The 105,824-nt window shown below is 43.9% G+C and overlaps 1 protein-coding gene and 1 long non-coding RNA gene across 4 annotated transcripts; one reads left to right on the forward strand and one right to left on the reverse strand.

Annotated features, from left to right (window-relative positions):
* Positions 1-30,252: 30,252 nt before the first annotated feature.
* LOC112546291 (uncharacterized) lies at positions 30,253-33,425 on the reverse strand. Its single transcript, XR_012896492.2, has 3 exons — positions 33,309-33,425; positions 32,352-32,480; positions 30,253-31,214 (listed from the first exon to the last, which is right to left on the reverse strand). It is a non-coding gene; the product is annotated as an uncharacterized LOC112546291 (long non-coding RNA).
* On the forward strand, positions 31,759-104,796 carry TAF4 (TATA-box binding protein associated factor 4). Of its 3 annotated transcripts, none has more exons than XM_075901105.2 (16): positions 31,759-31,985; positions 35,881-36,978; positions 65,144-65,304; positions 65,879-65,998; positions 67,995-68,114; positions 69,361-69,483; positions 70,352-70,441; positions 74,020-74,262; positions 77,986-78,133; positions 79,719-79,833; positions 81,068-81,237; positions 81,933-82,063; positions 84,703-84,828; positions 87,288-87,344; positions 87,443-87,562; positions 103,266-104,796. In XM_075901105.2, exons 2-16 carry the CDS (start codon positions 36,057-36,059, stop codon positions 103,431-103,433), a joined length of 2,814 nt encoding a protein of 937 aa, XP_075757220.2. In that variant the 5' UTR covers positions 31,759-31,985; positions 35,881-36,056; the 3' UTR covers positions 103,434-104,796. The 3 variants fall into 3 exon arrangements, with proteins under 3 accessions (XP_075757220.2, XP_006126225.3, XP_025041943.3); XM_006126163.5 differs by lacking the exon at positions 31,759-31,985 and adding an exon at positions 33,540-33,884; XM_025186158.3 differs by lacking the exons at positions 31,759-31,985; positions 67,995-68,114 and adding an exon at positions 33,540-33,884.
* Positions 104,797-105,824: the final 1,028 nt, after the last annotated feature.

The following is a 105,824-nucleotide window of genomic DNA, read 5'->3' on the forward strand; positions in this document are numbered from 1 at the left end:
CAAAAAAGCCCCAATCGCCATTTTCGCGATCGGGGCTTTTTTGCGGAAAACAAATCTCTGCTGTCTACACTGGTCCTTTTGCGCAAAAGTTTTTCTGGAAAAAGTGGCCAGTCTAGAGACAGCCCAGGGCTTTATAATAAGGGAGCATGAACCTCACAGCCCTACCATGGCCAGGGTACATTTCCACTGCGGTGCTACACAGTGGTGTTTAAATCGCTATTTTAAACAAGCCCATTATTTCAAAATAGCCTTTTTTTGCTATTCCGATGTGCCTATAAACCTAATTCCTCAAGAATTAAGGGACGTTTCAGAATAGCAGTGTGTTTTGTGTAGACCGCCAAATTTGGAAATAAGCTATTTCAAAATACACTCAAAATAAGCTATACACGTGTGCAGTGTAGACGCACCCTTAGTTAGTGATCCTCATACTCCCTTCAATTTCACAGTAGGCAGAGACACCCTCTACCACACACACACAGAGCCCTACAGCAGGAAGAGCTATTCCCTCAGGGGCTATGGTGTCCTCTAGAGCCCTGTAATATTGAGTGAGCTATAATACAGAGTGCACAGATCCCTCAAAAGTTTGTTATAACCTGCCCTCCACCAGCTCTACAAAAGGGGGAGGCCCTGTAGGAATCTTACATAGCATGCACAGATGTTTTCCCCTTTTCTAGGGCACTGCAGTGTTATTCTCCGTGGCATGGAGAGCAATTTTCCCCCTTCACCATGGTGTTTTATGATTAATACAGCATGGATAGCAGAGATCTTTCAGCATGAAGAGCACAGACCTCTCCTTCTGACCCTGGAGTACACATGCAGGTGTGTGAATGCACACATACACATTACATTTTCACAAATGAAGCCCTGGAGGCAGACATTAACAATGTACAAAATTTTAAAAAATGGGGTATGTGAATTAAAAAACAACATATTTGAAAATAAACATTAGTTTTTAAATGTGATCGTTTTCTGCTGTTAAAAAACTTTCTATTCATGTTTTGATTAGATTCTCATAACTTGGCTCTAAATAAAATATATAATTAGACTGATGCACAAAAGGCTGATTTTAAATACCTGTATCCTTGAAAGCTATCAATTAGAAACTTCTCTAAACGAGATCATTCAATTTAGATCTGTTAAGGTGTATTTAACTGAGGTCTGTAGGAAAGTTAAAAACTATGAAAAATAGGGCAAGCAAAAATAATGAAAATTTAATAATGACATCAGTTCAGAGGCATGAGTGATAATTATTTTGTATGAGATAGCTGAGAAAATGTAGCCAAGTTGAATTTAATCTAATAGTCCCCATTCCCTATCTATATCTATTTCCATATCTATTTTAGAGTGTATCTGCCTGAGAGTCCTTTTGTTCAAGAACTCCTAAACCATAAGAGGTAGGACCACCAAATTTGATATGCGGTTTCCTTTTACCCTGACTTAAACCAAGGTTTGGTTGTGCCTGGAAAATGGGAAGTTCTGGGAATGAGATGGTTTTCAATAACATGGAAAGGGTGGGGGCAGACAGTAGAGGAATGTGAAAGGGAGGGGCACAGAGGATACAATACTGAGAATGGCCAGCAGGGACAGCTGCAGCACAAGAAAGTGTTCAGCAGGGCTGAGGCTCTGCCATCTTGCTTACCTCCAGATCAAGTAAGGAACCTCCTATCCCAAACCCGGAGCATGACCTCTGTGGAGAGCCTGCAGGGTGATGGGGGAGGGCTCTGGAGGAGGAGGGGGTAGCCTCCAGACAGCTTGCAGGCCATAGGGGGCAGCTAGAGAGGGGGAAGCCCCTGGAGCCTGCAGGCTGCAAGGGGGGCTGCTGGAGGAGGTGGCAGGCCCCAGAGCCTTTCCTTCCCCCACAAAACCTGCTGGCTGCAGGGTGACCATTAGAGGCTGGGAGCAGTTCCTAGGCCTAGGCCCCCCCCAATAGTTTGCAGGCCACCGGGGGACCCTGAAGGCTGGGGACAGCCCACAGAACCTGGCCAGCCCCCTGGGGTGCTCCTCCAAAGAGGCCGCAGGATGTAGGGGGCTGCTGGAGGCCAAGGGTAACCCCTGAAGCGCCATGCCCCCCAGACCAGCTATAGGAAAGGGAGGTAGTTGGAGGCTGGGGCCAGCCTGCAGAGGCTACAGCATGCGGTGGCCACTGCCCCAAAAGCAAGGTCCTTCAGGAGCAGCTGCAGGCCACGGGGGAAGACAGCAGCAGGTTGGGGGTTGTGCCTCCCAAAAGGCTGCAGGTCTCGGGGGGTGGCTGCTTCAGGCCAGGGCCGCCCCGCAGAGCCCCAGCCCTGACCTGACAAGCGTGCAGACCTGGATTCTCCCTCTACTAGCAGGAGCCTCCCTCCAGAGAGCACAGTCTCAGCTCCTTGGGAGGAGCCACTGCCAGAGCAGTACAACCCTTGCTGTCATGGGCCTTGAGCCCCCCACATCTCCCATCCCTCTGCCCCTTGCCTCTCCTTACCCCCAAATCCTCGCTCCAGCCTTCATTTTCCTTCATTTAAAAAAATTACAATTGTTGAAATAAAGCATGTACATTTTTCATTTATTTAAAAAAAAAAGATTACCTCAGTTAAAGATCCACATCTGCTAGTCTTACATATTTTTTTACATGTGTGGTGATGCTTATGGGTCTCCAGTTTTGTATACACACACATGTCCCGTCCCCCTTTCCCTCCTCCTGTATAATGAAAAAAGTTTTCAGAGTAGTTTTAAATGTTTTACCTGTTAGAGAGGGATTAGCATGCGGGGACAATAATTAAAGTAAAAAGGAATGGAACAAAGCAGCATAAACTTCATACTGAAAGGGAGACACAACAAACTCATGCCACAAATTACTGTTATAGCAGCTCTTTCTGTTTACCTCAGCCGCATAGAAGATCTTTGAGAAGAAATATGACAGCTTGTACTTGTAATGCCCCTGTAGGCTTAGTTAAGGCTATGGCTGCACTAGACAGCTTATAGCAGCACCACTGCAGCTATGTAGTGTGGCTACTCTAAGCTGACAGGAGAGAACTCTTCCCTATCGCTTAAGTCTGCATAAGTTATGTCACTCAGGGGGATAGCTATTTATACTCCTGAGCAACATGACTTTTGTCAACTTAAGCATAGTGTAGCCATTGACCCCTTAAGTGTCAAAAGATTGCATGAAATTCCCTCTCAACTGTGTCTTGACTGACTATATCTGTATGGAAGTTTGTGTCAGTTAATAGGAATTACAGGGAAATCCATGATAGTGGCATTAGATGACAGTAGAGGGACAGTTGTGGCAAATGTGAATTTGATAGTATGGCATTTGGGACAGTAAGAGGGCAACCAGCAGCAGCTGATGACAGAAGCAGTTGGAGACAATAGAAATTGGAAATTAGTGGCAAATTTGAAGAGACTCCTGTGGCAGTTGGTGATCCTGTGGGTGTGAGGAACACTAATAGTAATTGATGATGGCATCAGTTCAAGGGACACCTGTGGTAACTGATGAAAATTAATGGCAGTTGGAGGGAAATCTGTAGCTGTTGGTGATAGTGGAAGTATGTAGAATGCCTGTTGCCACTGATGTTATCAGCAGTTGGAAGCAACCAGTGGCAAAAGATTGCATGGAGGGACACATGGTAGTTGATGACAGTGGCATTTAGGAGGAAGTTTGTGGCTGTGTTAGTTGCTGGGAGATGGGAATTGATGTCAGAAGGTCCATTGGAAAGAAATCTGTAACAGTGTTAACTGTTGACTGTCTGTTGGAGAGACACTTGTACCTAAAGACAGTTGGAGGAAAACGTGGCCACTGGTGGCCATGGAAGCTGGTGAAGCTGAAGGGAAATCTGTGGCAACTGGTAACAGTTATAGGCAGTTTGGCAGGACAACTGTGACAGCTGGTGATAACTAGGACACAAGTGGAGTGTAACATTAATAATATCCAAATCCAATAGAGTGGAAAAGTAGCAATAAAAGGACATTTTTGACAGTTGGGAGAGAGAGGAAAACTATATATCATATAGCCAATCTTTCCAGTGCAGCAATATGGAGGTGGGAGAAAAGAGGTCCCTAGCAGTAGCTCTTACTTTCTTGGTGCTGCTATGTAGTTATTGGGAAGTGGCTGGGAGAAACTAGAGATGGCCCAGAAAAGGATGGTGGGAAACAGAGGAGTTGAAAGTGAGAGGAAAAATTTTCTCTAGGTTGGGTGAGGCCAAAAGGGGACAGTTGGCATTTAAAGGGGTATAAAGGAGTAAAGTGATGGGTGAATCCAAGAAATAAAACATTGGGAGAATTGGGTAATGGGAAGAAAGAAAGAAAGAAAGAAAGAAAGAAAGAAAGAAAGAAAGAAAGAAAGAAAGAAAGAAAGAAAGAAAGAAAGAAAGAAAGAAAGAAAGAAAGAAAGAAAGAAAGGTGCCTGATGGGAAGGAGATCAAGGATGGAGAAATAATGTTCAATAGTTAGCTGTGGAGTAGGGAATGAATAACAAAGCATGAGTGAGAGAGGGTATGTCTACACTACCCTCCTAGTTCGAACTAGGAGGGTAATGTAGACATACCGCACTTGCAAATGAAGCCCGGGATTTGAATTTCCCGGGCTTCATTTGCATAAGCGGGGTGCCGCCATTTTTAAAACCCCGCTGGTTCGAACCCCGTGCAGCGCGGCTACACGGGGCACGAACTAGGTAGTTCGAACTAGGTTTCCTAGTTCGAACTACCATTACTCCTCATTCCACGAGGAGTAATGGTAGTTCGAACTAGGAAGCCTAGTTCGAACTACCTAGTTCGTGCCCTGTGTAGCCGCGCTGCACGGGGTTCGAACCAGCGGGGTTTTAAAAATGGCGGCGCCCCGCTTATGCAAATGAAGCCCGGGAAATTCAAATCCTGGGCTTCATTTGCAAGTGCAGTATGCCTACATTACCCCGCTAGTTCTAACTAGCGGGGTAGTGTAGACATACCCAGAGAGAGAGAGAGAAGAAAAAGGTGGTGGAAATGACAAAAGCTAGGAAAGATGAGAAGAAAAAAGTTGCTCCATCAGTCTGTATAAAGCTGTGGATTAAAAAAAGCAGAGAAATGCGTGGTGCAAAAATGGAATAAATAAAATGTAGATATATAAAGAGAATGTGGTAAAAGCTTTGTTATCTGGCACTCAATTAACCAGAAAGCTCAATTAGCCTGCATTTCTGATATTTCCCAATACAAATCTTCAGTCTAATAACCAGGACTAGTATACTGCCCAGCACATTATGCAATTGCCCATTCTGCACTCCACTTTTATGCAAAAGAGGCAGAAGATAAACAGGCAAGCTGATATCATGGATTTATTCAAAAAAGCAACTTCCAGAGTATGTCATTGGATCTTTATAGATTCTGCCCAACCCCCTACACCTTCTACATCAGGGTTGGGCAAAATATGGCCATCAGAACCAGCCCACCACGATACTCTGGGCCTCTAATGTCCTGCCACGTTCCATACTCCGCTCAAAGTGGCCAGCTGCTGGGGTCAGCATGTGCATCTCTGTGCTGCACACACCCCTGGGGGGGCGGGAAGGAGTCGCCACATGCTGCCCCCTCCCCCAGCACAATACCTGCAACTCCCATTGTCTGGAAACTAGCCAAGGATGCCCCCCCACAGCAGGGCATGCAGCGCAGAGACGCACATGGCTTCAGCAGCCAGCCACTCTGAGTGGTGTGTGGGGCTGCAGTAGCCAGGAAGCCTGCCCAAGGGTTCCGCTGGGCTGCTGGCCAGGAGCTTCATTCATACTCTAAACGTCTTCCAGCCAGAGCCTGCACCTGTCACCTTACCCCCTCCTGCGCCCCAACTCCCTGTCCCAGGTTACAACCCAAACCCTGTGCACCCTCTCCTACATCAAATCACAATCCTCTCCTGTCCCACGTCATAACCCAAACTCTCTGCACCCCCCCCCCCTCCAGGTTACAACTCCATTCCAGACCCTGCACCACAATCCACTACCCCAAGCTCCCTTTTATCTGCATCCAACCTTCATCCCAGACCCAGCATCTACTCACTTAAATCATAGAAGTACAGCCCTGGACCTCTTACAAAATTCTTCAAGTGGCTCTCCCCATTCAAAATTATTGCCCACCTATGTTCCACATCTACCATGATAACTGAGGTTTATAATGATGACCTTGAGGCACTGAAAGATCCTTAAGTACCTTCTGAATCAAAGAAAGATTAAGTTATGTGCAGTATAGTTTTAGAGTTAAGTGTATTTTTGGTGATCTGGATGTATGCCGTATGCTGCCCATGATGATATTTGGAGTCATAAGATAAGTGTATATAGGTACAGTTTTCTATACAGTTGGTTAAGTGCTTCAAGAAATCAATCACTCTGCAGTGTAGTGCAGCTACTGGATTGGTGAGTACCTGTATAGTATTTTATACTTTATTAATTTTATTGTATTCTAATTCTTTGAACATTGGTATTGCATTGGTAAAGTATAAATTTCTGTTAATCAGAATATTGAGCTAACCAACACACACCCCATTCTTCCAACGTGCCAGATAACAGAGCTTTTACTGTAGTACTAATATAAAAGAAAGTGGAGGGAGAAAACAATGAAAGAAGAAGATGAAAGAAAGAAAAACGTTAATAAAGAAATGAAAATAAGGGAAAGAAAAGCCCCAAACCACAGAGGCCATCAGTGTCGGAGCCAGGGACAAAACTCAAAGCTCAAACCATATGAATAATAATGTATTTAAGAAAGTGAAAACTTTGATTCAATATAGGCTGATAACATAGTAAATGAAGCCATACAAGTACAGTCACGGTGTAGTGGATCTACACAGGGGATTAGATATTACCTGTAGAACAATAGTATAGCCAAGGTTCCAATATTCTATTGTATTCTAATAGATTCTTGTATTGTGCACCTCATTGAAGTATCTGAGCATCCCTTAAGAAAAAACAATTCTACAGCAGTTACAATTTCTAATTGTATAAAACCTATGGCTGCTCAAAAATATAGTAACAAAATAGATTACCACGTTTTCTTAGTATGTCATGTATGGATAATAAACAAAAATTGCCTAACTGGATAGATGAAAATATAGCTAACTTTAAATGGCCAACACCTTCATCATTTTATTTGTACACCCAAAGTTTATATAACATACTAGGAGTTTTTTTCAAGTGCAAAATTGGACCCAGCAGAGGCTGGTTTTGCTAAGCTTACTGAGTTCTTATTGTCTGCATTTTCATTGTCCAGGTTCCTGACAGGAAGAAATTTGAGCTAATTAGAGCCCAATATTGCACGGTAGCTTTCCTACAACTGTTTTTTAAAAGCTCCAAGGAGTTTTAAACTATCTCACTCTTTCATAGGGCAGAGGGGATTGAGGGAACCAGTCAGCAAAGAACTACAGTACTTGTTCTAAGCTAGTTTGCTTGTAGTGAGATAACAGTGATGATTTTATGACTAGATTAAAGAAGACAAAATAAATGTAGGTAAATAGGAAGGTGGTGGAGTCTTCTCTGACATATTCTCTTATATATAAATAGGACATCAATTGCTCCACAAGATAATTTATGTTGAAGAGAGATGGAGATGATGAGAACGTAGTTAGGGAGTTTGGGGATACAGTCAATTTTAAAAAAATCTCACTGATTTTTGTAAATGATGATTACTATTACAAATAAACCCAGAGAGTAGAGAGACATTTTTTGTTATGTTTTATTTTGTTTAATCTGTGGTTTTGATGCCATTGTATGTGTGTCTTCCACTCACCAAGGCTACGTCTAGACTGGCATGATTTTCCGGAAATGCTTTTAACGGAAAAGTTATCCGTTAAAAGCATTTTCGGAACAGAGCGTCTAGATTGGCATGGACGCTATTCTGCAAAAGCACTTTTTGCGGAAAAGCATCCGTGCCAATCTAGACGCGCTTTTTTGCAAAAAAGCCCCGATTGCCATTTTCGCGACTGGGGCTTTTTTGCGGAAAACAAATCTGGGCTGTCTACACTGGCCCTTTTGCGCAAAAGTTTTGCACAAAAGGACTTTTGTCCGAACTGGAGCAGCATAGTATTTCCACAAGAACACTGACAATCTTACATGAGATCGTCAGTGCTTTTGCAGAAATTCAAGCGGCCACTGTAGACAGCTGGCAAGTTTTTTCGGAAAAGTGGCTGCTTTTCCGGAAAAACTGGCGAGTCTAGACACAGCCCTCGGGTACACCTACACTGCGAAGGGAATGAGTTTATTCTTCCACTTATTTTTGCAGAAGAGCAAATGCGCTCTTTTGGGGGGCCCTGTATACCTCTTTCCATGAGGAGGTTTCTCCACCATTTGGCCCCATCTAGATGGGGCCCAAAATATAGGGTTGCCAGGTGTCCAGTTTCGAACCAGACATTCCAGTATTTGAGCTTTCTGTTCGGGAAACAAATTGAGAAAATATAAATGTCTGGTATTTTCTAAATAGGATGTACAGGCAGTCCCCGGGTTACGTACAAGATAGGGACTGTAGGTTTGTTCTTAAGTTGAATTTGTATGTAAGTCGGAACTGGTACATATTGTAGGGGAAACTCTAGCCAAACATTTCTCCAGACCTCAGTTTTATTCTCCCTCACCTCACTTCCCTCAGTCCTTTATTCTCAAGCTAAGGTGTCTGCTGAGAAAAGCCGCTCCGCGTCTCCCTGGTCTGCTGCCTGTAATGTAGATTGTGATGTAATGTCAAGTGTGTCCAGTATTTTCGCTGAAACCCTCTGGCAACCCTACCAAGATATGAGGGAGAAAAAGCTTTTACTGTATTAAAATAAAAAAGATGATTGTACAACTACAAACATTGTCAGGGGGACTTGATTTTTGAGGAAGTGACCTTTTTCTGAGTTAGTGTTTGTATAGTGCCAAGCACAAATAAAGTCCCAATTCCAAATGGACTTTACACATTATAGTATTATATATATACACACACCTAGATAATAATAGTGTCTGAAAACCAAGGTTACTCACCTGTAACCTGAGGTTTTTGTGAGGGACTTTCCACATTCACAGAGTATTCAAGGGTGTATCCTAGGCTGCACTCTTGGTGCATATGAAAAGATACAGAGACTTATCCAAAGAAGAACTATTTTTAACTTGCTCTTTGAGATTGTTTAGATTTCAAGTTAACTATGGCCCCCTAATACAAAAGGGAAAGGAAGAACCATGTATTTATTTCATTTTGTAAAAACAACACATTTTGGACATACATAACCTCTTTTGTCAGATATCCTAATGTTTTACAATAATTAATTCTAATACCACCTATCATAGGGTTGCCAGGTGTCCATGCCAATCTAGACGCTCTGTTCCGAAAATGCTTTTAACGGATAACTTTTCCGTTAAAAGCATTTCCGGAAAATCATGCCAGTCTAGACGTAGCCTTGGTGAGTGGAAGACACACATACAATGGCATCAAAACCACAGATTAAACAAAATAAAACATAACAAAAAATGTCTCTCTACTGACAAAATGTTAGGATTCATTGTTTAAAGCAGGGTTTGGGAATATACGGCCCAGGGGCTGGATGCGACCCCTGGCATGCCTGGATCCAGCCCTGAGGCTCAGGGCTTCTCCCTGGCATTGGGAAGGTTCCCCACCCCTGGTTTAAATACTTGGGATTGAAAGTCAGAACTCCTGGATTTTGTTCTTGGTTTTGTTACTGAATTGAAGATGGGTATATCACTCTGTACCTCATTTCCTTGTACGTAATGTAAATATAAACACTTTAGATAGGTAGGGTTACCAGGTAGACCCCCCCTCCCAAAAAACCAGACACACTTGATCGTGGGGGGGAAGGGGAGGGACTGGCCGGGAGGGCAGCGGGGCTGGCCGGGAGGAAGGGGGGTGGGAAGCAGAGCTGGGGGGAGGTCGAGGGCCATGGGGATGGCTGGGAGGAAGGGGCGGGCTGGAGGAAGGGAGGCGGGAAGCAGAGCTGGCGGGGGCAGGGGTGCAGTGGCGCTGGCTGGGGGAGATCAGGAAGAGAAACCGGCCAGCGGGAAGCAGAGTTGGGGGGCGGTGTAGGGAGGCTGGCCAGGGAAGATCAGGATGGGAAGTGGGGGGAGAACCGGCCAGCCGGGAAGGGAGGGAGGGGTGAGCAAATCGCTGGCGGGGAGCGGGACTGACCTGGCCACTAGCAGATCCCGGGGCGCTGCCCATCCCGGGCATCCCTCCTCCTCACACTCAACCAACTGAGGGCTCCCGGTGGCAATCGCAGCCCTGCCTCCCAGCTGGGACTCCCAGGTGCTCTCCCCATCCACGCGAGGCTTCTGTCTGGTGCGCAGCCAAAAAAATCAGAAAATACCGGACATTGCAGGTGTCCGGTATTGTCTGACATTTTTACATGACAGAAAGCACAAATACTGAAAAGTGACAAGGTCATAAAATAGATATAGGGTGGCCATAAACTCATCTCTGGCAGATGCAATACTACAAAGGTTTAGTCTGCAAATAACGTTTCTGAGATTAAGATTTTCTGCATTTTCATGGCATGGCAAGAGTCCATGTATTTTGCCCTATAGCTAGTTTCCAATAGCACCCACTCTATATTTAAGGTTATTACAGTTAGTACCTGTGAAAACTAATGCTCAAAATCCAACTTCTTGTGTATAAGTGTCCAGAATACAAATCCACTATCACACTGGACCAGAGTTTAAATTGTGTGTGGAAGGGTAGCTGGATGTCACAGAACTGGCAAAAAAAAATCAAAGCGGGTTGCTGAGATGTCCTCTTAAGTACTGCCTTGCCAAATCTGTCACATCCTGATTATGACTCCACTGTTTTTTTCAGACACCTTTAAATATTGCATTTGACGCAACTAGTGACCTTATCAAATACCCTCATTACAAAGATTAAGTACTGGAGGAGAGAAGAGGGTGAAAAATCCCTCCTTCTAGGTGATTCTACCAAACAAATAAATAGGGTTGCCAAGAGTCCAGTTGTCAACCAAACACCCGGTTGAAAAGGGTTCCTTCTCAGATGGATGAAAATGAGCGAGCGAGCTTGGGGCCTCAAAGAAGGGGTGGAGCAAGGGTGTTGGGTCAAAAAGTTGGCAAACCTAAAGACGTATTAGTGAGTACATACCTATTAATCTCTTTGGAACTTCAACAGCATACAGGCAACTCCCACACTTACTACATAATTGGTTCCTGGAGAACCGTCATAACTCGAGCCGTCATAGCTCGAACCTTATTTCCCATGGGTACAATGTTATAAATGGTGGTTCTGTTTCTGGAAATCCATTTCATACCCTAAAAATACCAAAATTGACTACGGAAATGGAGGAAAACTGAACTAAATAGTTCAAATAATGCACAAAAATAACTAAGGGTATGTCTACACTACAAAGTTAATTCGAACTAACAGCCGTGAGTTCGACTTAACTTTCATAGGCGCTACACATGCAAACCGCTAGTTCGAACTTAATTCGAACTAGTGGAGCGCTTAATTCGAACTAGGTAAACCTCATTCTACGAGGACTAACACCTAGTTCGAATTAAGTAGTTCGAATTAAGGGCTGTGTAGCCACTTAATTCGAACTAGTGGGAGGGTAGCTCTCTACAGCTTTCCCTGGTGGCCACTCTGGGCACCACCAGGGAAACTCTTCTGCCCCCCTCCCGGCCCCGGAGCCCTTAAAGGGGCACGGGCTGGCTACGGTGCCCATGCCAGGTGCAAGCCTGCCAGCACCCAGCCAGCAGACCCTGCACCTGGCACGGCATGAGCCAGCTACCCGCTGCCACTTAGCCCTCCCCCTCTTCCTGGGACCAGGCTGGCGGCTCCCAGGAGCCTGCCTGGGGCCGCAAGAGGCGGGCGCCTGCCTGGTCTAGTGCGGGGATCGTGGACCTCATCGAGGTTTGGGGGGAAGCCTCCAACGTCCACGACCTCCACACTAGGCACAGGAAAGTGGCTGTCTAGGGCAGGATAGCTGCCAGCCTGGCCACCCAGGACCAGGTTTGCATGAAAATCAAGGTGGTCCAGTGAGACCCCCAACCCTGAGCCTTGAGCTTAGAACATAAGAACATAAGAATGACCGTACTGGGTCAGACCAAAGGTCCATCTAGCCCAGTAGCCTGTCTGCCGACAGCGGCCAACACCAGCTACCCCGGAGGGGATAGACTGAAGACAATGACCAAGCCATTTGTTTCGTGCCATCCATCTCCAGCCTTCCACAAACAGAGGCCAGGGACACCATTTCTATCCCCTGGCTAATAGCACTCCATGGACCCAACCTCTATGAATTTATCTAACTTCTCTTTAAACTCTGTTATAGTTCTAGCCTTCACAGCCTCCTGCAGCAAGGAGTTCCACAGGTTGACTATTTGCCTTGTGAAGAAGAACTTTCTATTATTAATTTGAAGCCTGCTACCCATTCATTTCATTTGGAGTCCTCTAGTCCTTCTATTATGGGAACTAATGAAGAACTTTTCTGTATGCACCCTCTCCACACCACTCATGCTTTTATAGACCTCTATCATATCCCCTCTCAGTCTCCTCTTTTCTAAGCTGAAAAGTTCCAGTCTCTTTAGCCTCTCTTCATATGGCACCTGTTCCAAACCCCTAATCATTTTAGTTGCCCTCCCCTCTCACACCCTCTCCCACCTCCTTTTCCCAGTCTCCCCGAGTTTTGTTCAATAAAGAGAGTGTCGCGGGGTGGGGGGCGTGGGCCGCCCCTCAACCCACTGATACTCCGAGTTGCTCAACGTGCCGCCCAGTTCTGAACCTCCTGGGCGGAGTGGGGGGTCCGGGCCCACCCTCTCTCCGGACCCCGACCCAGGGCCCTAACACCGAGAGTGTCCCTCTCAGTGGTAGCAGGGGGGCTAGTACCCCAAACACACCTGCTCCCGGGTTCCACGGCCCGCCCTGGGTCTTGCTCCACTCCGTCGGCCCATGACCGCGGAAATCGCCCTTCAGCCCCAGTCGGGGACTCATCCTCCGGAGTTCCCCCTTGCCTGGGCTTCTTCCCTCTCTCCACCTCCGGCGCCGGGACCCTCTCGGCCTCCCTCCCCTGCTCTGGCCGCTGCCGCGCCTTTTAGCCATTCGCCCCACTTCCGGGTTCCCCCCTCCCCCTCCGGCGTCACGCCCGTGATGTCACCGCCGGCGCGCCTAGGCGCCGCCTGATGACGCGCCACTCCCCTCTCGCTCAGACGCCCGGGAACCGGGTGGCCTGCTGCGCTCGCCGCCTCCCCCCGCTGGCTGCCTCGGGCGGCGTTAGCAAGTGGCGGGGTTGCTCCACCCCGTCACACACCTCCCCCTTCCTGCAGTCCTTGCGCTCTCCGGTTGCTCGTCACCCGGCAGCCGCGAGAGACAGTCTGCGTTCAGGTCTTTACCAGGTGCGTGTTTAATTTCAAAACAAAAGGGTTGCAAAATTAAATACCACCGCATTATCCGCGCGTTACTGTCTTTCATGGTCTGCATCCATTTCAACGGTGCGTGGTCCGTCACCAGCGTGAAGGTATTGCCTGTAAGAAAATAGCGCAAAGAGTCTATGGCCCATTTAATAGCTAACGCTTCCTTTTCTATTACTGCATAATTTCTTTCCCTGGGGAACAGCTTTCGGCTTAGGTAGGCCACGGGGTATTCCGTGCCCCCTTCCTCCTGCGCAAGGACTGCTCCGAGCCCCACCTCGGCGGCGTCGGTCTGTAGCAAGAATGGCTTTTCGAAATCGGGTGGCCGCAATACCGGGCTCGACATCAGGCACTGGCGGAGTGTCTCAAACGCCCGTACCCCTTGGGGCGTCCATACCACCCCCTGGGGTTGATCTTTTTTTGTAAGGTCTGTCAACGGAGCGGCCAGTGAGGCAAAATGGTTTATAAACTGCCGATAGTATCCGGCGAGGCCTAAAAATTGGCGGACTTGTCGCTTGGTGCGGGGTTGGGGGTAGTCCCTGATGGCTTGTACCTTATCTAACAATGGTTTTAACTGCCCCCTCTCCACCGTGTACCCGAGATATGATACTTCCCTTTTCCCCAAACTGGCATTTTTTGGGATTTGCCATGAGTCCTGCCCATTGGAGCGCCCGCAGGACGGCTTCCAGCTGTTGTAAATGCTCCTCCCAAGAATTACTAAAGACGACGATGTCATCTATATATGCCGTGGCGTATTCATGGTGATCTTCCAGGATTTCATCCATCAGCCTCTGGAATGTGGCTGCCGCGCCGTGTAATCCGAATGGCATGGTGACAAACTGGAATAGCCCAAACGGGGTGGCGAACGCCGTCTTCTCTCTGGCCGTTGGGGCCAGGGGTAGCTGCCAGTACCCCTTCGTGGGGTCAATCGTCGACAAATACTCGGCCCGCCCCAAGCGTTCCAGCAGCTCGTCCACTCTGGGCATAGGGTACGCGTCAAACTTAGACACCGCGTTCAGCCTCCGGAAGTCGATACAGAATCGTATGGCCCCATCCTTCTTAGGGACCAGCACGATGGGGCTCCGCCACTCACTCCGCGATTTTTCCACCACTCCCCACCGTAACATATCCCAAAGTTCTTTTTGGACTGTATCCCACAACTTCCGTGGGATGGGGCGCACCGGGTCCCTTATCTTCTTCCCCGGGTCCGTGGTAATTTCGTGGTACACCAGGGTCGTCTTCCCTGGCCGGCTCGTCAGGCTGGCCGCCGACCGCTGAAGCACCGCCCGGAGTTGTTCCTGCTGAGCATGATTTAGTTCCACCCCCACGGGGCTACCCGCCCACGTAACTTCTTCCTCGCCCCAAGGCCCGAACTCGATTTCCGTACTCAGGGCCTCTGCTAGGGGCTCTTCTCGGGGTACCCACCGTTTTAACAGGTTGACGTGGTACACCTGGCTCTGGCGGTGCCTTCCTCCCACTTGGACTTCGTAGTCTACCTCCCCAATCCTTTTGGTCACCCGGTACGGCCCCTGCCATTTGGCCAACAGTTTGGACTCCCCTGCTGGCAGTAGCACCAATACAGGGTCGCCTGGACTAAAGGTCCGTGGCCGCGTCCCCCTATTGTAATGGCGGGCTTGGGTTTCTTGGGCCTTTTTCAGGTTTTTCTGCGCCCACCTCCCTATAGTTTGCATGCGGTCCCGCAAATTAATTACGTATTGGACAGCTCCCAGTGCGGTAGATGTCTGTTCCTCCCACCCTTCCCGCACTAGGTCCAGTATACCCCGCGGCCGTCGGCCATATAATAGTTCGAACGGCGAGAACCCCACCGAGGATTGTGGTACCTCTCGTATCGCGAAGAGCAGGGGCGGCAGTAGCTTGTCCCAATCTCGTGGGTCGTCTTGAACCAGCCTCCGCAGCATCGCTTTCAAGGTTTGATTGAAACGCTCCACTAGACCGTCCGTTTGGGGATGGTAGGCCGCGGTCCGGATCTTCTTCACCTGCAGCCATTTGCACAGCTCCTTCATTAGGCGCGATACCAGATTTGTGCCCTGGTCGGTCAAGATCTCTTTCGGGAGTCTGACTTGGGCGAACATTTTCACAAGCTCATCAGCTATCGTGGCCGCGTTGGTCTTACGCAGGGGGACGGCCTCCGGGTAGTGCGTCGCGTAATCGACCACTACTGATATATACTGGTGCCCTCTTCGTGTGCGCTCCAGGGGTCCTATCAGGTCCAGGCCTATCCTCTCGAAGGGCTCCGACACCAGTGGCATGGGCACCAGGGCGGCTCGGGGCACCCGGGCCTGCACGGTCCGTTGGCACTGTGGGCACGACCTGCAAAAATCCTTAACATCCTGGTACACCCCTGGCCAGTAAAACCGCTGGAGCACCCTTTGCTGGGTTTTCTCGGTGCCCAAGTGCCCGGCCCAGTGGTTATCGTGGGCCATCTCCATCACCCGCCACCGGTACACTTTCGGTACGATTAACTGGGTCTCCCCGTCCCCGGTCCCTGGGACCCGATAAAGTCGGTCACTCTGGATTTCGAAGTGGGGACCCTGCTCGGGTCGCCCCTCGCCCTCTCCCCAGGTGGTGAGTGCGATCTCCCACGCGTGTTGCAGCGTCGGGTCTTCCCGCTGCAGGGCTAGGAAATCGCCCGTATCAATCTCCAGGGCTGCCCGTGGCTCCTCCCTGTCCGGCCCCTGCGAGGGCGTCGGCCCCTCGCCTTCCTCCTGGGTCGCCCACGCCTTCTGCGCGTTCCTCCGGCCGGTGGGGTCCCACTCTCCTAGGAGCCGTCGCAGCCTGGGCCAGTCTCTACCCAACAATACGGGGCAAGGTAGTCGGGGCATTATTGCGACTCGTAGCTCCCCGCCCTGACTCCCATCATGTAACCTCACCCGGGTCGTCGGGTATGGCCGGGTTTCCCCGTGTACACACTTAATCCACACCGGGGGCCGGGTGTGTATCACTTTCCCTAGAGCGTCCCTCCGCACCAAAGTCTGCCCGCACCCTGAGTCTAATACGGCTTCCACCGCCTCCCCATTCAGGCGTACCTGCCTTGTTATGCGGGCTCGGCTTACCTCCTGCCGTGGGCCTCTCCAGGGTTTGGGCTGTCCGTACATGCAGTCCACCTTGGGGCAGTCCCGACGAAAGTGGCCCTCCTGGCCGCACTGGAAGCACGTTGGTTTTGACTGGGTCCCCGGCATGTCCTCTGTGCTCCTTTTGGCGCCGGCCCAGGGTTCCCCTTTCTCGCGGTTCTCGGTTCCGCGCCACACCGGGGCTAATCGTCGCTCCGTACCTCGGGAGGGGGGGCTTCTAACCCCTGGCCCCGTACTGTCTTGCCCTTCCTTCCCTCTGGGGCTAGGACCTCCCCGACCCACCGGGTTAGTACCCGGCCCTACCTTGACGCGGTCTTCTGGTGCTTCTGCCACCAGGAAGTGCTCCATGAGCGTCACGGTTTCTTCCAGGGTTCCGGGTAAATGCCGGCGCACCCATTGTCGGTCCTCTGCAGGTAGCACTTGCAGATACTGTTCAAGTACCACCAGGTTGGCCACCCGAGCCGCGGTTTTGGTGGAGGGTTCCAGCCATTGTAGCCCGGCTTCCCGAATCCGTTGGGCGACCACCCGGGGTCGCTCCCCTGATACGTACTTGGCCGCCCGAAACCTCTGTCTATATGTCTCTGGGGAAATGCCCAACTGGTCAAGGATCGCTTCCTTGACCTTGTAATAACACAAAGAGTCACGATCGGACAAGCTCCTATAAGCGAGCTGTGCCGGGCCAGACAGGTAGGGGGCGAGTATGGTGGCCCAATGTTCCTGGGGCCACCGTGGCCACCCGCTCAGACGTTACCAAGAATGCCTCTGCGTCGTCCTCTGCCCCCAATTTGGCGAGCCTGATGGGGAGTCGCACCGGGCCCAGGGTATCCTCCTCTCCTTCGGTGGTGGGTCCGATCGTCCTTGCCCCAACCTTCAACTCCCGCACTAACTGCTTCTGTTGCTCCCTGAATTCGGAGGTTAGCTGTTGCAGCACCTCCGTCTGTTGCCTCTGTAGCCTAGGCGCCGCCTGATGACGCGCCACTCCCCTCTCGCTCAGACGCCCGGGAACCGGGCGGCCTGCCGCGCTCGCTGCCTCCCCCCCGCTGGCTGCCTCGGGCGGAGTTAGCAAGTGGCGGGGTTGCTCCAGCCCGTCACAGAGAGTTTCTACTTTTGAACACACGTGTCCTTTATTTTTTACATCAGGAAGGGGGGCTAGGGAAGGGTAAGTGGAAGGAGGTGAGGGAGGAATGGGGTACGAGCCCCCAATGGGGAGGACTGGGCTGGCTCTGTGGGCTCCTCGGGGTGGAAGCTCTCCTGCAGCCCCCCGATTGACCTCCCTCGGATGGCAGCCTGCGGCAAGTGCAGCCGGACTGATGGCCGAGTGCTGTGATGTGCCAAGTGTGAGCACTCAGGGTACTCCAAGCCAGGACTGCTTTGCAAGCGGGGAACCCCTGAGAACTGTCTGTCCAGGGTGGGGGTCGGGTCCCTTTAAGCACAGCCCTCGGCTAGCCTGAGACAGCAGCTCCACGCTCTAAGTCTTCATCTGATGCCCTGCCGGCACTGCTTCCGGCCATCCTTAACCTCGGTTCAAGGTCCACTCAATGTGGACATGCTAGTTTGAATTAGCAAAATGCTAATTCGAACTAGTTTTTAGGTCTAGATGCACGAGTTCGAATTAGCTTAATTCGAATTAAGTTAGTTCGAATTAGTGCTGTAGTGTAGACATACCCTAAAAAGTGAAGACTGATGTGGTGGAGATGTGTGCAGTCCAAGCAGCAGCTGCAGACTGGCAAGTCTGACTGACTTTGTACATTTCCTGTTTTGGGATGATGCGTGGAGCCTTCGTCGTACACTGTCATAAATGCGAGCTGCAGATGTAAATTGGGGCATTTTAGGAGCTATCTCGCATGAAAAAAATGGTTGTAAATGGGGGGTGTTGTAAGTTGGGTGGTTGTAAGTTGGGGGTCGCCTGTACAAAGCTTCAGTATTCCGTATCAAATCCCTACATACCAAATCCTGTAAAGTTTACTTAGCATTTTATCTGAAAACTCAAAAACCTTTCAAAGAGCTCTAAAAAACAATCTGCCATGACAGATCCTGTAGTGGCCCAGAGTGTTTGATAAAACCATATGGTAGGCTCATAGTTTGGAACTTGAACATGGCAGATTATTTAATGATCTCTGTCACAAAAGGTTGAAAGGCCTGTTCCCACAATTTGCTAGAGCTTCCATTAATTTTTGGGCTGGAATCTGGAGTTGCCCTAAGCATTGTATACATGCCAAAAGCTTTGACAAAAGCTCTTTGGGCATTAGATACTAGGGTAGAATCATAGAATACTAGAACTGGAAGGGACCTCGAGAGGTCATCAAACAGAGTTCCCTGCCCTCACAGCAGGACCAAGCACTATTTAGATCAGGGCTTCTCAACACGCGGCCCATGGGCCGCATGCGTCCCATGGCTCATTTGTTTGCGGCCTGCAGTGTGGTTTGGGTTTACGCAGGGCTCAACATGCAACCCACAATGGGATCCTTTAAACATGGCCTCCACTGGGAACACATTCCACAATGGCGAGGCGTTCCCCATGCGGTGTGAGCACTGAAAGATGCAAGTGGACGGGCTGACTGGAACAGACAGATACGGGGAGTCGGCGTTTCTAGCCCCCATGGAGGAGGTGCCAGGAGCTCCAGGGCATTGTGGGAAGTGCTGGCTGCTTAGCCTTGTGGGCAGAGTCTGAGAGATGCTGACTGGGTCACACTGGGTCTGGTGCCGTGGCTGGGCAGCCTTGCCTCCATCCTGCACAGAGTGACAGACTCCTGTGTGGGGATGTCAGCCCTGCTGGGAATCCAGGACAGGGCACTCTAGCACCTGTCCTTTTTTGCTTCTCATGTCTGGCTTGACTTGCCCAGCTTCCTGCCCACTGGAGGTTGGAGCGCTCATATAATGGTCTTCTGTTGATACGAGTTTTAATAGTTAAATTCCTGGACTGTCATTGTTCATTAAAAGTGCTGTCATATGGGTGGAAATCGGATAGATATTGCATTTTATTAATATCACAACCTTTCACATCCCTATTAGATACCCATGAGAACCTTTCATTAGTAAGCCATAATGTGTGTGTTCAGGTACAAGACTCTGTCCTACATATATTGCAACCTATTGCTCCATTTAATCATAAAATCTTAAGGCCAGAGAATGTCTCTTATTCCATGTTTGTGTAATGCCTCTATAAGTATCCTAATCTTGAGTAAGGTCCCTAGATGTTATTGTAATTCAAATAATACAATTTCAGATTCTACTGAACCAATTGGTTAATCTATGCGCTACGGCAATTGTTGATGTGTGCTAGTCATGAAGCTATATCTCTTCTTAAATGCTAACCTAGTGGAAAAACAAGTCCACTCTTTATCCTCAGTCGTTCCCCGTTTTCCTCTTCATCTTTTTGTTGGGAAATGTGTGGGAGGGAATGGAAGGTGATAGAGAGCAAAAGGAATAAAAGGATGACCGTGATCTAGAACTGGCAAAATCAGTCACTTGTAGCAGAGAAGCAGGCATGCATGTTGAGTAGAAGCTTTTCTAGAGCAGGAGGATGGCCCAATAGTTTAGGTTCTAGCTTAGGACTGGGGAAACTTAGTTTGTGCTCTACAACAGACTTTGTGTGATCATGTGCTGCTTAGCATCTCTGGGTATGTGTATATAGCTGCTGGGAATGTAGCCTGGGTTGACAGACACTCTGGGTACGTCTAGACTACATCTGTTTGTCGGAAAAAGCTACGCAAAATGCTATCCGCATTTTGCATAGCTTTTTCCGATACTTTTGTTGGAAGAGGCTTCTCTGACATTTGGACCGGGCCAAATGTCAGAAAAAAACCCTCTTTCAAAAGCCCCCTTCTTCCTCCTAGAACGAGGAATACAGGGGCTTCCGAAAGAGCACGTTTGCTCTTCCGCAAAAAAAAGTGAACGAGCAAACGTGTTCGCTGGATGCGGAGGAGTATTTTTGGACATTGGAGGTATCCCAACCTCCCCTCCCCCCCAGTCTAGCCATACCCCCAAATAGGCTTAAAAATAGCAATGTGGATGTTCTGGCTCAAGCAGTGAAGCCTGGGGAGAAAGTATGGACTTCCAGCCTGAACTCAAACAATAAAGCAAATACCTCCACAGCTGTTTTTGTATATGACCTCGAGTGCTGCTGCCACCACCATTCTGTCAACCTGGCCTGTGAGACTGGCTCTCAGCAGCTGTGTAGATATACTCTCTGTATTTCAGTTCCCTGTCTATAAAATTCACTAATTATTCTCTTCTTCACTAATTCCTTCACTGTAATTTTGTATCCATAGATAAAGTTTAAGTGCTTTATACATTATTGAAATAATATAAATGTTAAGGATATAGTCTGCCCTTTTTAGGGAAGAAATGCAGAATGATTAAGATTTGAAATGGGTAAGGTAATAGGTATTGTATCATTCTGTCCGGAGAACACTTTTTCTGTAGCAGTTGGCATCGTTAGGATCACAGAAAAAACTAGGGGCGGGGACATCCAGAAGTAGTACACAGCTATATGTATGGCAGAGTTTGTAGTAAAAGAATTTGTTACATTGAAATGGATAGTAAACTATTCTGCATCCCTTGAACACTTAGGTCTTGTCTCCACCTACATCAGGAACACCAAACAATTTTTTTTTTAATGAGGAACACCAAGGATTTTTTGTTGGGGCGGCCGGGGGGAGGAGGCCGGGGAAAAGTTATTGAGGGGAAAAAAAAATTTCGCCTGCCCTTATAAGGGCAGCCATTTTGAACTCTGTTGTTCTCCACAGTACACCTCCGACTGCCTCGCGGCACACTGTGGAACACAGTTTAAGAAACACTGACCTACATGATTGATTTATCATGTCTGCTTAGACATGATAAATTGACCTCAGAGTGGTCTCCCAACAATTCTGGTACCCCACTAGGATGAGAAAAGTAGGTAGAGTTGATGGGAGAGCAGCCATCCTTGACCTTATTGCATGGAAAACATCACAATAAATAGGGCTGAAGTATGTCGACTTCAGCTACATAAATAATGTAGCTGCATATCTTAGATTGATAGGTAAATGGGGGTAGAGTGTAGACTAGGCCTTATCTGAAGTCAGCATGCTTATGTTGCTTAAAATGGTGCCTGATGACATCCAGGCAGCCTCTTAAACCTTTCTATTCAGGTGTCTCAAAACTGGATCTCTGTCAATAACAAGTTGATGGTATCACTCAAGTTATCAGTTTTGGGTGCTAACTTTGTTTTTCCAGAGTAACATATGTAATATTTTAGCCTGACAACTCCTACATTACTGTATTAGACTCTTTGGGAGGAGCAGAACATAAAATTGCTGAATTTCTGCCTTAATCCCATTCATAGTTGTAATTGGTATGGCATTGTGCAGGAAGTTCCAGTTTTTGTGGAGGAATTTGGAGGCAGGTTCTCTAATATGTGACACACGTTAGCTGAAAGCAATAGGAATGTATCTATCTGCTGCTCATAATAGCACTCCTTCCATGTAAAATTGCTAGCAATATAGATGGCACCTCTCTAAACCGGGAATCTCTGGTCGGCAACAACCGTGGTCCTGCCAGACCATGAATGTTCCAGGACCAAAGAGTCCCGATAGAGGTTTGGGAGCCCTGAGGGCCAGCTGGGCTGTTGGCAGTGGGGCTGCCCCATGGGACCAGGAGTCTAGTGTGCAGTAGTGGGGCTGCCCTGTGGGACTGGGAAGCCTGATGGGGCCGGCAGGAAAGGAGGCAGGTGTGTTGGGGGAGCCAGCTGCAAGGCCAGAGGCCAGGCTAGGGCTGGAAGAGCCGGTGGCAGGAAGCAGAAATGACCTCCTCTGGTCCCATAAAATCCCTCATCCAGGACTGGTTAGGCCCCAAGGGTGCTGGACCAGGGAAGTTCAACCTGTAGTAAAATCCTTAGTGGACTTCATGGCGTCCCTGGGGCTTCTTCTTTTTGTAACTAGTTTATTTGGGGGTTGGGCATGGAGTGGAATTACTGTTGCGGACTGACTTAAAAGAGACCACATTCCATGTAGAGTTCTTTTTTTTTTTTTTTTTTTTTTTTGCCCTCAGTCATTTTGCTGACAATCTGGCTTTCAGCAAGGTAAAGATAATGGCTAAATGTTATCCCAACAGAAAATGTGATCTTTTTGGCCCTTGTAGTAAAGGGTATAGTAAATTGGATAACTCCCTCCAATCATAAAGTGAGACTTAGTTGCACAGCTGGGTAAAATCACTTATTGACAGATTTTTTCTGTCAAGACAATATTCTTTACTTAGTTACAAGAAATTATCTGAATTAGCTCAGAGAGGCAAATATTTTCAATTGGTCTAATATTGTAACTTATCTACCAATATCTGAAATGAGTTACAGTGTGTTTGAGGACCATAAAATCCTGGCATAGTATTTTAATCAATTCCATGAAACATCTTGCCTTCCACTATAATTTTTAATTGTGGATAGAGGACTTTAAAATTCAAGATAAAACTCAAATCTCTACCTGCCTTCCAAAGAGAGAATTCCGTGCCTCTCTAGTAGCCTATATTCAGGAATTGCCAAGGCTTCTGAAAAAAAAATTGTAATGGAAGTTTGAATGTGTAGTTAGAATCCTTAGAATGTTCTTAAGCTGACACTCTGCTTCTTTCAGTAATATTCCCAAGCCCTTTCCACTACAGATGAGTCCAGATTTTCATATTTCCTCCATTGTTGAGCAATAAGAACAGAGTGAGGAGTAAGAGCTGTTAGAAGGGAAAAGATTTCCTCAGACATTATGAACTATAAAGGCCTTCACGGATTTATGAACAACAAAGAAATGATCTCTAGAGATCAAGGGTCTTAAACTCAATTTACCTCAGGGCCAGTGTGAGTCCTTAAATCCTTTTTGTGAGCCAACAGGCACCCCCCTCCAATAGGTTTCTGGGGAGGGCTCTCCAGGCATTCCCGCCCCCCCCCCCCCAGCATCTAGCAGCCTTACCTTCTGGCCCATGCACTCCCTCTCCCTCCCCGTGCGTCTCCTGGCTGTGCCTGCCACCCCTGGATGATTTAATGCCCCCACCCTTGGGCCAATGACACCACCACCGATAGCATAGTGAGGCTTTTGGCTGCTAGCTCTGTGCCACTGCCAGCAGGGCAGCCATCCCAGGCCCTGCACCTATGGACAGTATGGTCCCCCATACTCAAGCAAGCCCACAGGGCCCTGAGTGGGCTGGGGCCCGAAGCGGGTCCCCCTGCACTCACCCAAAGGGAAGCAGAGCTACTCAGCAGCCTGCTCTGCTCCACTGCCATATCCCAAACCAGCCCATGCTGAGGCTACGGCGCTTCACTTTCCACTGTGGCAGTGAAGTGGAGTGACTGAGCTGACCTGGGAGCAGAGGCCACTGCATCGCTTCACTTCCCTGCTGCAGTGAACGTGGGGGAAGGGGGTTGTGTCTGACCCCTGCTGCCATCCCACTCCAAGCCCCAGTAATCCCTGAGGCTGCATTCCTTGGAGGAGTGGACTTCTGGGAGGGGCAAGGGCTAGACATGAAGGAAGGGCCCAGATTCTCCCCCTTTCCCCATCCCAGGCTGCAGGGACTTACGTGCCAGCAGGGCCACCGGGGTAAGGGAAGGAAGGGGGTAATTGCAAAGAGGCCTGGTGTTTCGAAGGGGCCTGGAGCTCCTGGCTGCCACCACTGGTACTTTGGCAGTGGCTGGAGCTGTGGGCCCCTTTGAAGTGCCTCCGGAGCGCCGCTTTGCTTGGCTTTGAGAGCTGATTACAGAGTGGGGAGGGGGCAGTGTTGCTCTCCAGGCGGCAGTAAGGGCTGACTGCCCTTGGCCCCGCCCCTTCTGGGGATGCAGAGCCCGGCTCCCCTCCCACCTTGCTCTAGGGTCCGCAGTGGCTGTTGGCCCCATTGTGTGCCAGCAGCTACGTGTGGGTCGGATTGCGGATCTATTTGAGCCACAGTTGGCTCATAGGCTGTGAGTTTGAGGCCCCTGCTCTAAATGAATTGCTTACCATGATTATTTTCAGGTTGAAGAGCAAGTATAACAAAGTAAGGTGACTGAATGCGTCCCCTAATGACTAAGGGGGAGTTGGGTGCCTTTCCAACAAACAATTATAATCGCCACATTTTGTTCTGTTTTGTTTCTCAAATAATCAAAACCTTTTTTAGGTAATTTGAGTTTTCTGAAGAATAAAGTTCTTTGCCTACTTTCAAGAAAAAAACAATTAGAATGTTTTGTTAAACCATATCACATCTTGCATCACTACAACTAAATAATCTTAATGAATAAGGAAGTTGGCTCTCTTAATGCCATGTTGGAGTTCCATAAACCTGCTGTCACCAGTATGCATGTTCAACTGGCATCAATGAATGGCTTATTGCCATGGTCACCAACAAGTAGCTCGCGATTTACCGGTAGATCTCGGAGGCTCTAAGAGTAGCTCTTGAGCCCTCTCTGAACTGTGCGCCTGCACAGTACATTTACATTAGATTTCCTCATTTGAGGAGCAGCTACTCACCGAGCAACAGCACAGGTGAGTAGCTGCGAGGAATGGTGGAATTTTTTTTTAAAGTAGCAGTATAAGGATTGGGGATAGCAAGTGATGGAGAGGAGGAGAATAGAGAGGGCGGGGCTTCAAGGAAGGGGCGGGGCAGTAGCTCTTGGCTTGGTCTGTCATTTAAAAAGTGATCTTGGGTATAAAAAGGTTGGAGACCACTGGCTTATTGTGATATACTTGCTACATTGTAGCATTAGCTACATATGATGAACCTGATGCATTCAGTTGCTTTCTTTACTAGCTATAGAACCACTAACCTTAGATTGCAAGTGTCAAGATAAATACTGTCTCTAAATGGAAAATGGGGATTGAGTGTGGGGAACAAGAGTACACTAGAAAGGACTGTATAGTTCATGCGCTATTTATTGCACAACTAAAAGTTTAACATCAGAATGATTTGTCATGCCATAAAATATGGCAAGACCAGAAAATCTGTCAGACTTAGGACAGTGCATTGAAAAAATTTTCACCTCACTTGCCTGGATCCACATATAGCTCTAACCATTGCTATTTATTAATCCCTTTTTTGTTAAGAGTGATAGATTTATTTGAATTCTTTCAAGGAGGTAAAATAAACCAGATGAGCCTAGCAACATTATAAAACAAACATCCCATACCCAATTGGATTTACATAAGCTGATACAGAGAAACAAATCTTTAATGCTAGTTTCCTGATTTTTGCTGTCTAATCAACCTCTGCTCACGTGATTGGAGGTCACCAGAGAGCTCCCAAAGGCATTATCTTTACAATTAACCAGTTGCGTATTTGATCTTCATGGGCATATCTGTAGTAAGTGCATTTATCTCTCAATTGAAAGTAAAGTACAGGCAGTCCCCGGGTTACCTGGATCCGACTTACATCAGATCCCTACTTACAAACGGGGTAAGGCAACCCCGCACTAGCTGCTTCCCCCCAGCAGACCAGGGAGATGCGAAGCTAGCGCCCCCCCAGCAGACCAGGAAGACGCGGAGTGGCTTCTCTCAGCAGACAACTCAGCTTGAGAATAAAGGACTGAGGGAAGTGACGTGTGGGAGAATAAAACTGAGCTCTGGAGAAATGTTTGGCTAGAGTTTCCCCTACAATATGTACCAGTTCCGACTTACATACAAATTCAACTTAAGAACAAACCTACAGTCCCTATCTTGTACGTAACCCGGGGACTGCCTATAACTCTTTTCCTGTCATTTTTCCTTCTGTGTATCAATATAAGTCTGTATTTCTAATATATGTACAACAATATTCTTGGTGTTTGCATGTAACACTATGCACCCTACACTTATTTGTACAGACACTATACCACTTTTTTCATATGCAGAAAAATCACTAAATTAAATTTTCATGATGGCCAACTTGAAAACCTTTTGGTGTATAGCTACATCATCTTCATTAGGAGCTGCTTTTGTCCTCCTTGCTGTGCTTAATGCACTTAAGTCCCTAGATTTTCTGTCTTACATAAAGACAAGAACAAAAAGTGTTAAGAATAAAAGGTGGGGAAAGGAAGTATTTCTGTAAAGTAGAGCCCTAATTTTGTAACAGCTGAACAGCGTCACAAAACTGGGATGCTGAAATCAATAGGACAGAATATTCTCATATAGTCATAGTCTATTGTTGCTATGTAAAATGCGGAGGCTTTTATAACACAAAACATGCTGAAGTAAAACAAACATTTATTTTGAAAATAGGAGACCTTTAATCTTATGACAATTTTTTAAATGACATTAGATGATTGAGTGTAAAACCCACTTCTGTGGTGCCTGCAGCTAGTGAATTGTTCTCTGACTCTTTGTATTTATTGAATTATTTCTTTTGTAAGTTGTGAAATTGGTATACTACCCAATTTTAAGAGAATGTTATCATCTGGATTTATGGGCTGAACTTCTTCACACAGATATAACAGTAAATTCAGGCTACGTTTTTGGGAACCTTTTTATCTGGCACCCATTCCACTTAGTATAATATAGCTTCTAAAGAATTCTATAAACCAATACACTCATTATGGGTGCAACCTGTCTCAATCAGTGAAAAGCTGTATAATCTAATATTTATAATGAAGGACAGAGGCAGGAGACCCTTCATTCTGTTTTCAGTTCTGTTGCTGAGTGCAACCTTGGCCAGATTACTTGAGTATGTTTCATGGTACTTTATTTATACAGAGCACTTTAAGATAATCAGAGTGTAAGTGCAAAGTCTGATTGACTTCATGAAGTCAATGTCAATATTAGTACACAGAGCTCATAATTTTTAAATATAATATCTTACTAGAATAATTGCACAATGTATAACATTGCATTGGCGTGGCTCTAATCCTTTCCAATAGATGTCAGTTGGTATTAATGAGTAACTAGCCATCAGAACCAAAGTTTTCTAAGGAATTGGCATATCACCCTTAGTGCTCAGTGTGTATTTCTATAGCATGACTTGAGTTGTTACACTGCGCCACTATGATCTAATCGGGGAGATTCTGTCAATTTCAATTGCATTTATGGTTTGGGGGGTGGGGGGTGTACGAGAGAAACACTCCCTATCAGTAGGAGGCTGATTGTTCCAAAACTCACCCACTTATTGATGGGGACTTGTGCTACAGATATGATTGATCATGTGAGTAATGTGGGAGTCATTTTCATTATGAATTAACAGATATTCCAGGTTTATGATCACAGACTACACTCCCCTCATTAACACACTTAAACTTCTCACAGATGTTCTCACCCCAATAATTGATCATTTACTTAGATTGCTGTAATAAGCATTTGCTTCAAATAGCGATCCTTATGTGCGGTGACTTTTTCAGGCTATTAGAGGGGAACTTGCTTTAAATTGGGATGGGGAATCTTTTTTTTCTGTCCAAGGCCACTGACCCAGAGAAAAATCAGTTGGGAGCTGCACACAAGTGAGAAGTGCACTCCACACCCCCCCCCCAAAAAAAAAATCCCATCCCTCACTGAGGTGGCCTTTGACTGAGGAGAAAGACATTCTCCACATTCCCCTTGCACACCAGCACCTTCAGGGTCTCAGGCTAGTAGATTTTGTGTGCTGCAGTTATATTGGGAATGATGGGGATGCTGCAGCACCAGCATGCGCTCCCCACTGTTGGGGAGAAGCCCCAAGCCTGGGGGGCTATATCCAGGTGGGGGGGGGGGGAAGAAAGGGTAGGAGAAAGAGGTGGCACATGTGGCCCTTGGGCCTTAGGTTCCCTACCCCTGCTTTAAATGATATGGGATGAGTCACTCTACCTTCCTGTACTATAACTACAATTAAGAGGGGGTTAGACATTATAACAGTGCACCCTTGTGAGCACAGAGCAAGGCTTTCTATCAAAGATGCAGGACTGATATTCTAGGCCATCCCATCAACAATTTCCATGGTTCAGCTGCACAATCTTTGAAGTCTGAGGTGAAGACTGTTCCTTTTTAATTGTGAGGTTGGGTGTAGTTCTTACCGTGTGTAGTATTTTTTACTTTAGGCAGTGGCAACAAAAATGAGTAATTTATTATAAGGAAACTCCCACTGTGATTCTGATTTTAAAGTCTGTTTATTATTTTACAGCATCCAAAAGAGCATTAGGCACAGTGCAGAACATAGAGAAGGCATGGATCCCTACAGAGAAGGGCTCATACTCTAAATTTACATTGTAATAAATGTCTCCCACTGAAAAACAAACCATACAGGTAGAGTGAAAGGACAGAAGCTTGGAAGATGGCTTGTAGAGTGATATACAAGTTAATGAGTTTTGTAGAAATTTTGTATTGCTGTTACTTACTTATTAGGGTACTTATTACTATATTTGTTGAAAACAAAGCTCTGAGAAAGACGACTGCTGGATTTTATTCCTAATTCATTCTGGATGGGTTTTCACAAAGATTTAGGGGTTGCAATACTGAGCATCATGGTGCCTATTAGGCACTTAGAAAAAAAATACATGACTAATACTGCTATCCACAAACCTGACTACATCAGGGGTGGGGATCCAGGCCCTGAGGCTTGCCCCATCCCATCAGTGGGTAGCCTGTGCTGACACTCCAACTCTCCCCCTACCCCCAATATCCCACCATGGGGCTGGAGCACACAAAATCTACTTGCCTGGGAGTCAGTGACCCCTGATGCAAAACAGGTTCCTCACTCCTGCTTTAGGTACACAGGGAGGGCTGGAACAATTTGTATAATGGCGTTGTTGAGAACCATTGAGCTAAACAGTAAACCCTGCATGTAATGGAAACCTCTTAAAGCCAAAGGGTGCTGTAGCACCTCTGCCCCTCTAGTTCCAGCAACAATGAGTGCACAGACACCTAAAAACAAGATCCACAAAAGCTATTCCACTGAGGAACTGCCTAAGTTAGGTAATGAGAGATGCTGACCAGAGAGGGGGTGTGCTCCTCTCTGGGAAGGGCATTAATTCCAGACTGCAGGAGAAGCATCTGCTTAGCAATCCTCAAATGAGAATCTGTTGGTTGAAATAAATTGCTTTTCAGAGGAGTTGTGCTAGCTTTACTTTGCATATAATAGCTGGAGAGGGTGTACACATGCATTTCCCATTTTAACTTTTAGCCTAGTAGTTAGACCACTTGCATAGGCTGTTGGACATCCTAGTTCAAGTCCCTCCTTTTTGCCAGAGCTGGTCCAGTACACATCACTAGGCTAAATATTCAGATGAGCAGTACCTCCTCCGGTTCGATTTTTGAATGGGAACCATTCTGGTTAACAGTCTCTGTGCATGTCTACTGAGGCCCTGTCAACACCCTAGGCAGTCAAATGCTTATCTTCCCTTGCTTCATGAATCCTTTTAATGGTTAGAGAGGAAAGAAGCACACAGATGCCAAGAGGAAGACACCTCTGTGTAAGCCTACAGACACCAACACAGAGGCCTAAGTAACTTTTACTTTGAAAACTTAAGTGCTTACATGGTTTGACATTAATTTTGTGGGGTCAAAGCAAACTTGGGCACCATATCTTTCATGTATCTGGACCCATGTGACCATAAACTAGGTTCTAAATGCCAGGTGAACTGAGGCAGTCACTTCAGGTGCCAGACTGTGCTGGGGGAAAAAGGGGGGGCGGCCCACACCACTAGGACCCAGAGGCTATGTCTATACTCATAGCTTCTTGCATGAGAAATATGCAAATGAGGCTAAGCATGGAATATCACTGAGCCTCATTTGTATACCTAATGAGCTGCCATTTTTGCAGAAGAGACTCTTGCACCAGAAGGAGCTGTCTACACTGCCCCTTCTTGCACAAGAAAAACCATCTTGCACAATGCCATTGCACCATTTTCAGGAATAACAGTATTGTGCAAGAGGGTTTTTCTTGTGCAAGGGGTAGTGTAGACAGCTCCTTCTGGCACAAGAGCCTCTTCTGCAAAGTGTCAGCTCATTAGGTATGCAAATATGGCTCAGCAATATTCCATGCAGCCTCATTTGCTTATTTCTCACACAAGAAGCTGCAAGTGTAGACATAGCCAGAGCATAGAAAACTGTCTGCTGCTGGTGCATATGTATTCTCTCTGCTCTAGATGCACAGAGACAGTAGAGTGCTGTGCTGGAGGGCACAAGAGACCTTTTTAAATTTTGGCCTAAGCAAGGGGGATGTGGGGCATCATTTGAGCTCCCCATCTAAGGTGCCAAAATGTTCTGGGCCAGCCCTGATAAATACCTTAAAGTCATCATCAGCAGAAGAATGTAGAGTCCTGCTAACTCTTCATGCCCTTAAGATGTCATCTGCTCCTCCCTAGTTGCTGCCTGCCCATAATACTGCCAATTAGTGATTCCATCACTCCCTCTTGCTGTTTTAATTCTGCCTTTACTTAACCTCTTCTCCCTTAACCCCCATTCTCCCTTCCATTGTTCACTTTCACTCTTTTCCATTATGTCCTCAATCTGAGGCTCTGCTGTTCCCAGCTAGGGAAAGGGGAAGAAAGAATAGCTTTTGGCTACCTTTGCTGCTCTAAGTCTTTGGAACCATCCTGGCAGCACCTGTAAACTACCCTCTATCCCACTTCAGGGATGTACTTGGACCTCTACTCAAGATTTCCTGTGTCTTTTTAGTTAACTGAATTGGAAATTATTAATGCTTGTAATGAGGGAGGTATGCCTACCTACAGCAGCAGCAGAAGGTGCCATTGGCTGGTAGAAGAGGCACTTAAAGGAAAGCTCTGGCCACATCATTACTGGAATTGAGCAACAAGCCCTCAGATAACACTTATTTTTAGGACACAACATTTGTTCTGTTCAATATTGATATGGATTAGAAATAGATCTTGGGAGATTTGTGAAGAAAGAGGTCCTTTCTTTACTCCTTTCAAGGTGACGTTATAGGTTATATCACTGAAAACAAGGATAGAAAAATATATTATTCATTATAAAGGCTAATTGACATGTTTGTCCAGGGGAATTCAGACATAGGGATTAATATATTGCAATGTCTGAAGCGACTCAAACATTCTCTGTAAGATATTAGAATGCTAATAGGGGTGCTTTGGAGGGAAGAATAAAAACCACAGCATGGAGAGATCTATCTATGAATGGGGCAAAATTGGCATCTCTTATTTTGGAAGACTTTATAACCATAAAGCAATGTATTCGTAGGAATCCAATACCTCTTAAGGAAAGTATTAGCTGCAAACGTGTTGAGGAGCAAGGCAATTTTCTAATGTCTTCCCTTCACATGAATTTGGATAGCTGACTTTACCACTTTATAGACTGACCAGCTGACTTTTAGGGTGGGGCATTTGTGACTAAAATACACAAGGTTTTCTGTACTATTTTCCTTCTTACAACTCAACATTGCTTGAAAGACTCAATGTAACTGAAGTGATGGTTACATGGATTAGAACAGATGTAGAATGCAGGAACTAAAGATCTACTATACTTATTAGGGTAATACTTTGTCTCTAGTCTAGTTGAAGTAAAGAAGCTTTGGAGGAAATGAATCACTCTGGGCTGCAAAAATGGAGACTTGTCAGTGACACTCATTAGGACCTGAAGGGCCACACACTGCTAAGTGATAACAAGCTACACAGGATCTTAGTCTGCTCCTACTGCAACAAACATTTCAACATTAAGTGCTAGCCAGCTCAAGTGACCAACAAAACAGAGGTAAGGTAAACTTATAATTTTAGATTTATAATGTTTAAACAAGTGGTTACAGCCTTAACTTGCCTACTGTAGACCTTTACTTAGTGGTAGCATAAGAGTCACTGTACACTGCAGAAGAAATTTTCTTGCAATTAATGTTATTCTAGACTTTGAAGGTAGTGCTTAGTAAATAGTTTCACTATTAAAGGACAGGCTGCATTTTTACCATACCTGAACTTCCTTTCTTAAGATGATACATAATGTTCAAGTTCAATTTCTATCTAGAATCTGTGTAAGATTAGTGATCAAGAAGCAGATTACTTGTATTGCTAAAGACTACTGTCTCCTCTAAGCACCTTTGGGTTTACAAACTAAATGGGTACTAACCTCTGTAGTACTGTTCAAAATGGAATTTAAGAAGAATGCATTTCTCTGGCGGTGATTTTGAATACAACAGTCCATTCTCTGTTCAACTGTAGCTGCTCTGGACTCAACGCTTTAATTTCCTCTGAAAGGCTGAAGTCGTGGACAAGATGTTTAGCAGTAGATATTCGGCTAAAATCTCCTCCCTCCTTCCATCCCGCCTTTCTGTTAAGCTTTCATTTCAGCTCAGCCACCTCCCATTTTTTTTTCCAGGACTTTACTCCAAGCACCCCAATCCCCTCCCCCTTGTATACGCATTCACCGCGCTCATTTATTATAGCCTGTCGGGTGGCAGGGCCTGCCCACCCCCAGACCGCTGAGTCAGTTTCCTAAATTCACGTTCAGGGAAGCTCGACAGCACCTTGCCGTGCACACAGATTAGTGGCGCCTTCCCCTCCCGGATCTTCCCCCTGCAGCCTCCTTCGCTCTGTCCCAGGGAGCTCCCGCAGCCGCTCTGCGCGAGCCGAGGAAGGCGTTTGAAGTCCCCGCGGAGCAGCGGCACTCACTGCCCGCGGGCCACCGGACACGGCGGGGGGAGGGTGGCTGCTTGTGTGGGGCGCCGGGCACAGCCCCGCCAGCCGGCTCCTCGCCCTGCAGCTCGCTTTCCAACCCGGGAGACGAGGCTGCCCGGCCGGGGGCTCAGCCCCCTCCCGAGGCTGGGCGTGGGGCCTGCGGCCGCGTCCCCCCCCCTTCCCGGTGGATCAGTTACACGCAGTTGGCACAGGTGTGGGGCGCCCTTCAGACTCGCTCTGGCGACACGGGCCAGACGCAGCGAGCAGCAGGGAGACATGCAGCCATCTTGAGCGCAGGCGGACAAAGAGCCGCCCGCCCCCGCCCGCGCACCCCTCGTCTCGCCCCGCGGCACGAACCAGCCTCATCGCCCTGCCCTCCCCCCGTCCAGCCGCCGTCCCCCCCCAACACCTTCAGCCCCCGCTGCTCCTGCAGCTTCGCGTCCGGGCCGCCGCCGCCCGACTCCCAACTAAACCTTCGCAGCCATTTGCCCGGGCTTTTATAGGCGGCTGGCGGCCAATCACCAGCCAGCGGAATCCCTCTCCGGCCGGTGATGTGAGCCGGCTTCCGTGCGCCTGCGCTGTGAGAGGGCAGCGTGTGTGGGGGGGCGGGAGGGAGGAGTGGAAGGGGGAGGAGGGAGCAGCTCACAGGAACCCTCCAAAAAAAAGATGGCGGCGGGCTCGGATCTGCTGGATGAGGTTTTCCTGAACACGGAGGTGGATGAGAAGGTGGTGAGCGACCTGGTGGGCTCCCTCGAGTCCCAGCTGGCGGCCTCCGGCCATCACCACCAGCACCACAAGGCGCAGGAGCCCCTCAGGACCGCTGGGGGGCTGCTGGGGAACCATGTTGTGAGCAGCAGTAGCAGCAGCAGCAGCCCTAGCCCTAGCCCTGGAGGAGTAGTAGTAGGAGGCAATGCTAATGTCCAAACAGAGAGCAGCAGCAGCAGCAGCAAGATGGGACTCAGTGCCCCAGAGATCACAAAAGCAGGTAACCTGGGCCGGGGTGGGGGGCTCTCTGGGAAAGGGGCCTCCCCTCCCCCCACTCCCAAGCTCTGACTGCCTCCCTCCCTTACTGCTTTCCCCCCTTTTCCCTCTCTCCTCCTCCTTGTTGTTGTGGCAAGAGCTGGAGTGCAAGGGGCGGTATAAATCATATTGGGGAGATACCCCCCCATACACCAGGCCCTTTAGTATATGTCTGACTGTGCCCCTCTTCCTCCTCGTTCCTGGGGTGTAGAGGAGGTGTTTCTTGCTATATAGGGGTACTGCACCCCCTTAAGAGAGCCATAAACAAGACACTGATGGGTTATCAGTCCCTTTTCTTTTTCTCCTGTTGTTGCTGGAGGGTAAACGGGTGCTATTAATCAGAGGAGTCAAGGAGGGGAACTAATGGGGGCAAACTACCCCTCTGATAATGATTTTTCCCTCAGTTTGTCTGAATATTCCTCTGCCTTCCCTGTTGCTGGTGTATGTTGATTGGTTTTATTGGGGGGGATTCCCCATTAATAGGGCCTTCCAATTTCTGTTTGGGTGCTCCTTCCCTTCCCCCTTCTCTGTTGCTGAAGTGCAAAGGGGTGTTATTAATCATGACACCCATTTCCTGTATAGGAGGAAGTGAGGAGGGATTTCAAGGGGAAGAAGCCCCTAAAATGCCTCCCCCCTCACATCTGTCTGGGTATTCCCCATAACCCCTCTTGTATTAGGAGTTTGGAGGGGGTATTCAACACATTTCATTCCTCGTTCTCCCTCAAGGGGGTGTCATGGCAACATAAGGTCCTTGGATGGGGGGGACGGGACGACTGAGGGCACAATCCCTATCCTCCTCAGATGGGCTTCTCCATATGTTACCTGTGAATGTTTTCTGCTTGATGGAGGAGCTTTGTTTTAAGAGGATGATGTTAATCACAATATTAAGTCTCACTTTATGAGAGTGGGTGGGAGGTTGTTTTTAGGAAAGAGAAAAATATTCTTATCTGCCCAGTATCTATCTGTTTTATGTCCCCCCTACTATTTTCTGCTTCTTGTTGCTGAAATGTAAGAGGATGCTTATATTAATAATAGCAGATCTGTAATGAGGATTTTGCAGGAGGGTCCTCTTAGCTATTGAGACACACACATTATAAGGGTTATCTGTGACAGCTCCCTTCTCATGTCTCTCTCCTTAATTCAGGACCTGGACTGCCAAGTCTGGTGTTAATTGTGATACCAGACCTCATTAAAATGGGATGAGGAGGTCTTAGAGTAGGAGGGCACATTGTAGTGTCCTCAGTGCCTGAGTCTGTTTTCTCCCCATATTTGTCTTTGATTGTGGGAGCTTGAGGAGCAGAATTACAACAGCACAGGCCCTGGTGTGAACAAAGTCCTCTTTTGGCAACTTTTTCTTTGTCACACTGACAGTTTTCATCCCCTATTTTTTACATTATTGTACTAGTTTAACTGCATGGAACTACTAGGTTCCTCTACAGGACATGAAAGAATTGGGGGGTAAAGTGTGCAAAGTGTAGAGGGCACAGGGAAGACTTTTTTTCCCCTCCCCCCGCATCTTTTAAAACATTTTTTCTCTAAATTCATTAACTGGAATGTAAAGGAAGTTGTTAAATGTAATGTCAGGCCCTGAAATGTGGGAGAGAAGAAAGTTTAGGATAAAGATGTATCCCAGCTCTTTTATTGTCCAGATCTGTCCTGTTGTATGTCTGTCTGTCCTCTTTTTCTTGTTATAGTTGGTTCAAGGGGTGGCTATATCTAATATCACTGCTGCCAGGTGTGAATATGGGGCATAGAAGGGCTTCATGGTAACCTCTCTACCCAGAAAAAGATAATTTGTATTTTCAGCCCATTTTTTTTTCTTGTCTCATTCCAGACAGTATGGAGGACGTGGGGGCGAGGGGGTAAAGAAGAATTGGGAGGGTGGAGAAACACACTCCCTCTACCTTTTGTTTTCACCTCCTGCACATTCTCTCCATTGAACCTTCTTCTTGTTGTTTCAGGGGCTGGAGGAGTGCAAGGGGGTGTTATTAATCATAACACCAGGTCCCAGAGTTCAGCTCTGGATGGAGCCACTACAACCAGCACCACCACTGCTGCAGCAGCAGGAGGAGGCGGATCTGAAGCTGCTGCTGCTCCAGGGACCCTCAGTCAGGGCAAATCTGTGGTTATCAGTACAATGGCAACTGCCTTATCCACCAGGAATGGCAAAATTGGGACCACAACGGTGCAGACTTTGAATGGGAGTAATGTGGTGATGAACTCTCACCATTCGGGAAGTGCTTCTTTCTCTGGGACTCCTGCAACTGCTAATCCTGCTGCTGCACCTACTGTTGCCCCTCTAGTTAACAATGGACCTGGATCTGTGGGGAAAGGAAATACAGTTAATGCTGTTTTGCCTTCAGCTTCTAACACTGTCATCCAGACTTCTTTCCTCAGCACCGCTGTGTCCTCCACCTCATCCCCATCCCCCACAGTAATCTCTTCACAGCCGTCACCAAGCATTGTAGGTGCGGGGCCTACTGTAGCACTGGTGAGACCACCAATTCACACAGCAGGACCCACGGTTGCTGCAGCTGCTGCAGCCACTCAGAATGGGAGCAATACTGTGATCAATTCAGCCATCAGTGTGGGTGTAGGGAGTTTTCCTGCTGTTGCTGCAGTCACTGTGGGCTCTGGAGTTTCCCTCCAAACACCACTTGTGAACAGTCAACCTGGTTCCAGTGTGCCAGCAGCACCCACTACACAGGTCATCAAATCAGAGTCTCCTAAAACTATAGTGCATGCAGTATCCCAGCAGCAGACACTAGTTGCTAGTGGCCAGCCCAGTACTACAGGGGGTAACATGATAATTGGGCAAACTATGCAAGCTGGGCTCTCCAATGTGGCTCCCAATCCTGGAGGGATACCTCCAGCAGCTCCTGGTACCCCTACAGGAATGGCTAAGGGCACTACCAGTACAGTGGCACAAAGTTTGCCAAGGACTCCAACAGCAACTACAAGTGGTATCAGAGCAACTTTGACTCCTACAGTTTTAGCACCACGTCTGCCTCAGGCACCTCAGAATCCAACTAATATTCAGAACTTTCAATTACCACCAGGTAAGTAAATACTAGAGATTTTTATTTTGTGACTGTATGTGTTGTTGAGAGGACGATGAATGATTCATATATCTAGATTTGTAAATCATGGGGAAGCTCTTGTTCTCAGATATCACTAGGTTTTGAACAGTGGCATGGAATGTCACGATTTTTATGCTGTTTCAGGTGACAAGGGCATGTTGACACAGAACTATTTTAGAAACCTTACTGTTGTTTAGATCTTCCTTTTTACTAAATTGCAAGTGTGAACAAAGTTGCGAACCAACAAAATGTGATATAAAGCACCTTGCTGTTTTATTTTTATAGAATACATTTTGACTTTAAAGCAGTTTTCTCAGTAATTCATATAATCTAGCATGCTGCTCTTTTCCCTGTCCCTGCGTGCCCTCAGTATCCCACAAAGAGCATTGCTTGATATTGGAGCAGCAGGTACAGCATAAGGAAAGAAGCTGCTTTCTTTTACCATAAATACATTAAAATAACATGAAATCAGAGTTATGCTCTCTGTTTTGGAGCTCACGATGATGATCTTTTATCACTGGACCTTCAGTACAAAAGCAATCTTATTCTGTCCTTACCTCACCCTGTTGTGTATATGGTTGCAGCTCCTGTAGTAGCTAACATGGAACCAAGCCCTACATCATTATGGAGTGAGTTAAAGGCCAAAAGAAAAAAAAAATCTTTCTATTCAGAGAACTGGTCTATGCTCTGTCAAATATCCTTGATTTTTTTTTGTCGTTTTTGCTAGATGATATTACTATACAAAGAACAGCCAATTAAATTTTATTACTACCTAATGAAATCAATGGTGTGCATATGCAATTCATTTCAATAGGTCTTAAAGTAGTAAAAATGAGATCTGTTGAAACTACTACCCTGCCTTAGATTGATGCACTTCTCATATAAGATATCAGCAACCATATTATCTTACTGTACACTATATTTCTGTATAATACTCTATTTATATAGTATGTGACACTGCTTGGTTCAGTGAAGTCTGTCAGACATTCTGTATATTTAAATCACAATGGGGATATAACATCCCACATTTTTATTGCATAGAAAGATATTGCCTGGCAAGAATAATGCCTATGTTGATGTTTCAAAATTAGTTTTATGTTTCTCAAAGTCTTAATCTTGAAATCCCTGTTTGTTTGGGTTTTTTAAATACGGCGTCTGTTTTGTTTTTAAATTGAAAATGCATCCTACTTTTCAAGATTTTAAGATGTTATCTCTTGCTGCAATATTAATCAAATTGCCCTTATGGGTTACAGGTGATGTTAGTAAAAATTTAGATATCTAGCTCCATAGTGGGGTATGGCAATACTGCATAATATAACTAGTTGTGGAAGGTCCCTATTTTGACATGATCAGCAGTTTCTAATAAAAATGTCAGTGGTTTAAAAGCATTTTATCAACTTACTAAAATGTGTCCCATTTACCAACAAGGGCCACAATCTTTATGGCTTTAGTACGCATAAACTATTCCTCTGCATGGTCCAAGTGAAATCAAAGTAGGGCTTTGTAGGCTCTAACTTTTTAATTTTTAGGATTAAGTCCTTTGAAGTTAACTTGGCATAAAAGATGTAAAACTTTGTTCTGTCACTCTATAGAGCATGCATTTTAAAATAGAAAACTTGTACATTTGCACTAGAAACTTAGCAGTTGTAAATTGGTTTTGATTTTGATATTTTTTTAAATGGTTGCGATATTAGACTGTATTGGGAGTGAAGCAATGATTTTTAGGTGACACATTTTCAACAGAGCTCAGCTCCCACTTAAGCACTTAAATTAAATGGCCAAATTTTCAGTAGAGGTTAGACTTCAGCAGCTTCTATTGAGGACAGTGAGAGCTGCTGGATGGAGCTGTTCTGAAAATCTGGTCTCAGTTATAGGTGCTGAGTACTTCAGAAAATCTAGCCCTAGATATATAGGATTCTTCCTCAATAAACACTTACAAATGCCATTAACTTAAATGGTGTTTACGTATGTTTGAGGGTAGAATTGATTCCTATACAAAAACATAATTGAATTTCAAAGTACAACATAGTTGATCAGATTTTCAAAGGAAGTTTTACCCATCTCTGAAGTTGCACCTGTAAAGTTTGTACATCCAAATGTGTGTGCAGAAAACCTGAAATTAACCTAGGCAAACAATATTAGCACATAAAAATGGGAGAGCTGTATGCTATACAGTTTGCTCATGCAAATCCAAGGTGCTTATTCATGAAATAACTAGAAAACAAAAGATGCATGCTCAAAAAAATAGTCTGCACAGAGTAACAACAATTTAACATTCACTTCTGCAAATTTGCCTACTTTGTAGCAGAGTGGCTCTCAACCTTACCAGAATACTGTTCTCTATGCCTTTCAGGAGTCTAATTTGTCTTGTGTATGCCCAAGCTTCACCTCAGTTAAAAACTACTTCCTTACAAAGTCAGACACAAAAAAAAAGACAAGAGTGTCACATCATACTATTACTGAAAAATTGCTTGCTTTCTAATTGATTTTATAATTATACAGTAAAATAGAATATAAATATTGTACTTACATTTCAATGCGTGCTAGATAGAGCAGTATAAATAAGTTATATGAAATTTTTACTCATGTCAGTAGTGCTTTTATATAGGCTAGTGTAAAACTAGGCAAATAGCAAGATGAGTTGCTGTACCCCCTGGAAGATGTCTGCATACTCCCTGAAGTGTGCGTACTCCCGGTTGAGAGCCACTGATGTAGCATATGTTCTGTATTTTCCAAAGAAAAATAAACTAGTTGTTTTATTTTCAGTCCTTACTACCAAATGTCCAATTACTGTTCCACATAAATGACACTAAATATAAAATGTGAATATTTTTATTAATCTGGGCCTTCACAAAAAGATTATTTTTAAAAGTGCTTGAAGTGGTCTGCCTTTACCTTTTTAAAAAACAGTTTAGTTCATTTACATTAGGGATGTTACTGGCCAGTTGGCTAACTTAACCAAGAAGCAGTCGCTTATCAGCTGACAGTCCTGGTTAACTGCAACACTCCTTTCCCCCCACTGTGTGCTTGGCATTTTAAACTTGCACGGGCAGGGTGGCTTAGTCCCAACCCACCGGTCCGCATGTTAAATGAAAAGCACACAGGAGAGCCACCTGCCACCCTGTGCTGCTTGACAGAGAGGCAGCAGCGTGGGGTGGCAGGGGGGAGCCAGTCCATGCAGGGAGCTGGTTTAAAAGCTGCATGCTACCCCACGCTGCTGCCTTTCTATCAGAGGCAACGGTGTAGGGCGGCAACAGCCCCTGTCCACAACAGGTCTGCGCTCGCCACAGACAGAGTCTGTTCTCCATGGGATGCCGTACCAACCTCTGTCCTCAGAGAGATTGGGCTCCCTGCAAATAGGGACTGCTACCCACCTTGTGCTGCTTCCTCTGTATCAGAGGATAGCAGGCAGGAGCTGGTCTGTGAAGGGAACCAGTTTAAAAGAATGAGTGTGCTTTTAAGCCAGCTCCCACCAGCACTGACTTCTGCCCCCTTGCCTCTGATAGAGCAGAGCTGGCTCCCCACATGTATCAGCTCCCACCTTCCAGCCCTTACCCTCCGTGCTGCTGCTTCTGATGGGGGAGAGGCAGGCAGGCGGATCTGGTGCTTGTGGGGAGCCAGCTCTTCTTCCCCCTCATTCCCTGATAGAGGCATGGGGGCAGGGGAAGGGGGAGGGGGAATGCATGGAGTAGACAGGATTAACAGATAAGCTCAGGATTCATTTTTATGTTTTTCTAAATTCTTGGGAGGGTGGGAGAAGTGTGTCTGTGTATGTCAGCAGTATATCTGCACTTGGTCTTTTCTTCAGAAGCCCAAATTTGGAACCTGTAGCTTGAACATTTGGAGGAGTGCTATACTATTCCAAAAATTGCCTAAAAGACCATCTTTTTGGCTTAAACAGAGATGTTGAAAATACTCTTGAATTGACTTTAGTAAGAAGGATCCTGTCAAATATGTAACCGGTTTATTTAAAGATGACTTATTTTGTTTCATAGTGCATTTTATGAAATTATATTAGACTTTTAACTACTGGTTGAATCTCTGTAGTCCTGTACCCTCAGGACCTGCCCGGTGCCGAACCAGAGAATTTGCAGAAGCACGGGAGGTCAATATTATGTAGCAGCATTACCAACACTTGCACTGCTTATTGGGCTCTTAGAAGACATTTAGGGTACATTGGCGCTAAATAACAGCACAGAACATCGAGAGCTTGGAGTGGAGGCTGTAAACAAACTTTATGGGACCATGGGAATCTTGGCCACACTCATGATAAGTGGACATCTGGCTAACTAAAATCATGCTGGACCACAAATATTGCTGGACCAGAAAGGGCCAGACTAGAGAGGTTCAACCTGTACTTGCATTGTTCTGAAACAGTGTGAGGAAATCTTTTATACACTAATTTGGGAATAGCTGGGACAGTTGATATTGAAACATCACAGTTGGCAGTTTTAGATACACAGAAAAGTATCTTAGTTGCTCATGTAACCGATGTAACAGAAATTGGGAAGTAGACCAGAACTATTGCAGCATACCTGAGAGTGTGAATAAGGACCAGAAGTCATAATTGGCATGTGCTGCAAATGTTTTTAATGACTTAGGCACTTGAATACATTTAATTTTCTCCCCCCAAAAAAGTTAGTTTTTAGACAAGCAAAGTAATGGTTTCATTTGCAGTGGTATACAACATTTTTTTTTCAAAACTGGTCACAACTGAAATCTACAATCTACTTTAACAGTATTATCTTCCTTGAGAATTTATCCAAAACCAGTTTCTCTGATTTCAGGTATATCATGCTGATATTCTGTACTGCTATTTTCTTACAAAAAGTCATTACAATTAAATGCCTTAGCTTACATCTGCGCTATGAGGTAGAGGTGTGTTTCCCAGCTCATACACATGTACTTGGAGTAGCTCAATGACCTCTAACACTGGTGTATAAAGTAAGGTGTAGCTGTGGTATCATGAGCAGTACCAGCAGTGGCACAGTTTAGGCATGCTGAGTGTATACTAGGAATGTTAAATATTGGTTAATTGAATAGTCAAGTAACCTCATGAATTCTTATCAGTTAGTTGACTTTTCTATAGTCCCCGAGCCTGGGGCCAGCAGCCAGTGCACTCTGGCCTCACTCCTGAGGAGCCCTCTGCCACTCCGCACTGCTGCATCTGGGATGTAATAGTTTAGTGGATTAACCGATAAGCACAAGCTTATAGGTTCATTTTATAGACTACACACATTTCCCTCCCTGCCCCTGCCAGTGGCAGAGAGTGGGGTGAGAAGCAGGAGCTGGTCCGTGAGAGGAGCCAGTTTAAAAACCAGCTCTCTTTGCAGACGGGCTGCCTGTCGCCCAGTGCTGCTGCCTCTGGCAAAGAAGCAGCAGCATAGGGTGTCAGCAGCGCCTCTCTAGGGAATATCTGAGCTCCCGGACCCAGCGTGAGACAGGACAGAATTGGACTGCCTGCCCAGCTTCTAATACAGTTTAAATGCAGAGCCGCAGCAGAGTAGGTCCCAGACCCATCGCAAGCCCAAAGTGAGCCAGGCTGCTGACCAGCCTACTAAAAAATTTCCTGGCGGGGGCAGGGAAGGAAATGTGTGTAGTCTATAACATTAACCAATAAGCTTTTGCTTATCGGTTAATCGACTACACTATTACACCCCTAGTGTATACACACAGGGCTTGGATGGTTTGAACACATCATAGCTAAGCCATACTCCTGCTGCCCATGCTAACATGGCTACACCACTACTTATACTTGAGCTAGCATTAGTGTGTCTGTGACCTGGGGCATAGCTTCTACTGTGGGTGTAGCCTAAGAAGCCTGCTAAAAGGAATGCAGCATAGTGGAGGGGGGCAAGTACTACATGCAAATATTGAATTAAAACAGAGAGGTGGTAGATCTGCCCAGTTGACCCTTCCCTTGCTTTGCAAAAGTGAAATATAGAAACTCCACTTTTTTTTTTTGAGTGAGTTTTAGTACCTATGAAATTGCTGAAGACTAAAGGTCCTCCTTGCCCACAGAATTGTATTGCAGAAATGTAATGACAGTTAAAGCTTCCCTCCACACCAATGTGCTGGGATCACCTCTTTGATAGGGGAAGGGTAGATCATTCCTTGTGCCCATTTAATCTACTGCACTTTTGTCAGAGACTGCCAACAAATATATCACTAGTCATAAGACCATAACATGAGAATGGCCATACTGGGTCGGACAAAAGGTCTGTCTAGTTCAGTATCCTGTCTTCTGACAGTGGCCAATGCCAGGTACCCCAGAGGGAATGAACAGCAGAGGGAATCATTAGGTGATTCATTCCCTATTGCCCATTCCCAGCTTTTGATGAACAAAGGCTAGGGACACCATTCCTGCCCAATAGTCACCTATCCTCCATGGATTTATCTAGTTCTAGGTGAAAATGACCAATGTTAATTTGACACTGTTCTTGCTATAGGTGCCATTCTATTCACTAAAGTGATAGTAGGGATGTTAAATTGAGATCAATTAACTAATCAAATAGTCAATGAGAGTCCCATTGTCTATTCAATTTGTCTATAAGGGTGCCTTTGCCTTTGAACAGTAGCAAGAGCCCTGCGTGCCTCAGCCTTTGAAATGTACAAGAGTCCCAGCGGATCTCTTGTACATTTCAGGACCAGCAGGGGAGTCCCTAGCGGGGCTCTTGCACATTTCAAAAGCAGAAGCCTGGCAGGAAGTGCAGAGCCATCCAGGGACTCTCCCAGAGGGACTCCCCCACTGGTCCTGCACTCCCTTTGGCACCTGAGCCTTTGAAATATACAAGAACCCTGGCTGGGCTCTTGTACATTTCAAAAGGAAGCCCCACAGGGAGCTCGGGGCCAGTGGAGGAGTCCCTCGCTGGCCCCGTGCTCCCTCTGGAGCTTCTGCTTTTGAAATGTATGAGAGTCCTTATTGTACATTTCAAAGGCTCAGGGACTCAGTTTCAGTGTCGCTGTGGCTCTTGTACATTTCAAAGGCAGAATCACAACAGAAGCGGCACAAGGGGAGACTGCTTCAGTCCCTGCTTGTGCCATTGCCTCTACTTCCCCTGGCCCTTGCAGAGATGATGCTGGGGTACCAGGTTTAAAGCTGGCTCCCCCCAGCACCTGCTCCTGCTCTCTCTCTCCCTCTCGCCCACCCCCACCTTGCTGCTTCTATCAGAGAGGCAGCAAGGTGGGGGGAAGCAACTGGTCACATCACTAGTCGACTATCTGATAAGCTTCTGCTTATCGGATAATTGACTAATCTTTTACATGCCTAAGCAATATAATCAGCCTTGAGAATTTAACAAACTGCAACTTGTTTTGGTAGCACTATTGATGGCAGTGGAAGCATAGGAACTATATCTGTACACTGAACAGGACAACGTTATCTACTATATATTTGAGAGAGTTTGCTGTCTGTGTGCCTGTCTGTTCAAGAGCTCCTCCTAAACAATAAGAGCTGGGTCACCAAATTCAGTATACAGCTTTTTCTTATTAAAGGTTTGGTAGTACCAGGAGAATGGGATGTGCCTAGAATGAGATTGCTTCTCATAAAAACATATAGAAAAGAGACAGAATCACCAGGCAGAGGCAGGTGAAAGGGGTTGATTGGGGGCTCCCGTTTCCCCTCTCGTCTGGGACTGTCCCAGTTCTGAGCCTCCCTCTTTCTCCCTCACCCCGCCCCCCCAGTGTCCTTTAGCCAAGGTAGCAGGACTTAAGCTCCCACTTCATATGGGGACATTGCTAGCTGTTCCCTTTCTTTAGGGAGTGAAAGGAAAGTGCGCAGTGTGCTGCATTCCTCACTCTGGTTGGGGGCCGCATGGGGCAGACAAACCTGAACCTACCCCAGCGGGACAACATGCACCCCTTCCCTGCTGTGCTGCTAGAGCTTCAGCGGCCATGGAGAGGCACTTCTCACCTGTCCCCAAGTTGCTGTGATGAGAGAGGATGGGGATAGTCTTCTCTCCCTGGGGCAGCCTACATACTTAACCCCTCATCTTCAGCCCCACCCCAGAGCAATGACTTAGATGAGACATGTACACTTTCATTTTATATAAAAAAAAATAATTAAGGACCTGAGCAATGTTGGGTAAATTTTCTAGTACATGAAGGCCCAAAGTTAGATTTTGGTCCCAATCCTGCAAGTAGTTTGTCTGTGTGATTGTACTCAGATATAGGGATATTAGCATGTCATTGAATAGTTGTGTAACCCCATCAAATTTTACATGACTATTAGGTAGTCCTTGGGGATGGGGCTGTATGGAGAGCTGGCTTAAAAGCCAGGTCCTCATGTGTATCAGCTCCCCCTCCCCTTGCTGCCTCTGATACAGCAGTGGAATGCATGTTGTGGACAGAATTAACTGATAAGCCTAGGTTTATTGGTTATTCGTGTTGTCATCTACATGTTGACATCCCTACTCAGATGAATGGTCTCACTGATGATTTCAGTAAATAACTATATCTACTAATGATTTTATAGGATTGGCATCCTAGACTAGCAAGCATAATTTAAGTTTCTGTGAATGTGAATACACATATGAACTTGCTGACTTTTAGATGAAAAGGTACACACAAAGTACCTGAGGGAAGAATGCTAAATATTGGAATGTATCTCCAATTCTAATTTCAACCAGCTTGTGAGCAAGTCCAAATGTTCACTTCTGCTTTTAGCTTTTGTGTACTACACTTCAGTTTACCAGGGTTATGCCTGCTAGCTGTTAGCAGGCCATGTTTTGTGTATCTAACAAGCAAGGATAATAGCAGCTTATCATAGTACTTTTCACTTTCAAAGCATATTACAAATGTTAATCCTCTCAGAACCCATGTGTGATTGGTAAGTAAGTAGTATTAACTTGAATGCTGGGGAAACTGAGGGAGAAAAGTTGTGACTTTTCCATGGACGGGGGGTGGGGAGGGAGAGGAGAGGGGAAGGGAGGTGTCATTTGTCAAAGCAAAAATTAAAATTTGGAAGTCCTGTCCTCGGACCCCTGGATCTGTTTCCAAAAGAGAAAATTATGGATTCCCTCTATTCAACATTTAAAAGAGTTGCAAGAAAACTGCTCAAATTACATATCAGCAAAATTTACATTCTTCTTGATTTAATTCTGTGAAGCTATCCGATATACCATATATATTGCAAGACTAAGGGAGGAAAATTATTTTTTTCAAATTTGTTAAATTGAAAAATTTACCTTATTATGACAGTCTTAAATTTTGTCCCAGAAGAACTTAAGGTTGAGAGGGCGATTTTTTTTTTTAAAGCAACATATGATGCAGGACAAAATATTGTTTTACACTTCTAGTAACCAGCCTTTATATGGTGTGTGACTGATAGTTCAAAACTAACTTGTGGAAGCATTTAGGTATCTTGAACTGTATATAATACAGTTCCATTTTAGAGTAGTTATGGAAAAACGCATATTCATGCCAGTCTTCATAACACACTAGGATTCTTTTTTTAAAAAAAGCATGGTTAACTTTAATTGAAGTTTGATGTTTTGGGGATTACTTATCCCTTTTGGTTTAAAGGCCATGCAGCTACCTATGATCAAGACAGTTGCCCAAGAGCTCTGAATATTGATTAGAGTTGTTCTCCGCACCACTGCTAGTACAGGAACTGTCCAACAGTGTTTGGTTTAATGGGTCACCATAATTTTCTATTTCCATCAATCTAAGTGGGCCACTGTTGAAAGGCACTCAAACTCTTTTGGCCTGGGAACCAAAATTTTGGATGCTGATCTCAGCTTGAGTCCACAACTTAGCTAAAATAGAATAGAATACTGTAGTTAATCTGGAAATAGAAAATGTAAATATGATCTCTTCATATTAATCAGAAAAATGTGTTGGTCAACCAACATTATGTTAAGACAAATCAATTACTGCAAAATGCCCTTGAGATTGCTATCATCCATTGAATATTTTGCCTTTTACTTGTTTCTTTTCTGCTTTTGATGGGAACAAAAAGCTGGAAATACACTAATTTTTGGCCTTGATTTAGGAAAGCAGTTGAGCATGTGTCGAAGTGTATAAATGAGCATGCGTTTCTGAAATTGGGCTTTAAAGAGCTGCTTAAATGGGACTTTGTGGAGGTATCACATTTTGTTCTCATTACATAAATCGATGATAGTAATATTTTATTTCAGTAAATAAAAATTTAAAGGCATTTTCTTGGTTGCATGAGGTATAGAATTACTTTCAAATAAAGACCAAGAATGCCTTATACTACTTTAAAATACTTTAATATGAAGGGGTTGGTTTAAAATATTTTTGACCATCTTACTCACCTGTGCTCAGACTCAGTCATGGGTGGATGAGCTTATCTCCCTTTGCCTATGCTTGAATTTGATCAATATTGTTTGATACTGAGACAGTCAGTTACAAAGTTATTTGGCAGTCCTACTAATTAGTTATTTTGTTCTTGAAAAAATTGCTGAAAAACTATCATAGAAAGAGTTGGTTGCTTGATAAGAATATTAGCTCTGTTTTTGTATTACTGCTGACCTTGATGGAAGAAATATCCTTTGACAGTCTTTAAGTCAGCTGAAACACTTGACATTATCAAATAAGATTCTGTGATGTCATGGATCAACCTGTTGCCATACAGTTTCACTTGTGCAAAGTAGGGATGTAAGCGACTAGTCGGCTCTCCGATAAGCAAATGCTTATTGGATAGTTAACTAGTGACTTGACTAGTCCACCCCTCCCCCTCCTGCCTTCATCAGAGAGAAGCAGTGGGAGGGAGGCGCAGGATCCAGTGCTGGGAGGAGCTGGCTTAAAAGCTGGTTTTCCCCCCCCCCAGCACCATCTCCATGGGGAGAAGGGGCAGGGGCGCAGTGAGGATCTTGGACTGCTTCTGCCTTGGAAACGTAGCAGGCTCTTGCTACATTTCAAAAGCAGAAGTGCTGTGGGGAACCTGGGGTGAGCTGGGGACTGAAGCAGTCCCCCACTGGCCCTGCACTCCTGCTTCAGTCCCCCGCTAGCCATGCTCCCTGCAGTGCTTCCTCCTTTGAAATGTAGCAGTTGCTGGCAGGGCTCTTGCTACATTTCAAAGGCAGAGGCGCTCTTATCAACTTTTTGAATAGTTGATGTAATTTGCATTGACTCTTTGATTAGTTGATTGATTTAAATTTCACATCCTTAGTGCAAAGTCGTTTATGCACTCAGGACCTGAATCAGCATTGGTGAAATGAGGATCCAGCTGAAATCTCCTCCCTTCTGAATGTTTTCCTTCCCTTCCCTAGTTTTTTTTTTTAAGTGTGTATAATCAGATACTGAACCTTTAGAGGACGGGTTGAACCTGTCTAGTGCAGCGTTCTGTGGTCCGGCAACATTCGTGGTCTAGCATGATTTTAGTTAGCTGAATGTCCACTTATCATAGGTGTGGCCAAGTTTCCCACAGTCTCATAAAGTTTGTTTACAGCAGTGGGCTGAGACAGAGATTCAGGAAGCAGGCTCTGGCTGGGTACCGTTGACCTGACATGGCATCTGGCTGGTGGAGCAGTGGAGCTAAGGCAGGCTTACTCCTGCCCTGGCCCTGCACCGCTCTGGAAAGCGCTGGCATATACAACAATGGATTCATGGCGCCTTGAGCTGCCCCTCCTCTACACGCACTGATTCCCCAGCTTCTACTGGCCACAGTTCTCTGTTATTGTTCAATGGGAACTGCAATTACCATAGAGATAATTACTCCAGCCATGACAGGTTAGGTATTTTAGAATTCACCACTCAAAGTATTAAATTTAAGCTTGAGAGAAATGAAAATTATGAAATGCACAGACCAGTCAAAAACCAAAAATAACACACTTTGCAAGCAGTTAAATAAGTAACAACAACACATGTATGCGTTGTGTTGGGAGATGAGAGTGAAGGACAGTGTGCATTTGTGAGAATGACAGACACACAGGCTATGCCTACACTGTGGAGCTATTTCGGGTTTCTGAAAGTATCCTGAAATAGCTATTCCGCATCTTTTGAGCAAGCTCTTTATTTTGAAATATAACAGGCTCACTATTCCGATGTCACTGTAAACCTCATTCCATGAGGAGTAAGGGACATTTTGGGATAGCTCTCTTTCGAAATTAACTCTAAATAAGCTACACAATTTGATTTATGTAAATTGTGTAGCTTATTTCGAGCTCTGGGTGCAGTGTAGATGCACCCAAAGTGTGAGAGTGACCAAGATTTGCATTGCCAATCTCCCTCCATCCCCTTCTCTCTGTGTGGAGATAGGGTAAAGTAGTAGGGGGAGGAGGGACACCCTGACATCAGCGCCCCTTGCCTTTCTCCCTCCCACACTCTACACAGTAAGCAGGAGGCTCCCAGGGAGGCAACTCCAAGGCAGAGGGCAGGAGCAGCATGACAGTGGGTAGAAGGGCAGCTGAAGTGTCAGCGCTTGATAGCTTCCTGGTCAAACCAGTCAGGATCGCCTGTCAGAGGCTCCAAGATCTGCCAGTAGAGCCTTATCTACTGGATGGTGACCACTGGTTTACAGCCACCGGTCTTGTCTCTGTGTGTTTTGTGCTGTTTCTTAGCGCTAACTTACCCCTAAATGTCTTCTAAGAGCCCAGTAAGTAGTGGAAGTGTTGGTAATGCTGCTAGACGATATTAACCTCCTGTCATATTGTAAGTTCTTTGCTTTGGTACCAGTCAGGTCCTGAGGGTGCTGGACTAAAGAAGTTCAACCTGTACTAATGCTTTATGTGATATGCACACTGGTTTAAATTGTTTTTTAAACCGATTGAGATCTTGACTAAATACCAAAAGTTGTACTTTATACCAGTACGGTTACTAGTACTCCCTAGTAGGAAAGTAATGGTGTAGTTGATTAACCAATAAGCAAAAGCTTATAGATTAATGCTGTAGACTACATGCATTTCCCCCTTCCCTCTTGCCAGTACATTTTTTTTAGAAGGCTGGATAGCAGCCCAGCTCAGTTCTGGCTCATGCCAGGTCTTGGACCTACCCCCACACTGTGGCTCTGCATTTAAAGTGTATTAGGAGCAAGGTGGGCAGGCAGCCTGGCTTAGTTACAGCTTGTGCTGGATCTGAGAACTCAGCCCCACTCCCTGTATCAGAGGCAGCAGTGTGGTGAGACAGGCAGCTGGTCCACAAAGGGGAGCTGGTTTTTAAACTGGCTCCCCTTATGGACCAGCTCCTGCCTGGCACTCCGCACTGCTGCCTCTGATAGAGGGGCAGCATTGCAGAGTGGCAGGGGGTTCCTTGGAAGTGGGGCTGGAGCACACTGGCTGCCGGCCCCACACCTGTGGACCATAGAAAAGTCGAGTAACCAATAAGAATTCATGAGGTTAATTGACTATTCAATTAACCAATATTTCATATCTCTGCTCCCTATTGTGGGGCATGATAAATTTAATTCCTACTAAGGACACGAGACAGAACTACAGGTAGTCCCCGAGTTACGCGGATCCGACTTACGTCGGATCCGCAGTTACGAATGGGGATTTTCTCGCCCCGGAGGACTCAAGCGGCGGGACTCCTGGTCCTGCTGCCCGCCTCCTCCGGGGCGAGAAAAGCTGCTCCCCGTCTCCCTGGTCTGCTGCGGGAGCCAGCAGACCAGGGAGACGGGGAACAAAGCGGCGGAGGACCTGGGGCCGGACCCGCGGCCGCTTCCAGACCAGGGAGATGCTGAGCAAAGCCGCGCAGGACCCAGCCCGACCCGCGGCGCTTCCAGCTGATCTGGAAGCGGCCGTGGGTCCGGCCCCAGGTCCAGATCAGCTGGAAGCGCCGCGGTCCGGCCCGGGTCCTCCGCCGCTTTGCTTCGCATCTCCCTGGTCTGCTGGGGGGGGATGCAGCTAGTGCCCCCACCCCCGGCAGACCAGGGAGATGTGGAGCAAAGCCCGGGGCCTGTGGTAGAGCAGGTGGGGCGCTGCCGGTTGGTCCTGCAGCACCGCTCCTTGGCGCTACTGGACCAACCCGGCAGCACCCCAGCTGCTCAGCCCCAGGAGTCCTGATTCAGCCGCTGCTGATCAGTTTCAGCAGTGGCTGAATCAGGACGCCTGGGGCAGAGCAGCTGGGGTGCTGCTGGGTTGGTCCAGCAGCGCCGAGGAGCGGCCGCGCTACTGGACCAACCCAGCAGCACCCGAGCTGCTCTACCCCAGGCGTCCCCAAGTTAGCCGCTGCTGAAACTGACCAGCGGCTGACTACAGGAAGCCCGAGGCAGAGTTGCTCTGCCCCAGGCTTCCTGGAATCAGCTGCTGATCAGTTTCAGCAGCAGCTGACTTGGGGACGCCTGGGGTTCTTCAGTTGAATCTGTATGTAAGTCGGAACTGGTGTCCAGTTCCAGGGGCTGAATCTGGACGCCAGTTCCGACTTACATACAGATTCAACTTAAGAACAAACCTACAGTCCCTATCTTGTACGTAACCTGGGAACTGCCTGTATTGTAATATACTTTGTATGGTATAGCTACATCCACAGTAGTGATTGTACCAAAATAATTATTATTGTTTCCAAACCGTACACTTAATCATGCTCTTTGTATGAGTATGAAAACTGTGCAAACCAGGATTTAGCAAAATTAGCACAAAATGCAATGTTGACATGCATATTCTGGTTAAGGCTTAAATTGTTCTGAAATAAGTTTAATTTGAGTTATTAACATTCAAATTTAAAGGGTTTTTCCTTTTTTATTCATAACTTATTGCTTTTTGATCATCTTGGGCAAATGATTTTTTGTTTTGCTTTCTGATAAGCTGGCACTAGTATAGTGCTGCAAAGGGCTAATGCTGCAGGGAAGTGTTTAAAGTTCTTCTGGACAGAGACGGTCTTTGCTCTTTGTGCAGACCCTAGCACAGTGAGACTTGGATCCTGATTTGGGCCTTCATGTAGTTCTGAAGTACAAATGAATCCAAGCAAATAACCAGATGTGGAAAATTGTCAGTAATATTGACCTTTTTTTCCAATAAAAAGAAACAAATGTACATTTTGAACCTCATCTACATGGCAGTCTCCATTTAACTTTGCAGGGTTGGGTCTTCACAAAATATTTGAGAAACATTTTCCAGCGATACATTGTACCTAATGGAAAACAAGCTCTCTTGAATTTGTACTATGTAAGAAGTTTTTGTCATTTTAAAACCGTCATGCTTTCCATAGAGTTCTTATGGATCCACATACAGTACATTCTTCTAGTAAGTGCTGTCTATATAACATTTAAATATTATTGAACTAATACATTCCCTTGTGAGTTGCTGAATATTTAACCCATAGCATCTGTTTATTGTATAGAATGAAAGGTGTGTTAGGTACTTTAAAGACAGCTCAAAAGTATTATCCTTCTCCCACGGGGCTATGTTTCCTAAATGGTAGGACCTGATCTACCAGCAAGTCACAGAAAGATTCTAGGTGCGTTGCCATGTGCAAGGCTGGGTTACCCTATCACTGGGCCTTGGGGAAACGTATACTTCTCCGGACTTGGTGCAGAGGTGAGTCCCAGAAAGGAGATGGAAGGGGAGGTCAGAGAACAAACTCACCCCACATGTGGCTGGGCCCAGCTGTCCACTTGCAGTATTGAGTCCTGTGGCAGAGACTTGCAGCACCGGTCAGTTTTAGCCTTGCTGTCCCTTCATCAGATAAAGGGGAGGCTGGGCCAAGCCTGAGTGGTAGTGTGACCTCATATGCCCAGTTATCACATCGAAGTGGCAAACCAGAGCCAGTCCCATGGTACAGAAGCCGACAATGTGGGGTGGACTACCTCTCTGCCCGTGTCCCTCCGTGGAAGTATTTCTTTTATGCTGTGCAGGGTCTAGGGTGGTTGTTCCTGGGATGAAAGGTGCTCATATGTAATGGTGGGTTGCAAAAAACAAAAAAAAAAGAAGAAAATGCAGTTGGTGAGTCACCTTAGTAAACTGTTTGGGAATCACACGAATAGGGCATGCTACATAAATATCTATGTAGAAAGAAAGGCAAGGTGATGGAGCAGCAATGTATAACTTTTGAAAAGTAACTATTAATAACCAAGTGTATATATTTCTCTGAAGGAAATCTAAGACCTGTAAACGTCTTAGAGGAATTGTATTTTCAGGGAAGACTAGAAAGAAATGAGGGTGGGATGTGATACACCTGGTCAGGGAGAGGGTTTTAGCCTAGCCATAAGGAGCATCATAGAAGAAATTGTAGTAACAAAAGCGAGAGTAAAATATAAAGAGGGTGATTAGTAGAGTGTTATAGGGGGAGGGGAAACGACAAAGTGATTAGAAATGAAGCCAGAGGAAGGAGATAAATTGTGCAGCATATCATAGAAAAGTACAAGGGGCTCAATTTGGGTGCAGTGGTGGTTACTTTCTAATAAAGATATACATTGACACATGCAGAAGTACTAGCACAGAAAACCAAAAGGGCTCCTTTCCATGCCATTTGTATATTTCAAGTATTTTGTCTTGTCCCTCTGTTCCTAGTATACCAGCTACTTCTCTTTGCCCATAGTCACTTTTAAACAAGAGAAAGTGGTAATAGTCATTACCCAACATTGTTCCCTTGTTAAATATAGCTTCAAACCATTTTTAAGCTTTCTTCACTGAAGATTTGTTAGAATTAGAAGCATATTTATAGATGTGTAGAGAAAATTTTACTCTTTGGTGTAGAGATTTTATTTTTATTTTGCTGTTTTAATTCTATTTGAAAGAGAGATGGTTCTGAGTAATGCTGCTCTTACGCCAAATACCTGTAGCATCATGTCTGTGTTACAGCTGAACTTTGCTTCTAATCTGCAGAGGTCCTGTCAGTCTCTCTTGTATCTGAACATCTAGGAGCCAGATATTGCTGTACAAAATATGAAATTCTGTGCCTACCTAGGGAACTTCGGGGTTGTTGGGGGGCGGGAGAGAGGAGGGGTGAGAGGAATATCCTACTGATGAACCACTGGTTCAGCTATATAGTTAAATGGTATGCTAGTAAAAGTGCCACAAGTTACAGGAATCTTGTCTGTGTTACGCCTTCTGCCATTGCTGCAGATTTAGTAGCACTGGCAGAAATTTTTCCTAAAAATCTAATGAAGCAATGGCCTTAACATGGAATGAAATCTAGCTGGTTTTCAAAATGATACAATTTAATATATTAAAAAATTGGAGGTCCATTTATGGGTTTAGTTCTTCCTTCCTCACAAAAAATTAGATTCATATACCACTGAACCATATTCCCTCATGCAATTCTTTTGAAATTAATGGAGTTACACTAGGGATAAATTTAATCTGCTTTGTTTATTGATATCAAAATTATTGAAGTAAAAATTGGTTTACCTCTTGATAGAAATTTGCCTTCTAAGTTCTTTCCTCCTTCGACTTTGTTAACATACAACTGGGCTTTGTTAAGCATGAATGTGTTACAGAAAAACCTACTCTGAATTTCAGACTAAAACCAAACATGCATCAGTTTTTTTTTTTTTTTTTTATAGCTTGACAGAAAGGTATGTGTTGGTTTGGCTCTTCACACACAGATGTGGAAGCATATTAACACCTTTCCAGGTAACATAGCTTTCTAAAGAGGTGTTAACATAGTTTCAATTCTGACTGTATTTAGGGAATTTTTTATTTCATTATTTAGTTTTCTGAAGCTACCAACACTGCTCCCACATTAGAAAGAAAGACTTTTCCAATGAGTCCACCATCAAGTGTTGTCATCATCATTTGGTACTTTAATATTGTCATTTGCTTTAACTGATAATTAAAATATTTTCATAAGTGGTACATACTCAATTAACCTATTGAAGTGGTAAGCAATATAGTAATGTAAGCTCTATGGATGCAATGAAGTTCTTATGTAGGGGTTAGTGAGAAAAAGCTTTTGACATGAAATTAGACTACTTTTACAGATTGAGCAATTAGTAAAAAGAAACTTATTAAAATTACTTTTGCTTTATACCAACTTGCCTGTAACTAGAGAAAAATTTGACCGTGAATTAATATAGTTGGGGCCCTAGATAATTCTGTGGCCATGGAACTACAAATTATCACAGAAGTTATCCTAATGCCACAGAATTGTGTTCTAGAATCTCAGCTTTCATTTTTAAAGAGTTGTGTTTATAGCTTTCACAGTTGTGAAACCTAAATGGTGCAGACCGGTGTGGCCGTATCTTCCACAGCACCTGAAGCAGTAGTTTGGAGGGATGTGAATTGCCCCTTGATTTCAGTCAGTCAGCTTCTAGTTTGCCATGGATTTTACCATTTTGCTGTAACTGGACACCTGACACACTGTCTTTGTATATCTTTTTCTGTGCCACTACCCTTCTGGCACCAGCTTGCGGCTTCCTTTTGCATTGAAGTTAGGTTCTAGTGCATGCATTGTTCTATGCTATCAGGCAGAAAGGGATTGAGATATACTGGGTTGGTTACATGGAAAATAGCTCTTATTAGTTAAAGCTCATGGAGCTGGAGAGATGAGCTGCAGAAGTCAGCTATGAGTTCCCTTATTCCCTGGCACAGTCTGGAGACCAGGAGTGAGCCGGACTGTTCAGAGGGCATAATGGAAAACACATTCTTAGAAATCACTATTGAAAATATTTTTTTATAACAGTGAATATTTTTTTTTCAGTTGTGAGCCACAGTTGTGTACGTTTGCATGTGTTAGCAGTATTTTGAGCAGTACACTAGACTAATACTGTGGCAGAATATAGGGGTTGTTACAAAATTTGGTCCATCTTACCATAAATGTAGGGTCTCGACTTGCGTAGTATTTTCATGTTCTTCCCAAAATATTTTAACATGTCCACAATAGTTCAGTTGCCATTTTATGGCAACTGTGATTGCTGATTAGGGCCTTGAAGGGTCCTCAACAGCCTCTCATTAATCTGCTAAGCTAGAAAATTCACATTCTTAGAGAGCAAGGCCTTATTTATCCAAGCAGTTCAAGAGGAAGTTCAACCACAACACTGACTGGCTAAGCAAAAGACACTTTCAACAGGAGATAGGGAACTTGTTCTTTCATGTATCAAAGGTGTATGATTCTTTCCACAGTGCTTCACAGGGTAGCAAAGTCCATATCTGTGGCTTGAGGTTATTGTAGAGCAGGGCCAAGTAAAATATGGCCCGAGGATACTGGCCCACCAAGTCACTGGCTTTGGCCTGCAGATGCAACAGGAACTTCAGCCTCAGCCAGGCTCCCTGCCTGCCTGCTCCATCCCCAGCCAATGGGAACTGCCTACTTCCCTCATCCTCTCTTTGCCCTTGTGTGTCTGAATGGCTGCAAGCCTATAAAGTTGGCTGCTCTGAGTGGCCTGCCAGAGCATGGAAAGCAGGAAGCCTGGCTGCAGAACCTGCTGGGCTGTTGGCTGGGAGTCACCCTGGTATGCATTTCCTAGCCAGTCCCTGCCTCTGATACCTCAGCCCCTCTGTCCCCTCTCCTGCACCCATACCCCTTCCCAGACTCTGCATCCCAATCCTCTGCACTAGGTCACAACCCAAACCTCTGAACCTCAGTCCCCTGACCAATGTCACAACCCCCTTCTGCCTATGGACTTCAAACTTGGATTTAGCCCATCTGATTTATAATACTATTATAATGATTTAGTGTCTCTTGTTGAAAATAGTCCCAAGCACTTTATAAACTGTAGGCTCTGTTGTCCCTTCTTGGAGAACCCCAAATGCCTATTGATCTTAATGTGCGGTAGGAATGTAAAAGAGTAGTTGAGTAGTCGACTATCTGATAAGCCTAGGCTTATTGGGTAGTCAGGTCAACTAGTCGCATTTCCCTCTCCCTCTCTATCCGTGTCAGCAAGGTGGGGGGAAGCAGGAGCCAGTGTTGGGGGAAGTCGTCTTAAAAGCCAGTTCCCCCCAGCACTGTCTCTGTGGTATGTGTAAGGGGGCAGGGAGGCAGAGGTGCAGCAGCGCTCTTGCTACATTTAAAAGGCAGAGTCACAGCAGGGTTAGCTCCCAGGAACGACGTGAGCTGGGACTGCTTAATCCCGGCTCACGCCACCCCCGGAAGCTACCTCCACTGCGGCTCTGCTGTTTAGATGTAGTAGGATCCATGCTGCTATGCACCCAGCTTCTACTGCATTTAAACTGCAGAGCTGCAGTGAGGGTAGTGAATGCCCCCCATCAACTAATCGACTAGTCGATGGAAATGCCATCGACTACTTGATTAGCTGATTAATCGCAATCTAACATCCAAATGTACGGGGGTTCTCTTTCTTTGGAAACACACTGCTTTAACAGGCTTGAACCGTTGAGTTCCAACTGTTGGGAGCAGAGCAGAAGGTTAGCTTTGCACCTTTTTTACAGTACTCTCTGGTGGTACACTTATTGATCTTAAGTCACATCTCCAGTCTTCTGCCTCCATGCTCTGAAGCAGAGGTTCCTCTGAACTTCCCTCAGTCTTCTTCCTTTGAGGCATACTTTGATTTTTCTCTACTAGCTTGGTTTGCTTCTAATAGGAGAATAGTCTTTCCATATGCACCTAGGACAGGATTTGGGATTAGGCCCCGGTCAACACTGTCATTGGGTAAATTGTTCTAACAGCAAATTCAAAGGGCGCAGTATGTTCAGTTTATCTTTTCATACAGTATATGGGGAACTGCTTTCAGCAAGTATTTGGCTTTTTGATGGATGTTGAATCAAAGTTGTGAATGGGAGAGAGCTCAGAGGGGAAGCAAGATGCCAACAAACATCATGGCCACCCACTCAGGCTGGTCAGTCATCTGATGAATAAATGAGGGTTCTGCAGGACAATCTGGATTGCCACAATAACAGATCCCTACTGCCCTGCATCTGTTTCTCTGGGAAGCTCTCTAGTGACTTTGTCCTTTTTCTGATTCACTACATTAAATTTCATCCATTGTGCAATTCTTTTCTACAGTAGGACTTGACAGCACTACGTAAGAGAACACAGTGAAACACCTTGGTTTTGCAAGTGCAAATTGGATACTATTATTTTATTGTCTTAAGTTAATTCAGTCATTCTTCAGTCTTCTATTTCTCAATGCACTCCCTGCCCCCTCATCCCCCCAAAAAAGTTATTTTTAATTTCTCTGGCCTTTCTCTGTTAATTTATTCATTTAGGGATCTCTGTTCTTGAACATTGTAGTTTGATGATGACTTTGTGTTCGGTTTCATTCAGAATTTTGTTATTCTCCACCTCTGCTTTGCTCTGACATGCATGTAGCTGTTAGCCCTTTATTATAAATGCTTATGAATAGGGCCAGTAGCTGCACAGAAGTAAGAGTAGCAAGACTATGACCCCTGCCACAACTCTTTTTTTTTTTTTTTTTTTTTTTTGGTTTAAAGTCAGGACTCCTATAATTACAACACTGTGAAATTTCCAATTTAAATAGCTGAAATCATTACATTTATGATTTTAAAAATCATATGACTGAAATTGACCAAAATAGGCCACGACTTTAGTAGGGCTCTACTGTAAAAAAACAAAACCAAAACCAAAGAAACCATGCTATTTTAAAAGACCTGGTTTGCACATTAACCTTTTTGGTCAAGCAGTTTTATCAAGGTGTGAAAAATGATGTGCCCTGGGCGCTTTGTAGCTAGGTTAACTTGCCCCTGGACTTTCATCAATACCACTCCATTCATCTGCAGAAGTGGGTTGTGCCCATGAAAGCTCATGATCCCATTTACATTTTTTGTTAGTCTCTAAGGTGCTGCAGGACCATTGTTTAAGTTTTAACCTCAAGTGTAGATGTCATTCTTTTGTTGACAGTTACCTCCTGCTGGAGCCATGGACTAACTACATTGATGGAAAAACCCTTCTATTGGTGTTGATGGGAAGCAAATACACTATGGCATTATAGTGGCACAGCTTCAGTGTTGTAGAGCTGTAGTGTAGCCATTCCCTTAATTTAGACATTTTTATACACTAGCAGGGGTTTTGTCTAGACCAGAAAAAGTCCCGTTCTCTCCCCCCCCGCCCACCCTTTTAAGCTTGCTCTGTTGAAGCATCTTAACTGAAAACCCTACCCTATGCTTATGTAGGCACAGTTTTACACTTTTAGCTTGATTTTTATCAGGTTATAGTAACTAGAGCTGTTTTGACGAGTTAAGCTAGTTTAACTCGTTTGGTGGGGGGGGGGGGACGACCCATGCTTTTTTTTTTTTTTTCCTAGTCTAGACTTCATATCAACATTAGGTATGAGTACTGATTAACTTTATGTGGTGGCTAAGGTTTCCACACTAAATGTTCGGGTTTTTTTTTGATGGGGGGGGGGAGGCAATTACTTTGAATAATTTTGTATATCTTCATAAATTATCAAAATACCAATGAGTAATTTTTAATTTAGAGCTATTTCAGGCACTTCAGTTATAGTGTAGGATTGTAGCAAGGTTACAACCAGATTAATTTTATAATATTTTTCTTAGTCTTATGTTGACACTGTCTGTTGCTGTAATTTGGTAATATTAACATTATTATTTTTATTTTATAATAGGTGAACAGGACAGTTTATAATCCTGTAATAACCCAGATACAAGGAGGCTTAATTTGTATCAATACCACAGAATGTAGTTCTCTGGTGAACTATCTGCCAATTATATCAACACATTAACTCTTGACTATAAGGCTATGAAACATACAAAATTATATAGCAATAATTTATATTCTTACTTTAGAATTTAAAGTCTTGTTTCAGTTAAGGATCTAAGCTTTCAACAGCCAGGTAGGATGGGATGTAATAGACGAGATAGTGCTTCTCCATTGTCCAAGTTCAAGGTTTTAACTGCAAAATGTGAGTTTCTATTCTCTTATATAGTTTGTGTCAAAAGTTTATTTTTTGCTTCCATGATGCCAGATATCAAATTTTCTTGGTATGCGTTCTATTGCCTGTTTGCAGTGTTTCACAACTGTCAGTTTTAGGCAGTTAGTACAGTTATTCTGTATAATGCATAAACACGTTCCAATTCTGCTTGTTGCTAGTTCTCAGAACAATGAATTGCACTTAATGGGCTTGATCTTCAGGTGGACCATAACCCTATTTGCTGGCTTTCTCTCCCTTCCTTCTTTCACCCTCTTCTTGCTTTGGGAGTGTGAAACAGAGGAGCTCTAAGGCTGTTTATGTTGACAGTAATAGTGTCCTGCGTACAGTTGAACCAGTTGAGGACCATAAAAGTACAGCATGCTCTAGCCATGCAATGAGCATGGCCTCTATTCCAAGGTGGGGCCTGGAACAAGTGGCAATGGAGCTGGCTGTATTGGTTTTCTACTATAGAGAGTCTCCCATCTGCCCCGTGGGGACTGTTTATAACCCCCCTTTGCACTAGTGGAACAGTGCCAAGAGGATCTATTATAGGACAGAATCCCTCTCAGTCCCTTTCGCTCTTTCTTTAGGGTGTTTTTTGGATGAGGCAAAAAACCTTGGGTTGTGAATTTTAGAACCAAGTCTGTCACATGCAAGGTAATGGCCTTTGTCACTGAAAAGGTTTATAGTTTCACCTAGCTTTATCAGTTGGTAAAAAATGAAATATAATTTGTCACAGGGCACTGCATTTGTCTTGAACATGGCACTTGGTGTGTGTGTGTTATAAAGTACAGCAGGAGTTTGATTATTTTCAGTTCTAATCTTATTAAACTATATTGATTCAGTGTTTCTTTCCAGATCTGATTAGTGTACGATATGACAAAGCAATGAGTGAAATGGATTTGCTGCCTGATGTATCACATTTACACAGTAGAATCAAATGTAAAGTTCAGTTTGTATAGTGATATATATTTATATTATATCATTTTCTACTTCTTCAGAAACATTCCGAATTGTCCATTTTTTTGCAGTCATCAGTAGAGTATAAGGGTGATTGAGAGGAAAATTAACTGCTGTCGGAATCTCCACTGAAAAGTGAATGGAGAATTTAACCTGGTTGAGTTTTCCGAATTTTTTGTACTGAAGTAACATTGCTTTATAAAATATTACTTGCATGAAACTTAAACAGTTATTTGCCATGTTTCTAAGCTCCTCAAACAGTATAAAACATAAGTTATGACAGGAGTGAAAAGTTTTATGTTGCTTTTAATTGATTAGCTAGAAAATATTTTTCTTTGAAATCTGATATAGAAACTGAATTCAATTAATGCCATGATTTGCAAGATTATAACTGGGGGGGAAAAAAGCAATTTTTCATCAGAAAAAATAAACTTCTTATATTCATGCTTAGTAATATAACTCATTGTGTGCAGTAGTCATAACTGGACACTAGTTGAACGATGTTATTTATATTAGTCCCTTGTTGATGTAACCTATCTTAAATTCTCTCTCTACTGATTTGCTTTTGTAAAGAAAGGTAACTTCATAAATACTGGAGATCAGCGTTTTTTACATTGACTTTCCCCTGTATATCCTCACATTGCAATTTAAATTCAGTGTAATCGTTTTATCTTTGAAGTCATCTAGTGGAGAAATTAAATGTGTAGCTTGAGAACACTAGCTTTGAAAACATGCATGAAAATGGTGTTAAGTCTTTGTTCATAAACAGATGCATTGAATTGTTTAAAAAAAGCAATCTAGAACCTGACAGTTTCACAATTTTATCTTCTAGAAGTGCCTTACAACAGACCGTCCACTGTAGTTGGAGATCTAGAATGCTCTAACTTTACCTGCTGATTTTCATGTAAAACTGAATCTACACTACAAAACGAATTCAACTTAAATTATATTAGTGTACTGCCACTGTGGTAATTAAAGGGGCAGCTGTGTTAGTTGATATGTGCAAACACAGCAAGGAGTCTTGTGGCACCTTAACAGATTTATTTGGACACAAACCCTCTTCATCACCAAGTATCTGACAAAGTGAGTTTTTGCTCATGAAAGCATATGCCCAGATAAATCATTAGTCTTTAAGGCAGGATTTGGGACCCTTTGAATCAGGGGCCACTGACCACAGGAAAAAAATCAGTTGGGGGCTGCACACAAGTGAGAAACAAAAAGGGGAAAAAAACAACCACCCTCACTGATGTGGCCCCGAACTGAGGAGAAAGACACTCCCCACATTTTCCTCACACATCAGAGCCTGGGGGAGCGCTAGGCTAGTAGATTTTGCGTGCTCCAGCCCCATAGGGGAGGTGGCCAGGAGGGCTGGAGCGCTAGCGCAGGCTTCCTAATGCTAGGGGGGAGTCCCAGTCCTTGGGGACCGGATCCATGGGTTGGATGCAGCCCCCGGGCCTTAGGTTCCCCACCCGTGCTTTAAGGTGCCACAGAACTCCTAGTTGTTTTTGAAGTAATTAAATTGGCTTTGCATGTCAATGCTACACTCCTATTGACACTAGGATGGCTTACATTGATTTCACTGTCGATATGAGGTGCTGACAGCTGGAGCCCTGCCATTGTGAATGGCAGCAACATGTGATGTAAGCAATGCAGTGTGACGTTGCATTGATCTAACTATAGCATATTTACTATGCCTTTTTCAATTATGTTAGTGAATTAAATTTTAGAGAAGCTGCTTAACTAGATTGACATAAGCTGCCTCATGTCAACTTAACTTTGTGGTGTGGCCTCTATTTTTGTGTGTGCAAAAGTAGGTGTAGTTTTTCACTTACGCCGAAACTTTTAGAACTGTTAACTCTTTTTGCCACTATTTTTGTATCCACAGCTTTGATTCCTTGGGCATTTTCAGAGGTGCTGAGGACTAGGGATGTTAAATATTGGTTAATTAAATACAGGCAGTCCCCGGGTTAGGTACAAGATAGGGACTATAGGTTTGTTCTTAAGTTGAATCTGTATGTAAGTTGGAACTGGCGTCAGCCGCTGCTGAAACTGATCAGTTTCAACCGCGGCTGAATCTGGACGCCAGTTCTGACTTACATACAGATTCAACTTAAGAACCCCAGGCGTCCCCAAGTCAGCTGCTGCTGAAACTGATCAGCGGCTGATTCCAGGAAGCCTGGGGCAGAGCAACTCTGCCTCGGGCTTCCTGTAGTAAGCCGCTGGTCAGTTTCAGCAGCGGCTGACTTGGGGACGCCTGGGGCAGAGCAGCTGGGGTGCTGCTGGGTTGCCCCAGTAGCGCGGCTCCTCGGCGCTACTGGAGCAACCCAGCAGGACCCCAGCTGCTCTGCCTCAGGCGTCCTGATTCAGCCGCTTCTGAAACTGACCAGCAGCGGCTGAATCAGGACTCCTGGGGCAGAGCAGCTGGGGTGCTGCTGGGTTGGTCCGGAGCAGCGCTGCGGGACCAACCCGGCAGCCCCTAGCTGCTCTACCCCAGGGGTAGGCAAGAAAAGCCCGGTCTGCTTGGGGGGGGCACTAGCTGCACCCCCCCCCCCCAGGCAGACCAGGGAGACAGGGGTGGGGACGCCCAAGTCCTCCACGGCTTTGCTCCATCTCCGTGGTCTGCTGACCTGGGAGACACGGAGCAAAGCCGCAGAGCACACGGGCAGCGGGAGAGTCCAGGCGCGCTGCGCTGTCCCACTGCTGGCGTGCTCCGAGGCTTTGCTCCCCAACTCCCTGGTCTGCAGGGAGACGGGGAGCAAAGCCTTGGAGCACGCCTGCAGTGGGACAGCCCAGGCGCCGGCTTCCCCCGCGGCTTTGCAAAGCCGCGGAGGGGCTGGGGCTGCAGGGCCAGCCCCTCCGTGGCTTTGCAAAGCTGCGGAGGGGCTGGCCCTGCAACCCCAGCCCCTCCACGGCTTTGCAAAGCCGCCGGGGGAAGCCGGCGGTGGGACAGCCCAGGCATGCCTGGGCTGCCCGGCTGCCCGAGCCCCTCCGCGGCTTTGCTCCGCGTCTTCCTGGTCTGCAGACCAGGGAGACGCGGAGCAGCTTTTCTCGCCCCGGAGTACACGGGCGGTGGGACCGCGAGGTCCCGCAGTCTGTGTCCTCTGGCTCGAGAAAAGCCGCGTTCGTAACTGCGGATCTGACGTAAGTTGGATCTGCGTAAGTTGGGGAGTGCCTGTAGTTTAGTAACCTCATGAATTCTTATCGGTTAGTCAGATATTCTTTAGTCCCCAAGGGCAGGACTGGCAGCCAGTGCACTCTGGCCTCACTCCCAAGGAACCTCCTGCCACTCCATACTGCTGCCTCTGATACCAGGCGGGAGCTGGTCCATGAGGAGAGCCAGTTTAAAAACCATCGTCCCTTGTGGACTGGCTGCCTGTCAAAGGCAGCAGCACAGGGTAATAGAGGCAGCAGCACGGGATGGCAGCAGCCCCTGTCTGGTTGGGGGTTGAGCTCCCGGACCCAGTATAAGCTAGAACTGAGCTGGGCTGCCTGGCTGCCCATCTCCTAATACACTTTAAGTGCAGAGCCACAGTTGGGATAGGTCCCAGACTCCCACGTGAGTCAGGACTGAGCCATGCTGCTGGCCAGCCTGCTAAAGATGTACTTGGGAAAGGGGGGGAAATGCATGTAGTTTATAGCATTAACCTATAAGCTTTTGCTTATTGGTTAATCGACTACACTATTACATCCTTACTGAGGACTGACTGCTGATATTGGCCAGACGGCAGCACACAAAATTAATAAGCAGTTGGGAAATACTTTGGTTAGATGTACCAGGCCCTGGTTACAAAAACAAACATAGCTGCTACTATCTGCAAATCTAACCGTTTATATGTAACCTTACGTCTGATTCTCTACAGCTACCCAGTTGGGTCAACTGTTTGGTTATGTGACTGAACAGGGAATGACTGCCTCATTGCTCTCTCTATTTTATTTATCTTTTGGGGCGTAATGTAGCACAGTACCATCTGTCTCAGAAGCACTTGAGAGAGATTATGATATTATAACCACTTTCATTGCTAAATTTGTTATGGAAAATTAATTTAGAAGTTGGAGAAATGTGTTACTGTTAACTTTTTTTTTTCTAGCGAGGCTAATGGTAATATTGTATAATGGCAGGATTTTCTTTCAGTTGAAGCACTTTTTATGAAGTGCATACCTTAGAAAAGAATAAGATGTTTTTAGGGGTACTGGTTTTAATCTGTCATATGGAATGTTGTTGTATATTATGTGTGTGTAATATTGTACATAACTTGACAGAGTTACAGAAAAGTTCTTTTAGTTGTAGTTGAGGTTTTATGATTGGATATTTATCTCTCTCTAAGATTTTTGTAGACTAGGTGTGTCAGAATGTAGGCTACTTGTAGTTGAATGTATATTCTCGTGTACATGCTAATTTCAAATTTGTTGGGCTTTAAGAATTTTGGAGTCACTTAGTTTTTGTGATGTGGCTATTTGCACGTGCAGAACATTTCTTGACCTTTCTTTTTTTCACAGGCATGGTCTTGGTACGTAGCGAAAATGGACAGTTACTGATGATCCCTCAACAAGCCTTGGCACAAATGCAGGCACATGCCCAGTCCCAGCCTCAAAATACCATGACTCCTCGTCCTGCAACACCTACCAGTGCCCCCCCAGTACAGATATCAACAGTGCCGGTGAGTTGATGATAATTTTCCTACACATATAAATTAATAAATTATTTTCCTTAAATATTTGTCTCTGCATTTAGTCACTAGGAAAATGAGGGACTACTAATCCTGGGTTTTGGCAGTAATAGGTCAAGGCAGTGCTGTTATAAGCATCACCGTACAGCACTAGCACAGTGCATCCCATTTGTGTTTGACTGTTTTTCACTGAAACTGATGTTCACTTCAGTTGAATGGCAGTAAACTTAAAACTGATCAAGAGAGAGACTTTTAGACTATGAGGCTCATTGCCATAATAAATCAATTTAGTATGATTTTGTGAATTTAAGAACCAAGAACTTAGTATGATTTTGTTTGATGCTGAAAAGGGTTAGATATTACTGTGTATGTGACCATCATGGTTGTGTTAAATAGGGTGTAAAAATCCTACAGGCAGATTGTTCTAAAATAGTCCTTGCACTTTCTTCCGAAATATCTTCTACTGGCTGCTGTCAGAGGTAAGTTACTGGACTAGATGAACCATTCCTCTGATCTTATATTGCACTTACGTTCAAACTTGAACATAATTCGGATTCTTTTGCAGGCTCCTGGAACACCTATAATTGCACGGCAGGTGACACCAACTACTATAATCAAGCAGGTGTCTCAGGCTCAGACAACTGTACAGCCTACGACAACATTACAGCGTCCTCCTGTAGTGCAGGTGAATTTGTAGAAAACGTAGATATGAACAATGAAAATATGAATTGTTAAAATAACTTGGAGTAAAATACTGTTTGGGATTATCATCTCTGGGTGAGCTCTGAGTACATAGAACACTTTTCCATTCCCTAAAATGTCTGGTAGTTTATGATTATCTCAGATTTTGGACCTCCGCTACTCAGCAACATTCCTTTCAAAGTCAGCTTTGTTTTTGAAAAGCCTGTGTTTGTTTAAAGAACCCCTTATGTCTCCCCCCAAAGGAACAGACACAAATTTCCCTTTTGATTTGAAACGCTCTTCAATGCTATAGGACTATAGTTCCATTATTGTCTTCGTTCTAAGCTTTTTAAAGGGTCCTCATTATGAACTTCCTCCTACCCTATAATTCCTCTTAAAGGAATGGTATGGAAAGATTAATCTCCCGCCTCCAGGTCTTCTGCTTTGCTTTGTATATCCACAGGAATTCAACGTACTCAAGGATGTATTATGGACATGGTGCCTCCTCAGCTTGGGGACTCTGTCCTTATGAACAGTTCTGACTAATAGGGTCAGCCACATTTTCTATTCACACCACCAAGAAAATCTGGAAGTAGGGACTGGAGTTGGAGTGTTACATGCAACACTGATATCATCTGATTCCTACACTTTTTTTTTTTTTAATGCTTTCTTTCCTCTTTAAGCTGATGACAGATGAGTCATTGAAAGGTTTCCTTAAAAGTTCCTCTTCTTTCCATTGAGCACCAAGTGCATTGTTCTTGTTCTCCTTTAATCTAGTTCTAGTCTATACTGAAGGGGAAGACTGTGCACTGACCTATCCAGAATTGAGCCCTGCTTTATGCAATAGTGCCTCCCTCATTTTCACTACTCTTGTGCTAGATGAGCAAATTCACTTTGTCTGTCTTGCCTTTTGGAGTGAACACACAATGGTAACACACTTTGCTTTTCTCTTTTCCTAACAGCAGTGTAAATTGGGTAATCCTCCTCTTCTTCCCCAAAAAACAATAAAATGTTGCTTTGAAAAGTCTAGTGTGCCTTCTGTTGTGTACCTTGTATTAGTTCAGAAGAGTAGCTTTAGGAATGGACTATTAATGCAAGTGCTCAGAACTAATCCTAATGAGCAATTACTTTTTGATGCAAAAGATTGTCATCAGTGGCTTAGGGGTATACCTTGAAAGCCAACAGGCAAGTCTGTGTAACTGGAGCCTTTCCTGTATACGTTTAGTTTTTTACTTAAAGACATTATTTCTGCATTGTTTGTTTGAGGGTTTGGGTGGGTTTTTTGTTTATGGAGGTTTTTTTTTAAAAACACGCTTGTAAATATTAAATGTTTTGAAAAGAGCTCTTTTCCCTTTTTGGCAGTGTTTTTCCTAAATTTCTGAATCTGGCTGAAGGGTTCTACCACGACTGTCATTTTTTTAAAGGAATGTTCAAATTAAAAATCCTATTGTACAAAAAAACCTTGCATTTTTCTTCTGTGCATTAGAACAATTTCAGAGCCATAATGAATGAGTTTTGTGTAACTTTATGAAGAAAATTACTCTCTCCAGCTTTTCACCAGAGTCTTTACCACACGATGCCTTTAAAAAAACAAACCAAAAAAACCCCTTGGTTTCAGGATGAATGGCAGTTGAGGAAAACAAGTAAATTAACTTTGGATGTATAGATAGCAGAAAGTATAGCACTAGCTTAATAGTGCTTTGGGACTTGAGCAATGTTTTCATGCTCAGTGTTATACTGTCTTTTATCCTGTATCCCAAAATCATGCATTCTTTAATCAACTTTTAGTATTTTCAGTTTTAAATATGTAGTATATTCTGCCATCTGGTGGCTCTTTCTTTGAACTGCAGCAGATAGCTGATGGTATATCCAGTTTGGGTTTTTTGTAGCAGCTGTGAAGGATGTTCCAGAGTTCTGTGATTTGGTCATTCTTTCTCCTTTGATTATGTGGTACAAAAAAAAACCATTTTCACACACTTCCATGCCTGTATTCTCTACAGCCTCAGATAGTTCTGGGTGGTACCGCACAAACAACAGCATTAGGAACAGCGACAGCAGTACAGAGTGGAACTCCTCAGAGAACTGTGCAAGGAGCAACAGCAACCTCCACTGCTGCCACAGTAAGATCATGGTTACAAGCTCAAACTGCACATGTGTTTAAAATCCTGTGCTACTGTATTCCTTATACACCTTTTGTACAACCATGTAAGTAAATTAACATGATCAGAATAAGGAACAAATCAAGACTGATTTCCCTAGTAGTATTGGTTTTGGTGGAAATGAATGAAATTTGGTAGGAAAAATATAATTTAGGATACATGTAAGCAAATAAGATCTGAATTTTGACTGACACACTTTCTTGGGTTGGTAATTATAGTATATAGGACTCTTTCTTTTCTGAAACACTTTGACTGCCCTCTGGAACATTGGCAAATCACTTGTCCAACATTTTATTCAGTTTCCTAATAGGACTAGAACTCAATTACCGTTTCAAAATATATATCAAATATCTTCAAGATAGGCAGTGAATGATGGCATAAGAGGAAGAATCCAGGTGGAGTGCCTTTTGTTCTTTAGGAAGATAACCATCAATACTACTTGCTTTTAATATATCGTATGAAATCTAAGTATGAGGTTAAATGGTACAGGGTTGACTTCCATTCCCCAAATATTTTGTGTACACCAGCTTCATGCATCACTGCAAATTAGTATGTTTTAATAATAGAAATATACAATATTTGATTGTGACACACCTGTAAACCTTCTGTCAATTTTATTATGTACTTCACACTATATGGGATGTAAAATCTTAGGTAATAGTCTGTGTGTTGTGGTGTTGCAGAAGAAAGATCTAAGGATTCAGAGGGACTCGTACCTCACAGACCACAACCAAGTCATAAGCCAAGGGAGTTCTTTCTTAGACAGCAATATATCATTTTAACTGGATTGATGTGGTCTTTTTATCTGTTGCTTCATTTTGGGCTTCCAACTTTACCCATGTAGCTTTGTCACATTTGCTAAAAGGCAGATGAAAGCAACACACTTGCTCTGTGACAAGCCATCTTTCAGAATTTACAGCTTTTCTTTAGAAGCAACTTTTGGCTCACTTGGCCACTTTGGAAGCACCCTACCTTTGAAAATATACTTGTGTGGTGCTTCCCGTCCCTGTTGTCCTAAATAGAAAAGTCCCCAAGTCACTTTGAAACCCAAACTTCCCACATGGTAGAACTTTGTAATAGGAGTAAAATATCTACTTTTTAAAACCATCAGGTAAAGGAGCATGTCTGGTAAACTTCCAACTGAAGAGGCACATCTTGCTTCACTTTCCTAACTTTCTTTTCCCTCCCTCTTTCCCCTCCCCAATAGGAAACTATGGAGAATGTGAAGAAATGCAAGAATTTTCTATCTACATTAATAAAACTGGCTTCATCTGGAAAACAGTCTTCAGAGACTACAGCTAATGTGAAAGAGCTAGTACAAAACTTGTTGGTAAGAAAAACTAATTAAAACTACTGATACATCAAGATGCTGGCTAAATTTAATTAATAAGATTAAGTTTTATGAAAAATAGGATATTTTAAAACCTATGATAAGTAGATATTTTGCATGTTGTTTTCCTTATGGATTAAAAATGACATTTTTAAAACCCAGCATTTTCTTATAGTGTTTGCAATGCAGATATCATACCATTGTACTAAAATGTGCAGCTTATTAGCCTGATGTCATGAGATGAGTGGAATGCAAAAAGAATGCAGTATGAATGGTGAATATTAGAATTTAAGAATCTTCATTTCAAAAATTTTTACTGATCTACAGAGTCATTAACAAGTATAAGGATTTTTAATTAGAGTCCATCAGTATGCTCTATTTGAGGATGAAAATTCACAATATTTTATGTATAAATGTATTTTTGGACAAAAATATTACATACCAGTATTAAAAAATGTTGTTTTTAGTATTTGTAGAGTACCTGACAAAATGAATTTTAAAACAGGGTGTACTTTTTTTGTGTCAAAGGAAAGTTGTGTGTTAGGATCTTTTGATAAAACTTTCAAGTAATGTTGCAATTCAGTTTCCATTGTATAAATCAATCAGAGTTGTGGATTTTTTTGATTTTGCCTACTTCAGTTACTGTCTCTGAGACTGATATAAATTGTTTTTCACAAGTGGATTGTACAGAACCAATATGCCCCTACCTTTGAAAATAGGGGCTACTTTTGATGAATAAAAAAATAGCAAGGCCCCATGGAACGAACAACTAATTGTTAATAAATTAGTGGGCCTTTTGAATTAAATGTGATCCTTATGTATAACGTTAACTCATTTGGTAAACTTGAATATCTGTTTTGTTTCCTAGGATGGAAAAATTGAAGCAGAAGACTTTACCAGTAGGCTGTACCGAGAACTTAATTCTTCACCGCAACCTTATCTTGTGCCTTTCCTGAAGGTAACTCTTATGCCCCTTGCTCTTTTATTATTTTTCATTGCTTACTTATCTGAGCAGTAGCACATCAGTTAATAAGATACCCTTCCAGAAGAGTATGTGTGCATGTTTTAAATGTTACCAGATCAGATTTTATAAAAGATCCTTTAAAATACACACACACACACACACACACACACACACACACACACACACACACACACACACACACACACACACACACACACACACACACACACACACACACACACACACACACACACATTTTGCTTCCAAGTCTCCTGAGATTTTTTCCCCCGAATGTTTTATTAACTGTACTAAATGAGCACAGGTTCCACTCTAGTAGCTAAATTGGTTTAATAAGAGATCTGGAATACAAATATTATTTTCAGTGATCAAAGCCATTTATCTGCAAAACTCTTCAAGCAATTGGCACCTTAGTTTGCACTCTTGGCAGGTAGACCAAGGATTGAATGGCATGGAGACTGAGATGTTCTCTCATTCCTAGAAGTGATCTCAGAAGAACAGGCTTGAAGCACTTTGAGCAGTATGGGAAAACTTGCACAGTTGATGCCTATGCTGTTTTATGGATAAACAGTAAATTTTATTTTCTGGGGCTGTCTATCTGGGGCATCTCATAAGTACTTACAGTATCATGATGATTCTTTGTGGAACCCAAAAGTATGTTAGCACCTTGCAAAACAAATAGAATGTCACTATACTTGCCCCAAAGAATTGGCAATCTAAAATTACACTAAATACAACAAGCAAAACTACAGAAATAGGATGCTTGGAAGGACAAGGAGCACACAATAAAAATGTTTGACTGTATAAATGCTTAAGGGGGCAGAGAGAAAGTTGCATGTGCAACCTTCCCTTTGGCATTTCCTGTCTCTTAAGGCTGCATAGCGATGCACTTATAATTGTTGTTACAGCCTTTTCTTGCCTTTGATATTTAAGGAAATCTCTGATCTGTGGAGCAAATGGAAAACTGTGGTTTAGGATTCAGAAATCTTCAAGCATTAGTATACTGTGATGCTTCCTGGGAGAGGAGACATACTGAGATGTAACAACCTGCTCAGTACTAGATACCTCATTGTGGCCAGACATGGTGTCACAGCTCTCTCATTGGGCTAATGCCCCCTGCCAGTCATTGTTCTGGTTCTATAGCAGTTTCTCTCCCAATGACTCAGCCCTCTGGCTGGGTCACCATCTTTAGTTTATCCCTTTTGGGGCACCGCTGTTGAGACTTTTTTAAACTTTGAATACAAAACAGGTTCTTCTGCCCTCCCTGGGACTGTTTCTCAGTCTCTTTGAGGTTCAGCCTGTAGCCCTTTCAGCTGAAGTTGGTAAGGAAACCCATTCCCACTTTGGACACCGAGTTCCAGCTCTAGGTGCTATTCTGAGCAGTGAAAGCTGCTTTTTTGCCCATGTTGAGGTTTTTCCTGGGCCACTTCCTACCTTGCGGCTTCTTGCTTTTTATGTGTGTCTATCAGTGTCAGTGTTCGACAAATACCTTTGATGTCGAAACCCGCGCGTCCAGACTACCTGATCAGCTGTTTGTCGGCTCAGCGCGGCAGCCATGTAAATTTAAATGAAGCGGCGATTATTTAAATCGCCGCTTCATTTTCCTATGTCTGGTAGCCTAATCTACATACCTCTGGCGACAGAGACATGTAGTCTAGACATACCCTAAATGTGATCCTGGCAATTGCAGAACAGTAAGTCTAATGTCAGTACCAGGCAAATTAGTTGAAACTAGGGAAGTTAAATATCGGTTAATTGAATAGTCGATTTACCTTATGAATTCTTATTGGTTACTCAACTATTCTGTAGTCCCTGGGGGTGGGACTGGCAGCCAGTGCAATTCAGCCCCACTCTTGAGGAGCCCCTTGCCACTTCGCTCCTCTGTATCAGAGGCAGCAGCGTTGGGTTGCTTGGCGGGAGCTGGTCTGTGAAGGGAGCCAGTTTAAAACCAGCTCCTCTTGTGGACTGCCTGCCTGTTGCCCCATGCTGTTGATACAGTGGCAGCAGCGTGGAGTGGCAGCAGCCCCTGTCCCGGGGGGAAGGTCTGAGCTCTTGGACCCGGTGTGAACCAACGCTGAGATGGGCTAGCTGCCTGCGTGGCTCCTAATACACTTTAAATGCAGAGCCACAGCAGGGGTAGGTCCCGTACCCAGTGCAAGCCAGAACTGAGCCATGCTGCTGGCCAGCCTGCTAAAATATTTACTGGAGGTGTGTATGGGGGGAAATTAATGAAGTCTATAGCATTAACCTATAAGCTTTTGCTAATCAGTTAAATGACTACTGTTACATCCCTAGTTGAAACTATAGTTAAGAATAGAATTGTCAGACCTGTAGATGAACCTAATCTGTTGGTGAAAAGTCAACATGGATTCTGTAAAGGGAAATCATGCCTTACTAATCTACTCAAGATCTTTTAAGGGGTCAACAAGCATGCGGACAAGGGGATCCAGTATATATCATGTACTTAGTTTTCCAGAAAGCCTTTGATAAGGTCCCTCACCAAAGGCTCTTAAGTAAAGCTAGTTGACATGGGATAAGAGGGAAGGTCCTCTCATGGACTGATAACTGATTAAAAGACAGGAAAAAAAGGATGGGAATAAATGGATGGTTTTCAGAATGGAGAGAGGTAACTCGTGGTGTCCTCCAAGGGTCCATACTGGGACCAATCTTGTTCAACCTATTTATACATGATCTGGAGAAAGGGGTAAAAGTGAGGTGGCAAAATTTGCAGATGGTAATCAACAGCTCAAGATAGTTAAGAACAAAGCAGACTGTGAAGAGTTTCAAAAGGATCTCACCAAACTAAGTGATTGGGCAACAAAATGGCAAATGAAATTTAATGTTGATAAATGCAAATTAATGCACATTCAAAAAAAAAAATCCCAACTATATATACAAAATGATGGGGGATACTTTAGCTACAAATACTCGAGAGAGATCTTGGCGACACTGTGGGTAGTTGTTTGAAAATATCCATGCAATGTACAGCAGCAGTCAAAAAAGCTCTTTGTTAGCACTTGGTTTAGTATGCTAATAGACTTCCGTTGTGAAATACACAGTGGTCCACCAAAGACATGTGTCCTATTTCTTGTTTAGAGAATTTTATCTTGGGTTAGGATAATGTTGAACGGTCTCCATTTAACTTCAAGGCCTAGAGAACATAAGTTTCAGCATGCACATGTGACTTCTCACATTTCCATGTATACATCTTGCAGTGATTATGATGACCTATATGACACAGGCTCTTTTTAGATCTTACATAACATTTTCTTCATGAACCCAAGGGATTCTTTTACCCATGTCTTCTGCTAGATTACTAGAGAAGCCCTTGGGTCGCACAATATTATGTTTTAATTGTAAAACCAGACTGAAAATTTTTGACAGCTTGAGACAAATGCACTTATCCATTTTTTTTTTAAATTTTAAAAAACAATAGCTACATGATTCCTGTTGGAGCTCCATGATATAGGAGTTTTGTACTCAGCAAAATTTTAACTTATCAAGAATTCACCATAGTTATGTGACAATATGTTCGTTCTTTCTCTCTTCTCCAGAGGAGTTTACCTGCCTTGAGACAGTTAACCCCAGACTCAGCAGCTTTTATTCAGCAAAGTCAACAGCAGCAGCCCACAACGCAAGCAACAACTGCGCTGACAGCAGTGATGCTGAGCAGCTCAGTTCAGCGCACAGCAGGAAAGGCCACTGCCACTGTAACAAGTACTCTCCAGCAGCCTGTAATTAGTCTAACTCAGCCTACGCAAGTTGGGGTTGGCAAACAAGGGCAACCTACACCACTGGTACGTAAACCAAAGTGCATCATCTATTACTGCACTGTTTTGGCTTTTGAAGTATAATGACTTTCCCTCTTAAATTAACACTTTAGCTCAGCTAGAGACCTTTTTATGAACACTTAAAGAAGGTAGTAACTGCTAAGAAAATAATGTATTTTAAATACAGCAGTGATTAAAGTCCTCTATCATTTTCTAACTTTAAAAAATAAAAAATAAGCCTATTCTTTCAATCAATGCCTAAAATCTGGGTCAATATTTGTTTAAAACAGTTCTAAGAATACACGACCTTTCTATGCATGTGTAACAATATAAAATTGTATCTTTTTAAATCTAGGTTACACAATTTGTGGCCTTTTTTTGAAGGAATGCAGATCATTTGGTAGCTTATATTAATTGGAGAAGGGAAAGTATATTAATACTCGATTTGTTGAAGAGCAACACAAATTATTAAAGGTCTAGAAAACATGAGCTATGAAGCAAGGCTGAAGGAATTGGGCTTGTTTAGTTTGGAAAAGAGAAGACTGAGAGGGGACATGATAGCGGTTTTCAGGTATCTAAAAGGGTGTCACAGGGAGAAGGGGGGAAAATTGTTCTCCTTGACCTCTGATGACAGGACAAGAAGCAATGGGCTTAAATTGCAGTAAGGGAGGTTTAGGTTGGCATTAGGAAAAACTGTCAGGGTGGTTAAACACTGGAATAAATTGCCTAGGGAGGTTATGGAAATTCCATCACTGGAGATATTTAAGAGCAGGTTAGACAGACATCTATCAGGGATGATCCAGACCATGCTCGGTCCTGCCTTGAGGGCAGGGGACTGGACTTGATCTCTCAAAGGCTCTTCCAGTTTTAGTATTCTGTGATCGTGTGATTGCATTTAACAAGAAATCTTTATACTACAGAATTGGTTCCTTTCTAAAGAACTTGATCAACATAATGCAGTTGATCAGACTGCCACATGTCCATGTTCAACTTTGAGTTGTCCATAGAAAATACAAAAGCATTCACATCTGTTTTGGGTAATTACATGGCATTTATCACCCCACTGTGGCTATAGCGAGAAAATATTAATTTTGCCATAGGTCTGTAATGTAGACAAGTACTACTATTTCCATAGTGGAGAAGTGAGGCACAGAGCATATGTCTACATAGCCTATTAGTTTGTCTTCCAGTCTGGTTTGACAGACTCTGGCCTTGTGATAGTGCTTTAAAAATATCTGTGTAGCTAGCACTTTGAAGTTGTGGACTAGGCTGGTGCTTGGGCTCTAAGATGCAACTTTGAAGTGCTGTCTACACCGCTCTATTTATGGTGCTACCATGAGCTCCATTAGCCTAAGTTTGTCAAATTGGCCTGGGAGACGTCTGGGATGTAAGCGAGTAGTTGAGTAGTCGAATACCTGATAAGCAGGTACTGGGGTTCCCCTGCTTATCAGTTAGTCAATGGAAAAGCCATCGACTAGTCAAATTTAGTTTAGTCAACTAATCAACATTCCTATCCTCCCCTTGCCCACTTGCTGCCTCTGATAGATACAGAGCAGTGATCTCCAACCTTTTTAAGCATGAGATCACTTTTTTGAATTTAAGTGCAATCCAGGATCTACCTCAAACCCAAATCCCCATGCCCAACCTCCTTCGTGCCCCTTCCTCAAGGCCTCACCCCTGTTCACTCTATCCTCCTTCTCTCCCCCATCCTTCTTCCCTTTCACAAGTCTGAGGCAGAGGGTTGGGGTGCAAGCTTTGTTCTTAGGTTTAGGGATTTCGAGTGTGAGGGGCTCTGAGCTGAGCCTGGGGCAGGGAGTTGGGGCAGAAGGACTGAGCAATCCCAGCTCATGTCAAGTCCAGGAGCTACCCCTGCTGTGGCTCTGCAGTTTAATGTAGCAAGAGCAGCATGTGCAGTCAGCTGGCCCCTACTACATTTAAACTACAGAGGCACAGGGGTAGCTCCCGGACCCAGTGTGAATTGATAAAAATGTTACTGACTACATGATTAGTGGATTACTCACCTCTCAATGTCCTTAGGAGGCACATTCCCATGTGCTATGTAAACGTACCCAAGGAGATTGAGATCACACAAGACGCTTAGTGGCAGAGCAAGAATCTGAAGTTTCCAGACCTGTCCTCAACATTAATCATGAAACTGTGCTAACTCTTTGCATTGTTTTCTGGAATGCACATACAGATAAATATTAGTGAAAACAGAATAGGAAGAAATAGTCTGATGTTGAATTGCTTGTCCTTAAGGCAGCAAAGTATTGTTCTGTATTTATGGTTGCTTTTCCAGATGGATTGTTAGATTTCTTTTTATAGGTCACTTATATTTAGTAGTGTATTGGCCAGTATTGATTTCTGCTTAGAATATACTTCTGTCCAGAATTTGAGAGATGGAGGTTTGGGGAACTGTAATACTGGTCCCCTTTTTGTATGAAGGCATTGTTTCATTATTTCCTTAGACAAATGAATTCATCCTGTTTCAGTACAGGACACTGGACTCGATGACTTCTCAAAGTCTCTTTTGAGGCCTTCTTTTTTTGATTCTCTAAGATCTATCTGCACAGTCTGAGAAAATATAATGGAAATTAGGCATAATCAGTTTTCTTACTTTAATAGGACACTGAGGCCATGTCTGCACTATGTGGAAGATTGGCTCTGCCACAGTGGATCTTCTGGGGTTCGATTTAGTGGGTCTAGTGAAGACCTACAATTTAAACTGAGAGGGCGCCCCCTGTTGGTGCTAGTACTCCTGCTCATCACAAGGAGTAAGGGAAGCTGACAAGAGTGTGTGCTCCCATCTAAGGATGTTAAGGACTAGTTGACTATCTAATAAGCAAATGCTTACAGGATAGTCAGTCAATTTCTACCCCCTACCCCCGTCCGCTGCCTCTATCAGATAGGTCCAGGTTGCTATGTGTGATATCAGTCTTCTCAGAATCAGAGCTCATGATAGGAAACAGACGCTTACTGCATGTGCCCAGAGTCTTGGACCTTATGCTTAAATGTCAGGTCACTTACTGCTGGCTTGGCGTGGAAAGGTGTTCTCCTGTGGAGAATAGGGCAGGCTGCCCCAGAATCCTCCTGGGAAGGATGAAAGGGTACCTTTGAGAGCTTTGTAGAGATGTACAGGGAGGATCCTACTCAGTCACTAAACATGTTAACAAACTTTTCCAGGGAGCCCCTGCTGTGTAGGCAGGGTGGCTGCCACTGTACCCCAATTACATTTACCCGTTGTAGCATGATTACAAATGTGAATGCACCAGAAATGCCTTCCCTGCCATCAGGGCCTGGCAGCAATATGTCCTAGAAGGAGGGGATTGGCTCCAAAGGTAGAAAAATGTCCTGCCTGTTGATGAGATTGGCTCCTCCACATGCCTTCTGATCATTCTTATTGTTGCCCAAGGCTACCTGAAGAGTTGCTTGGGAGGTATCCACAGTTTTGGGATTCTGGTTGGCATTTTGGGACACTGGCCCCCCTCTAGAATCCCATGCAGCCGCTCATAGAAGCGGCATGTTTGTAGCTCTGACACAGACCAACCATTTACTATTTCTTCTAGTACTCTTGCCTGAGCTCACTTATTTTCATGCAGCATTGCTGGTTGTCCCTGGTGTATCCTTTTTCCACCACACATCTATTGACCAATCTAAAAATTAGCATAAGGATTTGGTTTATCCATCTGACTTTAACATCTTGTGTATTGTTTCTCAAGTAGTTTAATTTTATTCTTAACCTATTGGCAGGTTATCCAACAGTCTCAAAAAGCAGGGGCATTGATAAGGCCTCCACAGGTAACATTGACACAGACCCCTATGGTAGCGTTGCGGCAACCACATAATCGTATTATGCTTACAACTCCTCAACAAATTCAGCTGAACCAACTTCAGACAGGTAAGAAAAGATTTTTGATATTCTTGAATAGTATACTAATTTTTTTAAAGTAGATCTTTCATTTGCTTCTAAAACAGGATTGATACTTTACTTGGGACTGCATGTAGCTGAAAGATTTTTATTTTTCTATAATTAATAATACTTAATATTATGTACACATTGTATCAGTAGGTCTCCGAGGGTTTGATGAAGTAGGGTTCGGTATCATAATCTTTTTTTTTTTTTTTTTTTTTATTAATGGAGATTGCCTATCTCCTAGAACTGGAAAGGACCTTGAAAGGTCATCGAGTCCAGTCCCCTGCCTACACAGTAGGACCAAGTACCACCCCTGATGAATTTTTGCCCCAAATTCCTAAATGGCCTCCACAAGGATTGAACTCACAACCCTGGGTTTAGCAGGCCAATGCTCAAACCACTGAGCTATCTTCCCCCTCCCCCATTTTAAAGCTGAGGATACTGAGAGACACAATTGAAATAATCTTCAAAAAGTCATCTAATAGTCCAGTGTCAGAGTTAGGACTAGAACTCAGGCCTCTTAAGTCCTAATGTAGTGCACTATCTACTAGGCCAGTGTTTCACAATGACTGGTCTATGGATTGGCATCTGTCCCTGAGGACTCCCTGACTCAGTTTAGGAAAGCAGCAAGCTGGTTCCCTATATGAAAATGGTTGAGAGAGACTGCACTAGGTAACAGTGCTTGTATTGCTGCACCTGTCATTGTATCATTCAGAACCAAATTCTTTCCTTGAATATATGTAAATCTTCTATCAAGTTCAGAAGAAGTTGATAGCAAATTCTGACTCTGAATGCATTTATCTGCTTGTTAACCTGAGTGTAGTTACAGAATAAAACTAGAAGTTAGCAAAGATCCTGTTTCTTAGTTTTGCATAAGGCAGTATAGTAAATTCATGTTGTCATAGCTAGTGTATTTTATGTAACAACTGACCCTCTTCTTTATGTGAAGCAGTGTTGCCCAGTCTTCTTACCCAGGAGGACCACAGAAATCTAATCTCAATCTTGTGTGGACCAAACAGATTTTACATATTTTATCATGATGTAGTGTCACTTGTATTAATTTTATATTTTAAGTACAGTTTGCTTTGTCTGTGCATGTAAACAGTCTATGTACATACTTTTGTAAACTAAAATGATGTAAACAGGACTACCAAGTGCTGAGGAGTTGGCTGTTAGCATATTGTATTGAAGTAGGTTTCTGGCTTTATGAAATACTCTGGTGGACCATGCATGGTCATAGGATAGCTTCTCTGACATAAAGAATTATTATTAGTAGAAATAGGGCTGATGGAAGTTGAGTTTCTTGTGTGAGCATCAGTTTAAATGTCTGAACTGAATACTTCTAGACTTTCATGCATGCTCAGGGTGGCTACACTTCAAGAGTGTTTTAAATTCAGTGAAAATCTTTGGGAAAGAAGAGTAACTAAAACATCACAAACATCATATCACTGCTGCCATTTTTAAAAACACCTTTGTGCGAAAGCTGAAAATGAACCTATCCAAAAATAGTTTATAAAATGTTGGGCTAACATGTGAAGAGAATACAAATATTGACTTTATTTTCTTGCAGTACCTGTGGTAAAACCAACAGTATTACCTGGAAACAAAGCTCTGTCCACTGTTTCAGCACAAGCAGCTGCTGCTCAAAAGAATAAACTGAAAGAACCTGGGGGAGGTTCTTTCAGGTAAGGAACCAAAATCCTTGTTTCTGTACAGAGTGAGTCTTGTATCGGGCCCTGAAACCATTAGGAGGCTTTCCATTTCTTTCTGTGATGTGTAGTACACAGTATGAGCAACAGGCTAAGGAATTATATGTATGGTGAGATGGATGGTGCAGTTAAGGAAGCGGTCAGGATTTACTGCCAAGGTGTCCTCGCAGGCCTCTGGCTCTGTTGATGATGATAACCATAAGGCTGTTTGCTTGCCTGTGTGCTTTCTGATGTTGGCTGTGTCAACTTGTGCACTTAGTCTCCACAGCAGACTGCAAGAGAACCTCCAAAGACCACAAAGCAGATAAGGATCGAAGGTGCCAGGCCAGGTTTATCATTAAGCAAAGTACAGTAAGAGTTGTCAGTAAACTCTACTGAACCACTACGCATATGTACCCCATAACAATTGAATTACTCAATCAGTGGGAAATTTCTACTGTCCCTTAGGTCATACAAAGACTGTCCCACTAAGACACCACTTTATATACAGGTACAACAAATCACACATCACCGCTGACGTATCAGGATGCCACCCTCTGACGTTGTCAGGTTACCACCCTCTGACACTACTTAGATACCACCCATCGCCCTGTACCTCGTGGTTTGATTAGATCATCTCTATCCATCATGCTGTTATTTTAGACCCTTTCCTGAACCTGGGTCTGTATCTGTGAGGAGTGGGTACCAAGGTCTTTTTTTTTAATGAGCTAGTGGTATCATGTGCTTTCCACTTATGACCATGACCAATTACTGTTCTACCCCATGGCCTAGTCTCCATTAGTGTTTTATATTCTGAGCCCTGTTCATGCCAAGTTCTGTGAGCAGGGACCTGCCTCTTGCTCACAGCTTAGCTTTGCTTTGTTAGCCATGTTTTGTCCATTGTTAGCTAGGCCTCAGGCCTCAAACCAGGCCTGTGCTATATTGGCTTATGTTTTAGGCCTTCCTCTTACTACAGATGGGTAAAGAATAATTCCAAAGGATACGTTAATTTTAAGTTTGATTTCATTAAGCAGAAAGAAAATGGGGTCTTCTAAAAGTCAGATTTTATTTTGTGGATTAGTAGAATTGATTGGGCCTACATATGGACAATTGAAGAGCTTTTAAGTCAGTCACTTATGCAGCAGAGTTGTGGAACTTGTGTTCTACACAATTGCACTAAGCAGTATTTCTGTACATGCCCTAAATATGTTGTAACGATTTTTCTCTTAAGGGATGATGATGATATTAATGATGTGGCGTCAATGGCTGGTGTCAACCTATCAGAAGAGAGTGCCCGGATTTTGGCAACAAATTCTGAGTTAGTGGGCACATTAACAAGGTCCTGTAAAGACGAAACGTTCCTGCTTCCAGCATCTTTGCAAAGAAGGATACTAGAAATAGGTATATTGAGACAGAATTTAATTGTTATAAACACTAGTTTCACTAGATCTGTTTTCTTTAAAATGGGCTTAAAAATAATTAAATATACCAGAATAGTTTTATATATTTGCACCTTCTGACATTCATTTGCAACATCCAGAACCTTAATATTAGAAACAATATAACATACGTTTGAGAAGCTCCAAAAACTGCAGATCTAGGATAGGTGTAGTTTGTTTTTTATTTAACAATAAATATATCACTAGAGCTGATTGGAAAACCTTGTGTTGAATATTTTATACTGTAAGTTGATCAAACTACTACAATAAATATTGGGAGTGGGAAACTAATATTTGATCAGCTATATAATAATTCACGCTAATTATAAATTACTTACACTATCATTACTCTTATTTACTCTCTAAGTTATAGAAGTATCATAAAACTTGTTATTTTTGTTTCACTAATACTTCATAGCATACTGGTAAAAGAGCTGTGGCATATTTCATAACGTTTATGAAAATGTAGTAGAGTGAAATCTTCTCTAAAGCATCACATGTTAAATCTTGGCTGAGGAAACACCTCAATAAAGGCTGCTCTTTTTTGTTTTTGAATTGCTTACAAATTTGTGAAGTTGGATTAGCAACAGTCAGTTTTGTAAAATATGTCTTTTCAATCAAGTGGAACTAAAAGCTTCATTTCAATTTTAACTACAGGTAAAAAACATGGAATAACGGAAATCCATCCCGATGTAGTTAGTTATGTATCACATGCAACACAACAAAGGTTACAAAACCTTGTAGAAAAAGTATCGGAGACTGCCCAACAAAAGAATATTTCTTATAAGGTAATTTCAATTTTAATTGTGCAAATGAGTGTTCCACAAATTTATGCTTTCACCTCATGGTAAACTCACTCAGATCTTCTTGTGGACTGTACTGAAACTTGGGACAGATTGTGCAGAGCTTTTCTAACCTCCAGAACAAGGGTGTGTCCAGCCAAATGCTGTAAACAGTAGTATTTTTGAGTGCCCATCCTTGTCTGACTTGGATGACTGAAACTTTTCACACAAAGGTTATCTATTAAAGTTCCTTTTGAAGAAATCATGTATACTATAGTGTATAAAGTTTTAATGAGACGTAGCGTAATATAGAAAAAATTACAGTTTGAGTGTCTGTTAGGCCTCTGTATCAGAGGCAGCAGCACAGGCTGCCAGGCGGGAGCTGGTCCATGAGGGGAGCCCGTTTAAAAACCAGCTGATACAGAGGCAGCAGCGCAGGGTGGCAGCAGCCCCTGTCCAGGTGTGGGGCTGAGCTCCTGGACCCAGCACAAGTTGGAACTAATCTGGGCTGCCTGTCCACCAGGTTTCCAATACACTTTAAATGCAGAGCCATAGCGGGGGTAGATCCTGGACCCAGCATGAACTAGGACTGAGCTGGCTGTTAGCCAGCCTGCTAAAGTGGGGAATGTGTGTAGTCTATAGTATTAACCTATAAGCTTTTGCTTATTGTTTAATCGACTACACTATTACATCCTTAGTCTATACCAGTCACCATCTGTGTCCCATGCTCTAGAAGCTAGCTTCCAGAAACCTCTTCCACACTGGATGCCAATTGCGTGTTGCAAAAAAGCTCAGTTTATCAATTCCTCCGTCTTTTCAAATTATGATCCTTTTGTCGTGCCCCTCCCTTGTCATATGAATATGCATAATTTGAAAATGTTTTATGCAAAACATATCATGTAACATCAATTTTATAGTTGCAATCTGCTGGATCTGTATATCCTGTTTTTGTGCATGTATCATTCTTGTATGTGAAGTTAGAAATATGAAGTTTGGATCTGTTGATAGTTTTAAATGTGTTAATGAGGGCCATTATTGATGCCTCAGAAACTTAATGACTCCTCTGCTCAGCTTGACAATCTGTGAACAGCCTTGTTTGTTGTGTAAGCCCAAACAGTAGCTAGTTCTGGTACCGGAATCCATTTTGAACCTGGTAATTTTCTATGGCTACTCAAAACAAAGAATTCCATCCCTGGGGGAAAGTCTAGTTAAGCAATGGGAAGCAATCAGCTCTTTGTCTTCAAGTGGCTTTTGAAAGTGCTTGGCATACCCTAAGAGGACATTTTCTATTAATTTGAATTTAGTAATTTACTTTGATCTTACTGTTTTCACCCTCAACCACTTAAATCCTACTTTTTATACTTAATACAAATTCTTTTCTCTATTATCAATCCCAGTGTAAATAAGGAGGAGGAAGGTGGCCGGCAGCAGCAATCACTATACCTATCTCTCATTCATTTATAAAGGGAACTAACGTATGAGCTTTCCCTCTGTAAAACTTATACCGAGAAAGATTAATTTATTTGGAGTTTTGATCCTGTTTGGGAGTTGGTTTCCTGCATGCTGAGCCCTTAGGACTGACTCCTCCCTGGGCTGAAGTGGTTCCATGTCTGAATTGCTCTGCAAGGGGGTGGTAACCCCAACTCTGTGCCTTGTTTATGGGAGACCAGAGGATCTGGTCCATCAGGACAGGCTAGTAGGGAGTCCCTGAGAGCAAGAAGACGAGCATCAGTGGCATGATCGGTACACTGGGGAACAATCCCCATCATACCTTTATCCTTGATATTCTAACCAGCCAGGTCTCTAAGATGCTTTGAGGAATATGGGGGGGGGAACCCATTGGATACCTTTGTGATTTTGCCCAGGAGGGAAACCTTCTTCCTCTCCTGCCATCTCCCCATAACAAACCAAAAACCCCGTAAAGCAATCCTGGAAGTCTAGCTCTTGCATCTAGAATATCCTTTAAAGTAAGTCCGATAGAGCAGCATCTTGAGGCACTAAACTTTGTAGATCTAGCCTGGAAGGACTGTGATGGAACCATTCTGTTCCATTGCTTTACCCTCGTTGTCCTATAAGCAGCCAAGGGAGGTGAATATTTCTGTTTGTTCCCTCCCACCTCTACTCATGCATTTGCTCCCGATGCATTTTATGTGGGAAGGTGCTTAGAGCCAAATGAACATCCTTTTTTGCCTGTCTCCTGCTGGTCTGATCAACATCCTTCACCTGTCACCGCTGCAATGTGGTTGGGAGTAGAAATAGTTTGTAATTCTCCATAGGAGGCAGACTGTTATCAGATGGATGTGAATTCTGGGTATGATTCATGGAAGAACTGATAGAACACTGTGCCTCACAGAGCACAATTAAAAAGGATTCTCTGTGAAATGTGTTTGAAAAGCCAAATGTATGTGATAATATTACTTAAGTCAAAACCTCATGAGACCACACAACAGTACAGAGTGCTTGTTTTGTTTTTTTTAAAATGGGTTTTAGCCAGTTTGACTGGTTTTAAAGATAAACTTGGTGTTTGAAAAAGACTAAGTGAGCATTTGAGCTTAAAAGCATGGGATCTTATTAAGCTGCGCAGTACAAGCTACTAGCTTTGTTTTTAAGATTTGTAATGAAAAGCATTTTTACCACATTTTCAGGATGATGAAAGATATGAGCAAGCAAGTGATGTTCGGGCACAGCTCAAGTTCTTTGAACAACTTGATCAAATAGAAAAACAGAGAAAAGATGAACAAGAAAGGGAAATCTTAATGCGCGCAGCAAAGGCAAGTGCTTGGATTTCACTTACATTTGCAAAGTGTCACTTTGACGTCAAAAGAGCAGGTTGCCTTTTATTCTATAAGACATGCAGTGAAAGAGAGAGCTGTGTTTTTAATCTCAGATATGGAGCTTGGGGAACACATACTTTAGTTAGAGCTCTGCTGTGTAAATGGTGTAATGTAGCCTCCTCTGCCACGTTTCATTCACACAAATCAAAATGGATTTTAATCTGAATTTTTATTTGCATTCCTCTGAGCAAAAGAGATGGACTTCTATAATGGTTTTTATAGCTCATTGGTCTTCCTTCGCTTTCTGCCTTACTTGGAGAAAAGAATATAGGCAGTCCCCGACTTACGCGGATCCGACTTACGTCGGATCCGCACTTACGAACAGGGCTTTCTCGCCCCGGAGGTCGAGGTAGCGGATTGCTACCTGCGAGCTCCGGGGCGAGAGAGCCCCGTTCGTAAGCTGCTCTGATGCCCCTGGTCTGCTGGAGACCGTCTCCAGCAGACCAGGGGCACTGGGCGGGTTCCCGCGCTTCTGAGGCTTTGTCAGAGCAAAGCCTCAGAAGCGCGGGAACCCGCCGCTGCTGCCGCGCCAGTCCGGGTGGCTGTGGTCTGATGGGGACGGTCCCCAGCAGACCACAGGCACCCGGACTGGAGCGGCAGCAGCGGCGGTTCCCCAGAGCAAAGCCTCAGAAGCGCAGGAACCCGCTGCTGCTGCCGCTCCAGTCCGGGTGCCTGTGGTCTGCTGGGGACCGTCCCCAGCAGACCACAGGCACCGGGACTGAAGCCGCAGCCGCGGGGGGGTCCCGCGCCTCTGAGACTTTGCCAGAGCAAAGCCTCAGAGGCGCGGCACTCCGCTGCCGCTGCAGCTGCAGCTCTGCCCCTGGTGTCCCTGATCTGCTGGAGGGGGGGGGGGGAGCGGCTAGTGTGCCCCGCCCCCCAGCAGACCAGGCTTCTGTTTTGGACCCTGGAGCAGAGCAGCTGGGGCGCTGCCGATTGGTCCTGCAGTGCCGCTCTGGGCACTACTGGACCAACCCGGCAGCACCCCAGCTGCTCTGCCCCAGGTCCTGATTCAGCCGCTGCTGGTCAGTTTCAGCAGTGGCTGAATCAGGATGCCTGGGGCAGAGCAGGTGGGGTGCTGCTGGGTTGGTCCAGTAGCGCCGAGGAGCGGTGCTACTGGAGCAACCCAGCAGCACCCCAGCTGCTCTGCCCCAGGCGTCCCCAAGTCAGCCGCTGCTGAAACTGACCAGCGCTGACTACAGGAAGCCCGAGGCAGAGTTGCTCTGCCCCGGGCTTCCTGGAATCAGCGCTGATCAGTTTCAGCAGCAGCTGACTTGGGGAGGCTTGGGGTTCTTAAGTTGATTCTGTATGTAAGTCAGAACTGGCGGTCAGTTTCAGCAGCGGCTGAATCTGGACGCCAGTTCCGACTTACATACAGATTCAACTTAAGAACAAACCTACAGTCCCTATCTTGTACGTAACCCGGGGACTGCCTGTAACTCAAGAGAATAAATTTTGAATTGGAGAAAGAATATCCTAGTTAATGGATATAGTAGGGAGTTGTTGACTTATATCCTGTTTTTTCTAATTCTTTAAGGAAGCAGTTACAATAGTTGCCTACATAAATTGGATAATTGCTAGTGCAAATGGCCAGTTAACAAATGACCAGTTGAATGGTTCAACTGGTTACCTGATTTACATGTGCAATTGTGGTACTTAAGTTCATAATTAGATGGGCAATTGTATGTCAAAGGGGTAACATTTCACAAAGGTCATGGTCCTGTTTCCTTTTCACAGGCATAAATTTAATTTGTTTGTGCAAATACAATAAATCCTAAGCGCCAATCTGTGTAATTTGGGCCCCTCCACATATAGGTAGAGACAGAAATACTTGAGAATTGTTTGTGTCTACCAGGAGAGAGATCTTCTCTTTCTTTATGCATAGTTTCATAAAAGTAGAATTTTAATGAAAGCAACCTAATTATTTAAGGCAAATGCAAAATAGGAACTGTTTGTAACTGGATACTGATTCTGAATAAAGAAATGAAAACAAAGATTTCAGGTATCTAACTGAAATACTAGAACAGTGAACATAGTAATGATGTTTGGATTTTGGATAAATGAATTATTGAATGAATGGATAGCATATCTTCCATAACAGGTGCCTTATAAATCCACAAAAGCTGGGTGCCACAAGTGCGATGATCCATGAAGTATTATAGAGCCTTACATTAAGGGGAGAAATTCCAGATTTGGAAACCCAAAGCTAGATGTGTAAATCTATTTTTAGGTGTCCACAAACTGGTTTGAATTTTTGGAAATACTGAGCACCCTCTATTCCTATTAAAGTCAATGAAACAATTTCAAAAAGAAACTAAACTATAGTTTAGTGTCAACTTCTCTTACAATGTTGTTAATATCTGTACTTTTTCCTCCCAACACCATTTACCAATATACAGTCTCGGTCTAGACAAGAAGACCCAGAACAGCTTAGATTGAAACAGAAGGCCAAGGAGGTATGTGTACAGATGAGCATATCATTTAACAATCTAAATGTTGTTCTCAGAAAAACAGAAGGGAAAAAAATTAATTGTGACTGTTGTGAAAAACACAGATGCAGCAACAAGAGCTAGCACAAATGAGACAGAGGGATGCCAACTTAACTGCGTTAGCTGCAATTGGTCCCAGAAAGAAAAGAAAAGTGGATTCTCCAGGATCTGGATCAGGGACAGAGGTACAGTATAACTCTTGCATGCAAATATGCTGTGGTTTTGTTACTTTATCCTCTGTAACAGACTTTCCCTTTCATTATTCTCTTCCATTGTTGAAAGTTTTCTGAGCAGCAGAAATTATTTTAAAGTGCAGTAAGACTTTCACTTAATCCAAAGACTAGGACAGATGTTAGAACTGCTGCCATCAGCAGAACATAACTGAACACAATGGATCAGGCCCAAGGCAGGAAATTTTGGAAGTGCTAGCTTTGCAGCATGCTTCCTTCCCAATCCCAGCCCTGTTCAGCCTCCACAGAATTGGAGGAGGCAAACTGACAAGAAAAGGAGGTAGTGGTTGCTCTCTGCATGGTCTTTTTCCCTCTCTGCCAAAATATGGCTCTTCCATAGTAGAGTGGAATCCCCGTAAGGGTTTTTGGGAGGAGCATCTTCCTGCAGTTACGTGTATGAGATTAGTTTTCCAGCAGGATACATGTTCCAGTGATGCAGAGGAGGGACCAGGAAGATAGTACAGTTGGTCATTTAGATACTCCATATAGGAAGCTGTCTTTAAGCCAGACGTTACTGTTACAATAATAAATACATACAGTAACCAAACTGTGGACTTTCTGTACTGCTCACCTTTTTGGATATGTCTTTGTGCTTCCCAGTTCAGGTAGGCAGGCATTTTAGCTCCACTGCCATTTTAGCATGCTAATTCCAGTACAGCCTGGGATGTGTATTTGGATTGCTAGTCCAGGCTGCCATCTGTTCCAGTCCTGTCTACATGGATACTTTTAGGGTGCTAGCTGGAGCAGAGCTAGTGTATGTCTGTCTACCCACATGGGAAAGTAGCTCTCCGTGTAAATGTACCCCTCTTTGAGTGCGAGTCCTTATGTGTATTCTGCTGTGGGTATGCATATGCTTTGATGTCCTTGGATCTGGACAATTTTGAAAGTCGTGGCCAGTGACTCTCACATGCACCCAGGTTCATCTCATGCATCCAACTAAGGAGATAAAGGGGCTGGGCAGACTGATCACTGCTGTAGGGTCTGGGTCAATCTGTAGCTTCAGCTTTCTCCTTTATCTGTGACTGTTTAGATATCTGTAAACCATTTTTATAGTTCTAGAGGGTTTATCTGATAGTTTGTGTTTTATAGTTAGTCTCCCCAACCTGGTACTGGCCTATGCCCTTAACTCCAGGTGTCAAAATTTGTGTTTCCTGTCCATGATCCTTCTCAGTCATTGACAACCATCAGTGTTGCTCATATTGCCTCAGGGAAGCCCACATTGTATCAAGGTGCAATATCTGCCATTGGTTCCTTATACCTGGGAAGGATGGATACTTTGCCTTAGGAAACAGCTAATGGAAAAGGCCATGAAGCTGCACTCACACCCAGGTTGGGGGCATCCTCCCTGCCCCCAATACATCAGTCTGACTCAACAAGGAGTGAATCTCCTGCTACAAGGTCGAACATGGGAGCTAAGGAATCTGCTTCCACAGTTTGCTCTCTGCTCACCTGACACTCCTTGAACATTCTCAAAGCATGAGGACAAGCTTTCCTCCAGATCTACTTTGAAGAAGTTAGATTAAGCCCTACTTAAACCAAGCAAGTCTCAGCCCAGGAGACCCAAGTATATATTAAGTCTGAGGCATGATAAGAAAGCTTGCATGTCTAGGGTACCACTTATACTGGACTGCAATTCAGTGTCACCTAGTGCCTGTGGTACATTGCAAACTCTTGTATGTGCATCACCAAGAGCATCAGTTACTTGCAGTACTGTCTTTGTCTTCAGTGGCTTTGGCAAAACAATCTCTACTGCATCTCCAGCAGTTGAAGTGGAAAGGACCCCTCTCACTCCAGAAAGAGCAGACATCCATGTTCCTGGAGTCTCCCGCTCTACTTGGTCTCTTGACAAAGCCCTGGCTGGGTTGGATTTAGTTGGGATTGGGCAGGGAGCTGGACTCGATGACCTCCTGAGTTTTCTCTTCCAGCTCTCTGATTCTAAGTCCAACACTTTCCGAGTCCTATGTACCTTTTGTGGGTCATCAAGCACTCTTTCAATATCTGGAGTACAATAAAAATGGACAGGTAGTTGTTGAATTTCCTCCATTCTGGTTTATGATAAAGTTTACATTTCTGTCCCCTCTAAAATCTTATCATTACACGGGCTATGTCTACACTACAAAGAAAAGTTGGAAAAAGATACGCAAATTAAGTGCAATTTGTGTATCTTTTTCTGCTTTTCTTCTGAAAGAGGCTTTTTCAAAATTTGGCACATCTACATTGTGCCAAATTTCGGAAGAACCTGCTCTTTCAGCACATCCCTTTATTCCTCCAAAAAATTTTTTGGAAAAGCTGATGCGTTCCTTGGACATGGCAGTGCTTTTCCAGACTACCTCTGGTATCCCAGAAAAGCGCTGTAGTCTAGACGTAGCCATGAGGAACACCTCCGCCATACAGTAAAAAGGCCTAATCAGAACCTTCCTTCCTATAAAAAGCCTGTTCTTCAGTGGAACTTGAACTTTGAACCTGGGAGGGGGCGTTGGGATACCAGAGGTATCCCAAAAAACCTCCAGCACCTCCAGGGAACGCATTTGCTCTTCTGCTTCTTTTTGCGGAAGAACAAATGTGCTCTTTTGGAAGCCCTCGAGGAAGAAGGGGGCTTTTGAAAGAGGGTTTTTTTTCCCCTGAAATTTGGCCCAGTCTAGACTGGCCAAATTTCAGAAAAGCCTCTTCTGACAAAAGAATTGGAAAAAGATACGCAAAATGCAGAGTGCATTTTGCATATATTTTTCTGATAGATCCTCGCAGTCTAGCTGTGGCCTGCCCAACACCTTTATCTCCTGAGCCAGAGCATATGTACAGACCAATGGACTCTGCTTTCAAAATTCTCCACCTCTGTGTGCATGGGGTGTGTGCCTAAAGATAGGGGATCACACATCTTGAACTTCCAATTACTACAAGGTAACTGATTTCCTCTATTCTAGTGTTCTATGAGCTGTTAATGTCATTGAGACCACTGCTGTGCAAAAATGACTAAGCAAAGTAGTTTGAAATCATCACTGAATTAGGCACCAGGAACATCTATACAATTTGAAGATTTTCTAAATATTTATTTTGCCAATATTTTTCTTGCAATTTTGGACAAGCTCTATTTTTTGACATTAAGGGCATCCATTCAATCATTTTTTAAGTGAGTGTTAATTGTTCACTTGTATTTTCTGCTGGGCACTAGGTATTTACACAGGGAGCGGAAGTAGCTGAGGAGATTTACATTTTATTTTAAGTCAGCAGTATACTCCATTTTTTGTGTGTGCTCTCTGCTCTGGTGCATTTGCAGACTTGCTAATAAACAGGAAATAGAGTAAGTGTTTCCTGTTGAAAGTACAATTTCTGTAATGCTTAAAAGAATTTCAATTTCTTGGAGTACATGCAGTTCTAAGGGTTTGCTTTGTAATTTTTTACTGGTGGATGGCAAAGAGGTTGCTTTCCAACTGATAGATCATGGAACACTGTTAGCAGTATAGAAACATTTAAATATTTCTTCCTGTGTATCATTTTCTGTATTAAACATCCTGTATTTGTAAAATTGGCATGAAAATAAGACTTTTTTGTTTAAGTATAGTTCCTCTTGTGTGTTTTTTTTATTTAACTCTTGAAGTAATAATTCTGGCATGTGTTACTATGTTATAATGTGGACTTGGTTATGCAAATATAATAGTAAATTATATCTTGACACATGAAAGCATGCAAATAAAAGTTGCCCATTCTAGCTAGCATGCTAAGTATCTTTTAACATAACTATGAGTGTTCAGGGTCATTCTAATACACAGTTTAGGGAGAGAAGAATTTATATAAAAATCTAAGCCAATAAAGATATATGGGTCAATTATAACAAAACAACAGTAAAAATTGCAAGATGACCCACTCTTATCTAAGACTATAAAAATTAATATGCTCTGAGAAATATGTCAAGTAATTAAAACTTAGGATTCTTATGACATTCAGGAATAGTCTCTGTAGCTGTATGTGCCAGTGTTGGTATCATCCACTTTTCTACGTTCTTGACTGTGCCACCTTATTCTTTTAGTCAGAATACATCAAGCATTTACTGGGAATGCTTGATGTATTCTGACTAAATATGGCTAATTTAGTTGTCTCAGATTAATCAGTTACTAGTTAATCAATTAGCAACTGGTTCCCTTAGAAATCTAATCTTTTGTCTGATCAATTAAGAACCAGCTGCTTTTGATCTGATAGCTTTACAGCTGTGCCTTTGCTGTGTTTCACTTGGTTTTTAAATTGAGCTCCACTTGTCATCATTTGTATACAGTTTTGTAGTTAGGGCATATTACAAGAAGTGTGGAAAATAAGGTTTGTCACTACTTAGACACAGATTTGTAAATGTGAGCTTTTGATGTCAAAGGAATTCTGAATCTTAATTGCATGTAAAGTCACCTCTTTAGAATTCAGTAAAACAGATTGCAGTAATCTTAGGTATTTCATACATAACTAGTTCATTTAATTAATGAGTTAGCAAAAAAATCCTCTTAATGCCTCATATGCCACAAATCAGCTGTTTCTGGTCACACCTTTTATAGTGTGAAGCTCTCTATATTATGTAATACAGGTGTCATTTTCCTTTCCTTACTTCTTATAGTCCGGGCCTAAGCATTTCTGCAGCGGTCTGTTTTGGGTCTGATTCTGTTCAATATCTCTAATTATTTGGATGATAGCATAGAGAGTACAATTATTAAGTTTGCAGATGATACCAGGCTGGGAGGGATTACAACTGCTTTGGAGGATAGGGTCATACAGGCAGTCCCCGAGTTGCGCGGATCCGACTTATGTCGGATCCGTACTTACGAACGGGGCTTTTCTCGCCCCGGAGGACGCCGGCGGCGGGACCACCAGACGCACCGCGGTCCCGCCGTCCGCGTCCTCCGGGGCGAGAAATGCTGCTCCGCATCTCCCTGGTCTGCTGGGGGGGGGGGGGCAGCAGACCAGGGAGACGCGGAGCAAAGCCGCGGAGGACGCGGGCGGCACCGTGGCGCATCTCGGTCCCGCCGCCTGCGTCTCCATGGTCTGCTGGGGGGGGGGGGGGGGGGTGGAGAAGGGGGAGGGGTGCAGCTAGTGCGCCCCTCCTCCCCCAGCAGACCAGGCTTTTTTCGCGGACGCCTGTGGTAGTGCAGCTGGGGCGCTGCCGGTTGATCCCGCAGTGCTGCTCCTAGGCGCTACTGGACCGACCCGGCAGCACCCCAGCTGCTCTGCCCCAGGCGTCCTGATTCAGCCGCTGCTGGTCAGTTTCAGCAGTGGCTGAATCAGGACGCCTGGGGCAGAGCAGCTGGGGTGCTGCTGGGTCGGTCCAGTAGCGCCTAGGAGCGGTGCTACTGGACCAACCCAGCAGTACCCCAGCTGCTCTGTCCCAAGTGTCCAGATTCAGCCGCTGTTGAAACTGATCAGCGGCTGATTCCAGGAAGCCCGGGGCAGAGAAACTCTGCCTCGGACTTCCTGTAGTCAGCCGCTGGTCAGTTTCAGCAGCGGCTGAATCTGGACGCCAGTTCCGACTTAAGTACAAATTCAACTTAAGTACAAACCTACAGTCCCTATCTTGTACGTAACCCGGGGACTGCCTGTAATTCAAAACTATCTGGACAAACAAGAGAAATGGTTTGAGGTAAACAGAATGAAGATTAATAAGGATTAATGCAAAGCACTCCACTTTGGAAGGAAAAATTGGTTTCACACATATAGAATAGGAAGTGATTGTCTAGGAAGGAGTACTGCTGAAAGGAATTTAGGGGTCATAGTGGACGACAAGCTAAATATGAGTCAATAGTGTGATGCTTTTACAAAAAAAGCAAACATGATTCTAGAATGCATTAATAGTAATATTGTGAGCAAGATGAGAGAAGTCATTCTTCTGCTTTACTCCGTGCTGATTAGGCCTCAGTTGGAGTATTGTGTTCAGTTCTGAGCACCACATTTCAAGAAAAATGTGGAGAAATTGGAGAAGATCCAGAGAAGAGTAACAAAAATGATTAAAGGTCTAGAAAACATGACCTATGAGGGAAGACTGAAAGAACTGAGCTTGTTTAGTTTAGAAAAGAGAAGACTGAGAGGGGACATGATAGTGGTTTTCAAGTATGTAAAAGGGTATCTATCATGAGGAGGGAGAAAAATTGTTCTCCTTGGCCTCTGAGGATAGTACAAGAAGCAGTGGGCTTAAATTGCATCAAGAGAGGTTTAGGTTGAACATCAAGAAAAACTTCCTGCCTGACAACGTGGTTAAACACTGGAGTAAATTGCCCAGGGGGGTTGTGGAATCTCCATCACTGGAGATATTTAAGAGCACGTTAGACAGGCACCTGTCAGGGATGATCTAGACAGTGCTTGGGTCCTGCCTCGAGGGCAGGGGACTGGACTTGATGATCTCCGAGGTCCCTTCCAGGTCTAGTGTTGTACGATTCTGTTAAAGAGCCTAAAGATCCACATAGGCACTCCTTAAGTTAGTGCAGGTTTGACACTTCTAAAGTGCCTAGTAAGTGCCTATCTGCACCTTTAGGCTCCTATACCTCTGAGGAGCTGGCCCTTTACTTCTGTAATTAGGATAATTATTTATCTGGTTAGCCAATGAACCTTGTTAATCTGCTTGAAAAACACAAGTCTGAGTATACTGGAAATAGCTGTACTGAACAGTATAAAGTGCCGGTGAGGGAACGCTAATCCCAAGCACTTTAGTTTCTTAATCAATAATGTAGTCTGAACACTGATAGATTGCTTTGCAGTGTAGAGGATTGTATTGCAGTCCATTTCTTAGTATTTCATTCACATGGCTTTAAAGTACTGTAATCTTTGTTCAATCTCTGTTATATAATTTTTTCCTGCAGAACAGACCTGTAGTTCCATTTTAAAAAGACATAGCTGATATTTGAGCCAACTAGAGAACATATTTGAGATCTTCCTGATGTGTCATCTAGTGTAGGAAAATGAGTATTTCCCAAGGATTATGTTAAACAGAATGCCCTGCTTGCAGTATTCCAATAAAACACTGGCACCTTTCAAATAAAATGAAATAACAAAACATAAAATGAAAACCAACTAACTAAGTTTATTTAAATAATTCTTAATAAAACAAACTTCTAAAAGTGTAATATATTTCCATCCCACCTGGAAGGTTTTGCTTGTCATGTTTTAAAAGGGTGTATTATAAAGCAGCAGTAGTAGTCAAGATAATAAAACCTTTTTAAAATTAAGGCACAAGCAGACTTCTTGGCTTATGAATGCCATCTGCTGGTCATACCATGTCTCTACATCTATCTGAATATTTTTAACCTGTAACAAGAAAACACTTGATGTCCATCCATGTGCAGTGTGCTCCAGCCTGTTTTCCAGTTCAGTTATTCACATAAGCACCAGTATTTATTTCCATCAAACTGGTTAATATTAAATTCATTTGATAGGTTTCTTAATATTAGTGCCTTTTATGGAAAATGTAGTTTTGCCTTTTAAAGCCTCTTTACATCTTAGCATGTTCCCAGGCTTTCTCTAATGGGGTCTTTAATTTTTATTTGGATTCTGTTTTCTCCATTTCCTTATTCTTATTACCATAGTTGTCTTCATGTTGCCTTAGGTCTAAGAAGCATACTCTTCCCACTGCACCTAAACAAGTGTTTAATCACGCAGAAATTCTCTATAGTGGAGAGTCAGGGCAACAGTCTTTCTCTCCTCTCTGGAGACTTGTGTGTAAAATAAACTGGTGATGTTCGTGTAGTATGTAAGCATGGAAACTCGGGTAGGTGTGCATGCACGTACAGCATGCGAGAATGGATTTTTTTTAATAGCAGTGTCAGCTGGAATCTGACATGCAGCCTCATATTTCCATTCAAGGGCTTAAGGAACAGAGAATCCACAATCTTCCTGCCTTTCCCTTTTTCCATCACACTGTCACAAGTGGTATCTGGTGAGTGTCCAACCTGCTATCTTTCTCAAAGCTTCAAACTGATTCTAGAAAATGAAGCTGAAGAAATACTACGTGCCCCTCTTCTTTTTGATATATTCACTGATTTGGATGTTTACCCCGTTCTCCCCCTCTGCCCCCCCAAAAAAAGTATACCCTCTGATTACCTCCCTGACCAACTTGGTAAGGCATTTCATGCCAACTGCTGAGGCAGTCTCTAAACCATTAGGGTTTAAACCCTACCTGACATACAGTGTGAACTCCTTCCTCTCATTAAAGCATATAGGCAGTGCCTTTTCTGTCTGGGAGAGAACCACATAATCGAAGTTCTTAGTGTGTAAATCCATCTCATTGAAGACTCACAAGTCAAGGCATACATGGCTGAAACTACACCTGTTTGATCAATTGATGGACTTCACCTTAGACTCAGTTGCAAGGAACCTAAAGGGTTATCCTCTCTCTGTGGCTACGTCTAGACTTCAGGTTTCTTTCGGTAGAAGCTTTTCCAGAAGAGATCTTCCAAAAGAGCACATCCACACTGCCAAAGCGCATCGAGAAAATGATCTGCTTTTTTGAAAGATAGCGTCCGCACTGAATGGATGCTATCTTGCATTTAAACTGTGATAGCCACTCTGTCCATAGCAACCAGGGCACCTGTACTTTTTCCTCTTCCCTCTTCTTCCAAAAGAACTCCCTCTTTCCCATCTACACACGCCTTTTTTCGAAAGAACTCTTCCGGAAAAAGGCTTCTTCATAGAAAGAGGATTACCAATGCTGGAAAATCCCCTCTGTTCTTTCAATTTTTCTTTCGAAAACTCAATTGCAGCATGGACAACCATTTTTCCGAAAAAACTTGTGTAGACTTACCCTATGAGTGCTCCTCCAAGTAGATGCACCACTGCATGGTCTAGCAGTGAAAAAAGGTAGTGTGGCAAAGCTCGCTGTGGCCCCCCACATGGTCTCTTTCTCTTTACTAGAGACAGGAGCCAGAGCCTACTGAGCCATTCTCATCAAAGGCTAGTTCATAAGTTTGGGGTAAAGTCCCCTCTGGAGTCCTGATCTCCCTTCATGGGAGATTGAGATGTCATGGGAAGGTTTGGGGGGAATCCGGGTTCTGGCCTAGGGACCCTAAGGCAGCAGCAACTGGCAGGGTTGCTGCCACTCTCAATCTGGCAGCTTTTCCCTGGGTCACTTCCCCAAACAATCCCTCCCAGTACTTTTTCCTTTGGTACTTGCTAGGCAGACCTCATCTCGCACCCATACAGCTCTTTTATACTGCAATTCCTTTTTCCAGCCCTTGCTCTTTTCCTTCCCCCTCCCTTGCCTGGGGGGAGACCTTTTAAAGCAACTCCACAGTCCTTAATTGGCTGCAGGTGTCTAATTAGCCTGTAGCTTCTAGCAAGCTCTAATTGATCCCAGGTGCCTGCCTGATTATGCTGGACTTAAACTTGGCTTTTTTTTTTTTTTTTTTTAAACTCAGGGAAGAGAAAGCTGTTCATCCAAGCCCCAGCATGTCTTCCTTCTATTAGTGTGAGGCAGCCAGCAGGTCTAGGTCTGTGTCAGTAGGCAAGACAGTTTTGGCAAAACTGATACCATCCACATCCATGGTGATCACACTGGTACCAGGCTGTCGGCATCAGGCATGGCTGTGTCAATATTGAAGCAGGTTATCTGTTCTACATCAGTACCATCAGACTTGGCACTGGCCCCTCTGGTACTGATAATGTTATTGGATCTGAGGGTGGTGTACAGTGTAAGGCTGAGGCTGAAAGAGAGAGCTGAGTGGAGACCGTGCACTGTGCCAAACATTGAGGAGTGATGCCTCATTTCCTCTCTAAGGTTAGGACACCTATGTCATCAAGAGAGTGGCACTGAGTAAACTGGTACTGAAGGCATCAGCATTGATGAAGGCCCCAGCAGCTGCCATGATTATGGCACTGGGGTACATCTTTCAAGATCCCCTCCAGAGACATCAGTGCAGTGCTGGTCCCACAACTGGAGCTGGATATAATTTCTCAGCACAACTTTTGAGGAATACTATTTCTGATCACCAGACTGCACTTTCTCCCTAGCATTGAGCAAGGATATCTTCCCTTTTACAGTCTGAGAGCAGCCCTAGACTAGATACCCATGGTCCTCTCCTGACACAGCCACAAAGGATACTAATGACATTGCTTTGCTTTGCCAGTGAACAATGTGGAGTTGCAGATGAACATACTGAACCCCAGAGCTATTAGTCTGGCCTGCCAGTCTTCTGAAACTTGTTGCTGTGTTGTCTGAAGATTGGCATTATGTACTACATAAGCAAACAAGGGGATACCTGCCCTTTGTGTCTAGAGGCTGTTGGGTTCATTAAAGTGGGCTGATATCAGTGGTCTTTAATGACTCAGGAGTCAGCAACAACCTGGCATGCTTCCTGGCCAACCACAAATCATCCCAGCACGCTTCTCTCATGGGCCATGTGATGGGTGATTCAGCTCTGAGGCCCACTGGAAGGCCCTGCTGTCCTGCTACCTCCCGTGCCAGAGGAGCTGAAGAGAAGTCCTTCAGTGTCCTAGAGTGATTGTGGAGAAGCAGCCAATGAGGGAGGCCCCACAAAGCAACCAATCAGAGCCCAGCAGGCACACACAAAAAGAGCTGTAGGGCCAGAATCAGTCAGTTCCTGGCTGGAGCTTGGAGGAGTGGATAATGTGTCTTGCTGGGTGAGGGAGCTGCAGGACCCTGGACAGCTCATGCTGTCAGACCGGGAGTGGGAACCGGAGAGGTGAAAAGGACCTATCAGACTGGCTGCTAGGACTCCACCAGATGGGCTTCGAGGCAAGAGTGAAGGGTTCCTCGATGCCTTTTCACCAATTCCCTGGCTTCCAGATTAGTCTGCAGGATCAGGAGACAAGTCCATGGCCGTTCCCATTGTCTTTGATTGGCAGAGAGCATTTTGGTTGACAAATCTCTTACACATATCCATTTAGCATCCACTCCAGCGCCTGGACTGTTTCAATCAGATCTCTCAGCACTGCAGCCCCACACAGACCTGGAGTTGCTGCTCCTGACAGCATGATTGTTTAAATACTATTGATAGTTATGGCTTCCTATAGAATAAGAAAATTCTGGTTAACTTGAAGATATCGACCTGACTGAGGTGCTCATTGAAATTGAAGAGGTTCTTACTAGGGGAGGCTTCGTAAGTGTGGATGTGGGCAAGGGCTTGATACCAAAAATCCTCTGCTGAATACTGTGTACAGATGTGGTCTCCTTACCTCAAAAAAGATATTTTGGCCTTAGAAAGGGTTCAGAAAATGGCAACTAAAATGATTAGGGGTTTGAAACGGGTCCCATATGAAGAGAAGTTAAAGTGTCTGGTACTTTTCAGTTCAGAAAAAAGGAGATGGAGGGGGGATATGATAGAGGTAAATAAAATCATGAGTGGTGTGATGAATAAAGAAAAGTTATTTATTAATTCCCATAATAGAAGAACTAGAGGACATCAAATGAATTACTGGGAAGCAGGTTTTAAACGAATGAAAAAAGTTCTTCTTCACACAGTGTGTAGTCAACCTGTGGAACTCCTTGCCAGAGGAGGCTGTGAAGGCTAGGACTATAACAGAGTTTAAAGATAAGCTAGATAATTTCAGGGAGGTTAGGTCCATAAAAGGCTATTAGCCAGGGGATATAAATGATGTCCCTGGCCTCTGTTTGTCAGAGGCTGGAGAAGTATGGCAGTAGACAAATCGCTTGATCGTTGTCTTTGGTCCACCCCCCTCTGGGGCACCTGGTGCTGGTCACTGTCGGCAGACAGGCTACTGGGCTAGATGGACCTTTGGTCTGACCCAGTACGACCATTCTTATGTTCTTTTTAAAGACGTCACAAAAAAGCATGTAAACATCTGAACTTTTGTTACTTAGTTGTAAATAAGCCACCCCCCCGAATTATGTAAGTTACACTGTGTTGATATGGATAGCACCATGTCTGTGGGAAAGCTTCTCCCGCAGACATAGCTACCACCACTTGCAGAGGTGCTTTTTGTTATGCTGACAGAGCTTTTTCTCCTCTCAACATAAAGTGTTTTCACTAGAGATGTTACCTCTGCACTGCTGTAGTGCTTCTAGCACTGACTAGTCCTTAAAAGATGAATAGTGACCCTATACTCCATAATGATTAATGTTAACAAGAGGGAAGGAATGCAAATCTAAATAGGGAAAGAAAGGGTTAAAGAATATTTAGGCAGGTTAGATATAAACAAGGCATGAGGTCCTGACGAAATTCATCCTCAGATGCTTAAAGAACTAGTTGAAACCGTCTTAGAACTGTTAGCAACTATCTTCAAGAACTCATGGAAGATGGATGACCTCTCCAAAGGCTGGCAAAGGCCAAACATGGTACTTACCTTTAAAAAGGGGAACAAAGAAAATCTACAAAAGCGGCAAGGAGTCCTGTGGCACCTTATAGACTAACTGAAGTGTTGGAGCATAAGCTTTCATAAGCAAAGACCCACTTCGTTAGATGCATACATGCAGGCCAGAATCAGGCTGGAGATGATGAGGTAGATCCAATCAGGGAGGATGAGGCCCACTTCTAGTAGCTGATCTGGAGGTGTGAATTCCAAGAGAGAAGCTGCTTTTGTAGTTAGCGAGCCATTCACAGTCTGTTTAATCCTGAGTTGATTGTGTCAAACTTGAAGATGAACTGTAGCTCAGAAGTTTCTCTTTGAAGTCTAGTCTTGAAGTTTTTTTGCTGCAGGATGGTTACCTTTAGATCTGCAATTCACTAACACTAACACTTCAGTTAGTCTATAAGGTGCCACAGGACTCCTCGCCTCTTTTGCAGATTCAGGCTAACACGGCTACCCCTCTGATAAAGAAAATCTAAGGAGTTATAGACCATTCAGCTTAACACTGATACCTGAAAAGATACTGGAATAAATAATCAGTTGGTAAGTACCAAGACTCTAGGTGTATCTAGTGCAAATCATACCAAACCAATATAGCTTCCTCTTTGACAGGATTATTGGCCTAGTGCATAGATGAGTAGTGCCCTGCTTAGTTACAATCTGTAGCTACATCTGTAGCTGCAAAAATGAGCCGCAGCTATCAGCATTGACATCCATGGATATCCACAAATTTGCAGGCTTCTAGATACAAAATTGCACCTGTAGACAGCCTGATGAGTTTGTGAGGTAATTAACTCACCACTTAGGTAGCTGGGAGAAGGAGGTAATATAGAAGGCTGAGCCTGGGACTAGAAAATGAGCCTCTATCCTCCTGCTCCCATATCGTGTTCTTACTGGAGTTTAAGGAAGAAAACATTAGCTCCTAATTGCAAGGAAATTGCTTGGCATAAGTCTTGTTCTTTCATGGATACTCACATGGAGCAGAGGTAGCACCAGATGCAATGGTGCCTCTGACAGATTTTTTTAAAAATCCAGTCTTATGCAACTGTGATACATGCACACCAGCCATGGGAGCCATACTGATTACAGTATCTTGAACCATGGTTACTGTAGGGCAAGTAACTGTTCTTTAGGTAAATCTATCTTGAGTTCCCCACTTCTGTGTGTTCAATAAATTACTCCTGACTAATCTACACATAGGAGACAAACAAGATGATCTAAATACCAAAATCATCTGGGACTGAGCCTAAATCCAATTGAAAGTTTAATAGGAATTCATTTCCTACTAGTGAAAATCTGTGCTGAGCTATGGCGGTTTTAAAGCATCTTTGTGCTTTCCTGATCTTGGACTGCTCTGGTGCTTGTAGTATAACACATGAAGCTCTGGGGGCCTTTCTCAATTATGACAGCTAGTCCCCCCCCCCGACCTGTGGGCGAGGGCCTGCCCTGGGTACACCCTGCCTTCATACACTAAGGGTACGCCTAGACTACAGGCTTTTGTCGACAGAGCCTTTGTCGACAGATACTGTCGACAAAGCTTCTGTCGACAAAGAGCGTCTAGACTGCATCCAATTCTGTTGACAAAGCAAGCCGCTTTGTCGACATGAGAGTGTAGACGCAAAGGACAGTGTAGATGCAATAACGCCTTCTGTTGACAGAATTCTGTTGACAAAAGGCGTTATTCCTCATAGAATGAGGTTTACCACCGTCAAAATCAACAGAACTCGGCAGTTTTGTCATGTCGACAGAACTCGGCGGTAGTGTAGACGCAGGTATAGTTTTGTTAACAAAAGTCCACTTTTGTCGACAAAACCCTGTAGTCTAGACACACTGCTAAGGCTTGAGAAGTAGTCCTCAGAAAGCAGTTTTATGGCAGACTTCCACGGTCCCTGCACTTAGGAGAGTCTCCCCCAAGCCAGATACTAGTCTTTAGGGACCCTTTACAACTGAAGTCCTTTTACTAAAGGAGTCCTTTTCTAAAGGAGTTGGCCTGGGGTGGAGGCAATGAGGCTCTCACCATGATGAGTCACTTTTTAAAATGGGATTGAGGAGCCTACATCACTCAGGCACTTCTGAAAACTATTTTATAGCTACATCTGTGCAGTGCCAGTATCTACTAAACTGTGTTTAGAGACATGATTTGAATAGCTTTTTCCAACAGACGGTGTGGACAATAAACAAACTAGATTTTTGCAGGTTGATGGCTAGAACCTCGGGAGTTTGTCTGCTCATTGTGCTATGCTGCTCTTTGCCAGCAAAATATCTTCCCCTGTGTAACTGTTACCCCAATTTGACATTCCTTCATGTACCCCTAGGATTTGAAAGTGCTACTGACTGCAGCTTTGTATGTTTAGTCACTGCCAGCTGAAAACCAAACCACATGTAACTTGGAAAATCTTCTTTCCTGAAAGGCAAGGGCAAATAGTTGCATGTTTGCAGTGTTGCTGTCTGAATGGAAGTGTGGGATAAGAGGTGAATGTGTTGTGAGAACAAAAGAAATGCTTGGACAGCCGACCTTTGGTCTTAGAATCCTAGAAACATAGAACACTAGAACTGGAAGGGACCTCGAGAGATCAGTCCAGACCAGTCCCCTGCCCTCAAGGCAGGACCAAGCATGGTCTGGATCATCCCTGGTAGATGTCTGTCTAACCTGCTCTTAAATATCTCCAATGATGGAGATTCCACAACCTCCCTAGGCAATTTACTCCAGTGTTTAACCACTCTGACTGGTAATCTTGCGAGCCTCTGACCCTTTTGATACGCAAGTTTGTTTTCAAAAGGGATGGATAGTTTTGCTGAAATTAGGGAAATTGATGACCCAGTAGGAGTCACTGTAGGTTATGTGCTTTGTTTGAAGTTAGCTGTAGAAGATTAGATGAAAGAATTTGCTTTGGAGCAGTCTGTAGAAGCTTTCTGGGGGCAAAAAATCTGATAGTTAAGTTCCCCAGCAGCTAGCTGGAAGGAGGGTCCTCACCTGAAGCCTGCCTGCTGACCTCTCAAAATCATCTCTTAACTTTTAGATAGTACAGATGTTTTGAAATGTACTAAATCTACTGCAGAAGAGTGTGTACATGCACCTATGATCTAATAATGTAGTTTTAGGTAAAAGTACTCCAGCTTGTTTCAATTATATCAGATGGATGAGCTGTGCCCCCCATGATTTATTCCTGATGATGCTTGGAGAAAAACAGTTAAGTTACACTTCATTGGGTTCTGAAAATCCTGGTAATGTAATGGCATACAGTAGTGGATATCTTTCTGCGAGCAGCCCCTCACTTTATATCGCACGTTTGTAAAAGTGTCACAAGTTATTGGCGCAAAACATTCTCTCTGGATGTTTAAACATTCTGACTAAAGCTTTTCTTCTTGCCTCCAGGGATCCAGTACAAGTACAGCGGTCCCAGGCAGCTCTGGAGTTGGAACAACCAGACAGTTTACGCGACAAAGGATAACGCGGGTGAACCTCAGGGACCTCATATTTTGTTTAGAAAATGAGCGAGAGACAAGCCATTCACTATTGCTATACAAAGCATTCCTTAAGTAAAATGGGAAAGATCAAGGTATTTTTGACGGAGACACGCCTGAGGACATTTTTTATATATTTGCAGATTACGCCTTTTTGTAACAAGCAAATGGGATATTGTTTAAAAAACAACCACCTCTTTACATGGAACAGTTTTATATTCCTGTTTATAAAAAAACTCTTCAGTACAAGAGAAATACGTTTCTGTAACAGTGAGGATACTTACAAGGCCTGTGGATACTATAAATGGACAATTAAACTTAACTCATCTCTTGATTGAGTGGCCTTCTTGCCAAACAAGCCATATATAAAGACTGACGGAATCGTTTAGCAAATAACTAGCTACCCTTTGTCATACCTGTAGCAGTTTCAACATTAATTGTGCATTATAGTTCAGTTTTACTTAACTAAATTGATTACATAGGTATATGTCTACAGCAGATGACCTCATTTCATTTATCTTTTTTTAAACAGTCAGTTAGCAAAGCAAACTGATTTTTAAGAATATTTATCTTCCCCCAAATGTTCAAATTCTAGAGGGATATACAATTAATTGAAACATAACCTCAATTTTTAATCACATTATTGCTTACTAGAGGCCCTGAAATCCCATAAAGGAGGGTTACTTCTGAATGTTTTTATCTGCATCTGTAAAAATGCATTTTATTTGCTATAGTTTGTAAAGCTGTAAAGTTTAAAAAAAGGAAAAAAGGAAAAAAAAAAAAAAAGAAAAAACCTTTTCAGCATAAATATATTTTACTTGCACTGTGTTTTTAGCTAAAGTGAAAGCTTAGGTTAAAATAAAATCAAAGTTGAGAGGAATCATCAAAAAGACTTTCTCAGTGTGAATCAAGTGTTGAAAAATGGTTGGTGTATTTTGTCAGTAATTGTACATAATTTTTGGCACATAACATAAAAAATGGCTATGTAAACTATAATTATTTTGCTAAAAGACTGTATGCAAGCTGTGGGCCTACTTTAAAGATGTCCAGAGCAAAGTCCCTTCTTTGTACCTATTTTTTTATTACAAATATACTAATTGGTTCTTTATATTTTCAGAGGTTATTGTATTAAATTGTCTATTGATAGTACTTTTATGACTGTAAATACTTTGGCTTTCTTGTGTGAACTCTCATGTTAGAATTTAACTCTCTTGCGTGTAAACTGAATGCTGATCAGTATTTTTATCAACACCTGACAACTGTTACACCTTTTATTTTGTCTTTTAGGAAATCCTGTCTTTCCATTTTTTTCATGTAAATTTTGCACAGTTACTTGTTCATATGTAAATATTTTACTTTCAAAAATGAAGTTTTTAATTGCTATTGTTTTATATAGGATTGAAAGAAAATTAACTCCTTTATTAAAAACAAATTTATCTGTATTTGCTAATGCATTTCACTCTCTACAACTTTCCACCTTCTGGATTTATTTTTCATAGCACAGTAATAAGATTCCCCCTAGGTGAGGGGATGCTACCTTCCAATGATGCACTTTATTTTTTTTTTAAGCTTGCTGGCTTTAACCAATATTTTGAAGGCATATAACTACCCTTGTCTTGAATCCAGAAACTGCATTGTCAGCCTAGAACATTCTGTTCAAAGATCAAGGGTAGAATATCTGTAGCAGGGAAGTCGTGTACCGCATTCATGACATTTTATTTTAACTTAATAAAATTCTTCATAAAATACTATGTTCATAATGAGGGCTAATCTGCCCTCCTATGCATGTGCTATCATTGACACCAATGAGAGGTACATGTGTATTTCAAAGGATAATGTGGTGCTAAATTTTAAAGGGACAGTGTCAGGGAATCTTCTTCTTTTTTTTTTTTTTAAATAGTTCAGTTTCTTTGAGTGTGTTTCTATGCCGTAGGTCATTAAAAATCTATTGTATTTTTCACTATTAAGTGTGCATTCACTTTTTGGATTTCATTCAGTTTGTAAAAAGATTGTTCACACATTCCCTTTTGTTTCCATTGGGGAGGCCCAGGGTCTGCCATCAAACCCATGCAGAGTCCTGTTTATTTCAGCAGTTATCCTTGCAAGGGGGTGAACTGGTGCAGGTATGATTTCAGGGTACTGTCCCAAACTCAGTATTGGCTCCTATCAAATTAGGGCATGACCCTGCAGTAATTTCAGCATTTGAGAAACTATGCACATGTGTAGTACCATTGAACTCAATGGGATGACTCCCAGGAGTAAATTCACTTGCTTCAGTATAGGGATGCAAGTGACTAGTCGACTATCCGATAAACATAAGCTTATCCAATAGTCAAGCTAGTGACTCAACTAGTCTCTCCCCCTTCTGCTCCCACTGTCTCTACCAGAGGCACTAACGGGGAAGCAGGAATCGGTGCTGGCAGAAGCTGGCTTAAAAGCTGGTTCCCCCGAGCACTGTCTCCGCGGGGTG

This window comes from Pelodiscus sinensis, chromosome 17 (genome assembly GCF_052426305.1).
Source record: "Pelodiscus sinensis isolate ZL-2025 chromosome 17, ASM5242630v1, whole genome shotgun sequence".
Taxonomy (NCBI): Eukaryota; Metazoa; Chordata; order Testudines; family Trionychidae; genus Pelodiscus; species Pelodiscus sinensis.

Bases quoted from the DNA above. Each gene is read 5' to 3' on its own strand.
- TAF4 (XM_006126163.5), top strand. From the start codon at position 33,566: ATGGCGGCGGGCTCGGATCTGCTGGATGAGGTTTTCCTGAACACGGAG. The intron at 68,115-69,360 runs GTAAGATCATGG...CCTCCCCAATAG, and splicing joins CAACCTCCACTGCTGCCACA to GAAACTATGGAGAATGTGAA. The intron at 87,563-103,265 runs GTACAGTATAAC...TCTTGCCTCCAG, and splicing joins GATCTGGATCAGGGACAGAG to GGATCCAGTACAAGTACAGC.